This window comes from Ostrinia furnacalis, unplaced genomic scaffold (assembly GCF_004193835.3).
Source record: "Ostrinia furnacalis isolate ACB-3 unplaced genomic scaffold, ASM419383v2 OfSCF6976, whole genome shotgun sequence".
NCBI classification, from domain to species: domain Eukaryota; kingdom Metazoa; phylum Arthropoda; class Insecta; order Lepidoptera; family Crambidae; genus Ostrinia; species Ostrinia furnacalis.
In genome coordinates this window covers 149764-270322 of record NW_021137215.1, presented here as the reverse complement: position 1 = coordinate 270322, position 120559 = coordinate 149764, and the positions used below count along the sequence as shown (strand labels likewise).

The window sequence follows — 120559 nt, the reverse complement described above, 5'->3', positions numbered from 1 at the left end:
GAATTGTTGTAAAACCAGAAATCGTAGAAAGTTAAATTACAGATCAAAATGTAAATTTAATAACGGAATCGATTTACCCAATTAGGAAAATTTCATGTCCTGAATTGCAGTCGGGCATCGAACTCATACCAATTGAGCTCGTTAACTGTACTCGGCAGGATTTGCTGCTACTTATATGGTTCAGTAGTAAGGGAATTACACTTTCTCAACTGGGACAAAACTATTCCCGAGGGAACACAAACGGATAAAAAATCACTAAAATAGGGCTACGGTTGTTAAAACATTTCAAGCTTGTATGAACATAGTTTTCCGAACAAGAAATCATTTCGATTCCACCGCTGCAACTTCTGCGTAGCCCGAATCAGCAGCTACACATCTAATAAAAATCCAAGCAGGTTAGATAGGTCAAGTTTGTCCCAATGGAATTAAATTGACGATTTAATGCAAAGTAGATGACGGGTGACAAACGGAGATATACACAGGATTACAGGCTTTATTTAAGAGTAGCAGAGATGGGAACAAGAAGTGGGAATAGTCCCTTAGATAGTTAAGAAGACACTGGATATAATATTTTATGTAGATCGTTTCATCCACGAAGACGCGCCCCACCAATTTTTGGTCGAGGGAAACGCGGGGTGCGTGGAGTTTGATCCGAGCAATCCGAGCGTCATTATTGTAGTGTGCGTGTGCACTCATGGATGATTTAGCGTGTACCGATAACCCTCAAACATTAGCAGTAGAATGATGGGGCGCGTCTTCGGGGATGAAACGATATAATGTATACAGAATGCCTTCCACTATCTGGGGGCACGGCAGTGCCCCCACCAAGTCGAGCAAAAAAGCGGCACGGCCGTACCATCCTTTTCTCGAAGCAATTCAGGCCATTTTCGACTGCCTGTAACTTCGTTGTGGATAAAACTAGAAGGCTGAATTTTCATTAGCTATGCAGGCATTGTAAAGACACGGTATATTTAAAATTTCATTCAATTTGAACCAGTAGTTTAAGAATTATAACGGGTCAAAGTTACTTAATTTTGTCACTCACTGACTCACTGACTCACTGACTCACTGACTCACTGACTCACTGACTGACTCACCGATCATCAAAATTCTAAGGCACTTCTAGCAGACCTAGAAGCTTCAAATTTGGAATATAAGTAGTGTTTGGTGTATGAATCAAGGAAAAACTAAAATATTTGGGGGCACGGTAGTGCAACCGCCAAGTCGAGTAAAATTTTTCAATTTCGGTCCAGTTTTCTAGATACATAACTGCTGTCTACAAAATACAAAAAGAAATGAGATCCCATCAAAAACAATACTTGTCAAAAAAACCAAGTCTCGCAACTCAGTTGTTCTACGGTAAAAAGTTGTGAGATCCATGTAATACCAAGTCCAGGCCAGGAAATCTTTAACGTTTTACATAAATATATTGACTTGGCCATCGCATGAAAACACGTGTAAATTAAATTATTTAGTGCGATGGCCAAGTCAATAATTTATGTAAAACGTTAAAGATTTCCTGGCCTGGACTTGGTATTACATGGATCTCACAACTTTTTACCGTAGAACAACTGAGTTGCGAGACTTGGTTTTTTTGACAAGTATTGTTTTTGATGGGTAACTAATTTACTACTTATACCATAAATTCGTAACAACTAGACTAAACCAGTGCCATCGAAGCAAGCACCACCGAACTTATGTAACGTGGTAATGCTTGCAAATCAAACGGTTAGTATAAATAGGCAATACACAAGTTATGGCCGCGACGAGCGTGATTCAAATGCTAGCGGCGGATTTGTAATATCGAGGCAGACAAAATTCGGCTTTGGAAATATCTGTACTGATATTATAAGGCACGTTTGTTTGGAGGTTTGTTTGCATAAACTGCTAGACAGGTTTTGGTGAAGCTTCAATACGCGCCATCACTGTAGTCGTTCTTCATTGCAGAAGAACGTTTTTTGATTAATGAAAGTCCTTCGTTTTCGTTATCCGTCGTAATAGCTTTTTAGCAATTTAGTAGCAATATGTAGCCTAAATTCTTCTATATCTTAGCGGATTGGGCTTGAATAAATATGTAAGTTAAGTTCCTACTATTATAATTTATTATGGATACATGAAATAAGTAGTTGTTTTCCCAAAGACCAGCTGTTTTCCATAACACAGGAACTCTAATGGGATTAATGGTTCGGATCACCTTTGCTCATATTCTCAAAGAAAATGAAATCCTTGTCTATGGCAGAGATAAATATACAATTATCCCGACGGATTAGCAAGCTGAAGTGGCAATGGGCAAGGGACATGGACGCCGATGGGGCAGCAAGGTTCTGGAGTGGATTAATATTCTGTATTGTAAAGACTTGGCAGTATGGCGAATGCCTTTGGCTTCTGCTAAAGGAAGAATCCAACCAAAAAATAACATTTCATTATTTTTTATCTGGCTGATAAATTGTTAGCTTGTTACTCAAGAATGTAAACACATTAAGGTATACGTAACCAACTTACCTTCTAAAATCATATCAAATACAAATGAGAACTGGTTCATACACTTACATACTTGTGTTAATTAATGAGCAACTTCAAATATGGGAGTTTGGTGCAAGTTACAGGCTTTTAGTTAGCTACATAAGTAGAATTCCATTTCTGGCCACAGTACACAGGTCATTCTTATCCTTATACGACCATTGTTTTGTCACCTGTTATCCGCTTTGCAATGGAGGGAAGTCGAACCTTTAATTTCGAACTCTTCCTATGTTCTTCTGATTAATTTCGTTGCGGGTCCAATGACAGTTTATCTTTCCCACAGGACAAACTTGACCTTCACTGGTTGGGTTATTGGCGGTCAAGCTGTAGATCCTGGCTACACAGGAGTTGCAGTGGTGGGAACGAGAGGTGGGAATAGTCCCGTAGCGCTACGTTAGAATCAGTAGCCTACAATAGGTCATTTCTAGGGAACGCTATAAAGAACCTATAAGTGGTTTACTCGTTGCCTATCTTGTGTCATTATTACACACTGTAAAACCCTGGTTTTCCTAAATAAATAAATAAATAAATAAATAAATAAAAAAGAGTGACTTTGGCCGTGTGCATCCACCAGTGGTTTCCTGCAACGTTAACTAGGTATGTATCTCCTTAGTTCCTTGGGTCTTTTTCTGTAAGATTTATTTCCACCAATTGCCAATCCCTTTTACACTAAATAGAAGTCAATCCTTAGCTTTGAACTTTTCCTATTGTAATCCCATCGTCCATCCAAACAGATGCCTTCTTTGATTGGTTTTAATTGGCGGTCAAACTTAGTCTTAGCAAAAGAAAAGTTGTAACAGTGTGAGAATGAGAGGTAAGAATAGTCCCTGAGAGAGCCTTTTTATGTCACATTTTTTTCGTCCGGCGCATCGAGACAAAAATTTGGAAAGTAGCAAATGATGAGAATATAATGCCGCAACAAAATAAAATTTGTGGTAGAGAGAGGTGGTTTGTCACTTAATATCGTTGCTACCGCTTCAGTCTATGGTCGAGGCCACACTGACCACACGCGGCACATTACGATCACTTAGCATCATCGCTAAACAACGTTTTAGAGTCGATAATATACGATAACGGCATGAGCAATGTACTTGTTTGGTTTCACCATTAACTACAGCAGGATAAAGGACGCAGCACACTTATCAACCCGGAAAGCGATCGTAAAGGTTCGACCAAAACAACGCGTGCACTGTGCAGCCTGCGTGCACAATGGCAATGGCAATGGCGATTCTACTGATTTCTTTTTTGCCATCGCCATAGTGCACGCGGGTTTGGTCGAACCTTAACAATATCAACTCGAAGTGGTCAGTATTATTTGTATTAAAACTCCATACTGCAACGGACACTTATCCGCAACGTATAGATGACCCACGCTGAACTGTCCCACCAAACTCAATGACAGGGGGGCGCTACCATCGTTCAACTGTATGGTTTCCAACATGGCAAAAATCGGAACCAGCGATCCGGTATTGACGGTGGCGCCCCACTGTCAATGCCATGGATAGGACAGTTCAGTATTTTGGAACTATAACGTAAACGCCTTGCCTCGCGGTTAGGGTTGCCAGGTCCAAAATCACAAAAGCCGGACTTTGTGCTTCATTTGGCCGGACATTTTACCCTAAAAGCCGGACATGTGACAATTAGTGTCAGCTCATGAGTGAGTACTATCATCATCGGTTGCTATCCTGATGCGTGCGCTTCATATGATTCTGTGGCAACCAATTAAATAGCCTAACAAAAGCCGGACAGGCCGGACAAGGCAACATTTGGCCGGACAAGTCCCTAAAAAGCCAAACATGTCCGGCTAAAGCCGGACGCCTGGCAACCCTACTCGCGGTTGACAGCTCGCGAAAGGCGGTACGGTGTTGATCCTTTTCAGAGTTGATAAGTCTGCTATGACCTTTCGTTTACTCCGAAAAACGTTATAGGTAGTTTCGAATGCTGCTATCCCTCTCACCCAAAGCGAGATGCCAGCGTGAGGGAAGGTGACAGATAGCCGTCTACAGCACGTCAAGGTAAACACTCACTTTAGCATCTTATTCCATTGCAATAAGTGCTATATTGCAACGAAAATGCTGTCGACTGTATATTCTGGCAGAAATTTTTGGGTCTTCAATAACTTGATGTGCATTTGGTTTGTGTAGTTTTACTTCTTGTTTATTATTCTAACTTACCAAAGGCACAGAATAATAATAAGTACTACGTACAGAAGTTTTACTTCGCGAAGGTATTTAAAAAAATGTATGCTCAATGTCATTAACAATATGGTGTAATTTAGCCTGTCTCAAGAGTCAAGCACCATTTTGTTGACAAACGTCAGTGTCGGCACTGCGCCGAAGCTATAGGGCTGACTTCGGTAAAATGATGTGACGTGAGGTGCCAAACTGCGGAAAATGGCGGAGGAAATACATTATTTAGCATGAATTATATTATCATGAATAATATTAACTACTTATTTACCTCTCAGTGTCTTGAGGCAACTTAAAAAAGTACATTCTGTGTTTTTATTATTATTTAGGCAGTTAAATACTGCACAGTATTTAGTACACCATTTTCTTTATTTTCTTCCATCATACACAAGAATACGCGTGCGTGAGTCAATGTTCGCTCGTATGTGAGGCCTTGTCGAATAGTATCCTGTAGGTGGGCCATCGAGCGTGTTTTGTTTTCGATATAAACTCGCGGAGATGAACAGGCCTGCCAAAGGTAAAACCAGTTAATGCATTCTAATTTTTAAAGTTCCATACCCAAAGGATACATAATAATATGACTCATTCCCTAAGGATATGGATATACCTTCTACTTTTCCTTTTACGTGTGTATTTTTCAACGAACTATTTATTGCCCAGACCTAGACAGTGGAGTTTTTCACAGAATTATTTCTGTATAATCTACCCAACAAACTTTTGAACTAGTACTTCTTCTTTTTTTCGTGTCGACAACAAACCTACACAGTGTCAGCCCAAAACTCCGCCACAAGAGTGGCGTTGTCAGTAGCATTCATCAAATCCTCCTGGGCACGACATCAGGTGCTTCATCGACTGAGGAACAAAACTGCACCTGCACTCCATGTTTAAGCCATCCAAGAATCCCCACCTGACCAGATTATTTAATAGAAGTGTAAGTGCAAGTCCGACTCGCATCTCGCTAGCTTTTTGAACAACTTGATGCTTCATTAAGCTCCTTACTTGTGAGAAATTCAGTGATTTTAGATTTAGCATTTTTCATATTGTTAATAAATCGACGTACATAAAGCCATGACTCTAACCAATCGACTCCAAGACGAATATCTCTCAAATAATTCAAGAAAATCGTTTTTAGTCTCCTAAAAGGTAGGTAGTGCTACACTTGGCATGTCATTACAAGTGTCAACACCCACTGATTCATCCTGAGAAAACACTTGAGGTGAATGAAGCCAAGGTGAGTCACTTTGAAAAAGCCAGTTAGGTCCATTAAACCATAATTTGCAATTGGAAAGATCCTGTGGTTCCAAACCACGTGAAGCCATGTCAGCAGGGTTCTCTGAAGACTTTACATGAAACCAATTGTCTTTAGGAGACAAATTTTGTATTTGGCCAACTCTATTCGATACAAAAACATCTCGTCTAGCGGGATCACTCTGTATCCAACACAGGGTAATCATGGAGTCAGTCCAATAGAATGAGTTCTCAGAACTAATATTTCTAAACCTGTCACTCTGTCTAAGTTCTAACTTAGACAGAGTGACAGGTTTGAGAGGAGCAACTCTTGTCTTCGCACATACTAAGTGGACTGTAGTTTTTTCAGGTCAACTGCAGCGGATGTACACGACGCAGCCATACGCCTTCGTGGAGCTATCTGCGAAGCCATGAAGCTCAACCCTCTCTGCGTCAGTATTAACCATGAGACGAGGCACTGAAATGACATTCAAGCATTCAAGATTGGCACAAAAAAAATTTCCATTTAGATAAAATAGCGTCAGGCACCTCAGAATCCCAGTCAACGTTTGCCTTCCAGATATCTTGCATTATCAACTTAGCATAGACTGTAACTGGAGCAATAAAACCCAAGGGATCATAGACCTTAGCAATATCAGACAAAATATTTCTTTTGGTATGACTAGTGGAAGTATATTTAGGTACCTCGACCTGAAATTTATCTGTGTTTGGCTCCCACTTCAAACCTAGCGTTTTAATACAAGAACCTTCCTTACTGTCAAAGGAAAAATGACATTTTTCAAGTTTTTCAGGAGGAAATTGCGACATTAACATTGAGCTATTAGAGTACCATTTGTGCAATTCAAACCTTCCTTTAGCTAACAACTCTTGCAACTCATTTATGGTATTTAATGCAGAAGAAAGATCTTTCTCGCCATGCAAAATGTCATCAACGAAGGTACTTTGAAGTAATGCCTTAGAAGCAGATGGAAAATTATCACCTTCATCCTCAACCAATTTCACCAATGTCCGTGTAGCAAGGTAACTGGCTGATGCTGTTCCATATGTAACAGTATCCAGCTGAAGACACTGTATATCATGCGATGGATCATCTCTCCACAGGTTTCACTCGAATTTGCCTGTACATTTTAGTTATATCAGACACAAAAACATAAACATAGGTACGAAATCTTAGAAGTATGGTAAACATGTCAGGTTGAACAACAGGACCCACAAGAAGTACATCATTTAAGCTCAAGCCCGTAGAAGTGGATTGAGAACCATTGAATACAATCCTAAGCTTGGTAGTAGAGGAACTTTCCTTCAAGACAGCATGATGAGGCATGTAATATTCAATTTCATCACTTTTGTGTGGATTAATATGAACAAAGTGAGCATGGCCAAGTTTAAGAAATTCCTCAATAAATGCTTTATAGGCCTTAAAAAAGTCAGAATTATTTTGGAATTTTTTCTCCAATGACATAAGACAACGAAAAGCAACATTGTAAGAATTACCTAGTTTTGGTAGAAGTTCTTTGTTTATTGGCAAATCGACATGATACCTTCCTTCTTCATCCCTGGACACAGAATCAAGGTAGCTCTGTTCGCACCTTTTCTCCTGAAATGACAACATATTATCATTAGGCATTTCTTCTAATTGCCAAAATTTTTTAATGTCGTTATGTAGGACAGACAAATGACATTGGCTTTTTAAACCCGAAACATGTTGACCTACCACAGACAATTCACCACAAAATACCCAACCAAATTCAGTATTTATTAATGTGGGCATATTTGGACCTAGATCGATCTTGCCTTCTCGAAGACATTTTGCAAAACATGAAACACCAAGAATCATATCAATGTCCTTAGACACATTGAAATTAGGGTCAGCTAAATGTAAATGCATGAGAGACGGCAGTGCCTCTTTAGACACATTGACCATTGGTAAAGGGTCAGTAATAAAATCTAACACACCGAATTCTGAACAATATTTAAAATCAGAACAGTTAGAATAAACTGATAGTGCAACTTTATGCTTTATTTTACAAGTATGACCTCCCACCCCGGCCACAGTTTGACTAGCATCTTCAAAATTAACACAGTCCAATTTATTAGCAAACGCAGAACTAATATAATTCTTTTGGCTACCTATGTCCAAANAATCATATCAATGTCCTTAGACACATTGAAATTAGGGTCAGCTAAATGCAAATGCATGAGAGACGGCAGTGCCTCTTTAGACACATTGACCATTGGTAAAGGATCAGTAATAAAATCTAACACACCGAATTCTGAACAATATTTAAAATCAGAACAGTTAGAATAAACTGATAGTGCAACTTTATGCTTTATTTTACAAGTATGACCTCCCACCCCGGCCACAGTTTGACTAGCATATTCAAAATTAACACAGTCCAATTTATTAGCAAATGCAGAACTAATGTAATTCTTTTGGCTACCTATGTCCAAAAGCACAGTGCAGTCATATCGCTCACCATCACTGTCACACACATTGACTAATGCAGTGGGCAGAAGGGACACTTGACATACAGAGGTACTATTTTGTGTAACTATTGAAGATGTCATTACAACATTACTCGGGGAATCGATTTNTACAACATTACTCGGGGAATTGATGTGAGAATCATTTGAAGTAGAGCTACGGGCAGAAGTCTCATTACATGTCTGCGAATCAAGATGTAATAAGTGATGATGCTTTTGTAAACACTTTTTACAGACAATATTGGATGTGCAATTGCTAGTACAATGTTTATCTGATAAACAAACAACACACAAATTAGTTTTGTTAACAAATGTCTGTCTGTCATTGGGACTCAATTTAATGAATTTAAAACACTTGTAAGTTGAGTGATTTTTGTTGCAATACAAACAAGAAAATAACTTACCATTTGCACTTCTGCCGCTGCCAACAGTCACATGACTAGTGCTCTTTGCCGGAGGCACGACCTTTGTAGTGCTCACTGATTCATCACGGCATAGCATATCTAATGCTTGGCAGCGCTGCTGTATAAAGTTAAGAAATTGTTGCAAACTAGGGAAATCACTGGAATCTCTTTGCAATTCAAAATCACGCAAAGAACTGTAATCAATTTTTGTTGACAAAATATGTATGAGAATAATATCTTGCAAGTTTGAAATATTCAGTGATAATAGTGAGTTATAATACTGCATAAAATCATTTGTTAATTGCCTTAGTGTATAAGATTTACCATTGACTTTATGTAAAGACAAAATGTGTTGCAAATGATAATTAGCTATAAGAACCTTATTGTCATATCTTGATGTAATCGCAGACCATGCCTTCACGTAGTTTTCGTTCGTACATTCCAAAGTCGTAACCAAAGAGGCAGCTTCGCCGACCAAACACGACTTCAAGTAATAGAACTTCTGCACGGGACTTAAATCTTCATTTCCGTGTACCATAGTGACGTATAAATCCTTGAACGACAACCAGTCTCCATAACTTCCACTGAACTTGGGCAACGATATCTTGGGAAGATTCGGTTTATGCTGGTGCTCTTGCGTCGATCCGGAGTCACTCGCCGATGAGTTACAATGATGCTTCAGCGCCTCACGACGTTCACGAATGTCAGTTAGTATTCTTTGACACCTTGACTCGATTTTCGATCCCTCAGCGGTCTCTGAAGTATCCATCGATTCCAAATTGAGATTGACGTCCTCCAATCTCGTAAAAAGACTGCTAATTCGTTCGGCGGCAACATCCAACATGGCGGTGGATTTTACGGTAGAAATGTCCCCCAGCTCATTTTCCACAAGTGATATGCGGCCTTTGATGTATCTTCTCACATTTATCAATTTTTGCTTGTCTTGATGAGCAAAATCACTGCTGGTATCCTCGCCGGTTATGGGCATTTTGAAAGCACGCAATATGTGGTATGCAATGCGTTAACGTCACCCCGGGCCGGCAGCACACAACACGAAAAAAAAAAACTGCTCCAAGTACAGATTCTCAGTACAGACTCCTGCATCCAGCTCTGAAGGACCATGAACAGAGTGATGCGGCAGGTACAAAAGACACTTAACTTCAGTGATATTCTATTTATTGAGAAGATAATTTACAACCATGTGCACACACTTGAATGGTAGGAAAAAGAGGCCATAGAGAGGGGCCATAGAGCATACAACGCTTCTGGGTTGCCAGATATCGTTATTACATTTTTACCACTTTTTCTTTTCAGTTTTCTGTCAATTAAGCTACATTTTTTATATGCCCACTGTTAAATTATTTTAATGGTCACCCATCCAGAAAACGTCCAAACAACAGCGTGCTTAACTCTCCCAATTGATACTGATTCACTGTAGCCACTGGGCTAGCATCCCTGTATCTGGCCTGCCGTAATTCTCAAAGGTATAGACGCATCTGTTCGACCCTTCCGAATTTATGATAAATATTCACTAAATAATAGAGAAGGATTGTATTAAGATACAAATTTGTTTTTCCGCGGAGCAAAAGGGTGCGGGATAGGGATGGGACTAGCGCAGCGAGGGGTGTCGATGGTAGAGTTTAAGCTAGCTACGATAAAGCACCAATGTGAACATCAAGCCGTAAAACCAACTAAAGCTTTTTTTGTAAAAAAATAAAGGTGCGATTATTTTTCATCGCCCGATTAGCCCGCTTACATATTGGTCCTAATGTAATATGCAAATATTGTGCAAACAAAATCATTCCCGCAAAAAAGCTGCAATACAACAGGACTGTCGTGTGAAGACCCATTTCATGTGCGTTTTTACCCGACTGCGCCAGAAGGAGGGTTATGTATATCAGTTTTATGGGGGACACTGCAAACGAGATGTTTCTGTGAATGTTGATATTAAACACGTATACTTATAAACAGGATCCTGCAAAAACAGTTCCCGCAAAAAATAGATGTCTCCGTGGGAAAGAGCCCTAAATAGTAGTTACCAAACCCGATGCAAACAAAATTATTTCTGCAAAAAAGCTGCTAATTCATCGACATCGACAAACAAAGCCCACCACTACGCAACATTACCATGTATCTCGCATAAAATTCATGTATGTAATTATTATCACTGTATGACTCAAGTGTGTCTGTGAAATAAATGTTTTGAATTTGAAAAAGCAGCTGCTAATTCATCGCCATCGACAAACAAAGTCCACCACTACGCAACATTACCATGTATCTCGCATAAAAACAACGTTCGCGCCGCAACGCATCTGCTCAAATATTGAGTCCGCGTCACGATCGGGCCGGATTGCCTCTGTCATATTTATATACTTGGCCCGTGCCTGTTCGAAATTTGAATTTATAAAAGTTACAGCCTGAAAGTCTATGGTCGGAATATTTTGTAAGATATAGATAGGCAAAGGAATTCTGTGCTACAGCTTACTCGAGCGTTATTTTTTAGTCAAAAGGTGAATCGAATTTTAAGTTATATACAGCCGAAGTCTATGGCAACCTCTTTTAGTTTAAATTTACTCTATGATTGAAACATTTTTTAAGAGATAGACGTTTGGAATGTTCGTTTGAATTGTTTATTTAATACCTCTATTATTTTAAAAGTGACAGCCTGAAACTGTATGGTTGGATTTTTTAAAATAGACAACGGAATTACTTTTTTCACCCATTCTAGGACATCCTGCATGTAACAAACTCTACATTTTCCATTTTAAGGAGTCTGGCTGAAAAACTCGCGCATATTAAAAACCATTCCCAATCTACAGGGTGTTTCTTGTAAGGTGTAAAGCCGAAGGCAGGTGATAGGTGAGGACTAGACCTATCGATTTCACCCCCATGTATGTTCTACGATTTTTCATAGTTTAGAAGTTATCGTTAATTTTGTGACTTTTTCAAATTGTATGACCCAGTAGGCTTTAAATTTTTTAATCTTTTTTTTGGGTCGATTTTTCTCAGATTTCATTTTTTTGACAGATTCCCTATTAATTGCAGATTTTTGAAAAAAATAATCAACTTCCTATCTTTGATGCAAGATACAAAATTTTTGCTAGAAAAGTAGACCCAACTGACCCCCCGATCCCGAAACCCCCGAGGCTCTTCGATTGGCTCTGTGCGCTCCAAGTTCGATCTAAGGGACGGCTGGCATACCTCGAATGTTATGAGGCGATGGTCAGATGTGCTGGCCTCCGGGTGCACTCTCCATTTGGAGATGCGTACTCCCCTTGTGGATAAGGTGAGATCCACATTGGACTCGCCGTTGACAGTGCTGAATGTAGCTGGTTGGCCTTCAGTGTTGTGCAGTAGGAGGGAGCGGCCGAGGATGAAGTCCTCAACCGCGTCCCTGCGATGGTCCTCGACGCGGCCTCGGCCACGGCATTGCTCCTCCGTGCAGTGCCACAATACGGAGTGGGCGTTACTGTCCACGCCGACAATCACGGTCTTACCGCGTAAGGCCATAGCTGGGCATTAACTCGTTAATCCGTTAATCGTTAATTAACGAAGTTAACATTTCTATTAACGGATTAACTTTTAAGTTAACTTTAAAAAATGTTAACGGACTCGTTAACTTCCGTTAAATTATCCTAAGTCCGTTAATCGTTAATCCAGTACCTACTATTTACCAAAAAGATACAGCAGACACGCTGAAAAACGCGTTCTGACAAGTACGTTCGGGCTTCCAGAACTTCCAGAACCCAAAACAACAGTTTTTGTAACCATATTACCAACGCAACGATATAAAAAATGCATTTTTTTTATTTCATTATGGGTTTGCCTGGCCCATTCCCATTTTATTTGGTGTCGGCCCTCCGCGTCATGCGTCTCCAGGCGGCTCGGTCCTGGGCTGTCTTACTGTTAACTTGGGCTTCTTTAAGGTCGTTATTGATTACGGAAATCCATGTAATTCGGGGTCTTCCTCGTCCGCGGGGCTTAGTTTGGATGTGTAGCACTTTTCTGGTCATATGGTCGGGTGGTCGCCTCATGACGTGTCCGTACCACCGCAGACGGCTCTCCTGCAATTTAGCTGGGATAGGTCTCACTTTAAAGGGGCCTCTTATGTGTGTGTTTCTTACATGGTCCAGCCTAGTTACACCACCTGCCCATCTGAGCATCTTCATCTCAGCGCAGTGCAATTGGTTTTCGTACTGCTTTTTGAGCGGCCAGCATTCGGATCCGTATGTCATGGCTGGTCTGACGGCTGCTCTGTATACTCGTCCCTTTATGCGTACGGGCATTCGGGTATCGCATAGCACGCCGGATAGTTCTCTCCATTTCATCCACCCAGTATTTATGCGATGGGTGACATTAGTGTCTATTGACCCATCTTTACTGATGACTGACCCTAGGTATTTGAAATGGTCCACTTCTTTTAGCTGGGTGTTCTGCAGACAGATGGTGTGTTTGCTGTTGATGCCACTAAAGTTGCAGTGCATGTACTCGGTCTTCTCTCTGCTTATTCGCAGACCTGATGTTTCCAAAGCTTCCCCCCTCAACTTTTCTAAAATCTGCTGTAGGTTGTTCACATCTTCACTGATCATTACGACGTCGTCCGCATATAGGATGTCCCATGGCGGCGCTCGTTGCAGATTTGAGGTGAGATGATTCATAACAACATTAAACAGCAGAGGACTGAGTGCGGAGCCTTGGTGCACCCCAACCTTCACGCCAAATTCTTTGCTTGTTCCGGCTGGACTTCACACTTTGGTTCATACTTGGTGATATATCTTTGACAATCATTATGTAATGCTCGGGCACACTCTGAGCCCTTAGAGCGTGCCAGATTAATTCTCTCGGTACCCGGTCGAAAGCTTTCTCTAGGTCGATGAATATCATGTACAAACAAGTCTGTCTTGATGTCTCTGTACTTTTCCATCAGTATTCTGACCGAGTGTATGGCATCAGTTGTGGATCTACCGGCGACGAATCCGCATTGATTTTCAGTGACGCTAGTTATTTCAAGTAACCTTTTATTAATGACTCTTTCCCATATTTTGAAGGAATGCGAGATTAGCTTTATAGCTCTGTAGTTGCCGCAGAGTCTTATATCGCCTTTATTTTTATAGAAAGGTACGAGAAAGCTCAAATTTTAGCTAATTTTTTATTTATTTAATTATAACTGAATAAATGGCAATGCCAGATTTTGTATGGAAAGTGGCGTCTTTTTTTTTTCGCGCGGCCATCGACCAAACTTTGTTTTTTGATTACAAAATAGTGTAATAAACCAAACTTACTATGGCATGTATACCTCTAAACTCAGTCTGAACTGAGTTACGAGCATTAGAAGTTTGATGATTTTCGTACTAGATTTGCTTTTTGTGCGCAAGTTTTGTAAGAAATTACAACAAAATATTGCGCTATTTTGTTATTGCGCTGATTCTGCTCCATACCGATGTCTGGAGCCTTTAATGGATGGTATTGTTTGTTTACATATACAATCTCACTATTTTGTTGCAATTTCTTACAAAACTTTGCGCGCAAAAAGCAAATCTAGTATGAAAATCATCAAACTTCTAATGCTCGTAACTCAGTTCAGACTGAGTTTAGAGGTATACATGTCATAGTAAGTTTGGTTTATTACACTATTTTGTAATCAAAAAACAAAGTTTGGTCGATGGCCGCACGAAAAAAAAAAGACGCCAATTTCCGGCATTGTCTTTTAAGACCAGTTTTCCTCAACCGATTGAGCTGGGTATACTTATGTAAGTACGATGACAATGCAATGTTACGGTACCATTGAGCTGGTCTGATTATGGAGTCAGGAGGTGGCCATAGAAACTCCTAAATGAAACGGCGGAATCGCATCGAATTTGGGTTCGTTGGATTTGTCATTTTGAGCACTTTAGTACTAGATGATGTCCAGGGCCCTGATGATGGAATCAAGAGGTGGCCATAAGAAATTCCTAAACGAAACGGTGGAAACTTATTGAGTTTGGGTTTGTTGGATTTGTCTTTTCGAGCACTTTGGTGCTAAAATGTATTGTAATTGTACCAAGGCTCTGAGATTGAGATACAACTAAAGTGTATAATAAAATTATAATAAAAGCTTTTATTCTGAAATGAAGTTGTACTAAAACGAAAAAATAATTCTACTTATGCAAGTTTCAAATAATTTCGAAAGCTTGTAGCGCAAACATAAAAGAGGAATAAATTCCATGCGCGATACAAGCTTTAGAAATTATTTGAACTTCGCATACAATATTTTTTTGGTTTCATTATCACGTGTTAACGGATTAACGATTAACGTTAACTTGCGTTAAATCATCCGGAATGTAACGTTTTAACGTTTAACGAAGTTAAGTTTTTTAGTAACGGTTTAACGATTAACGAAGTTAACTATTTGATTAACGGTGCCCAGCTATGGGACTAACTAATGTTTGCAATTCTCTAAGTTTACGTTACGTAGAACACATTTAAAGACAATAACTGAACAGAACATTTTTTTATCCACAACGAGGAATCTCTTGCCATTCATCTTACCTGATGGAAACTGATGGATGATCAGCGAGCTTCACTCGGAATCCTAAATCACAGAGGAATTGGCTGTCCTAAATAGGTGGCCTTACCACTAGACCACAGTGGTGGTTGTTACTTTACGATTCAATTCGATATACCTACATATTAGAGTGTGAGAGAAAGGGAAAGAGTTTGTGTGTGTGTGTGNAATCGATAGATCTAGTCCTCACCTATCACCTGCCTTCGGCTTGACACCTTATAAGAAACACCCTGTATAAGGCGCAGGCTTTATAACATTTTTCTAATTACTCAAAAGCCCGAACGCCAGGCCGAAAACAAATCGTTTTAAAAAAAGAACATCCGCAAACAAAACTCGAAGGCGCCGCGTCAGCATCCCTTTCGATCCAATTTCAAATTTGAATCCGAACTGCCTTCCTTTTCCGGCTAGGGTTGTCTCTGATTGCTTTATCGATTAGGCCAGTGTTGTTAAAATGAGAGAATGCAGACTGCAGTGATGTCAATTGTCTTTTATCACTTTTTAAAAATAATAATCATTATTTAAAAAAATGCTGGTTCGGTTAAGGAATGCATACCATTTCATAACTTGTCGTTAAAAACAAGACGCACAACACAAAATTATAAGATTTAATGGTGAAAATTCAGATAGTAGTGAACAGCAGCTCAGACTAAACACTTTTTTGTTGCAAATTCGTCCCTATTACGACGAAATAAACTGCCGTTGCCACAGTGGTTACTTTGGTGTGCCTTCGCCCATACATTATTTTTAATACCTACATCTCTTGAAATAAATGAATGAGAAAGAAAATTTTGCTCGTATATTTTTATTGTTTCTATTTCTGGTACCAAATAAATATTTTTTCTTTCTTTCTTTCAAATGAGATAATATTTTCAATCGTTGGTACACCGCCCTACCGAAACTAGAAAAAAAAATCCAACCTCCTTTATCCAGCTGAACTTTTAATTTGGCCAGTCCTAATGCAAGCGAGATGTGATATTGTCTATGCCTTCGCCATGACTTCCGAACTCTTTTGTTTATTGGATTTCCAACGAATTTTCTTCGTTCGAATTTCAAAATTGGAACGTAGAGCTTGCCAAAATTGGACTAGAGTTGACAATTTAAAGTTTTCAGTAGATATTTTTTTAGGATTATGATTCTTCTAGTTATAATGCTGATGATATACTTTTGGAAAGATGAAAAAGTTTAAATAAAAAATACGGTTTTATCACTCTTGGGGCTTGTTCCCAAGGATACGTGTTTAAATATCCCGTTTTCGCATTCGGGTTATTCATTAAAGAAGTAAAAAACAGGATCCATTTTAAATTCAAGTATTGTTTAATAGAAATGTTACCAGCAGCCTCCTGCATACATTTTGCAGGTTTCCGCAAAACTGGATAACCAATTTGCCACAGGAAAGGACCCTAAAAGGACCAAAAATCTTCATACAACCTTGATGGAACGAGGGTGTTGCTGAATGAACGAAATTTTAATTTAAACCGACAAGTAATTTACGACGTCTTTTAGATATAAAATATGCTTTTTGTCGGCTTATTAAGCAACTAGCGTCGGGAGGCGGATACGCGCGCTTGGGCATAGAGAAGGGATGGCTTTGAAATCGATTGATTGAACAATTGATTAAAATCGATCAACATCGATCCCGTCATTTTAGGATTTAGTGCGATTTGATAATCAAGATTGTTGTTTAGTTTTAGAAACGGGAGACTCTACCAAGGCAAGACAAAGAGACAAGGTTACCTTGATTATCCATTTATTACAATCCAATTTAAACATCAACTATATTTCTTACTAAATAATTTAAAAAAAGTGATAAATTCTGATAAAATATTTTGGTATTGAATTCGTTTTTTTTTTTCTCGGTAACTCAAAAAGGAAATTTATCAAAAAGATCTATAATTTTTTGTGAATTAATTCGAAAATTAATACATAATTACCAGCCATAGAAGACATCAGTCGGTCCCTAGGGAACTAAAAACTATATTTTTCCGGAATAAAAGAACATCTAAGAAGTCCAGGAAGACGAGTTATTGAGCTGGAAAGTTCGCATCCTTTCATAAACAATGGTATGTCGACAGCAGAACAATATTATTTTTTTGTCTCCAAATCGCATCTTTTATCTCTAATATTATAAAAGAGGAAATTTTTTATTGTTGTCTTGCTTGTTTTGAATAAGCTCCAAAATTACTACACATAGGGGTACGAAGTTTGCCGAGGCAGCTAGTAACTAACGTAGTTTACAAAAAATCTACGTTCCACAAAAAAATGGACATTTTGATGCAGACCCTATAATATCTACAGACCCTTTTTTCACCCTTATAATTAATAGGTACATGATTAGATTTGACTTGACAGACTGGTTTTAGTACATATAAGTGAAGAAAGCAATTCGTAGGGCGAATCGAAACTTCAGTAGAATCTAAAGTCGCATTGACGGTAGGTATATACTACATCTGAAAGGGACATATTAAGTCAAGACTGTAATCTCACTTTGAAACTATGAGATTGTCCTCCCATCTGCCCTCAATTCCATTGTCCCCTAAGATTGCCCCAGAAACCTTCGTAATCCAAACTTTCCCAAACGACGTAATTTTTTTCATTACGCTTCACATGAAAACGTTCCAATATCCACATGAAATACGCGCCATAACTGGCACTTTAAAATAACTTTCAATTCTTTCAAAAAAAGAATTTAGCCACTCCTGCAGAAAACGGAACCGTCACATTCTGCACAGTTGCCCGCGAAAAAACCGCCTTGACAGCGAAAAAGGCGGGAACGGCGGCCATTATGGACAAGTGACGCCAGGCCGGCTATATAATTGGCACTCGCAAGTTATGGACAGATTTTAATAAAGCTAGTCTGGAATAATTCTGGAGCCGCTGCCAAACTATTGTATTTTTCACTGCAGCGCGAGTTTTCTCAGGTTTGTGTGAGATGAAATGGTATTTTTATATTTTTGGCGACGAATGTGGGAGATGAAAGCAAAATTGAATAAATAGGTTTCGTTGATTTATTTTCTTAGTTTATGATTTTCATCTAAGCCCTAAGTCAATATTTCTTAATGAAGTTTAGAAAACCTGATCTAAACCTGCTGGAAGTAGGATTACTAAAAAGCACGTTCGTTCGTTTCAGCCAAATGACGTCCACTGCTGGACAAAAATTATTTCCACAACAACCGGTCCTGTGACCTCCCGCTTATTCCATACAGCCTCTGCCAGCTATATTCTTGAAGTCGTCTATCCATCGGATCCTCCATAGTGTAGGACACACACTGAAAACGATTGGGAAGCCTCCCCAACCCGTTTGGCCAGCATGGGGTGCGTAGGCCAAATGAAGAATGTTCACTAATTTGTTTTTTAGCTTTCTGTATTCTCTGTTAAAAATAAAAAATACACGTGAAAGAATTATTTCGATACGTCAATTAGTTTCCAAGATATTGAATTTTAAAAGTGCGGGCGGCGGCCGGCCCGCCATTTTATGCGCGTGACGTCATATTACAACGAATGGCTCATATTTGTATGGGTGGAATCTTGCAAACTGAATTAAGACCCACTTCCAGGCAACCGATTAAGCTGAAATTTCGCAAACACATGTGATTTGGATGACCATGCAATATTATGATGACATGGAGCTGATCTGATGATGGAGCTGGAAGGTGGCCATAGGAACTCTATAATAAAACGACTTAAATGCATCGAGTTTGGGCTCGTTCGTTTTGTATTGATGAGTATTTTAATTCTATATAGTAATCGGGGTCTAATGATGGAGCTGGAAGGTAATTCGCAATAAAACGACACAATCGCATCAAGTTTGGGTTTGGTTCAATTTTAATTTCTGTGATGCGTCTGGGTGTTAATATGTATAATAAGTTTGTATTTACAAAAAAAAATATTTAAGTATGTATAGATCCGTTTTCTAGTGAGCGGACGCTGTGAATGTACGTCACACGGGGTCACGTGACCGTCGGCGGGACTCAATATTTATGCGAACTTTGAATGCCTATAAAATCATAACTACTGGGTATTTTTGAATGAAATAAAAACTAATGTATTTGTAAATGTAAAAGCTTAACTGTAACATAGGTTTCAAGTGATTTTTCATACCTAGTAACATTCTCAATTATCCACTAGTCACAGAGGGGCGTGCTCCTGCAGTGGAAACTGATTTTTTTATACTTAACAAGGCAAGTATTTGACCGCAATCGCACCTGGTATTAAGTGAGATGCAGTTAGGATGGTACATAATAATGTACAGTCACGGAATGAAAAGGTTCGTCAGTTTTCAAATTGATTCCTTCAACGAATCGCGAGCACATATTACCTTTTGAAACTATGTTACAGAATAATCTGGAGTTAGAGAAAATAATCTTTAAGTGTTGCTTAGTAAAGTTCAAAATTATTTAGATCGAAGTTGTTTGATGATTTATCTTGTCAAGAAGATTATTATGATTGATAAACTAAAACCTTCTTGTTGGTTCAACCTGCCATTATTAGGTATTTCTATTAAAAAAAACTACATTTTGTAACATTGCACTGATGGGATAGAAAAATAAACAAGCAAAACCTTATTCGTTAGCAAACGTCATATTTATTTTTAAATGTTAGCAGCACTGTTTCTTGCACTGTAATGTTGGCAGGTTTGACTCTTACAGTACCTACTTATTGCAAGCGAAAACCGACACTAAGGTGACGAACCTTTTCATTCCGCGACTGTACATACCAATCTGCCCTGTAAGTGCCTATTCAATCTCGCCTTGAAACGGCCCGGATTATGTGTGATTGACCTGCTGATGATGATAGGTGGGAGACATATTTTTTGTTTGTTGCAAAACCATTTGGCCATTATAAGATTATAAGAACTTTCGCGTTCCATTTCAACTAAAATAGTAAGACACGGGTCTTAACGCGACGTTTATTAATGAGTTACATTCAACGTCAAACCATGAGTACTTAATGTAACTCATTAATAAACGTCGCGTTAAGATCAGTGCCTTACTACATATTTCATTTGGCCATTCTTCATTGAAAAACTAAAGGGATCGAAGGTCTCCTTTCTGTTGAAAAACCTCTCTTTTCGTCCGATTTTTATTATCCGCTTTGTACTGCTGCTGAAGGGAATTTAGGGATACTACTTTGAAACCCAGGGCCGGATCTACCAAATGGCTTTTAGGCTTCAGCCCAGGGTCCCGTGGATGCAAGGGGCCCCAGCTTAGTCAAGTCAAAGTCAAAAAGTCCCTAAGTGTTAGTAACCCAGGGTTCACTAAACTCACGGTCCGGCCCTGTTGAAACTTGAAACCCATTTTAATCTTGTGTATTTCGTTTCAGGTCCAATGACAATTGAATATTATCCACGCAAGTTATTAATCTTCGCAGTGCGAGTTTTATAATCGGTCAAGCCCGTGTCTTGGCCTGTAGGCCTAGGATGCGCTTTGCGATAAGCTTTTATCGCGCCATGTTATAGACTTAACACGATAAGCCCATACGTTTGTCGTCTAAAACACCGATAAGATTTTGTCACGGCGCGAATCCTAGCCCAGTTGGTCAAGGATCCTGCATGGCTACTCCGAAACGCTGCTGACGTAGTTTCGGGTTCTATCTGTCACGGTCGCACATGCTGGCGTCTCGCTTTGCGTGAGAGGGATGACAACATTCGAAACTTCAGATAACTTCTTCTTCTTCTTTGGTTTATGGCGATGAACTTGCGTTTTTTCGCCAATGAGGGCACACTATTCCGCCAATATCAAATGTGCCAAATTTTTTAACTCTTTCAAACTCAGATAACGTTTTTCTTTTAACTCTGTCCTCGTAAGAGTTGCAGTAAACTAGGAACGGATGTGAGAATTGTCGTAATACAAGAGCTTACGTCGTGATGTCGTGCTCTGCGTACAAAAAACTGCACGCAGGAAGATTTAATGAAGGCTACTGACAACTAGAGATGGGTTTCCACCCGGGTAAAAACCCACATGAGGGTAAAAACCCAATAAAAACCCGTTTCATTCCACCCATGGGTGTTTACACCGGGTGAAAACAAATAACTTTATAATTATTTCAATTGGTATCTTTTATTTTTATTGAATTTTTCTCATTTAAGTTTATTGATTAATAAGTTATAAGTCAAATTTAACACTAATATGCATTTATATCGTGGCCAAATCGTAAAATTGATCACGTTATGATGATGTGACCAATTATTTTATAAAATGGTGTTATTTCAAGAATCGTTGAACCGATTTAGAAGAAATTTAGTAGGAACACAATAATTTGTGATCATGGCAAGGACATGGAGGGGGGGGGAGGGGGGGATTGCCAAAGATGCCAAACTCTCTCTTTGATGACATTACGGTATAAAGTTACAAATAACAACACCAACTACAAAGTACTTCTGCTTAAACATTTGAAATCGAACCGCCCTTCCGCCACTGTAACGCATTGTAACGTTTTTCAAGATCTCCTCTCCCCCCAGATTGCATTACGTAACACTAGAACACCCCCTTAGCAACAAATACCACTTCTCACTTTAAAAAAAACGCTATTTTTGTTTTCACCCACCAGAATGGGTGATAATGGGTAAAAACCGGGTTTTAACCCAATCGGGTGAAATGGGTTTTTACCCACTACCCATCTCTACTGACAACGCCACTCTTGTAGCGGAGTTTTGGGCTGACACTGTGTAGGTTTGTTGGCGACACGACAAGAAGAAGAGCGTACTTAATTAAAGCGGGAGATTGTGGTGTCCCTTGGAGGAGGCTTACGTTCAGCAGAAGTCTTCCAGGGGTTGAAAACACGATGATGACATAATGGCGGTAAATAGGTAGACACTTTTTAGGGTCCCGTAGCCAAATGGCAAAAAAACGGAACCCTTATAGATTCGTCATGTCTGTCTGTCCGTCCGTATGTCACAGCCATTTTTTTCCGAAACTATAAGAGCTATTCTGTTAAAACTGGGTAAGTAAGATGTATTTTGTGAAGCGCATTAATTTTCAAACAAAAATAATAAAAAAAAAACAATACATTTTGTGGGTAACAGTAACAATACATTACTGAAACTCAAAAACTGTTTTTTCATCAAACTCAGACGTGTGGGATAGCCCATAATGAGGTTTCTAATATCATTTTTTTCTAAACTAAATAGTTTGCGTGAGAGACACTTCCAAAGTGATAAAAAGTGATAATTTTAAAATTATCATTACACCCATGACTGTCCGTAAAGCAAAAAATTAGATCTCTTAATGTTACCACGTACTGTGCACACTCTGAGCCCCGATCGTCGATCAATTGAATCAATCTCTAACTCATTGGTTCCCAAACTTATTTGAGACGCGCCCCCTTTCGACCAATGTACAAAAAATTTCGCGCCCTCCTCCAGTCAATATTATTTATTGGTCGTATCGAGCAGTATGGAATAGATCCAGGTTTATTAAACTTGAGTATACAAATGGCCCGCGCCCTCCTTTAAAGGTCTTTGCGCCCCCCTCCGGAATCAATGCTCTAACTAAAGGACGTTCACAAATAGGACTTATCAGAGTAATTAAATAATCATTGCAATCGTTGATAAAGATAATAACGATGTTTATTTATCGACCCCGCTCGTTGAATTCTTGTGATTGTTTTATCGGTAGATAAAAGATATTAAGCAATCTTTACCTAATATTAATCATATACCTATCTTAATATCTATTAGGTACAGAGAGAATCTCGATTTTACCTTCAAATTTGAATAAATCAATGGACATTGATACGAGGGCGGCACTGAAAATTTCGGGAATCAAGGAAGTGAAACAACATTACTATTTAAAAATGTATTTATTGCTTTTTAAAGTATTCTCCGCGAAATTTGACACATTTTTCCATACACGAAACCAATCATTGAAGCAACCATTGCATTCGGAAGTTTGGGTCTCCAAAATGGTCGTTTTGTAGGCTTCCACAGCTTCTTCAGGTGATGAAAATCTCAGACCACGCAATTTATTCTTTAATTTAGGGAAAGTATAGAAATCATTAGGGCTTAGGTCGGGGCTGTACGGCGGATGGACTAATAATTCTATGTTTTCTTGCTCTAAAAACTCTTTTGTTCAGTGCGCGGTGTGAGAACTCGCATTGTCGTGATGGAGGATGATGCGGCGGTTGCAGTTCTCTTTACGGAGTTCAGAAACGACCTGTGGCAAACAAATGCTAGCATACTAATCTGCATTAACCGTTCTTTGTCCCCCAAGAGGAATAGTCGCAACATGGCCGGTTTTGGAGACAAACGTGGCCACCATTTTTTTTGCAACACTCCGTGAACGAACAATTTTTGTTGGCTTTAATTCATTTTCGAACACCCAAACTCGTGACTGGTTTTTTGTTTCGGGTTCGTACGCGTATATCCATGATTCGTCACCTGATACGATGTTGTATACAGCATTTGAGGATCCTGCATGTAATCTCCCGAGAGTTCTGACGCACCAAGTAACGCGAGCCGCTTTTTGCTCTTCACAGAGCGAATGCGGTATCCATCGGGAAAACAACTTTTTTACACCTAATTGTTCATGCAAGATTATTTGTATTTGACTCATGCCAATGTCTAAAGTTGCCTGAATTTCGCGGTATATCACATGTCGATCTTCTTCAATCAGCTTACGCACAGCATCAACGTTTTCTTAGGTGACTGCAGTTTTTGGACGACCTTGACGGGGATCATCACTGAGCTTGACACGTCCACGTTGAAATTCAGGAAACCAGCGATAAATTGTGGTTTTGGATGGGGTTTCATTACCAAATGCAGAAATCATCCGGTCAACACACTGTTTTTGTGTTAAACCACTTCAAAAGTCATAATAAATCATCGCTCTTGAATTTTCTCGAGTCAATTCCATTTTCTCAACGACTAAACAAGTTTGACAAGACCTTGTGATACGACCGAGAATCTTTTTTTAAATAAATAAATGGTATACGATTTTTAAAAACCTGGAGTTTGCAATTAAAAAGATTTTAATATGACTGGAACAGTGGAAATATTCCATTCCCGATACTTTTAGTGCAGCCCTCGTACTAAATCAGTTTTTATTAATGTTAGTAAAGTTGTTAGTGCCCGTTTTCACCATCAATCCCCAATTCTGAAGTGACCCCTATGATAACACAACAGGAATATTATTTTCATAGGGGTCACTTAAAAATTAGGGATTGATGGTGAAAACAGGCAAATAAAACTTATTAAACTTGTACAGTCGACTTCACATCAACACTGGCCTCATAAATACTACTAGTAGAACATAGGTGGTATGAATAATGTAGGATTCTAATGGTGAAATCTGGCTAGCTACCACCATCTTACCTAAGTCGGTCGTCCGGCAGTTAGAGGTAAGATAGCCAGTTCCTCCGTGGTTGAAAATCTCCGTGGAGCGAAATCAAACTAAGCTCAAGACCCAACACAATGGAGGACTGTTGTGGATGCCGTCTGCCCTATCTAGGGGACATAGGACCTTAAGTCAAGTCAGTCTAAGGGTGAAATAATTTTTCAAATCAGTCCAGTAGTTTTGGAGCCTATACAATACAAACAATCAAATCTTTCCTCTTTATAATAATAGTGTAGAAGCAATAGAGAAATAAACAACACAAAAACTGGCTAATTATTAATAATTTTCCAGGGAACCTGTGTATCAGAAAGATGTGTTAATCGAAAGAATTGAATACTACTAGGTGCCTAGCAGTACTGGAACCAAACTGAATGAATAATGCAAAATAATGAATTGACTGTTTTTCCATGGTTCACACAGAAATCATGGTTCTCAATACCAAGTCGTTGCCAAAATAAAAAAAGAAAAAGAAGGTAATAATAGTTAAGTTATTAATAATTACATCTGAGAACAAAGGCACACCATGCACTGTTTACTTTTACAATAATCTATAAAAGAATTTTCTAAAAATTGCGAAGTAAAATTGTGCTAGTTAAGCCTTTAAAAAGGTTTTAAATAAACATGAACATAATTTTTATGCATTTTCTCGTCTGCCACAAGCCTAGTAAATACTACTTAATTTTTATAAATTGAAGAAAAATACCTTGACGATATTTTTTGTTTAATTTGCTATGTTCATTTGTAATTAGAGACGTTTTTAAAATCACGAGCGAACGAGTGAAGTGAAGTGCTTTAATTTTAATAATAACTATTATTTATTTGCTATTTCTTAAATATATTTCACTCACCTGATAGCTAAATATCTCGAAATAGTTTAACACTGGCTAGGCAATTACACAATCAGATTTTAATTAATTTTAATGTAATCAAAACAAACGATCAATTAATTAGGAATACAATTTTGTTTTTTTTGACATGTCAATCAAATTGACAATTTATTTACGATGACAAACAGTTGTGCCAATGTAAGCAAAAAAAAATCGATACCCAAAATCATAATCGATTCAGGGGTGCGACCTCTAAAACGGGCAAAGGAAAAGAAAGCAGAAAGCGCAATGACTTAAAACCACGTGGAGCGGCAAGGTCGAATTTATGTTTTCAACTTGTCAAGCTCGGCGTGATAAATTAATTCTACGGGCCGTTATCGCAGAACTGACACCTTGAAACTCAACTCTATTCCTTCAAGTTAAGGTAACTTTTCCGCTGCGCCCCCATCCCACGCATAGTCGCCAACCCAGGCAATATATCTTAGGCCGTATACTGCCCGTGACAGTTCGTAAACAAACTGGTACTACCGCAACAAAGGCCGACTGTCATTTTGTAGAGCAAAACCACTCCATATTCAAATATAAACTTGAGCCTGACCATTTTCAAATCCACAAATACACATATTACGAATACCGCATCAAATATCAATAGTATCATTCACAAAATACACTATTTTAGACTCAAATAGAACAACTCACCAGAATTTAAGAGCGAGGATCAGAATGTTAACGCAGAGTCATCTGTAATACATCTTGCACATATCGATCACGTCTTGCAGTCTCTCAAAAACACTAATAAAAAAAAGGAAGAGGTTAGCACCAAAATACTAGAGATTTTACACTTGTTCGACACACTTCACTGGGCTAAGTTTAGTGAATACAGTGTAGAGTACGCGGACGTTTCCAACCAGTGATGTATGGATGATAAATGATTCACAATCAAAATAAAAATAGTCTGCCAGACGCACTGTCGACCGCCGCGCCACTGTCTGTCTGCCCTGCTGTCAATATTCGTCAAAATGAAAATGGCGACAAGCACGACAGAATACGATCAGCGGCGGCCTGGCTGGTAAAGCTGTCCCTTTCAGCTTCACACAACAGAGAGGGACAGCGCAACAGCGTGTTGTCTTCAGTCTGACCGGACTGATTTGTGATGTCACACCCAGCGGCGTAACGTTTTGCGTAATTACACCTCCAAGATAGCTTGTAAACTTGTTTTAATAACGTTAATTTACGATCGTTTCGTCCACTAGGTCGTAATACGAAAGTGTCGGTCATGGCATAGGTTAATTATAGTGGTATGCCACATTAAATCTGTGTAATAGTCTCTGCGCATGCTAGGCCCGTCCCACCACTCAATATCCGTCGTGCGAGCGCCTCCTACTTCTTTTTATTTTATTCAGTGCTTTTCAGATGTACGTCTTGACTGCATTAATACTACAGTCGCATTGCAGTTTGTTTAATATTGTAGGTCCTACCTTTTTAGATAGCTTTTTTGCAGCTATTGCATTTGTTTGATTTATTAATTACCGTGTTAGTGAAGCACATAAATTGTTTGTGCTAGACAGTTTGTAATAGTATCCCAATCTTATCTTGAGAAATAAGAAATATTGGCAAGGCACTACATTCTATCGTTTTATTGACTGTTTCTATTGGGAGTCTACACAAATTTACGACAGTGTACAGCAAACATGGGTCACAGGACAGGAGTAGGCAGGACATAACTTAATTGATCCTCAGTTGATTGAAATAAACTTTTTCTCAATTTATAAGGAGTGATTGTATGTCTTAACGGTCCCCTCTCGTACTAACAAAACATCTGTTTTTAAAAGTTAAATCAGTCCAAAATAAACGAAGGGAATAAATTGACCCCTCAAAATAGATTGACCCAAAGAGATATTGAACCCAGAACATTTTTTGGTAGAAGATAAACGTTTGGGACAATGGATCGGAAAAAAGATCTTTCCACAAACGTAAAATCTTATCCGCAATCATTATTTTATCATCATAGGACATTTTTATCTCAAGATTTAGTAAACTGATAGGTCTGAACCTAAGTAAGCATTCTTCCAGCAATATTATCAAGAGCAGACAAAGTTGTAAAACCTTCTAATACAATCTTGACTATTTGTATGATTAACACCTAAGCAGCGAGCACGAATAAACATAGAAAATTATCAGAATCCAAACCCTAGACAAGATACTTGAAAAGCAAGTGAACCAAGATGGGTAATGGTTATATACTTATACCTTACCTACCTACCTAACTGCTAGTTTCAATCTTAGCATGAAAGTGCTTTCTTCAAATGAGATATTCCAAAATCAGTACCTACTCCTCCTACAGATACAGAATAGGATCTGTGTCTATCATTCACTAAGTAGTTCGAACAGCACAATAATTTTAGTCCTAAAAAATGACTACTTTTAAACGAGCCAATTCTCATTAATTCGAAATCCGAATTTAGTATCCGAAATATTGCTAGGCAGGCACATTATTAGTTTCTGCTAGGCACAAAAAATTACTCAATCAAAAATTTCCCACGCATGTCAACATTGTCGTGTTTTTAATAACTTGCATTGAGTCATGGGGTTATTAACTTGCATCGGTACAAAATTAATGTAAAAATAAATGATGTCAGCATCGTTTCAGCCCACATCTACTACCCACAATTGAGTTGTTATTGTTTGTTGTTGTTGTTGTTGTTGTTGTTGTTGTTGTTGAGACTTTTCTTGCTGCGCGTTTTGAGTTTAGAAAACAGCAGATAAACTATAGAAAATGATACTGTATTTTTCTACATAAAAAAATGGATAATCGGCAAGTTTACACCATTTCAGAAATAATAGTACCTATTGATTTTCAGACGGTCGAATTAATATTGTTAACTTATAATAATGAAATCAAATAAAAAAATATAAGTAATAATCAAACTGTGAAGTTTAGTGCGAGGTTGAAAGCCCTAAAAAATCGATACAAACATTATTAGATAATCGCCTTAAAATTATGAATTTATTGGTAATCGATTAAAAACAAACATTGCCAACTGTCTAAAAATAATGTTTTACCGCCTCAAAATAATGTAACCGGATGTCGCAATAAACGACTTTAACTTTGCATTTGGGACCCATTTCCAGGCTATAATCAGTTCATTTGTAATTTACAAAAACTTTAGTCAGAATAATTTAAAAATAACGTTCTAAATACCGATATTCGATATTTGGCTCAATAATGCACGGACAGAGCCAGGATTTAAAAACAATAAGCCACTGTGACAGTGACAGCTTGCGTCATGTAGCGTGATTTGTCAAATTTCACTAATTTCAGTGCATCTTTTGTTTTGCGGTGAGCAGTTTTTGAGACCTAAATTAATTTTAAACGTTGAATTAATCTCGAAATGGCTGATAAACAGAAAGTAGATCTTGGACTGCTCGAGGAGGATGATGAATTCGAAGAATTTCCCGCAGAAAGTAAGCAAATTTGCACATTTCATCAATGTCTGGGACACATCTCAATTTTGTACTAATAATTTCCTTTTTCTCAACAGACTGGGGCACAGAAGACGCTGATGACGAAGATGTCTCAGTTTGGGAAGATAATTGGGAGGACGATATCGTCCAAGACGATTTTAACCAACAGTTGAGGTTAGTTTCAGTGAGCAAGATCATACCTAAAAACCCCATTTATCCCCAATCTCATAGGTCTGAGATTATCTCTCTTGACATTGTCTAGTATTGTCCGTAATCTAAATATAAATAACTCAAAAGTGACTGACTGACTGACATAGTGATCTATCAACGGACAGCCCAAACCACTGGACAGATCGGGCTGAAATTTGGCATGCAGGTAGATGTTATGATGTAGGCATCCGCTAAGAAAGGATTTTAAACCACCCCTAAGGATCCACGCGTACGATTTCGCAGGCAGCCGCTAGTAACATATAAATTGTTAATATTATACTTATTTTCATTTCAGGCAGCAACTGGAGAAGCTGAAGGACCAAACTAAGGCTTAAAATTTAGATTAGCATACAAAACTCCTTTAGAAATAAGTTTTTTTTAATAAATTCTGGTAAAACACATTTCTATTTGCAATTGATTTGATCCCATCATTAGTATTAATTGATATTACATTCACAATATTACCGGAGCTACTTGAAATTCAATAAAACATAGAAAAAAGTGTTGTATTTTGTATTGCTTTTTGTATATGCTAGATTTATTTTCAGAAATTATCTAAAATTTAGATTACGATTCTAAATAATCTATTCTGCATTCAGATTTAAATTGATACTACCAATTTCAATATTGTATAGAATTTTGAAAGTTCAACAGTTACAGAAAAAACTATTAATTTTCGGACACTTCAATTTAAATAAATAAAACATAAAATAAGTGAAAATCTTTAATTGATATAAAAATAAAACTTACATACTAACATTATCACATATCAGTCTGTTATTTTGTGTTTTTGTACCTCAATAAAACAGCTTTTTACAAAATAATAAGCAAGAAATATTTCATCTGTTTTAACCTGAGTTTTTAAATTAAAATACTTGGAATGTTTTTAGATAAGTTTTAGCTGTAGGTTAAGTTACAATACATTGACAGTTCTTGCAAAATATGGCAAAATTACAAAGATACTTCACCCTGAATGTTAACTGAAGATTATATCTATGAAGGCACTTATGAAAACATTATACTAAACCTAAGTATTACTTATTAGATCATATTAATAATCAGAAGAATAAAGCCAAGAAAATTCAGTATTTTGGAACCAATTTGAACACTATACTATACATAGTTGAACTTCGTAATATTGTATGTACAGTCAAATGAATCAACAAAATGATGAGTAGTTAACCCAATTGATTTTGATCTACAAATCTATAATACAGGGTTAAAATTGTTATTTTGGTGCAAGTCATCTGTACTGTACCGCAAAATAGATATAGATCGTTTCATCCACGAACACGCGCCCCACCATTCTTCCGCTAATGTTTGAGTGTTATCGGTACACGCCAAATCATCCATGAGTGCACACGCACACTACAATAATGCCGCTCGGATTGCTCGGATCAAACTCCCCGCACCCCGCGCGACCGAGACCAAATATTGGTGGGGCGCGTCTTCATGGATGAAACGATCTATTATACTGTACTACAATAGCATTATGTATTATACTGTATTGGACTAATTATTTATTTTAGAAGTTAAAATTAGGGTTAGGCTCGTTGGTCCCGAACTGATACTCGTCCGCCGTCTTGGCAGGTTGGGCAGAGACATCCTCTTGCTCTGCGAAGTATGTGTCTAGAATGTGCACCACCTTTTTGTAGACCTGTGAAGACAAACAATGTTTAAGTCATCCAATGGTGGAGCGTGCCTAACGCCCGTATTCAGAAACGATGCTTGCTTAAGTGAAGCAGCAAATCGTTGAATAGAGCTTTGTGATTGGTTCGTGTCACCCTGTGCGTCCACGCGCACTGTGAGACCTCAAAGTAATGTTTGTGAATACGGGCGTAAGATGAGCCCTGTATAACCCTTTAAACTAACCAAAGCGTCACTGAGGATCAAGGGACCTTTTTCATCTAAAAAAATATTTTTATTAGCTGCTCCATCGGCCGTCAGTTTTGCGTGCTATGTTTTTTTTTTTATGTGATAGGAGGCAAACGAGCAAACGGATCACCTGATGGTAAGTGATTACCGTCGCCCATAGACACCCGCAGACCCAGGGGCGTTACAGGTGCGTTGCCGGCCTTTAAGGTAAAGATACGCTCTCCTCTTGAAAGCTTGCAGGTCGTATCCGTCCGGAAACACCGCAGACGACAGTCCATTCCACAGTTTGGTTGTACGGGGCAGGAAGTTTCTAGAGAAACGTACTGTTGTGGACTGCCAACCATCTAAGTGATGGGGGTGGAAGTGCTGTCGGGTAGATCGGTGGCGAAAAGTGGCGGCAGGAATAAGTCCGGATAATTCTTCGGAGCACTCCCCGTGATACATGCGATAGAATATGCACAGTGAGGATACATCTCTACGCAGCGCCAAGGGGTCAAGCCGATCCGAAATGTCCTGGCAGTCAACGATTCGAGCTGCTCTCCGTTCAATGCGGTCCAGAGGGAGAAGCTGGTACTGGGGCGCACCTGCCCAAAGATGAGAACAGTATTCCATATGAGGCCGAACCTGCGCCTTGTAAAGTTGCAGACGATGGGCTGGAGTGAAATACCGTCTCGATCTATTGAGCACACCAAGCTTCTTCGAGGCTAATTTAGCCTTACCCTCTAAATGACCACGGAACTGGACTTCGCTCGATATGTCGACACCAAGGATTCCGATATTGGCTGAGGCAGTTAGGGGAGTGCTCTCGAAACAGCGGGATACGACAAACGGCAACTTTTTGGCGGTGAACGCGCAAACTTGTGTCTTTGTAGGGTTAAATTGGACCAAATTGCGTCGACCCCAGTCTGAGACCTCCTTCAAGGAGGTTTCAATGTCGGACACAAGTTTGTTACGGCTCTCAATGACGTTCTCCCGAGAGATATTTGCGCGGCCGGTATAAGTGGCATCAACCGTGCTGTCGTCCGCATAGCAATGAATGCCGCTAATTTGCAGCATATCATTGATATGCAGAAGGAAGAGCGTAGGCGATAGCACACAGCCTTGGGGGACACCAGCTCCGGTACCCTCACTCACTCGGCGAAACACAACACAAGTGCTGCTTCACGCCGGTTTTCTGTGAGGCCGTGGTATCACTCCGGTCGAGCCGGCCCATTCGTGCCGAAGCATGGCTCTCCCACGAAAAACGAAAAATGAAAAACATGTGCCCTGCCCATTGCCATTTCAGCTTGCTAATCCGTCGGACTATGTCAGCGACTTTTATTTTATGGAACCTACTCTGCAGTAGGCCGAAAGGGCAGCAAGGTTCTGGAGTGGAAGCCACGTACCGGAAAGCGCAGTGTAGGACGTCCACCCACAAGGTGGACGGACGACCTCATAAAGGTAGCAGGAAGGCGCTGGATGCAGGCCGCTACCAACTGGTCAATATGGAAATCATTGGGGGAGGCCTATGTTCAGCAGTGGACATCCTGTGATTTTTTTTTATCTCACCTGATGGTACGTGACGATCAGGCCGAAGGTGGAAGCGAGCTTCACCCAGAATCCTCAACCACGGAGGAACTGGCTATCTTACCTCTAACTGCCGGAACACAACAATGCTGTTAACATTGTTGTTATGGCGACAGACTTAGGTAAGATGGTGTTAGCTAGCCAGGCGGACTTAGAACAAGCCCTACCACCAACCAAACCGAACAGAAAAATCTGCCCCCACTGGGAATCGAACCCGGGACTTCTGTATCTGAAGCAGGTGGTCTTACCACTAGACCACAGAGGCGGTTAAATGATGATAATGAAGAGTGATTCCAACTAACCTGTTCATTTTCATGTTGCTGCAAGGTCTCAATCTGGTCAAGAGCACCGATCTCCTCCAGTTTCAAACACAGAGGCTCAACTTGACCGTACTTTACTGCCGCCTGTAACAAAGAAATTATTTATTGTCTGGTCTGCGAGCACGTAGAATTTTGTCCAATGACCCCAAGCTACCCATCCTTATCGCTCGCGCGTAATTATGTTGCTGTCGCGCTCGCACACTCACTGCGGGCGCCCGTCGCACAGTCGCGACAGCAATATAATTACGCGCGAGCGATAAGGATGGGTAGCTTGGGGTCATTGGACAAAATTCTACGTGCTCACAGACCGGGCTTTAGTAATCATCATCATTATCCTACTAATATTATAAAGACGAAAGTTTGGATGTCTGGATGTTTGTTACTCTTTCACGCAAAAACTACTGAATGGATTTTGTTGAAACTTTACAGTATTATTGTTTATAACCCAGAATAACATTTATAGGCTATAATTTATGACGATCTGTGACAAACTAAATTTCGCGCGGGTGAAGCCGCGGGCAAAAGCTAGTCATGTCATAATATAGTCTCCAATGTAGTCCAGGAAAATGCGGATTTGGTGTACACAGTTTATTGTCGAGCCTTTCAGGCACCACAACCCTACCTGTTAATCAATAAGAGCCTGTTAGGCACATTTTATTGTAGGTGGAAGCCTCTCAGGCACCACAAGCCTACCTGCAGCAGGTTCGTCAGTCCATCGAGCACAACCGTCACCGCGCGGTGGTCGGGCGACGCCAAAAGCGCGCAGTAGGGCTCCAGAACACCGGCCGATAGTAACGCGTCCAGTTGCCCTGCACTGCCGCCAAGGCAGAGGTTGGTTATGGCCCATGCTGCCTCTTTCTGGCATCTAGAATTAGAAAAGGATAACTGTATTAAAAAGGAATGGAAAAGGCTATGCTATACGGTGTTTCTTTAAACTTTCAGTGATCGAAACAGAAATGAGGAGATCCGTAAACGAACTAAAGTCGTTGACATAGCACGACGGATTAGCAAGCTGAAGTGGCAGGTCATATAGTACGCAGAACTTGGCCGATAAGGTTCTGGAGTGTAGCAAGAAGGCGCTGGATGCAGGCCGCTACCAACTGGCCGATGTGGAAATCATTGGGGAAGGCCTATGTTCAGCAGTGGACGTCCTGTGGCTAAATCTACATTCGATATAATTCATTCAAATGATAGTGGTACCAAGCTTAGATATTTTATATGATAATCTTACTTGATATCTTCAGAAGCTAACACATGTAGAAGTCTCGGTATAATTCCTTTATCGATCGCTCGCTGTATCTGCTCACTTGTGCCTGAAATTAAGTTTGATATTATAACTACAGATTTTTAGGACTTAAAGGGAACAAAACCCTCTTTTCAACCGACTTCAAAAAAAAGGAGGAGGTTCTCAATTCGACCCGTATGTTTTTTTTCTATGTTTGTTACGCGATAACTCCGCCAATTATGAACCGATTTGAACAAATCTTTTTTCGGCGTATAGGTAATACCTCAAGGGTGGTCCCATTTAAATTTAATAATAGAAAAAACAACCCCCAAGGGTGGAAAATTGGGGATGAACTTTTTTATACGCAATATCTCCGCCGATTATAAATCAATTTGAACGATTATTTTTTTGTTGAATAGGTATTATCAAAAGGGTGGTTTCATGCGAATTTGAAGAAAATATTTCACCCCCAAGGGTGGAAAATTGGGGATGAACTTTTTTATACGCAATATTTTTAATTTTTAGTTTTTTTTTGTGTTCACGCATTTGAAGTCGGTTTTATTTTTTTTTAAAGTTAATTATTTAATTACCATGTTCGTACTTGTTCGGAGAGACCCGGGCCCAATCAAGTACGAACTTTTCATATTAAATTCATACTTGTGTAGAAAAGAGTTCGAGGCTCAAGCTAAATATTCAGAAACATGGCCAAAACTCAACATTATGGAAAACTGGTTCAAAATTAAATTTGGCCTAAACAATCAACAAAATTAAAGTGTGTAAAATTTTGTTATGCCACGAACTGCTTGTAACGCAAGTTAAGTAAAAACTTATTATAGGTCACTCAACGAAAGTTGAGTCGCAGTGATGTTATATTTGAATACAAAATACAAAACACATTCAAGTTCAAATATCGACTACACTATCCTTACACAAAGCTAAGAATGCACTTGTCAGTTTGATTACGCAAAACGTCAGCGCAGACAATGTGTACAGATACAAATCTTTCTTTGTATTGATGGCCTCAACTCTCGTTGAGCGACCTATAAAATCTACTATATAAAAATAAGTCGGATTTTCCTCCCTGACGCTATAACTCCAGAACGCACGAACCCATTTCCACGGTTTTGCATTAGTTGGAAAGGTCTCGGGCTCCGTGAGGTTTATAGCAAAGAAAATTCGGGAAAAGGGGGTAAAACAGGACCCACGCGTACGAAGTCGCGGGCGGCCGCTAGTGTTTTATAGATCGTTTCATCCACGAAGATGCGCCCCACCATTCATCCAATGTTTGAATGTTATCGGTACACGCTAAATGATCCATGAGTGCACACGCACACTACAATAATGCCGCTCGGATTGCTCGGATCAAAATCCCCGCACCCCGCGCGACCGAGACCAAAAAGTGGTGGGGCGCGTCTACAGGATGACACGACATGTAATATATCAGTGTATCTCACCAGCCAGGATGTTGGAAGCGGCCCAGGCTGCCTCCTTCATGAGCGAGGGTTTCCCGCAGCGGAGTAGAGTCAGGATGTGGTCCAAACAGCCCGCGTCTAGGCAGCGGTCCGTCTGGTGGAATAGACAAAGTTTGGTTCAGTTAGGACTGATTTTTCAATCGCTAGCGAGCAGTCATTCGCCCCGCTAGTGATATCAGTGATTCACCCCACTAGTGACCCCAGTGACTCGGCCCGCTTATGACCGCAGTGATTCGCCCCGCCAGTGACCTCAGTGACTCGCCCCGCCACCTAGTGATTTGACTCGCCCCGCTTGGTGACTCGCCGCCTAGTGACTTGACTCGCCCCGTTAGTGACTCGCCTCGTCTCCTAGTGACTTGACTTGCTTCGCCTCCCTCCTTCCTCCTCCTCCCTTCTTGATTCTTTCAAATTTCAATTAAAAAAGTGGTTGATCGAGCAGGCGTTCTATAAAATTGACGAACTGTTTGGAATTTAATTATTATTGACACTGTTACCCACTATTTTTTATTTTGACATTTAATTGACATTAATTCTATTTGTATTATTAATTTATTTGGACATGATGTGTATTTCTTTCTTATTAATACTGCAATTGTTTATTATTAATCCCAACTTCCCAACTAATATTATAAATGCGAAAGTAACTCTGTCTGTCTGTCTGTCTGTTACGCTTTCCCACTTAAACCTCGCAACCGATTTTGATGAAATTTGGCATAGAGATAGTTTGAGTCCCGGGAAAGAACATAGGATAGTTTTTATCCCGGTTTTTGAAACAGGGACGCGCGCGATAAAGTTTTTCTGTGACAGACAAAATTCGACGCGGGCGAAGCCGCGGGCGGAAAGCTAGTAAGAAAATATATTGAAAATTTGACATGTAATGAACATTATGAATAAATTTCTTATTCTTATTCTTATTCCCAGTGACTTGACTCGCCCCGATAGTGACTCGCCTCGCCTCCCAGTGACTTGACTCACCCCGTTAGTGACTCGCCTCCCAGTGACTTGACTCGCCCCGCCTCCTAGTAGTCTTAGTGACTCTACTAGCTAGGACTATAATACTGTTACATTCAAACGTTGTTTGCGATGTGATAATTTGGGAAACGATTTTTGGCCAAACATTAGTAATCCTTATAATACTGTTCCATTCACCTGTCGGTCGGAGCCAGTGAGCATGTTCCCCGCGGCTCTGAGGGCCGGTGTCCTGACGGCCGCTCTGCTAGTGACTCCCCTATAGTGTCTCGCCTGTAGTGTCTCCCCTATAGTGACTCCCCTATAGTGTCTCGCCTGTAGTGACTCCCATATAGTGTCTCGCCTGTAGTGACTCCCCTATAGTGTCTCGCCTGTAGTGTCTCCCCTATAGTGTCTCGCCTGTAGTGACTCCCCTATAGTGTCTCGCCTGTAGTGACTCCCCTATAGTGTCTCTAAATAAATAAATAAAATAAATTCACCTGTCGGTCGGAGCCAGTGAGCATGTTCCCCGCGGCTCTGAGGGCCGGTGTCCTGACGGCCGCTCCGCTAGTGACTCCCCTATAGTGTCTTGCCTCTAGTGTCTCGCCTATAGTGACTCCCCTATAGTGTCTCTAAATCGGACAAAGGCCTCCTCCAAGGTTTTCCACAATGCACGGTCCTGCGCTGCAAAGGAGCGGGCCATGCTCGGAGTTTCCCTGCGTGATCGAATCAGTCTCTAAATAAATAAATAAAATAAAAAATATATTCACCTGTCGGTCGGAGCCTGTGAGCATGTTCCCCGCGGCTCTAAGGGCCGGCGTCCGGACGGCCGGGCTGGCGTGCTGTAGAAGCGAAGGTGTGGCTTGCACTGCTCAATGACTTGACTCGCCACGGCGCCCAGTGACTTAGACTCGCCCGGCTGGTGACTCGCCTCCTAGTGACTTGACTCGCCCCGTTAGTGACTCGCCTCGCCCCGTTAGTGACTCGCCCCAGTGACTCGTCTCGCTAGTGCCTCGCTCCGTTAGCGCCTCGCTCCGCTAGCGACTTCCCCCAGAGACTACTTGACATTGTACACTCGCCCCGCAAGGACTATGATACTGTTACATTCACCTGTCGGTCGGAGCCAGTGAGCATATTCCCCGCGGCTCTGAGGGCCGGTGTCCTGACGGCCGGACTCGCGTGTTGTAGCAATGAGATCAGGCGGTGTAGAAGCGAAGGTGTGGCTTGCACTGCTTCTATGCGCTCGTTGGGACCGTCGGTTAGGTAGGAGAGCGCCCAGCAAGCGTCCGCTGTGACGAAACATGATTGGTTGATTACAAAAATACTTTACAGTTCTCGTTGTAGACAATCAATATCAAAAATTACAAAATAAATGGCCTAATTCACGTATTTTGACAGTCAAGATCGATGACGTTCAGAATTCGTCCTATTGAAAAACAGTTGAAATCCGTTTTCATAAGGGTCATTTTCAATAGAACGATTACTCGATAGGATCGCAACTCAGTGTTTTGTTGTCGTTGAAGTTTTGTTACGGACAGGAAAGAGTCGGGACCCAAAGACCTCGGGAGGACACCGTCAGGTTTTAGTGAGTAGGCCCTGCCTATCTGGCAGGGAGAGCCTTACATAGCCCACTGGTTCCCCCGGGCCAGTGGGTATGCAATTTCATGCATTTCCTGACGAAAAAAAAAAAAGAAAAAAAAAGTATGAACGTCAAGTCGTTCAAGTATAGACTTTCATATTAAACTAGCTTTCCGCCCGCGGCATCGCCGGCGTGGAATTTCGTTTTTTAAATTTTCCTGAATTTTCTTTGCTATAAACCTCACGGAGTCTCGGCCTTTCCAACGAATGCAAAACCGTGGAAATCGGTTCGTGCGTTCTGGAGTTATAGCGTCAGGAAGGAAAACCCGACTTATTTTCAACCGACTTCAAAAAAAGGAGGAGGTTCTCAATTCGACCCGTATGTTTTTTTTTTCTATGTTTGTTACGCGATAACTCCGCCAATTATGAACCGATTTGAACAAATCTTTTTTCGGCGTATAGGTAATACCTCAAGGGTGGTCCCATTTAAATTTAATAATAAAAAAAAACAACCCCCAAGGGTGGAAAATTGGGGATGAACTTTTTTATACGCAATATCTCCGCCGATTATAAACCGATTTGAACGATTATTTTTTTGTTGAATAGGTATTATCAAAAGGGTGGTTTCATGCGAATTTGAAGAAAATATTTCACCCCCAAGGGTGGAAAATTGGGGATGAACTTTTTTATACGCAATATCTCCGCCGATTATAAACCAATTTGAACGATTATTTTTTTGTTGAATAGGTTATTATTTGTGTTCACGCATTTGAAGTCGGTTTTTTTTTTTAAGTTATAATTCTATAGTAGATTACTACTGAAATAGAAAATGAGCACGGCCGGCAGAACAGGGCCTGTGTGTTACATAAATTTTGCTTGAGTGACAATGCGTGCATTGTTCACACAGTGGAAATCAAATGACGTCCACTGCTAAACAAAGGCCTCCCCCAAAGTATTTCCACAACGACCGATCGTGCGCTACCCGCATCCAGGTACCTACTTCCCGCGACGTTCACCAGTCGTCAGTCCACCTAGTAGGAGGCCTGCCCACACTACGTCTTCCAGCCCATTCAAGTACTTTTCTCCCTTTTCTTATACACAATGGAATCAATAGAAATAAAGAAAATTATCTCACCCAACACGTCCTGATCGGAAATCTCCAATAACTCAGAAATATACGGCAGTGCCGGCGCCACCAAATCGAACTTCACCATTGGGTTTTTGTTTCTGCAACAAAATGTTTACTTTTGAATCAGTTCATGAAAGTTATCTCTCAAACTCAAACTATAAAGGCCAATAAAACTTAAAAACCTTAAACTTAAAACAGCATAGTGTGATTTCTTTACGAGAGTCTTTTGTTTATCTAAAATAATAAGTATTGTTCCCTACTTTTATTTCTGTGAATATGGCAAGGATGCAAAGTAACACCCTGTATAATTTAATTTTAAGCTAATTGACTACTAAAACTTGACTCGCCAGGGTACGTAGTGACTTGACTAGCCATGGTACGTAGTGACTTGACTCGCTACGTAGCCCAATGACTTGACTCGCCACGGGCCCAGTGACTTAACTTGCCACGGGCCCAGTGACTTGACTCGCCACGGGCCCAGTGACTTGACTCGCCACGGGTCCAGTGACTGGACTCGCCACGGGCCCAGTGACTTGACTCGCCACGGGCCCAGTGACTTCACTCGCCACGGCGCCCAGCGACTTCGACTGGCCTCGATTGTGACTCACTTCGCCTCCCAGTGACATGACTCACCCCTTTAGTGACTCGCCTCGCCTCCTAGTGACTTGCCTCACCCCCTAGTGACTTGATTAGCCCCGCTAGTGACTCACTTCGCCTCCCAGTGACTTGACTCGCCCCGCTAGTGACTCACTTCGCCTCCTAGTGACTAGCCTCACCCCCTAGTGACTTGATTAGCCCCGCTAGTGACTTGCCTCGAACCCCAGTGACATGACTCACCCCGTTAGTGACTCGCCTCGCCTCCTAGCGACCCGCCTCACCTCCTAGAGACCTCTCTCACCTGCAGAGGTTGCTAAAGGTCCACACAGCGGTCCGAATCTGGGCGAATACGCTGCTGGTGACGCCACGAGCTAGTGACGAGCTTGCAGTGACTCCCCTATAGTGTCTCGCCTGTAGTGACTCCCCTATAGTGCCTCGCCTGTAGTGACTCCCCTATAGTGCCTTGCCTCTTAGTGACCCCGTCTCGCCTCGTAGTGGCCCGCCTCGCCTCCTAGTGACCCGTCTCTCACCTGCAGAGGTTGCTTGCTAAATAGTAGGGAATTTAGTGCAAGAACCCCTCCACTTTGGTATAGAAGGCTCATTTTTGCAACAGCGGTTTTTTGGGTGCTCCTGAGTGGATTTCCGTCCGTAGACATCGGGAGCCCCCCCTGTGGTAGCAGGGGGAGGGGGGGCAAGTTTCCTTCCGCCGCGCTTCACTTTAAGGCCCATATCTTCAAAACTATGGGTATTAGGGCAAGTGTGGTATCATTTTCGGATAATTAAAGGATGGCGAATTCATTTATAGAACAAACTTTTTGTCTTTTCATACAAAAAAATAGAAATATTGAGTAAAATTCACAAAAACCAAAATGTATTTTTTTAAATAAACGTCGTTTACTTTTAAACCACTGGAGATAATCTAATAAAAAAAATATGACCTGAAAGCTACATTTATCAGGATTATAAAAATGGTCATATTTTTTTTATTAGATTATCTCCAGTGGTTTAAAAGTAAACGACGTTTATTTAAAAAAATACCTTTTGGTTTTTGTGAATTTTACTCAACATTTCAATTTTTTTGTATGAAAAGGCAAAAAGTTTGTTCTAGAAATGAATTCGCCATCCTTTAATTATCCGAAAATGATACCACACTTGCCCTAATACCCATAGTTTTGAAGATATGGGCCTTAAAGTGAAGCGCGGCGGAAGGAAACTTGCCCCCCCTCCCCCTGCTACCACAGGGGGAGCTCCCGATGTCTACCGACGGAAATCCACTGAGGAGCACCCAAAGAACCACTGTTGCAAAAATGAGCCTTCTATACCAAAGTGGAGGGGTCTCCATACAAATCATTGCACTAAATTCCCTACTAAAAGGTCCACACAGCGGTCCGTATCTGGGCAGGCGCGGCGCAGCAGGCTCGCCTGTAGTGACTCCCCTATAATGTCTCGCCTATAGTGACTCCCCTATAATGCCTCGCCTCGTAGTGACTCTCCTCACCCCGTTAGTGACTCTCCTCGCCTCCTAGTGACCCGTCTCTCACCTGCAGAGGTTGCTAAAGGTCCACACAGCGGTCCGTATCTGTGATGTTGCCGAGCGCATACGTTGCTGGTGACGCCACAAGCTAGTGTCTTGCCTGTAGTGACTCCCCTATAGTGCCTCGCCTATAGTGTCTCTTGTCTCACCTGCAGAGGTTGCTAAAGGTCCACACGGCGGTCCGTATCTGGGCGGGCGCGGCACTCGGCGAGAGCAGCGGCAGCAGGCTCGCTAGGGCTCCGCATTCGAGCACGCGATCGCGCGGCCCGGCGCCGTCGCCTGCGATTAGAGTTTTTATTATAAAGTATATTTTGTATTATTATTATAAAGAGCTGTGGTTTTCTGAATAAAGAAAAATAAAAATAAATAAATAAAATAGAGATTTATTTATTTATTTAAGGACAACCAACAAAACATACACCATACATTCACAGTATCCTTATAAATAAATTAAGCTAAGGTGTTGCCTTAATTAAAGGTTGCCACGACATGCACAGAATGTTGGATAACAATAACGTTGCCAAAGTGACAGAATGCAAAACAATAAATTATTAACTAACCGTCGGAGTATACAATTCTGACCAGAGGTGGAATGGACAACACGCATAAGNAGAACGAATTCGAGATAATTGCAACTCTCGAACAATATTAGAGTATAGGAAATATTGCGTGGGGCTAAGTGCAGCGTGCAATGCCAAGCTCCATTCCAAATTTTTGAATATTCAAAGATAAAAATGAATATTCCTTACCCAATATACAGTTTTTCACATTTAATATCACTTCTGTTATTTGCTTGTATATTAATACATATAATAATAATAATAAAATATATAATTTACCCCATTTTTATAAAGTCCATGATAAAGTTATGTTTTAACCTACTGACACGGTAAGAGGCTAGCGGTACCATATGGTACCAGCATTTTTTTTCTAGATTACAGGTCGGATCATTTTTTTAATGCTTGTATAGCATTATGTAGACCATAATTATGAATACATTTCAAAAAAACAAAAATCTGACACTTTAAGAAAACTCAGTCTATAATGGGTTAATTTACTTTCATGCTGATAGCAGTCAAATTAACATTTTCCTATAGTGGTTTTCCTGTAACATAATATTAAATTATGTAACAAAATAATGACAACATGATATTCTCAAAACATCCTCTTTGTCCTCCAGATTCATGAATTTACCTGAAATTTTTTTAAAGAGTAACCTGTGAATAGGATAGGTACTAAATTGTCCATAAAAGTTCTATGATTTTTGGGAAAAAGGGCCCCAGTAATCCTAGTTAAAGTCAAGGGCCCCAGTAAGTGTCAGGCCCTGCATGTTACTAGCTTTATTAACAACACAACTCCTTCCTCAATAGGTGATGAAGATGACCCAGACCTCCTCAGTGAACTTAAAGAACTGGCCATAGACGACGACGAGGCGCCCCCGCCCCCCCCGCGGGCGGCGCGCCCCGCCCCCCCTCCGCCCGGGGCCCCTACAAGTGGACAGAGTAGCACCATAAGCCTGCTGCAAGACAGGATCTCAAACTATGCTATGGCTGAGAAAGCTGCTAAGGAGTGCGGAGAGAGCAGTAAGGCTAGGAGGTTTGTTTTAGGAGACAATGTTGTCCTTTATTGTGATATTTACCTGCCTCCTTCCGCCTGGGGCCCCAAGTGGACAGAGCAGGACCATAAGCCTGCTACAAGACAGGATCTCAAACTATGCTATGGCTGAAAAAGCTGCTAAGGAGTGCGGAGAGAGCAGTAAGGCTAGGAGGTTTGTTTTAGGAAATAATGTTGTCTTTTCTTTTACTATTCACTTGTCCCACTCCGCCCAGGGCCCCAATTGGACAGAGCATCAGTATAAGCCTGCTGCAAGACAGGATCTCAAACTATGCTATGGCTGAGAAAGCTGCTAAAGAGAGTTGAGAGAGCAGTAAGGCTAGGAGGTTTGTTTTGGGAGATAATTTTGTATTTTAATAGTCATCTGTTTCCCTTCACCTGGGGCCTCTAGCCAGTGGACAGAGCAGTACCATAAGCCTGCTGCAAGACAGGATCTCAAACTATGCTATGGCTGAGAAAGCTGCTAAAGAGAGTTGAGAGAGCAGTAAGGCTAGGAGGTTTGTTTTGGGAGATAATTTTGTATTTTAATAGTCATCTGTTTCCCTTCACCTGGGGCCCCAGCTAGTGGACAGATCAGCACCATAAGCCTGCTGCAAGACAGGATCTCAAACTATGCTATGGCTGAGAAAGCTGCTAAGGAGAGTGGAGAGAGCAGTAAGGCTAGGAGGTTTGTTTTAAGAGATAATGTTGTCTTTCTTTTGATGTTGGTTGGCTTCAAGCTACTGATATGTTAGGTTGCCTGTTAAAGATCACCCTATTCTTAGAATAAATATTTTTGTATTCAACTAAGTTTCGCCAAATGGAAAATTGGCCCCCTAGTAATTCCCAAATATTTTCACCAATGATATTTTCATATTTCAAGGCGAGAGTGAATAGGCACTTACAGGGTAGATATGTACCATCCTAGACTGCATCTTACTTAACACCAGGTACGATTGCGGTCAAATACCTGCCTTGTCCTGCATAAAAAAATACAATATATTTTTATTTATTTCCAGATTCGGCCGTGGTCTAAAAACGCTGAACGACTTACTAAAACAAGCCAAAGCTGGTCGCCCTGTAAAGGATGAGGATATTCCCCCGCCAGCCAGTATCGGAAAACCGGCCCCTCCACCAGAAGCCCCTATAGACCCGGAACCAGTGGCTATGGAACCGGAGCCGGTGTCTATGGACCCGGAGCCGTCTGCGCCGGAGCCCGAGGAACCCCTAAGTTTGCCGGAGCCGTCTCATCCGCCGCCGCCGCCGCCAAATGTTGAGGAGGTGGACCCTGAGAAGCAGGAAGGATTGAATGTTATTTTGAGTAAGTGGTTTATGAGCTTTTAAAGAACTTGAGAAGTTGAGATAGCTGTTAAAATTATGAATCTTATCCCAAGATAAGACTTAAACAATCCCATCATAAAAATGTACATCTCTGAGTTGTTTGACTTGTCTACGCTGATATCGTTAGCGAAAGGACGTAATTATTTTACTATATTCCGCATTGTTGTATAAACATTACAGCAAAACAATTTGTCGCTCTTTGATTGACATCTTATGAATAAGCTGTCATGTTTGTAGTTGTTGTCATATTATTGGAAAAAGAAAAGTGTTTTCTGCAATACGATTAGGCAATATTATTGCCATAACATTTTCGCATAAACTTTGCTTACGTTGACGTTATTCGTTCCTAGAGGTCTTTTACAAAAGCCTCCTATTTTGATGCAACTAAACTGCCGTAAAAATTGCTAGATTCTAATATAATTTCGTTACTTCCAGAACGCAAAGAAGAGTTCAAACTCGCAGCGCTCTCCGCCAAGCGAGCTGGTGACAAGACCCTCGCGTTGGAATTCCTCAAAGTGGTCAAACAGTTTGACCTCGTAGTGGACGCGTACAAAGCAGGCCAAGAGATGGACCTCAACGAACTGCCTACGCCGCAAATGATAGAGGCAGCTGTCAAGGGCCAGAAGGAGGAAAGCCAGGTCCAGACTTCTGAAGGTAAGAGTTCCTGAGGGTAGTCAAGCAGTTATGACGTCATAGTGGACGCGTTTGGGTTGCGATTGTCTTTCAATCTTCGAATCCGTAGGTAACACCAAAATCCTGGGGGGTACCAGGGGGTGCCTTAGGACTTATGACGGGGGGGAGGGGGGTGATCGCCCCGGGTGCCAACCCATGCTACGCCGCCACTGCTATCAACTGGACAATATGAAAATGATTTGGGGAGGCCTATGTTCAGGTATCAATGTTATTGCAGTTTGGTTCACTGGAATTTTGTCACCCTGATTGACTGACAATCTACTAATCACGTTTCTGACCTTAGATGACCATATAAAGTTTGACTCGAAAGTTAAATCAAACAGCCAACAAGAACAATAATATAATAATTAAATAATTTCCAGAACCAGCGCCCGCGCCGCCAACCACCGATAGCGAGGGTCTCATTACTGCGTCCACAGTCGATGAAGCGTTGAGGCAGAGATTGGCTGCTTTCCAGGTAAACAACAAGATTGTTTTAAGCTATTTAATTTCTTCTTTAGTGTTAACGACGCTATATTGACCTCGACCAAAACATCCCGTGGGATATAAGATTTGAAACTTTCACGTGCCATTACATTTAAAACTGAGGATAACCGGTCTCAAATGCGAAATTTACCTTTTAGTTCATGAGTACTTACAGTTTGACGTTAACCCCAGATTTTATACCTGATAACTTGAATATTTAAAAAAAATATCAATCCAATTTGACATAGCCACGATAGCCGATCGGTGAATGGGTTGGACTGGCCGACTCGGATCCGAGGAACGCGGGTTCGAATCCCACCGCCGCTCGACTATTGTGGTGAGCCCACTCGTAACACAAGCTTATTTAGCTTATCACTAGGGACTAACAGGACTATTAGTAATTTGTGCAATAGGCACAAATTGCTAATAATAAAAAAAAAATGCAGTCTACTGCTAGACGTGAGCCTCTCTAAGGCCCAGTTTTTTGATTCATAGTTAAAATAACAAATTGTTAAATTTTGCTACTAATGGTTAAATATTAACAAAATGTTAACTAATAGTTAAAAAATGTACTAAAAGTCAAGCTAACCATTGTTCGAAAAACATTTTTTTCTGATATTTAACCACTTGTCATTTGACATCTGTCAAATTTGACCATTGGTTATTTTAACTACGAATCAAAAAACCGGGCCTAAGATTGCCGAAGAGCGTTATTGTTTCACCATGCTGACACCGTATTCATTACGTTGACAAAGATCGAACGCTATCTACAAATAAAATCCAATCAAGTTTAAAAGCTTAATTATTATTGGTTATTTGTTGCAGCAACAAGAAGCAAAAGCGAAAGAAGACGGCAACTCATCCAAGGCTCGCCGCCTGGGCCGCGTGATCAAGCAGTACCAAGACGCGATCCGCCTCAACGCCGCCGGGAAGCCCATCGCTGGGGACGAGCTGCCCACGCCGGCTGGATACGCGCCTTTGCCCACTGGTGGTGTGAGTATGATTCTACAACCAACAATCAATCATGGGTCACTCTATAAAACAGTCTGTATACTGTCAGATATGGGAATTTTTTTTCTTTATTTCTGTAAGTAGGCTTTAAAAAAGCACTTTTACATGTCCCAGTATTAACCCTACCACTGCTTCAGGACAATAAAAGGGGCAGTGCTGAGAAGTAGCAGCGCAAGAAACTCAGACACTATTGTCAGCCTCTTTTTCAAAGGTTTTCTCTTTTTCAATTCATGGGCCCAAATCACTGACGTCTGGACTGGCTTCTGTCATAATATTTTTGTGCCCATTATTTGAGTTTCGTCATTTGTGCGCTGCAGGCAGATACGATTGTCCATGGAACTAAAATTAGTGATTTTCTTTCCCGCTTACTCCTATGGTTACTCCATACAATGTACGTCGAAATTAGTACTCGGGACAATTGTAGTGGCGCTTCAAATTGGTACACAAGCTGTTATTTGTATAAGACAGTCCAGTGTGTGAAGAGGTTAGTGGCCTAAATGTAGTGACTTAAGTTATACAACGCGGCCCAAAATTCGACGATAAGCTGGATCCGTAGGGTGGACATGTTATGACTACTTACGGTACGCGTACGGGTGACTTTATGTTAACGTGACAGTATGTTTTTATCTTCTATACTTACAAAGAAAAAAAAAGAGACAACAGAGTACTTATTCTTGTCTATGGAGAGACACACTGTCACGGTGACAAGACACACAAGACACCCCTATGCGCGTCAAACAAGAAGCAAAAGCGAAAGAAGACGGCAACTCATCCAAGGCTCGCCGCCTGGGCCGCGTGATCAAGCAGTACCAAGACGCGATCCGCCTCAACGCCGCCGGGAAGCCCATCGCTGGGGACGAGCTGCCCACGCCGGCTGGGTACGCGCCTTTGCCCACTGGCGGCGTGAGTATGATTCTATAACCAACAATCACCCACGAATAGAATAGAATAGAATAAATTTATTTCCAGAAAAATGCACTTTAGTTACATAAGTTTACAAAGTAGTAATACAGATAGAATGGGTCACTCTATCTATAACTGTCTGTATACTGTCAAATATGGGCATTCATGGGCCCAAATCACTGACCTGTCTGGACTGGCTGCTGTCATAATATTTTTGTGCCTATTATTTGAGTTTCGCCATTTTGGCGCTGCAGGCAGATACGATTGCCCATGGAACTAAAATCAGTGATTTTCTTTCTCGCTTACTCCTATGGTTACTCCATACAATGTACGTCGAAATTAGTCGTTCAAATCCCAACTAATATTATAAATGCGAAAGTAACTCTGTCTGTCTGTCTGTCTGTTACGCTTTCCCGCTTAAACCTCGCAACCGATTTTGATGAAATTTGGCATAGAGATAGTTTGAGTCCCGGGAAAGAACATAGGATAGTTTTTATCCCGGTTTTTGAAACAGGGACGCGCGCGATAAAGTTTTTCTGTGACAGACAAAATTCCACGCGGGCGAAGCCGCGGGCGGAAAGCTAGTTGGCATATAAAATTTGCTGTCATTTTTATGAGACAGCCTGTCCAGTGTATAGAGGTCAGTGGCCTAAATGTAGTGAGTTCAGTTATACAACGTGGCCCAAAATTCGACGATAAGCCGGCGCCGTATGGTGGATAGTCATGACTACCTACAGTACGCGTACGGGTGACTTTGTTAACGTGACAGTATATCTTTTAATTCTACACTTTTATAAAATATCGATAGCCGAACGGTGAAGGGGTCGGACTGGCCGACTCATGATCCGGGGACCGCGAGTTCGGTCCCGCCGCCGCTCGACTATTGTGGTGAGCTCACTCGTGATACAAGCATATTTAGCTTAGTACAAGGAGCTAACGGGACTATTTAGTAATTTGTGTAATAACAAAATACTAATAATCTTTTAAAAACTGAGAAAACGGAGTACTTATTCTTGTCTATGGAGAGACTAAGGCCACAGAATAATAATAAGTATAGCCTGACCAGGAACATAAAAACCCTGGCATAGAGGCGCGTCAATTGCATTTGATAGTGCAACACTGGGTACAGTCGTACCTGTATTAAATTAATAGGCTAACTTTATGTATCAGGATTCAGGATTATAGGCTAATTTAATATTTTCATAAATTAACAAAAAAATATTATATTATAGGTAAAATGGTTTAAATAAATTAAATGAAACCATCAATCGAGCAAGTAGGATTTTATTATTATTCATCAATAATCAAATTCTGAACTTGAATATTCAACTACAATGTCTGCTCATGAACGCTTCAAACTCGGTACTTCTTTCCCAATTCCATAAAATTCAATACTTACAAAGTAATATGGTGTAATTTAGCCTGTCTCAAGAGTCAAGCACCATTTTGTTGACAAACGTCAGTGATCGGCACTGCGCCGAAGCTATAGGGCTGACTTCGGTAAAATGATGTGACGTGAGGTGCCAAACTGCGGAAAATGGCGGAGGAAATACATGATTTAGCATGAATTATCATGAATAATATTAACTACTTATTTACCTCTCAGTGTCTTGAGGCAACTTAAAAAAGTACATTCTGTGTTTTTATTATTATTTAGGCAGTTAAATACTGCACAGTATTTAGTACACCATTTTCTTTATTTTCTTCCATCATACACAAGAATACGCGTGCGTGAGTCAATGTTCGCTCGTATGTGAGGCCTTGTCGAATAGTATCCTGTAGGTGGGCCATCGTGCGTGTTTTGTTTTCGATGTAAACTCGCGGAGATGAACAGGCCTGCTAAGGCTAAGAACTAATGGCGCGATTTTCACCCGCGCCCGTGGCGGTTGCGGGCCCGCAGCTTCTGTAGAATGCAGATACTAGAACTAATGCACAACTTACGACGCTGTTTTCGCCCGCAGCGGGCGCGGTTGTAATCGGGTCCCGATTGGGCGACCATTATGTACCAGTGACTTGTGAGTTCTTAGCCACACAGTCACGGTGACAAAAGGCGCCCGTGCGCGCGCGCCTTTAGGCCGCTTGTAAACATCCGTTTTTTTGACCGGACAACGGCCCGATTTTTTCACCGGATTTAGCAGTGGCGTATGATTTATAATGAACATGTGCACATGCATCGGACATGGGTCCGGCGAAAAAATTGACAGCAAACAAAGGATATCCGTTTTTTGACGGTCCGTCGTCCGGTGAAAAAACGGATGTCTACAAACGGCCTTAGTTGTCCACCACAATATTAACTTATTCCAGAGTCCCGCGGCCGCTCCCGCTCCCGCGCCGCGCGCCCCCGCCCCTACCCCGCCGTCGCCCGCGCCGTCACGTGGTTCCCAGGCCACGCCCCCTTCGCGCCACGACAAGCAACTAGCGCTCTTATTGCACAGGCAGAAGCAGTTCAGGGAAGCCGCTATCAAGGCGAAGAAGGCTGGTGAGTCATGAGGCTTCATGTTTAGGGACAATAAGGCTCGCAGGCCACGCCCCCTTCGCGCCACGACAAGCAACTAGCGCTCTTAATGCACAGGCAGAAGCAGTTCAGGGAAGCTGCTATCAAGGCGAAGAAGGCTGGTGAGTTGTGCGGACTACCATATTTGCGTCTTGCGTCTTATTTTAGTCCTCCTAAAAGACATTTTGCCTTTATTGTGGTGAAGAAGGCTTGGGTTGTTTATGCCCGTTTTCACCATCAATCCCTAATTTTGAAGTGACCCCTATGAAAACAAAATTCCTGTTATGCATGGACCTATAAAAAAAGGCGGACGGAACTCGCGCTGCAACAAAACTGTGACGCAAAATTTTGGCGTTTGTCTATTGTGTGAGTGAATTTAGGGATGCCANACAATGGGGATGTTGCCTGGGTCAAAAAGCAAGAGTTTTAATTAGTCCGTCAGTTAACTTATCAAAAAATACTCTACACGTATTTTTCACTTTTTCAAACTAATAAAAATTTAAAGAGATAAAGCGCCCCAAAGTTCATAAGAAGAGGCCCGTGACGTCAACGCTTGCTTAAAAATGCCGCACGTTGTGACGTCGTGCGCAACTTCAACGCACCATAACTATGTAATTATTTGTTAGATTGACAAATAAAAATGTATGTGTCCAATATTTTTTGATATTAAACATTACGGACTAAAAAAATTTTTTTAGGCAACTAGCCTATTCCACCTCAAGAGGGCCTAGTGTGAGTTTGCATCAAACGCGCTCATTAGTGAACGCGCCAAAAAAAGCGTAAACGTTTAAGAATAAAAAAATTCATATATTTTTTAAACGCGCTCCGTAGTGAGCAGCAAATCGATCGCACAGCGTTGAATAGAGCTCTGTGATTGGTTCGTGTGTCATTCTTGCGTCCACGCTCACTGTGAGACTTCACAGTAATGTTTGTGAGTACTGGCGTTAAAATTGAATGATGAAGGAATGTTTTATTTAGTATTTTTCAACACCACCTACCTGCAATGTTGCCGAGCGCCCACGCGCTTTGTTCGCCGACGACGCCGCCGAGGGATAGTAAGTTTACCAGTTTGGGGATCGCGCCGGCCTGTGTACAATTATTTTAAAACAATAAACATAAGAGCACATTTTCGTTGGAAAATACCACCTATTAACAACTAAAGTACGGCCAACGAGAAGCGATACCAAATGTAAACAAACCCAATGTCATGGTCATTTGGAACAGCATGGGTTTGACTTTGACATATTTTGGCGGGAGAACGAGACATTACGACAAATACACAAGATGGGAAGAGACAGAATAGATTGTCAGTTCGACAGTCGAATCGACCTTTTGTATCGCTGCAAGTTGGCCGTACTTTAAATAAAATGTCGCAGTGAATAACTTGACATGCTGTCGCCTGTACAATAGTCCCGTTAACCTCTCTTGTAAGCTAAATGCTTGTGTTGCGAGTGAGTTAACCACAATAGTCCAGCAGAGCAGGCTTCGAACCCGGGTTCCGAGAATCTTGGACACCTTCCCCGTAGGATTATTGTCGCCTACATTTGCATTTATTAAAGGCATGAACTGTGAAACGCACTAAGATAAAATATCTAGTCGTAAAGTTTATGGAGACTATCATCTGCACTACTTTCCGTAAGATCCTTTACAAAATATTAAAACAAAAAAAATATGATAAAATCGTTCGTGTCAGCCAAATGACGTCCACTGCTGGACAAAGGCCACCTCCAAGATCTCCTAATGATAAAATAAATGTAAGTAATAGAGAATTTAAGCTATACCAAAGTGTACTCACATCTATAACAGCTAATGTGTGTTCGTGCGTCCCAGACGCAATATTGGTGATGGCCCAAGCTGCTTCAAACTGGAGGTCCGCACTGGAACAATATAATACTTCTTGATACATCGGAGATATTAAAAGACTAATGCCTGTTTTCACCATCGATGACCCCTATGGTAACACTTAAAAATTAGGGATTGATGGTGAAAACGGGCATAAGACTAGGCGCAGACCACCGATTTTTAGTTGGCCGATAGTTGGATCCGATTTTAATTTGTATAAAGAATCGGCCAAATCAAATCGGTGTAATGCGCACTTCTATACATGCCCATACTGATCAACTGCCCGACTAAACTATCGGCCGACGAAAAATAGATAGTCTGCGCCTAGGCTAAACATGGTGTGTTTGTGGCATGCATGTGTGTCATAGGTCAAATGTTAAATCATATCATGTATCGTGTCAAATCAAGTCGAGGCAGTCAGTATTCTTTGTATGAAACTCTGGCCTTGTCCAGGAGGGCGAATTCGCCGCGAATGTCTTCGCGCGAACACGAGCATAATAATATGTATGACGCGATTTACGCGCGAATTTACAACTCGCGCGTGTCTTGTGGTCGTAATGTATTGGCTGTTAGTATCTCGCGATATGATTCTTCGCGCGTTCGCGAATTCTCCCATCTGGACAATATCTAACATAATAAACGCCTCGGCTCGCCTCGCAGCAAAAGGCGATACGGCGTTGATCCGTCTCCGAGTTGATAAGTGTGCTATGACCTTATGAGAAAATTATTATGTCAATTTAATCAACCTATCTCAAAAACTATAAGAGATACTTTGATCAAACCAAAAATCGTTGAAAGAGTTAATTAGCATGCATCACCTCTATTTTTTTTAGAATTTTATACCCCGTAGTTATAATTATCCTGCTTTCGCCTCCGAGATTTATTTTACCGTGTAGTACCCCTGTACGACAACCCAATCCGCACACAATATTCAGCGTAGTAGTAGTAAAAAACAAAAGAGCGGGCAACCCCACCCCTACCACGCTGTGGGCTCGGTGTCCGAGCGGTCTCATTCCTTTGTGCGCACGCGCAACGACCGCACGCAGTATAAGAAAAATGCTTAAGTGACGTCACCAGGACGTTTTTACCGACAAAAAACGTAATTATTTTAAGTTGTGCAGTGTAGTGACGAGAATTAGACCCAACAAGGCGCGAAATTTTCAATGTTCAAATTTTCTTACATTGTTTGCAAGTCAGTGTGTCAGGGTATGTACATAATCTTGATCAAAAATGATTCACGCAGTTACAAATTACGAATCTTGTGTACATTATAATCATAAGCTTATGCATCATCAATATATTATTATTATCTCTGATAGATTTTAACATACAACCTGACACTGACTTGCAATCAATGTAAGAAAATTGGAATTTCGCAGTTCCACATTTTTGGGAAGGATCAAATTTGCCTATGAAAATATATCCCATTAAAACACAATTATTATGATAAATTATTTTATTTCCATAGTATGCGTAATAAATAACTAAAAAGTCCTAAAATTATTATTAATTTCCCATATTTCGGGTAATTTTCCCACGTAAATAACTGAGAACACTAGTCTTTGACGTATTATTTTTTCGAGTGAATGACGTTTGATTTCAATTAATTTCAATATTTTAATGTCGGGAAATAAGTGATTGGATTATTATTTTGCCTGTGAAATGTGATTCCTTAATTTTTGTTTGTTCGAACAGAACGGTTTTTACACAATTTCGTCACACAAGACATGTCGTATTCGTGTTGTTTTTTCGCTGCTTAAATGAGTTAACTGTGTGAAGTTTGCATTCGAAGTGGTGTATCAGGGTGTGAATGTGTGCGTGCCGGCCTGTACGTACAGGCAAGCTGGTGTATCCTAATGTCACAGTATTTTGTTGATGAGAATCCGTCCGACTTTTTTTATAGGTCCATGCTGTTATGTATTACCATAGGGCAACTTAAAAAATAGGGATTGATGGTGAAAATTAGCATAAGGCTACCGTATTTGTGCCTACAGCCTTAGGAGGAATGTCGCATTTGCACTCACTAGTTGGCGTTACAGGCGAGTGGTGTGGTTGGCGAAGGTGATTTATAAACCAATGGGTTTGGTAACGAATGGCATTCGCAAAAACGCTAGTTCCATGCCCGTCGACTGCTGGATTATTGTGGGAGACCTAAGGTCCAAACACAATTAAGCGTGTTAGCTTAATTTGAAGTTAAAGGGAGTTAATTTATCCATCACTAATAACCACCGCTTTATTTTGTCTTGTATTCTTCAGCACCATGTTTAATAACAAATATTAAATACATTTTTGTATATTACAGGCGACATAGAGCAAGCTAAAGAGTACCTGCGTGCCGCCAAGGGCTTCGACTCGGTAATAGAAGCAGCCAAGGGAGGTTTAGTGGTCGACCTGAAGAGTCTTCCTTTACCACCACGCGCTCACAAGCAACTGGAAAACACGTGAGTAATGAAAACTGGAATATTTATAAGCAACAGTTGCTCTGTTGAAGTCGTTCTTATTACATGAGAAATAAGTAGAATGTAAGCTTATTACAGATCTGGCTAATTTATTGTGAGAACCTGAGAAATAGGATCTAGTCAAATGACATACTTTTTACGAACTGTTGGAATACATACGGCTTACTCATAGATTTTGTACGGCAATGGGGACTATAACGTCATTTTATGGTTGCGTATTCACTTGATGAAAGTTAGTGCCCGAGGTATGGGAGCGGCATGGGATGGGTAACATTGACATAATATACTCAACATCAAATAAACCGCACCTTCCGCGACGCGAACTTTAACGATTTCTTTCTGACACAATCATGGTGCCCCAACAATATTGATGTTATTTAAAAGCCCAATAAATATCCTTAAAGAAAAACACATTTAATTTCTTAATAAATGATTAACATATACCATAAATGTGACTTAAAAAAATACCTCACTTTGGGCCCATCTATGGGATCAATTAGACCAATTTTTATGGTTATAAAACCAAATAATGATCTCACGTGTCCTCTTTAACAGATGGATAGTGATTAATCCCAACTTAACAGTTTTATAGCCATAAAAGTTGGCTCTAGCGTAACTACCTATTTTTTGAAGAAGTGACTCTGGATCCTTCTAAAGACACAGGTTTGGGGTAAAAACCTTTCCTTTAATGAAATGAAGGTTAGAACTAGGCTTTTAAATGGTGCCAATATTGGTGGGAAATGGAGATGCATACGTTTGAAAATGCTTGTCGCGGGAGGTGCGATTTATTTGATGTCGAGTGTATTATGATGTGACAAAAAATACAAATTTGATGGAGATGTAAAGTCTCGCTGACGTTTGGCCGTCACAAAAACACCCTGTGCCGCTCCCATACCTCAGGCACTTACCCCTGTTTTCAGGGCTAGAATGAAGTGTATTTTTTAGAATTTGTGCTAATTTACAATTGGTTTAAACCCCCAATTCAATCTGTAATGTTGTTGTTACAGCTTCGACATAGTATCGGCTGAAGACTGCGGTCCCTCTGACGAGGGTCCATCCACCATAACCATGGACGACGAAGATGTTCTCTCCAGGCTGCACAACCAGCTCACGGCGCAACTCAAGCTGTGCCTGTCCAATAGGGACCATAACAAGGCCATGGGACACATAGCGGAGGCGAATAGGTTCGAGCATATCGCTGTTAGTGTGAAGCAGGATTTGGATGTGGTGGCTGTTGCTAAGAGGTGAGTTGAACTCCATGCTTCATTATCATCAGCATTTCAGCCATAGGACGTCCACAGCTAAACATAGGCCTCCCCCAATGCTTTCCATGTTGCCTGGTTAGTAGCGGCCTGCGTCCAGCGCCTTCCTGCTACCTTTATGATATCGTCGGTCTACCTTGTGGGTGGACGTCTCACGCTGCGTTTTCCGGTACGCGGCCTCCACTCTATGCTTATTAGATTAGAATTTAATTTGCGTTGTATGGTGAGAAACTCAAAGTTAGCTCGCATAAGACATGCCAATAGATAAGAAAATTATTCGCCATTGCGAAGCATGACTTTGAAAGAAAGAAACATTTATTACGATGAACATCACTTAGTTAAGGACATAGAACGTATACAGAAAAAAACTTTGGTATAGTTGTTGCAATTCACGAAGGCGAGTGAGCTTTACATGTATGGTGGCTCACTACTGTTTGTTTTTCAAAAGTTTTGATACACATTACACTATCGTTATATGCATGTACACGTACACACAAGTAAAGCTCACTCGCCTTCGTGACTATACGTTAAATAACTCAATGGGTGCTAGAGTCTACTTAACCTAGTTTGTGGAATTTCGTCACAGCCAAAGCTGTGTGTATTAGGAATAGAGTACAATTTTACTTGCACAAAGTACGGATAACCACGGAGAAACTTGATTTGTTTTTTCTATAATTTTCAGTCTAGGCCAAAACCCGCCAAAATTCCACTACGAGTCGCGGCAGTTTTCGATCGTGCAATGCAACACAGACATTAACGAGAACGAGTTAGAGTTGACAATAGTCCGCGGCATCGCCTACAACGTGCCCAACCCGAAAGAAATTGACACGTACGTCAAGTTTGAGTTCCCGTTTCCTCAGGTATGTAAAAAAATCTAAATTTATTAAAAAATAGTTTAATTAAAGGATTGCCTCATATTTTTCACCGTCAGAATCGTTTCATCTGTCAACTGAAAGGTCGTTCAAGACCCATATCAAAAAATTTCAAATCATGTTTTGTTCAGCATCAGTAATGTAAAAATAAGTTTTAATGCTTTTTGGCAAACTTTTATGTAATGATGCTGTATAAATATAAATACATTATATTTTATTCAAACCGCGAACAGAATATCTGGCTATAGTCGCGAGAAGTACCTGAATGCGGGCAACGCAGGAAGTCTTGGTAAAAATCCTTAGCGGATGCTTTTATCCTTAGGTTGAAACGATTCTGCTCTATTTAAAAAATACAATAACTACAGCTTATTTAGTAAAAGCCTTAGAGCAGTGGTTCTTAACCTTTAAGTCACGAGGGACCATTTTACCAAATTTCTATCTTGTCAGGGACCACTTTTTTTTTAAAATCCTATGAAAGGGGAGGTATATTTCTCGCCCATGACTGACTCATCACGTCACGGCACTTGTTTATTACGATGTCTTCGTGGACCACTTGGAATGCCTCCAGGGACCACCAGTGGTCCGCGGACCACCGGTTAAGAACTGCCTTAGAGCATCATATTTACCGCCTTCCCCTTCATACATATTTTATACAACTGTTCTCTCCATAGGTTGTCTGGAAGAGATCGCTTTATAGCGATAAGAATGCCTAAATTGTACTGTCCCTGTGTATTTCTTTTTTGTTCTTGTTACTGTAGTCTGGTCTGCGAGCACGTAGAACAGACATGTTGACACCACAGTCAAGTGACGTACTTTTTAAAACTGTCAAAACGAAACTCTCCCATAGATTATGTATGGCACTACAAGCAAGTGACGTCACTATTTTGTCAACCCAATTAAACTACTTTTTTCAATTACAATTCGAACAAAAATCGAAATTTACAGGTAATTTAAAATAAATAAGGTTTTTAAGTCCAGAATGAAGAGTATTTTTAAAACAGTTGTGGTTTCGAATTATTGGGGTATGGTGTCAAACTGTCTATTATGTGCGACGGGGGCGCCCGCAGCGAGTGTGCGAGCGCGACAGCAACATAAGTACGCGCGAGCGATAAGGATGGGTAGCTTGGGGTCGTTGGACAAAATTCTACGTGCTCACAGACCGGGCTTTATGTATGGTGTACAATAAAGTGTATAGCCTGACCAGGAACATAAAAACCCTGGCATAGAGGCGCGTCAATTGCATTTGATAGTGCAACACTGAGTACAGTCGTACCTGTGTTAAATTAATAGGCTAACTTTATGTATCAGAATTCAGGATTACGGGCTAAATTTGATATTTTGATAAATTAACGAAAAAATATTATTATAGGTAACCTGGTTTAAATAAATTAAATGAAACCATCAATCGAGCTAGTAGGATTTATTTTATTATTCATCAATAATCAAATTCAGAACTTGAATATTCAACTGCAATGTTTGCTTATGAACGCTTCAAACTCGGTACTTCTTTCCCAATTCCATAAAATTCAACACTTAGAAATTGAAAAAAAATATTAAAATAGTTAGTTGAAACAAACCACAGCTAATTTTCATAGTGGACTGTACTATGCGATAAACATGTCAGTCAATTTGACAACCTTTGTCGGAAACATTATTCAATGAAAATATTGTCCGAACCCTTAGTATTTCTCTTCGACAAATACTTTAACACATTGTGAACCACTTTTCTTTCACGACTATAAAAAGATTTTAGCATTTTAATTCACAAAATCAATTGCGCACATTTAAAATAAAGTTTGTTTACACTTTGACAGCAATAGACTGACATGCAAGGTGACATGTCAATGAAGTTTTCAGTTACTGTTGCCATTAAAAGAAATTAGTACCATTAGTTTTCCGCAACATGGCGAGGGTTTTTATGTTCCTGGTCAGGCTATATTATTATTATTTTTATTTATTTTTCAGGACGCGCCCGTATCAGACCGCACAGCGCTAGTCAAAGACACCAACAGTCCGGAATACAACGCGCGCTTCTCGCTAGCGATCCAACGCGGCGCGCGCCCTTGCTTGCGAGTGTTCAAGCGACACGCCATCAAGCTTGAAGTCTACTCGAGAGGGTAAGTTGCGCTAAAAATCGTTGGTAAAGCAAAAAATCATTTAAGAAGATCCTTACGAGCAAAAACCTCACTTTATAGCGCTTTTAGGCAACTTATGCCCGTTTTCACCATCAATCCCTAATTTTTAAATGACTCGTATGAATACAATCTTCGCCTAATGTTAATATTTTTGGCATTGAAGTATAAATAAATAAATAAATACAAAATGCCTGTATTGTGTCACCATAGGGGTCACTTAAAATTAGGAATTGATGGTGAAAACATGCATCAATGTAACAGCGGATTATAAGAGCGCTTTCACATATAAGCGATTTAGCTGCGCGACAAACGCGCGACAGTCGCGCTGCCGATAATTTCATACTATGTGACAGCGGATGAATGCCTTTACATTATAAGAGCGCTTTCACATATGTATAAGCGATTTAGCAGCGCGACAAACGCGTTGCCGATAATTTAATACTAAGTGTGTTTAAGATAAGTAATACTAATTAATATAAATAAATAAATTGACAGCGGATGAATGCCTTTACATTATAAAAACGCCGCTGCCGCGCTGCGCTCTAAAGCTAAGCGTCCACTTGTCGGTATCGTACGCAACGGACGCATCGTGCTAAACACATCGTATCGGATGTGCGATGCGTAAGATGCGGACAGGTGGACGCACTTATATGAGTTTCTATACAGGGTGTTTGGTAAATGGGTATATGAGCCGACACTAGCCCATGTTAACATGGGCATATAAATGGTATGGTGAAGTCAGAAATTTGATATCATCATTTTAATTTTTTTAATTTGTATACATAATAAATTTTATAAAATCCGATTTATATGAACCACCAGTGTAGGCCGCCACATTCTCATATTGGTAATAGTCCCGTTGTTCCTCGTACTAAGCTAAATATACTTGTGTGACGAGTAAGCTCACCACAATAGTCGAGCGGCGGTGGGGATCGGACCCGTTCCCCGGATCACGAGTTACCCAGTCCGACCCCTTCACCGTTCGGCTATCGTGGCTTCTTGCTGTACATTGCTTGCATGTCCATCCTATGTCCATGTGTGGTGTAGTGTGGTAGCCTAGTAGCTAGTCCCTGCGCACGTTAGCTCCGGGCTGGCGTGCGCTGACGAGCTGTGGTGTTGCAGCGGTAGCGCTTCCATTACCTTCATAAACCCTGCTTACGTTTCCAATCTCTACCCTTAATGCTTGCATCTTCAACCTCTATCATATGTCCATGTGTGGTATGTGATGTGGTGTAGCGTGGTAGCCTATAGTCTGGTCTGTGAGCACGTAGAATTTTGTCCAATGACCCGAAGCTACCCATCCTTATCGCTCGCGCGTAATTATATTGCTGTCGCGACTGTGCGACGGGCGCTTGCAGTGAGTGTGCGAGCGCGACAGCAACATTACGCGCGAGCGATAAGGATGGGTGGCTAGGGGTCATTGGACAAAATTCTACGTGCTCACGGACCAGGCTTTAGTGTGGAAGTTAAGTCCCCGTCAGCCTTATATTGCTTGCTTGTTCATCCTACGTCCATGTGTGGTATGTGGTGTAGCGTGGTAGCCTAGTAGTAAGTCCCGGCGCACGTTAGCTGCGCGCTGGCGTGCGCTGACGCGCTGTGGTGTTGCAGCAGTAAACGCTTACATTACCAGCATAGATCTATATTCCTTGCATCTCCATTCTTTTTTTTTCGGGAGCATTCCCACTGCCCGATGAGGACGGCCAATGGGCTATGACTCTCCCCGCCAGAAGGCGAGGCTTACCTACTAAAACCTGACTGTGTCCTCCGGGGCCAATGAAAAATGTGTCATTGTCCTAAAATTGGCGTACGCTAACGCCATGTCTTTATCAGTATATTAATGGGTAGCCACCACAGATCACAGAAACTAAAGGGAGATGTGGTAGCCACAGTCCCATATTGCTTGCTTCCTATGTCCCTGTGTGGTATGTGGTGTGGTGTAGCGTGGTAGCCTAGTAGTAAGTCCCGGCGCACGTTAGCTGCGCGCTGGCGTGCGCTGACGCGCTGTGGTGTTGCAGCGGCTGGTTCCGGAGCGACGCGCTGCTGGGCTCGGCTGCCGTGAAGCTGGCACCGCTGGAGACTCAGGTCACGCTGCACGAGGCTTTCCCGGTGAGTTGGAGTTAAATTGATTATGTGTGTAGGCTCTTTTAGGGCATTTAGCTTCTTGCCCTAACACCACTTTGTGACAACATATCGGTTGGTAGTGAGAAGTGGTAGAAGAAACTCAGTCTAAAGTCTTCATCATACCTTATCCTTGATCCATTGACTTTGAAAATAGATAGGAAACAAAGGTTAACCTTTAACTACCACACTTGAGTTGAGTTGTGCTACACGTCAAAATATTCGTAACTTCTGACTTCCTTGACTGGGAAGCTTCTTATTCTTTCCCGATTAATTTCGTTGCAAGTCCAATTTTATTACAGTTTTTATCTTTTCAGATACTAAACTTTTTCTGTTCCACTCTTGGTACTTATCTAGTAGTTGGTACTTACGCAGTACAAAAACGTCAAATTCTAATTGTTTATTGCATGCCACATTACAAATAGTGGTGTTATAATAAAGATACAGGTATACCTGTGATGTTCAACGATGTTTATTTATATTTTTATTATATTCCCAGCTGATGGACGGACGGCGGCCGGCCGGCGGCTCCATAGAAGTCAAGCTGCGTGTGCGCACACCGTTACTACAACAGCAAGTCGAGCAGAGCACGCACCGCTGGCTCGTCATAGACAACTAGGCAGGTACACCTGCACTTGATAGCGATTGACTACGTTCGATGACGTCACACAGAGCCCAATGAATGGAGCAATTTGGCAATACACTGTCACTCTTGAGTAGTTGATCCCAGTACTTTTAAAGACACATTCTCTGTAAAAACTTTCCATCCTAGTCCTCATTTTGATGATGTCACACTTAAGCACAGAACCGCGATTGGGTAGTTGGCACAAATACTTCCAAGATACTACTTGAAAAAACACTCCATTCTAGCCTTTGACTACGTTTGATGACGTCACACTTAGCGCAGAACCCACTGAATGGAGCTATTGGGATGTTGATACCAATAATCCAAGATGCGACTGCATAAACACACACTCCATTCTAGCCTTTTGACTCCATAGAAGTCAAGCTGCGTGTGCGCACACCGTTACTACAACAGCAAGTCGAGCAGAGCACGCACCGCTGGCTCGTCATAGACAACTAGGCAGGTACACCTGCACTTGATAGCGATTGACTACGTTCGATGACGTCACACAGAGCCCAATGAATGGAGCAATTTGGCAATACACTGTCACTCTTGAGTAGTTGATCCCAGTACTTTTAAAGACACATTCTCTGTAAAAACTTTCCATCCTAGTCCTCATTTTGATGATGTCACACTTAAGCACAGAACCGCGATTGGGTAGTTGGCACAAATACTTCCAAGATACTACTTGAAAAACACTCCATTCTAGCCTTTGACTACGTTTGATGACGTCACACTTAGTGCAGAACCCACTGAATGAAGCTATTGGGATGTTGATACCAATAATACCAAGATGCAGCTTCTTAAAAATACACTCCATTGTAGTCTTTTGACTAGAATTAATATATATAGGAGAAGTCAAGCTCATACATAGGTTAGGTTAGGCTCATAGAAGTCAAGCTGCGTGTGCGCACTCCGTTACTACAACAGCAAGTCGAGCAGAGCACGCACCGCTGGCTCGTCATAGACAACTAGGAGGTACACCTGCACTTGATAGCGATTGACTACGTTTGATGACGTCACACAGAGCCCAATGAATGGAGCAATTTGGCAATACACTGTCACTCTTGATTAGTTGAGTACTTTCAAAGACACAACCTCTGTAAAAACTTTCCATCCTAGTCCTTGAATACATTTGATGATGTCACACTTAAGCATAGAACCGCGATTGGGTAGTTGACACAAATACTTGATTAATAATATTATAAAAACACTCCATTCTAGCCTTTGACTAAGTTTAATGACGCCACACTTAGCGCAGAACCCATTAAATGCAGCTATTGGGTAGTTGATACCAATAATACCAACTTTAAAAACACAGTCCATTTTAGCCTTTTGGCTCAATAGAGATTAAACTGCGCGTGCGCACTCCTCGTCATAGACACCTAAGCCGCCTCATCGCAGGTACCTGCACCTAATAGCCTTTGACTTAAATGACGTCACACTTATAACTAGTTTTTTTGTCACCTGTCATCCGCTTTGCAATGGAGGGGAGTCGAACCTTAATTTCGAACTCCTCCTATGTTCTTCTGATTAATTTCGATGCGGGTCCAATGACAGTTTAAATTTCCCTCGGGACAAACTTGACTTTCATTGGTTGGGTTTTTGTGGCGGTCAAGCTCCTGGCTCCATAGGAGTTGCAGCGGTGGGAACGAGAGGTGGGAATAGTCCCGTTATTACCAGTATGTTTGATGACGTCTCACTTGAGAAACCGCGATTGGGTAGTTGACACCAATATTTTCAAAACACAACTTCTGTAAAACAATCCGTTATAGTATCGTCTCGTTTCAGCCAAATGACGTCCGACGGAATTTCAATTAAAATTACATTTTTAGATTAGAAGCTTTGAAATCAACTAATTGTCATTCAAAAATATTGAATATGCGTCTCATAACATACTTTGTAAATTATAATTAAGCTTAAGCATGATATTTTATGATATTGTCATTTGTCAAACTTTGATTTGTAATTTTAGTCTCAGTAGTAAGTTAAAAGGAGGCGCAAAATGGATAACACCAGTGTTGTGAAAAAAAAAAACAATAATTTAGTTGTAATCAGTTTACAGTCTCTGAGATTGGTAGTTGTAACATTTTCATTCATTTTGGAGAAGCCTAGCTGGTTGCAAGATTGAGAAAAGGGAATCATCATTTTCATTCGATTTTAAGACACATTAAATAATATTCGAAACAATTATGTAATCATCATTTTAAGCATATTATTTGAGTATGTATGTGTATTATATGTAAAGAAATCTCATTTTTTACAATAATATTATTGTATTGTCCATAAAATTACATCTATCTTTCTAACTAATAATGCGATAAATGTTTTAAATTGCTTGCATTTAGTTAGATTAAGGCATAGCCTATCTTATAAAAAAACTAATTATCGACATTCATTTATAAATAATATTCTTTTGTACATTGATAAACGAAACGGCTCAAAAAATACAAAATTACTTCACGTAAAACTATGTATTAATTTATTATGAACTTTATGTACAGTCAGCGTCAAATAGTTCGTGACACCCAAAGAAGCCAGAGTTCGCAACACGTCTTTGTTATAATTAGAATAAGGTTGTGTCATCAACTTTTTGGCCACTTTTGGTGTCACGAAGTATTTGACGCTGACCGTACAGTCAGAGTAAATAGAAATGAGTAGGTCATCCTTATAGAAACGCCCGAGCGCGGTTTGTATGTGAGCGCGCGCCAATACGTATGTGGCGCGCACGCACACACTGACAAAATTCGGGGCAACTCACCGCTAATCCACGCTAAATGACTTCACGTAAAACTATGTATTAATTTATTATGAACTTTATGTACAGTCAGCGTCAAATACTTCGTGACACCAAAAGTGACCTACTCATTTGTATTTACTCTGGTACAGTTGTCAGCGCATCAGACTATCCATTTTTGTTGCAAAATAGCTCTTATTCTAACGGCAATAAGATGCCATATTGCTTGATGTGCTGTTGCTGTACATTTTATCACCCAGACTATCGCTTATGAAGTGCCTATGGTAACTGTAATTATTTTTATTACTATGTAATTAGATTTGTATAATAATATAATTGTTACTATTGTATGATATTGTGAATTATTAGCGTTAATAAATGTATCATTTTAATTAATGGTTATTTTTAATTATACCTACGCATGTTTTGACCAAGTTATCTCGTAGTTTAAGAAACATTTTTGTGCTACTACAAATTACTTCCACCTTCCATAGGTATCATAAACTTTTTCTATGACAAACAAGTAACGTGCCGAAAATTAACATTGTTATATTTATTTTACACAATACCTGTGGTGGCAGCACGGTCGAAGTTACATTGATTAAATCACCCGGTATTTAATAAAGTTAAATGCGCACATCGCTGAATGCGACTCTCTCTTGCACATCTTCCCGCGTTCGCCCCGTACGTACCAAAGCGTCGATGTGACGTAATAGCTGCTAGGTGCGCAGTTAACTTCAACTTGACCGGGTTGTAGTTGTCTAACACTAAAAATCAAAATCAAAATTTTCTTTATTTGTTTAGACTAATTAAATTAGTTCTTGCAAATCGTCAAATGCTCTTAAGGAGCCTATACATGTCTCATTCTTTTTTTGCCCTACCAGCGCTTCGAGACAAACATTTGGCAAGTGCTGAGAAGAAGCGCCGCAACAAACTCAGTCACCACTGTCTGCCGGTTTAAAAATATAAAAAAGTAGGAAGTTACAATACATTCAGAAGCAAGTTACTTACCACGCGCTCCCGTTGATAGAAGGTGGCCTTTAAGACGCCCATCTAGCACGAGACCGCGTGGCAGTTTTGAATATATTTCTTTAGTGCCGTGCTAATTTCTAGGTCACCGTCCCAGATCCCAGTTATGACATTGACAGGAGGGCGCTACTATCAATATGTTACAGAATCGTTCAACTATACCTGAACCACTCTGTATTTTATGTTTCATAGGTACTGAAATTATTTTGAAAAAAATTTGCAACCATAAAATAGTGTTACAACTCATATTTTAAATAAATAACGCGTAATTTAGCATTCGGGACTCGTGTACCAACTCTATTTTAAAGGAAAACGTCTTTAGTATGCATAATTAATAAGTCCGTTGTTTGTTTTAAAAAGCACTTCCACATTAAAAATAGTTACAAAGTCAAGGCGACTGTTTTGACTTTTAAATAATCTAAAATCCAGATTACACTGGTTAAAACATAATGATTAGCACACTATTTGCAAATGAGGAACCAAATTCTGAAAACCAGTTTGTTTGGAACTATTATTATAGCTTTGAAGGTCTTTTTCGGAGTTCCTGTGAAACTGGACGCAAATAGTAACGTGCTTGTTCACACCTTTATTCTCTATTAGTCAATTTTACACCTAAATTCGTAGTGTTAAGGTGGAGTTCATAATGTATGATTGAAGTTGGACTTTGCACGTTAAGTTTCAAAGGAAATTGAATTTAAAAACTGAGACGTTTGAGTATTTTTTTAAGTGGCAGGTGCTAGCAAGGATAGTCACGCCGGTCTAGCGTGCACTGTCGTAATTCATCCGTAAGGTCGACTCGTAACCGGTAATTACCGGTTTTGGATCATGAACTCGTAAGCAAATGGTTAGGAAAGGCAGTTGCTAAGTACCACTAATGGAAAATCTTAGTACTTTTTTGTTGATTCACTCGAATGTTGATTTAGATTATTTTGGCTTGATAGATAAGTTTTACGGCCGTGTTTTTGTAAAGTCTGATACCTATTATATCTATCATCTCAGGATGTTTTATTATCATCATTTTAACATAATATTTTAATAACTTGTGTTGCGCCTTAACAAGAATTTTATTGTCTGTTTTGTTTACAAAAAAAAAACATTCTATAATATGTTTCTTTCTTTAATAAATTATGTAATTTTGTCGTGGCGATTGTATCTGTTTTTATTATAACAAAAAATATTGACAAAATAAAAAAGTTTGTGGCCCATGAGGGGATCGAACCCGCGACCTTCGCGTTATTAGCACGACGCTCTAACCAACTGAGCTAATGGGCCGATATTTTGGGCGGTGAAAATAAGAAACGCGCGCGTTCGTTGTTGACGTAACTCGCGGGGTGGGCGTGTCTTGAACGACATTCAACTGTTTGAAGAGTATTCAACTTTCGTTTACGTTTTGTAGAAAGTTGAATAGATGGCGTTACTGTGGTATTTGTGGGATACTGGGGGCACAGGTGATTTTGTATGGAAGCTTTTTTCGTTAGGGCAAAGAACCTTTGATAAAAACGTACCTTTTGTTCATTATTAGTTAAAATTATTTACCAGGCGAAATTTTGTTTCAAGGATCCCTGAAGCGATTTTGATATTTATTATTTTGTCGGTGTACAGTTCCGAAATGTTATGATAGTTAATTATGTTTGTTTATGCGTAAAGATGTTTGTTTACATGTTCGGCTAGTAAATAAGTATTATTATCTTGGTTTTACTAGTAAACAACAGTTCTACTCATATTTTGTGTCAACATTAACTTATTTCGGCCAGAGTTCAGTCATTAAAAGATGCAACAGTTAAACGATCACGTAGAAATAGATTTTTGCGAATTTGGACCTTAATTTTATTCCAATAAAAGCTTTTAATCTTTCTCCGAGCTCACTAATCGTCCGTGTTTGCTAATTTGTGTCTTATTTTTATTAGTTTAAGCTTTGAATCGCTTTTCGACCTTACCGAGGGGAATTTAAATGCCCTCGTGTAATAGTATAGGCGTTGCGTCCGCATCGACGTCACCGAAACAAATGAAACGCGGTCTCCCGACAGATGGCGTTGTACGCTTAAACTGTGACGTTTGAAAATTGTGGAATTTATTATTTAAACGCGATTCAATTGTTTTGTGATATGAATCGCTTTTCAGTTATTTTTTATTCAGGATTACTTTGAAGAATTGGCTGATTTATAATGACTTGATTGAATGCGCGAGTAACGTTACACAATATGTACTTAATTGATTTTCTGTTGTCATTGAGGCAATGTTGAGAAAGGGCAGGGATGTTGATATGTTGATGTTCTTCATCAGTCATGCCTTATAATACTCATCATTTGAAATGTGGGCGCTGTTTTGTGTTTTTGTAAATGTCATAAATAGAGTAAGATTGAACTACTTTTGTGTGTGTGGGCAGGTTCCACTAGGTGGACTGACTATCTAGTGAAGGTCACGGGAAGTACCTAGATCATGGATGCGGGGAGCGCAGGACCTTTCGTTATGGAAATCCTTGTGGGAGACCTTTGTCCAGCACTGGACGTCATTTGGCTGAAACGATTTTTACTTGCTGCAGTATTATAAAGACATATCGACGGATGATGATGAGAAGAAATGGAAATAAAAACAACACATTTATTTGTCAAAAAAGGAATTACTGCAAGTGCTAGCCATTATAACGCGCACTCGTCTCTCCATAGCGCACGAAAGTTTTATTGCCCCCATCGGTAGCGAGTCTTTGACTTTACTATAGTAATACCAGCGTTAAATAATCTTGAAGACTTTAGGGCCATTGTGGCCCTAAAGTCTAAACGTCTGAAATTCAAAGAATCCTATTATTACATTGACATTTTCATTATCAGTTCTTTGATTCCGTCAGGTCTTTATTCATTCACTTACAAAAACTGACTCCTATTTATTTATAGACAGCTAACAAGACATACACAATTAACTGGAAAAAAACATTGAAAACAATACGTGTTTATAGTGTTCTTCTTAGCCTTAATTAAAAGCTGCCACGACATGTGCATAGATTGCGTAAAAGCGTAGCATCGAGTAGTCTAAAAAGAATTTAAAATTTAAGAATTTAATTCAAGCCAGGAATCCAACATATCAACTGCATGTCTTAGATAATAGTGACTGAAGGTAGAATATAATATTTAAATGCAGTTTGATATCAGACCGCTGACTGAAATCTAAAAACCAGAAAACCCAGAAAAGAAAGCATAAACACCAGCAAAGATGACAAAGTAATAGCTGAAATCTATTTTTAGCTGTAATTCAAAACCCTAATATTAGGTTTACACGAGTCAGCTGTCAGTACCTGTCCCTAACAGTTTACAACCACGCAGAAGTTAATACCATTAATACTTTGATTATTGGAATTTAAACCTTGTTTCATTGGAATAGATGCTGTACTTTTTGTACTGTACACCCCCTTGTAATGGGTCACGTGCGTCGCGACACCTGTCGTGGGAGTTAGTCAATGACGTCACGCGGACTAAGAAACTAGATTTGTATTTCTATTGTTACGTGAAAAAATAAAGAAAAAACGTTATAACTTTTTTAATGCTTTATCATCATCATTTCAGCCATAGGACGCGGACATCCACTCCCAATATTCACAAATTAGATAATAAGTTTTAGAATACTTTTTTTAAATTATTTTTAGTGACGTTAACAATTTTAGTGACTATATTTTACACGTCCCTGTATAATTTTTACCCTACTGCTGTTTGAAAAGAAAATCACTGCCTAGACCAGTCAGGTCTAAGTGTACCTACTTACCTGTTTTTTTTTCTTCGTTTGTTGGTGGTGTGTTGCCATTTGTCGAGTAAAAACGGTTAAGGAAAGAAAAATTACGGAACGGAAGGATCGGACAGAGAGAAGAAAGTGATCAGGAGAGTGGATTGTGGTAGGATACAATTTGATATACAATTATTTACAATACATTAAACACATATTCCAAGTGTACCTGTTCCCAAAGGTATTAAATATTATGTAATACTGTCCCCTGCAGTGTTCCCTTGTTTCTGGCACAACGGGTCACGTGCACGACATCTGTCGGCTGATCGGGAAACAATGACGTCACACAACACGGAAAAATACCCGTGGATTTTGGAAGGTAAGGGGAAAGGTTACTTTTGTAGGTAGGTAATTAATTTACGAGTATCTAATGATGTAACAGCTCTAGTGTCAATGGAAAACCGCCATAGTTTTCTGACAAAGCTCTTGTGTTTTTTCCTATGTAATGATGTGGTAGTGCCGAAGTGCTAGATACGCCTTCGAAAATCCGGAAGACGGAACCGGGCGACGCGAAATTATTGGGGGAGGCCTATATTCAGCAGTGGACGTCCTGGATGGATGATGAATCATAAATATTTTCTATTCTGCGTTTATTTAGAACCTAAACTGGTAGATGATGAGCAAATTACTTGTTTTCTAGAACAATTTCCGACCCACGTCTTCCGGCTTTATAGTATCCATCTTTCTACGAATTCGTTAGTGATAAAACTCAGCATTTGGCGCCAAGTATTATTTCCCCATTGTTGGCACTTCTTGTGCATATCATTATCCCCTTTCGACTGTATGCGAAAATCCGGTTTATACCAGTTTTTTGGCAGCCAGCCATACACGCGAACACATGCGAAGCTGACATTCTGATCGTTTGGTCATTAATGATTATTTCAGGTGCTGATAGTTGGACTTCGGAATCAAGGGTCATCTTTAACATTGTGCTAGAGAGAGAGGACATAACTTTGTTCTCTCTCAATTGGTTAAAAATGTAAGTCTGTAGCAAATGGCATTTTGGCTTGTCCTTTTTCCTGTGAAGCAGATTGTGAAACAGGCAAGCGTGCGGATTTAATTCATATGCGGGCTGCCCGCATTACATTATTCATATTTTTTCTACTATGCAACCCGCACGCGGAACACAATACGAAATCTTTGCTCTGTGTGCAACCAGCAGCGTGATTTTACACGCACGCAGACCAGATACGCATCACGAAGCTAAAGAGAACATGTACTTAAATGGCAAAAATTCTAAGCATTATAAGGGCAGATAGAGTGACTTCTTTCTGATCTTATTATGTAATCCAGGCGTGGGTTCAAATTGTTCAGAACCCTCTAAGTTAAAATAGAGAGTGGGAGGGACACGTGAGCAGACTGCATTCACAGTATGTAAACCTTCACGGTATAAACGCTCAGATAGCTTTCGCCCACGCTGTTCAGATATTAGGGGGGTATAGGGAGGTTTTGCATGAAGCAAAAGCATTGGGACGCTAAACTTACGTATTATAGTTTGTATAGAAACGTAAACCTTTACGAGAATTTGAATTAAGCTCAGCGAGTAGCAGTAGTACCCTATTGAAAGAAAAAGTAAGAAAGAAAAAGAATTTATTTGGTTCAAACACAGTTTGACACAATATCAGATATTTGACGGAATAAAATTTATTGAATCAAAATGGCACCTATATACTCGTACCTATGCTCTATAGAATATAACGCTGGTATTCTGTAGGTTACTAAGTACATATAAAAAAATACCCTAAACATAACACTACGATACGGCTCTAATACAGTAAGTAGGACGAGCTTAAAAGTTTCATTAAATGAGTTACATAAAAACAAAAAACCCTTCGTCAGGCGTAATCGGGTAATTGCCAAGCGCCAAAACAAATGTGAGCGAATCTTTCACTCGCTAATTAACGCCATGGGACATGCGCTCGAGTGTTAGGTCTAAGGTCGGCTATGACGTCACAGGCGTGACCCTGGCCCTAAGAAGGGTATGAGAGAGGGCGCTCCCACAAATCACGCTAATGGTGGTTGAATTATGCATTTTTTCTCTTAAGACTCCAAACATTGCTTGGCTGTGACAACTACCTACTAAATATTTATAGTTAGTTCAAAAACCTACAAAATTACATAAATTAGCTAAATGCAAATGAAAAATGTATATTTTTCGCGCGTATTATAAATAATGGACTTTTGAAATTATTTGTAAGCATAGACCAACTCAATCGTAGTCTTAACAACTTAAACATACCTACCTACTCGTAGTCTTACCAATTCAGACGTAGACTCTGTGATTTACCACAATACGCTCTGACTTGGATGTTGTTTCGGGACTAAAAACTGGAAAATTCTCTTTGTAAGTAGGCACTTTTTTGTCTAAAATACCTTTGAGACATCGGTCTTGCAAAATGTGTCTTTGACAAGATCGGCTGCTTTTATTTTCAATAACTTCTTACAATGATATCAAAATGGAAACGTTCGAGAAAAAGAGGTACAGTTAACAACACGTCTGACTCTACATTTTAGTTTCAAAATAGCGCTTATTCCTTTTAAATAAGATACCACAATGTTCAGTTTGTCCGTCGTGCTTGCGACATCGCGCACCATTCATGGAGGCGTGAAAGAGAGCGACGATCGTCCTTCTGCGCGGGCGTGAGGTCACGTTCGTGACGTCATTGGGTCGGGAGTCGGGACTCGCACGGGCGAGGCCGGTGGAAGGTCGCGGTCGCGGGCACTCGGGATTACTTGGGAAGCGGGGATACTACGCAGTTCGATTGACGAATGGTATTATGTAGTAGGTTTTTAGTAAAGATTTCATTTAACGCTGCCTTAATATAAATAGGGCGGGGCACATAGCTCGTAGAGACGATGGTCGTTGGGGCAAGAATGTTCTCGAGTGGCCAAAACGGGCTGGAAGATGTAGCGTGGAAAGGCCTCCTACTAGGTGGACCGAAAATCTGCTAAAGGTCGCGGGAACAGCCTGGATGCGGGCAGCGCAGGACCGTTCATTGTGGAAAACCTTGGGAGAGGCCTTTGTCCAGCAGTGGACGTCATTTGGCTGAAACGAACGAACGAAGTATAAATACTCATTTGTAGGTACAGGACTTACAGGAGGCTCCTTTGGTTACATTGTCACCTTGACGGTGAAAATATTGTTTATGATGAAGCAAGCAACAGTGGGTCTAGACAAAGTGCAAATTATAATCGCAAACCAGTCGAAAAGTGGTCGAAAAGCCCCTTTTTTGTATGGAGTTTTGACGGATTCGATTTTCGATTCGATCAAAAGTGCGTTTTGTCTAGGGGGGCAGAAAAAGCTTATGTTATTCGTATACGGTCGGGGAATTCCGTGTCGGTAATCTCATCGCTGCACTGATGGATGATAATATCTGCGGGACTTCCCCGTCCCTAGTCAGCCAGGATCTCTTAACCGCTAATAAAACCCAAACAATGAAGGGCAAAGTCTAAAGTCCGCGTCACAGAACGAAGTTCAAAGCTCGATAGAACTCAAACCTCGAACTTTAGGCTTTTGATTGATTAAATTTTAACGTATAGTTTCGGGGGAAGGTACTTCACCTAGTGGCTAGTCAAGAAATATTGATGCCTAACGTTCATCGCCATGTGGGAAACTCGACGATTTAAAATCTTAAGAATATTTTAATTTTAAGCTAGAATATTTTAGCGCCTGAACGAATATTCACCTTGAGCTTCCCGCCGGGAAGCCTCCGCTAGAAAGGGATGGAGCGCCGTGTTTGTGCGCGGGCGTAAGGTCACGGCTATGACGTCACGGGCGGGACCCTCGGGAAGGTTGCGGTCGGGGGCGTTCACAGCGGGATCGGCAAATTCTCGAAGGTTGAAAGAATACAGTTTTTTGTTATAATATGAATGAAAGTTTAAGCCTAGGCGCAAACCACCGATTTTTAGTTGGCGGATAGTTGGGCCTGATTCTAATTTGTATGAAGAATCGGCCGATACCAAATCGGTGTAATGTGCGCACTTTCATACATCTCCATACTGATTAAGAGCCCGACCCAACTATTGGCCAACAAAAAATCGGTGGTCTGCGCCTAGGTTAACTGAAGATGATTGAGAAGTGTATTAAAATGCTAGACAGCTCGATGGACCGAGGATAACAACTTGAAGCTCTTTGGCGCTGCAGAGGGGAGATTGACAATGAGAAAATAGCCTGAAATGATGGCGACTAATCCTAGATCGAGCAACGAATTGGGACCTACATTCATTAATATTCAAGATTATGCCTGTTTTCACCATCCGTCCCTAATTGTTAAGCGACCTCTATCGTAACACATATCTGGAATTTTGTTTTCATAGGGGTCACTTAAAAATTAGGGTGAAAACGGACATTAGAGTAATAATAAAATTATGTTTGCCTTTTTCTCTACAAATGCGTCTCTGAGTTAATGCTAGTCCTGCTGTTAAAATAAAAAATTAAATAAGGTGGCACTTTTGGTCCTGATTTTTTATCAGGGTGTGGTCTCCACTCAAGAACCTGTATGTTCTCAAATCAATTGGTCTGCTTTGCATTTTATGTTCCTTGCAATTTTCATTTTAAGAAACTGGAACCAAACTACAGTAAACCTAACATCAAGTTTTTGCCAGGTGACTATTACAAAGTGACGAATTTCTTTCATGAATCTTGATCTTTAATATCCTCAGAATAAGGCCAATCAAATAAGCGTTTTCATGGCTCTAAGGAACCCTAAGAGCAAGTTAATGACATTCGGCGCCGCAGTAGTGGGTGATGCTCCCCCCTACCTTCAATAAGTCCCGTCTCCCTTCGATCCTGACTCCCACGCTTGCTGCAAGACAAAAGGCACACAAGCCCACCTGATGCTGGTCTTGCTAAACTAAAAATGTATAAAATGAGGGTAGATCACATTTTTGTAAGTTTTATAAGGTTTAACTTCAGCTGCAGATAACTAGGTAGGTACTAGGTAAATCACTTAACACCAGGTGCGATTGCGGTCAAACACCTGCCTTGTCTTGCATAAAAAAATATTAAATAACTAAAAATCTAAGGATACAAAGGTGAAATTTATTGTAGAACAGTTTCTTGCAAACCTCTGTGTAGCTATAAGCAGAGAACACTTACAGAAATGACTTATGTAAAATGTAGGTCCTTTCTAAAATCTCACGATTCAAGCAGAAATCGTTAGGTCCGTACTGTCTAACACTTGAAGGGCAACTAGGTACCTACGAGTATTTTTACTTAATTTACGTCTTTCCACTTTACTTAGTTACAGGTAGGTAATGTGCATAGTTCGTATGCAATTTATTGTTTTGTTTCTGTTGCCAGATTTCGATAGATCCTGAAGCCAGCCATTTATGTTATCAATTTATACGTTCCTGACCTAATCGTCCTCTATTTGTTTCCGATGCCTGTTCGTGAATCCCATATCTCACTTAATAATAATGGAAAAGAAAAATAAGTACGTAATTGAAAGACCCGCCCTAGTAATGGAATTTTCTTGAATAACTTCGGGAAAGTAAGCGCCAACAAGTAGGTTGGTCCATTTAAAAATCTCATCCGACCGGCCAGCAGTGCTCTGTTTCTGTCTTCTCCATTCCTAGGTAAAGATGCGGTCTTTTTTCGAGCGAGTACCTACCTAGAGCATAGATTGAAACAGATTCATGTTGCTAATTTCATCGTCATCATCATTTCAGCCATAGGACGTCCACTGCTGAACATAGGCCTCCCCCAATGCTTTCCACGGTGATCGATTGGTAGCGGCCTGCGTCCAGCGCTTCCCTGCTACCTTTACGGTGTCGGTGGTTGCCAATTTGTTTGTGTAAAATTGTCTGTATTGGCCAAATCTCTTGAATTCATCTTTCTTGTTCTTAAAGAAGAAAAAAAAAGTGTAACCCACAAAAAAAATCATCCAGTATCGTATCCAGGTTAGGAGATCGGTACTAAAATAATACTATGGACATTTTTAGAACAGAACAGAACCCTATTAGTCAAATTCATTTTTAGAGAGATAACTGAAATGGACTTTCTAGCAAAAATGTTTCGACTAAACTCTGCAAAGTCTAGCATATTCTTTCAGCACCCTCACCGCTCTACGTCAGTCCACACCCTGCAATATCGGAGCAGGGGGTACGCGTGGGCGGCTGACGTCAGCACGCCCCCACCCCCCTTAACTTGACATTCGCGAGGCTGTATCGATCCGCCGCAATGCCGAGGCCGCCGGTGTTTACATCCACTCGTGAATGGAATGGCTATTCGTAGGCTAAATATAATTGTAGGTGTTCAACTTTGCATTGAGATGATCGTCTGTATGGTGATTATTCTTTGGTAGCTGTACAGATTAATTAATTCATAATTAGGTAATAAAGGTTTTCTCACCTTTCAGCTGACAGTGTTAATACCCTAAAATCTTCATGTAGCTTTAGGATTGTATTCCATATCGATTCTAATTAACATTGATTGATACCTTCTGAAAATCCGCTATTACGAAAAAAGGAAACAAGCGTCCACTTGCCTTGCCGTGCCTTGTACAACGTGCGTCATTCAGGCGTGGTCTGTGGCAATTATAAATGGTAGGCACAGCCTATGCATGCGAATATGACGTCAAACGACCGACCCTCCTGCAAACAAGGGGTTGTGTTCATACTTCATCGAAAATAAAAATGCAGATGTCCGTGAATTTCGATTGAGTGGGCAGAAAATCAAATATGAAGCAGTTAGTTAACTATATCTTCAGAAAGTAATAGTACTTCTAAAACCTAAATAAAATAAATTTTCTTCACCTGTATCCTCCGTTACGTAAAACTAAGTTGCCTGGTTGTGAAAATGTGTGCTCAATTCCGCATGCGCGAAGTGTGCGATCAAGTTCTGCTGAAAATCTTTTAGACGGTCTGTATTTGCACGAAGTCTGGCCTTTATTCTAAAAGCTGTTCGATTATGAATGTTCTTACCCTTTAAAATGATTCAATCACGTGACTAACATCATGATTTTGAAATTCAGGCGTTATTTCAGTACATTTTTTACCGTTTTCAGCGAATAGTTTCGTGAAAACCTACGCTCAAAATATAGCCATTTGCGTCATTTCACGCCCATGCTAACAGCACCAGGTCATCTAAGTGAGTACTTTGCCATTAACGTCATTGCAACTTGCAAGACATTTGTCTACCATTCCTATGAGTTAGGTATGTCTATCTACGAAGACTATTAGCACTTTCCTGCAATATGCGCCATCGATGCGTATTTAGTATTTCCTACAAAGTGTTATAAAAATAAAAGGAATTGAGCAGCTTCAGTAGTGCAAAAACTCGTATGAGCTGGAAATTAGAGTGTAGATTCTATTAGCATTATTATAAGGAACTAAGAATGGTCAAAGGAAAAATATTCATAAGTAGGTACCTACGCGATGTTTTAAATTGTTGCAAGTGTTATATAACTTTTAACTGTCAATCAGTTATTGTATTTATTTATTAGGTACACCAAAAAAGTCACATTTGTAACTAAATCTCACAACTAACGAACTTATGTTCTATCATCATCTCATCACGTAATCCAATAAGTATGAGACAATTTTTAGAGAGCTTTTATAGAGCTTCTACGACAGAACGGCGAGCGCAGAAAGCTCGCAAAAACGGTAGTGTGAAATCCAACCTTTCAGGGAGATATTCGTAACGAAAAATACTTTTTCAATGATTATAAGAATGATTTTAAGTATACAGGGGTGATTTTGTAATCAGTATCCAGATAGGAGCGACTCAGAGTCAGTAACTTCATCGATTTACGTAAAGAAAACAACCTTTTTTTCACATTTAATTATAAAAATAATCCTTTGAAACTTAAGATATGGGCAGCCACGAATTAAATTTTCAATATATTTTTTTGCTAAAACTACCACAATTAAAAATAATTTGGATAAAGTTTACAAAGTCACTCTGTATGTACATATAATCTTTATCTCTTTCATCTATATGTTACGGTTAATGTGATAAATTGAAAATTATGAATAATAACCGGTTATTATGAATAATTACCGACAGTCGCGGTAAAAGTGATAAATTAATAACATTTATCAGTGATTATTTAATAATTCAACCTTAGTACTAACAAATATCATAAAAGAGAACAACATCTTGTGTACGTGCTCTTGTACAGCCAAAATTTTTGAACGTTTTGATATCATATAATTTGGCAAAATGAGTTTGGAATGTTTCTTGCATAATATTACTTTTCCATGATGCCCATAACATAATGTTTTGATTTAAAGTGAAAAATAGGTTAAGGTGCGGCGGGGGTGGCCCTTGGGCCACCCCTAAGCCGCCTATTTAGTTTTATACACACATAAATGACCTCATATTAATCACATTTACCACATCATGAGGTAATTATTCATAATAACCGGCGATTATTCATAATTTTCACATTTATCACATTGACCGTAACATATACACCCTTCTATTTTAAGATCAACAGGTTTACCTATGTTCACCATGACGTAGATACGTGAGTTCTCGATAATTTGTAAATCGTAGGCGAGTTACAGAATTCTTTGAATTTGGTGTATTCAAAATGAATTATTTCTAAAAGTAAACTGCCCCAGGTTAATTTTCCGCGGTACAAATATACTGTTTTATCCTAATAATACAGCCTCCTACGTATAACAAGAGTCTTATAAATAACTAAGCCTCAAGGCCCAGCATCGTTCTGGGTCACAGTTACTTCAGGTCGAAATACAAAGGTCAAACGTTGTATTGTTCTTTGATCAAAAAATTTGAAATTCAAATGAAAAGGCATTCAAGTTCAGGCACCTAGGCCCTACCTACTACATACATACACCTAAATATTATAGACTACTACCATAGAAAAGTAATGAATAAATTTTTAGCCTTACGCCCTGCGAACCGGCCAAGCAACATATTTTGACTTAGTAGAGTTTAACGGGACTATTCCCACCTCTCGTTCCTAGTGTAGCCAGGATCTACAACTTGACCGTCATAAAAAACCCAACCAATGAAGTTAATGAATGTTAGTTGTAGTAGAGTTTGTGAAGTTAGGGCGTGTAGAGTTACAAGCTTGGCTCTACGTGAGATATTAGACAACTTTTTTACAGTGCGAGCTTTGTTACATTTTACGTAAAATCAGATTAGTATTAGCTCCGGGATCCCGGGAGATCCCGGGGATTAATATTAGCAATAAGTCCAAACATTTTGGTGTAGTATAATCGACGCTATCGCCATAAAAATTGCGATTTTAGTGACTTCTGCCTTAATAAGTACTAAGTAAGTCTTTGATTTAATGATACGACAACCAAAATGACCAAACACAAAATAAGTGGGTAGCTATTTCTCCACGAAAACTCTTACAAAAATAGACATAACAACAGACTTCCTGTTACTAAAGATAAGTAGAAAAGACTTGATTACTCTTTTATATCAGCCATGTTCCCGTTAACAGAATGGTATTTATTATGATCGCCGGGATCGGTTTCATTCTGGAAGCTGCGGCGCAATTTCCCAGTTAGGGGGATGGTCCAAGTCAAAGTTAAGGGATGTTTTAGATATTAAGTCAAATTCCATCAAAGATGGAGTGAAGATACATGCAAGGATGGTAAAAGATTTGGAGCTGTGGTATGCATTGATGGAAGTAGGTATATGAGATGGATAGAGCTCACAATATCGACTGAAAAGTCCGTTTACTTATATGGCAATAGCGTATTTGACGTAAGTATTTTAACGGTTCATCGCCTATTGTTTAGTGTAATTACTGTGTGATGTATGTAAGTTTGGATTGACGTTAATGTAGGTAAAATGTTCCCTGAATGGAAATTAGGTTTCCATTTTTCGCCTGTTTTTCTACAGCGTGGCCCATTAAGAATGATTCATTATAGAAACTGTATTTTTCTACATTTCATGTAGCTCTTTATCACCCATCAGCTCACAGCTCACCCTACGCAGCCATCTAAAAGCGGAAAGCAATTGTTTTAACGCAATGCTCCTACGTTGGACCACACCTCGCCCACCCCAGTTATCGACGCGGGCATGAATGGCGCTGACGTCACGGCGTACCCCGCCCTTGAACTAGCATCGATCTGTGCACTTGAACTGCAGCGTGGGAACCAGCAGTCAGGGTTGGGGACGCTTGTGGATCGAGCTTTCTAGACTGTTAGAGATGATTGGCACAGATGGTTATAGATTTGTATGGGACTCGATGATGATATAATTAAATACGATACTTAATTAATTGTTAAGTAATTATTTTACATTTTCGAAAAAAAAACGTAACAACAATATTAAATCAGTCACTGAAGGAGATGATTATACATAATATTCGAAACCAAATGAAAATGTAGGTCTAGGTAGACATCATGGCTATCTTTTTTTTACGTAATGTTTCGTGTACCGCACGTATGATTTTACTTTTGTTGGCTTTTATTTTAAAGTTCATTTCTTTACCAAAGCACAACCCGGGCAACCTCATCTTAGGCTGAGTTGCACCACCTAATTTTGACCGTAACTATAACGATAACCGATGTTTTTTGTATGGAGTTTGACAGATTTTTGACGTTTGTCAGAGTTAAAGTAAGATGGTGCAACCCAGCCTTAGTTTTTGGGTATAGGTTTGGTAACACAGTTGTTTTTTTTAATATACTTACTTATACATAAAGCTTTATTCAAATTCAAGATTAAATAGAGAATATTCATACTTGCATCGACTCATATTACGGTAATCTATTCTTGTACCGAGGTTTGGGCGTCGATTCAGAATAGCTGCGACTGTGTCTCGTCTCGTAGTATGAAACGAAGCTCACACAACTCGGTACAAAGTCAAGCATGGAAAGTATTTGAAGTACCAATCACAAACCTCAAACTATTCTTCAGTGAATTTTGAAATAACAACCTGTGTGTTATTTCGTAATCAGCCTTAATTAAGTACAAAATGATAATGAAGACCTGATTATGAAAAATGACCATCTTCGTACCGCTCATTTTTTATTTATTTTCCTCGCAAGCATTTGTGTAAATGCAGCCTAGTTTACAAATTCCTTCGTAATGGCGACGTACTAATTTTTCCTCTACGACACTGTCCGAGCTCGAAACTCAGCTCACTCTGTTTCGACTGCTCGAATCGATAAACGTAGATTGTAAAAACAACTGCAGTTTATTTCTACGTAGATCTACAATGTGATGGTAACCTCCGATAATTTCATGAATTTGGACAAAAATAGCTATGCCATAATTATTGTCATAAATGTAAAGTTTGTTTATTCCACAAAAAACACAAATGACTCATAATTTTTTGTAACCAATGTAAACACAAACATTCGCTGCCCTCGTGAACACCGTCATTTTAGCGGTTTTTACGCGTCTCGCGTCACCGCGAAAAGCGTCTCGTTGCGTCATTCGCGTCACTCGCGTCGTCCGTCGTCATTGAGCTACGTCATCGGTGGTGATAGATAAGTAGCCGAATCCGGTTGCTTTGGTGCGGTACGGTTTCATCATGTTGCCTTTTAAGTATTGATTCATTTGGTTTGAGGGTTAAATGATGTAATGTACAGAGATTTTGATACAGAAATGAGTAGAATGATTTTAGGATCTTTTATTACTGATTTTTTATAAAGTATGTATTACGAGTGGGCTTATAACAATAGTGCAGCGGCGGTGGAGTTTGAACCAACGTTTTTCGGATCTTGGGTCGCGGTCGGTCAGTCCGAAACTTTCACCGTTAGGCTATTTATTTATTGTTACTTGACTTGAGTTTGAGTGACTTTCAAGGTAATGAGTTATAATCATTTTTATTAGGTATTATAATACTTTCTTTTTCAGTTTGTTTTGTTTGAAGACAATTTTGTAGTCATAATCTTTATGATTTAACGCACTATCTAATCAAAGCGTTTTTTGCGTTACTTTAATGTTTTGATAACATTAAAAAGGTGACATTGAAATTTAGCTAAATGATATCAGCCTGACTCACGAGTACCTACACATTGTTAATTTATTTATAATGAGAATCCGGTAATTAATTAATCGTATTATGTTATAAACGTTAAAAAAAAACACGCAGAAATAGAAATACGAGTAGGACAAACCCAAGAACGCTTTTTTATGCCCTAATGAAAGAATAAACAAGCATCATCATAGAGTGATGTCCATATCACTGACGGCTAGTTTTGTTTGCCGATATGATGAGTATTGTAGGTACTGATTTTGGGAAATCCAACAAAACCGCAATCGGTCGTGAGCGAACCGGTTTGTAGATTTATCTTTCCACGCCAATGCTGGATGTTAACTTAACTAGCGACTGATTTTCAATGTTTTTCGATAATATCGAATGCCTAAACTTTGTATTGTGACGGGATTATGAAAAATGATAGGTATAGTAACGTTAGAATTTTGTTAAATGTTAGTATGATTACTTTATCTGTCAGCTATCTTATTGAGTCTTGTTTTTTCGATAGAGTTCAACAAGTAGTAAGTTTAGAATCTAGAGTTTTTGTCGATAAAATAAAAAAATAATAATATTAGTGTGCTCATAATTACGTGATTTCTCGAGATGACTTATTATTCCGATTTTGTACACCTACCAATTATACTCCTACTAGGTACATAATCCTATGTATCATTAACAAAATGAAACAACAGCAAAAGCTTAAAAAATAATTTAATTTCGTCAAAACTAGATTTTGCTCTGTTATTAGTTCCTCATGAAATACAAATGTTTACTGTATATTTGCTTACATCTAACACATCGTAAACAAGGGCCTTATAGTTGCCAAGGGCTGCGCCCGCGCATAAAGAGGCGCGCGACCGCTGTCACGTAGACATGTGCGCAGATACACCGCCATGATAATTACAATGCCATATTAAAACCTACTTTTATTAAGTCGACAGCGTATTTAGAGTTATATTTTGGCTGCAAATCGCGCCTATAACAACTAGGGGTCCGTACATGGATATTGAAAGAGTCAGAATTAGACAATAATCTATGTCTTCAGGGGTTCGCGCCCCCCTGGTGAGGTGCGGATTTTCGTTTTTCAGGTTACAGTAAAGACTGGCCACTATAAATAAGGATCTTATAAATAAAAAAATAAAACTAAGAAAATGTCGAAAAACAATTGAACATTGCTTTAACGTGAGAACATCGTGAAAACAATTGAGCACCGGAAAATCACGACATTAGGAAATTAATTAGACACAACTAAAAAAATATCAGTCTTTGTAACACCTCACTTTTTTGTTGAAAAAAAAAAAAGTAAATAAAATGCCAGTGTTTAGCTTGGTGTGTTGTCATTTGTTGTAGAGTCAGCGTCAAATAGTAAAGAATACCAAAAGTAGCCAAAAAGTTCGTAACACGTCTTTGTTACAATTGGAAAAAGGTTTTGTCAACTTTTTGGCAACTTTGGGCGTCAGGAACTATTTGACGCTGACTGTACTATAACCAAAACGGGCTTGAAGTGCAAAAGGTTGAGTACCTCTGGCCTGAAGCCACCTCACGGGGTCTTCAAGGTAATATTTAGCAATCGATACACGTGTTTTGCTCGTCAAAACACAGACACAATTACCATTGAAAGTTATTATCTGCTTATAATTTTGCGAAGCCTTTGATAAGTATTTCCGATAATATTAAGTCTGAATATTTGGGCTAATTAGGTATTACTTTGAAGTCAATGTGGAATATTGAAATATAGGTGAAGCGATTAATTTATGTAGGTAACATAAGTAAACGTTTGGTTAAGACATTGCTGAATCAATGTTGATTAGGTTTTTGACATTGAGGGCTATCGTTTTAGCGCTCACCAGTTAGCGCCACTGTCACTTGCTAGTAGCGAAGACAGTGGCACCAACTGGTGAGCGCTAAAGTGGTAGGAGGACTATCGCATTTGCACTCATCAAGATGGCGCCACTGTAGAGTAAGGTCCTGTCAATCGCCAGGGGTGCCAACTGTTAAGTATAAAAACGATAGCCCTCATTAGGTAATTGTCAAAAGAAATTAGATTCCGTGCTTCGAAGTGTTACATTAGACCATTGTTCCGATTGAGTCCTGTCACCTTAGCTGGCCCAACTCACACGATATAGGTAAGTTCGTTCGTTCGTTTCAGCCAAATGACGTCATGGATTTCCATAACAACCGCTCCTGCGCAGTCTGCAACCAGGTTCTTCCAGCGATCTTCACCAGATCGTCGGTCCACGGTATTAATTGTATTTAATTTAAATGTACCTACGATCAAATACGAGATACAAATCAACCAAGGATTGCCATCCCTGGTTTAAGCGTTGTTCAATAGTATTATCACAGATATAAGATAGTGGCGCTCCCACGGTGAATGTTGACGTGTGAGTTGTTTTACATAATACATAATGTTACATGAATTGTTTGTTTATTCCGTTAACTGTGCATGACGATTATGTAAAACGATTTGTTTTTATAGCATTCTAGTAGAAGCCTAGTTGGAAATTTCCTTTCGATTTGAAGCTTTCAAGTAAATAAGGATAGAGATATAATAAGCTTTTCAAGTATTTTGTTATTGAGTTTACGAGAGCTTTACAAATAAGATGATGTCTGTGTAGGTTGTTACAGACTTTTAGTACCGGTTAAAAATTATGGTTAACAAAAAACCTGTATGTACTTCTTTATTTCTGCCACCTTGAAGAAAGCGAAAAATGTTCGATTCTCTTTCCCGGGGACTCTTTTGGCTAGTGACAAGAAAAGAAAAAGAAGAAATATCAACATTTTATTTTTGTTGAGTGTTTAATAATGTACCTTCAATATTTTGAAGAATTGTCTTGTTGTGAACCCGTTAGGAAAATATTATTACGAGGTCACCTTTATGTTACCGGGAACTATAATACAAAGTGATATCTCCACCACTCTGTATATCCTATGGTAAAATCCAGGACCCCTGGATCGAGTCAAGAGTTTAACCATGAAACGATAAGAGACGTCAAGCGATGTCCTACTGTGGTTATGATTTATTGTAGTAAACTGAGATTTGTTAACTATACTTGTTTTTAACTTAATTTATTTATGAAGAGGTAAAGTTTGGTAGAACGCGCTAATAATCTTAGAAACTACTGGTCTGATTTAAAAAAATGTTTTTGTGTTGGATAGCCTATATCGAGGAAGGCATTAGGAGAAAATGGGAAAAATATTCAAACGATTTTCATGCGTACGAAGTCGCGCGCATAAAACTACTTAGTAGTAGGTAGTTAGTAACATTATTGTTTGCCGCCTACAGATGGGTTGTACTACCAGTCAGCCATTTTCTTTAGTTATTTTTAATGACCTTTAGCTCCTCGTCACACCATGATACTGTGACGCTGCGCGCACGCATCGAAACTTTCCGTCACGCGCAGGCATCGTGGCCGCGCGCCGCTTTTCGTAAGTGATCTCCACGTGATCGTGATTAGATAGGGAAATGCAGACCCGGACTTAGAGAATGGCTTGGAATTATGAATATTTCGGAATAATTGCTGTGGTGTTTATACGCTGAAACAAGCAATGTTATATCTGAATTACAGGAAATGCGAAAGTTTTTTGATATTGGTCTAGTAAGATTTTCCACTCTGAAAGAATAAATGTCTGTTATGTTTGTTATGTAAATTTTGGAGATATGCGGTTCCTGAAGATAAATGTGTTTATGAAACACATTTAGTACCTACTGTTTTTTATATGCAAGTTCTCACACAAACATTTAACGTTTTTGTATGCTTAAAAGCCTATTACGAGTACTTAAATATTAGATACAATGCCACCACCACACAAATGCTACCAATCATTTAATGCAAAAGTTAGAACGGTAAAATGTATCCTGTCATTTTTAGGAAGCGATCTTTTCCAGACATCTTCAAGTCGAATAGAAATCGATGCTATGTTGTCTACATACACTATAGTCCAATCCTGTTCTGGCATACATAGTAGGCGATTTATTTCGACTTATAACTATCTCGCGTTGAATATGAGCCACTCCACCAGATAAGAGCGTTATCACGCGCGTGCATTAACGACTAGATTCTTCCATATTTGGAGGTGAAAACAAGATAATCTTTATTGTCTGCTTCAAATATCGCAACTTTATTGATTCTATATAATGACCTCATGTTGCAGTAAAAACATGCCTGAAAACAGGTGTTGAGTTTTATGTGGAAAATATTTGCAATGATGAATCTCATTGAAAACAATAAACTGAAAAATGAATGATTCTAGGCTGCTGCTTGATGATGAAAAGTAACGTAAATGCGCCTATTACCGCCAGTTTAAGCTCACTTCGGATAAACGTTAGAAAATTAGATATAAGACGTGGGGATAGAAAAGAAACTTTAATTTATTTATAACAATGATGAAGTGATCTTTGAATTCAAGTAGTAACAATGAGTATTTAATCACGTAATAATTAATAAATAGCAATTTAATCTGAAAAAGCAGTTGTTTCTATTACCGACCTATAGACGAGGTGTGTTTCTATTAAGGCGATTAGTGTCCTCAATCCGCGTAAAATGGTCATTTTGTAAAGCCTACTCCTCTTTTACTGCTGGACAGAAATAGTTGAAAAAAATATATGTTATACAACAGTTCAAGGACTACATTTGACACGTTTGAATTTTTCCTACGTCTCTTTGTTGTGGATTAAAAAAATAAATACGGGACATCGATTTTTTACTTCAATTCCCTACTCCTCCCAAACGGCTATGTTAATTTTAAAGATTTTTGCACGAATAGATTAAGAATTCTTTAATCTTTAAATGACACGTTGCGTTTTTCAATCGAACATTACTTTCATTCATAAATTTTACTTTTGATAAATTCCGAACGTTTTGCTGTTGAGGGGGCCTTCGCGGGGTGCGGGCGGCAGTCGGCCGCTGGCCTTCAGACGGGGAGGTTGTGTTACTCGCTGCAAACTGACATTAGCGATCAAAATGAATTTTTTCTTTGGCTGAGTTGCACCACCTGACGTGACCTAACTTTGACCGTAGCTTTGGCGATAACCGGTGTTTTTTTGTATGGAGTTTGACAGATATTTGACTTTTGTCAAATTTAAAATAAGATGGTGCAACCCAGCAGCAGGCCTGGCTCACTCCGCGCGGTACATCCGATAATTACCTACAGCGAAGCGCCCCGCCGGCGGGTATTATATCAGTCGAGTGTCACGCGCGCGCTCGTCAGGACGCTGGCGTGCGTTGTAGTATGATTATAATTCTATGATCGAAGTATTATTTAAAAATGGACATAAAGAGAAAGAAATATTGTGCGGCGTTCGGGTGTTAAAATTCGAAAAGAAATCTACCGGATTTATCTTTTTTTTTCGCTTCCCAAAGATGCTGAAAGGTATGTTGGCCATGTAGGTAATCAATAATTCTTAGGATAGTATAGGAACCTAACCTACCATGACTACTGCTCAGAATTCGTTCGTTCGTTTCAGCCAAATGACGTCCACTGCTGGACAAAGGCCTCTCCCAAGGTTTTCCATAATGAATGCATAGGTACTTACCTACATACGTACAGTGGCGGATTAAGAGTATCCGAGGCCTTAAGCACAGAGCCTGTGTAGGCCCTCTATTGCTTAAATGGAAATGGAAGGAATGGAATGGAAGGTATAAAGTATAAAATGAAAGTTCATCAAAATAGAAAGTGTAGTAGGTAAAATGTAAAACTTAAAACATTATTTTCCTTGCCTTAATCAGAGCAAACTCCGAGATTACATCGTCGAAATTTATCCGACGAAGTATGTCTGCCTCAATACACATTATTGCTAAATAATTAAGCTTGTCTAGACGGATTTTTGTTCTTTGCGGGTTTTTTCACCTTTTTAGTTGTGAGAAGGATCGTTCAGCAAAGCAGTTACCTAGTAATCATTAAGCTGTGAAAGATTCTAAACGCAACCACAATGATATTAATCTTACACTAGCACACTTCTTTTGTTTCTCTTCTTTTTTCACATCGCATGTTTATTTTTATAAATATATACACATACAGGGTGTCCCGTAATGCAACGTCAAGCCGGAACTGGGTGTTGAGGCAAGTTATGCTGGTTATCAAAAAAATATAAAAAAAAATCTATGTGTCATTTTGACAAAATAATAGGCATTAAAAAAAGCCAAAAATATCTTCTCCCGGTGACGGTCTTTTTACTCGTGTTGCCACAAATCTTCACTTTTTCTAAATTTATTTTTGTTATGTAACCCTGAATAATGCTTCTGTTTGGAATTTATTGTACCCTTAAGACTCCACCTTTATCCGAAACTATCCGTAACTTTTGAATCAGTTTCGGTTACGGTTATGGATATTTTTTTTATTTCGAATATCCGATAGTATCGGTTACGGTTACGGATATCCATAACATCCCTGCTTGGTAAGATGGCCCTCTCCGTTCCGCTCATACCTTTTAAAATGGCTTCTCCACCTCACTTAAGCCAGAAACTTGAATTTTGTGCACATTAGAATAATATTTTTTAACCAAGGTAGATAAAGTTAAAAACGGGATTATTTCCAAAAAAAACAAAAATTGTCGACAATTACAGCAAGAATTTACTAAGTGTTATACCATTTTGGAATCCTTACTAAATGCGCCAAATTATGATTTCACTTGCCATACTCGCGTAGTACAATTTTTTTTCAGTACAGTCAGTTTAAACTAGGCAAAATTTTTATTTTGAATTTTTTGGGAATAATGAATTTTTTTCATCCAAGCTGGAGCAGCTGGTTTCGTAATTTTGATAACAATTTAGAGAAGCATTATTCAGGGTTACTTAACAAAAAAAAATTTTGGAAAAAGTGAAGATTTGTGGCAACACGAGTAAAAAGACCGTCACCGGGAGTAAATTTTCTTGTTTTTTTTTTAAATGCCTATTATTTTGACAAAATGCCACATAGATTGTTTTTTATATTTTTCTGATAAAAAGCATAACTTGCCTCAACACCCAGTTCCGGCTTGACGTTGCATTACGGGACATCCTGTATACACAATTATTATTATTTTAATACGGGTATTATTTTATTTCGCAAATAAAATAAATATATTTGCCCACGGGCTGGAAGACGTAGCGTGGGCAGGCCTCCTACTAGGTGGACCGACGATCTGGTAAAACTGCGGGAAGAGCCTGAAGATCCAGACATCCAAACATCCAGACATCATAACATCCAAACTTTCGCATTTATAATATTAGTAGGATTAGTAGGATTTAAACGGCCTTGTTGATATGCAGTTTAAGTTAGTGTCCGTGACTTCCACTCGGCATGGGGCCCACTGAAAACCAGCGTCGTGGCCTTCCCCACCATGGGCCACGGCATATGCTGAGTGGAATCCCATTGCGATGGGCATCGCTGTTGCGACAGGATAGCACTGCTCACTGCTCAGTTCACTTTTTATTTCCTTGTAATATTTATGTGCCATTTCTGTCTTTTTCTCTGTCATGTATAAGTGATGTTCATCGTAATAAATTTTTCTTTCTTTCTTTCTTTAAACGCCACTTGTATATTTGGGAAAACGCACTTTACTTTATCTACACTATATAATATTATAAAGAGGAAAACTTTGTTTGTTTGGTTGTAATGAATAGGCTCAAAAACTACTGGACCGTTTTTAAAAATTCTTTCACTATTTGAAAGCTACATTACTTACAAGTAACATAGGCTAAATCTCGATAAAATGTAGGTATGAAATGAAAACGCCTTCATCCTCTACTGGCGCGCCAGCAGAGGATGGAGGCCCCTGGAGAACAGGGGCCCCAAGCACGTGCTTGTAGTGCTTATACGTTAATCCGCCACTGCATACGTACCTCATTACAAATAAGTAGATTAATTATTTTTTCACTAGACAGCAACCCTAACAGTGTAAGAAGAGTTCAGAGGCACGCGATAGAAAGAGACAAAACTTGTAGGTGAATAAAATTATAGGTACGTAGTGCTGTGCGAGCTGAATTCCACTGTATCGCGTCGTAGCAAGACTCGCATTTATTTAAATCGTCTTGCGGAGTAATCCTTCTGTACCTGTACTATTACTTATTCTGTGCCCTTAGTAATGGTATATGATTGTAAAAGTTGGTACCTCTATAATTTTTATCATAACTTTCATCCAGTAAGAATGTTAGCCATATTTACAAACCAGTCCATTCTTCCAGATGTGTCAAAGCCTCTTCGACGGCGAGACGACGTACAACCTGACGGACGTCAACGCGATGCGCGGGCGCATCGGCAAGCTGGCCGAGGGCATTGACCTGCTGAGCAAGCAGATCGCCGCCCACCCCGCCGCCCCCGCCACCCGCCAGGCGCGGTTGCAAAACTCTATTAGGCAGGCGGCAGCTCACTATATTAAGGTATGTACTTTGTATGACTCTCCAGTCTCAACAGTACGTTTCTCTAGAAACTTCCTGCCCCATACAACCAAACTGTGGAATGGACTGTCGTCTGCGGTGTTTCCGGATGGATACGATCTGCAAGCTTTCAAAATATAATAAATAAATAAATAAATATCCTTGGACATTTTACACTACGCTTCTAGTCCCAAACTAAGCAAAGCTTGTACTATGGGTACTAGGCAACGGATATAAACATACTTAAATACTTTTTTTTTGTAAATACATACATATTATACATAGTAACACCCAGACCCGTCGCAGAAATTAAAATTCATAATTTCAATTTCTGCCCGGCCGGGAATCGAACCCGGGACCTCTCGGCATAGTAGTCCGTTTCCAAACCACTACAAAAAGAGAGTGTATCTTCACCTTAAAGGCCGGCAACGCACCTGTAACGCCCCTGAGACTGCCGGTGTCTATGGGCGACGGTAATCACTTACCATCAGGTGATCCGTCTGCTCGTTTGCCTCATATCACAATAAAAAACAAACTGCAAATAATACGCCGGAATAAATACGCCAATCATTCGTTCTGAAGGTTCTTCTTATCCCCGGGGCCACGTACCGCAATAGCCCGATGATTCGCTCTATCGCAATGTGTGTAGCCGAGTATTCGCGTATACTTCGGTGCTTTTTTGGATAGTCACAAGGACAGCCAATAATAGTCATCTTTCCCTGTCGCAAGATGGAAAATGATGGAGGAGGCTTTTTCAAGTGGGGCCACAATCAAGGGAAATACTTACGCATTAATTAAATAAAACTGTTTAAATGTGGATAAGTAGTCCACTGCTACAAATGTGCTTCCCGCAAAACGTGGCATAAAGATTCTCCCGCAATTGACATCTAGCTACTGCTAACAATTTTCTTGAAATCATCTTTCTATCGAGCAGGATGTGTGCCTACTATACCTTGCTCTTAATCATCGATATGATTTAGATTCTAATCTAATATCCTATTTTTAGGAGGAGCTCCTTTCCCTCCGCAAGCTTCCAACCGAAGCCCAAGTGGAGCAAGTCCGCCGTCAGCGCTACGAGAGAGCCGAGCGGCAGATACAAATGGAGCGCGAGCGAATGGCGCGTGAACCAGTTTTGGAGGCGGGACCTAGCTCGGGGGCGGATAACAACCAACACGACGACGATGATCCCTTGTTGGAGCAGATGAATATTATCAGAGGATACATCAAGGAAGCCAGGAAGGAGCTTAGGTTTGAAGAGGTTGGTATTCACTCTTGAGTAAGTTAGTACCAGATACAGGTGGAGCGTGAGCGAATGACGCGTGAACCAGTTTTGGAGGCGGGGCCTAGCTCGGGCGCTGATAACAACCAACACGATGATGACGACCCCTTGTTGGAGCAGATGAATATCATCAGAGGATATATTAAAGAAGCCAGGAAGGAGCTTAGGTTTGAAGAGGTTGGTATTAAATTACTGATAGATACAAATGGAGCGTGAACCAGTTTTGGAGGCGGGGCCTAGCTCAGGCGCAGACAACAACCAACACGACCCCTTGTTGGAGCAGATGAATATTATAAGGGGATACATCAAGGAAGCCAGGAAGGAGCTTAGGTTTGAAGAGGTTGGTATTCATACTATTATTAGAGCCAGATACAAATGGAGCGCGAGCGAATGGCGCGTGAACCAGTTTTGGAGGCGGGGNGTCGTTAATAGGCGCACTTACGTTAATAACCACGACGAAAGAAGCGAGCTTCACTCGAAATCTCGACCACAGAGATCTCCCCAGATCCTGGTAGTTCCATTCTCTAGTTCCTTAAGGCATTGGTTCCTAAAGTGGGGGGGCGCGCCCCCCAGGGCAGGCGCAAAGACCTTAAAGGGGGCGCGGGCCAGATGGCCCGCACAGATGTGTGTGTACTCACTTAAGTACCTATAAAAACCTGCGACCGCTGAGAGAATGCATTCTAGACTGCTCGATACGACCAATAAATAATCTTGACTGGAGGAGGAGGGCGCGGAATTTTTTGTGTGGTCGAAAGGGGGCGCGTCTCAAATAAGTTTGGGAACCCTTGCATTAAGGGACTACTAGATTTGTTTTTAGTTTAGTTTTAGTTCCATGGAAGTAAAATACTTGTTTGTTACCTAAAACAGCCAAAACGTACAATATTCCTGTTAATAACTATTATAAAATATGCGTTGAATATAGCCTAGAAGAATTCTAGATAAACTTAGAAAGATACAAAGTGATTTGTAAAATGTGCCATATTAGGTACCTCGATCGAGAGAGATCCGGTTTTGTCATGTTTTCGCAAAAAAGACAATGATATGCAAACGATAACTAATCTTATCCAGTGGATTGGACGTTGAATATAATTTGAATGATAATCTGCATACATACCGTGTTTATGATAGACGGTGATGGACATCAGTCATCATGATACCGGCTAGGATTAACCGGACAAATGAATTGGTTATTGGGGCAAAGAGTTTGGGGCTGCGCAAGCGTAGACTCTTTGTTACCGACAAGGATGGTGTCAATTATAAGTTGTTAATAGTCCCATCGTCGTTCCAGCCAAATGACATTAACTGCTGGACAAAGACCTCCCCAAGGATTTCCACAAGGACCGGGCCTGCGCCGCCCGCATCCAGGCACCTCCTGCGACCTTCACCAGATCGTCGGTCCACCTACCACGGGACAGAAGACGTAGTGTGGGCAGGCTCCCCACCAAAACCCCCAGAGTTCTCTTATACCGCATATACATCGCGTGTGAATCCATCCCTTCTTCAATAGATGGCATCTGAAAACATTTATTGTTACCAGATTTTTCTCTGAATACAGCCGCATGTTTGAGACTCATCTGAGGGTTTTAGTTAAAGCACTGTTCATCCGTACTACACCCAACCACAACTGCATTAATAAGGTATGCAGTTTATTTCACTGCAACGACCTTCTATAAAGCAAGCGGTTTATTGGACGCCATTGTGGTGGTTGTTAGTACTCTAGAGTTTATGGTTAATATAATATATTATGTTTACTATTTTATATCTATACATGTATTGAAACTCTAGTCTTAATAACTTCTGTTGCACATTTGCAAACCACACAAAATGTGACAGATATAAATAAAAAGCAATATTATTCTGAACATCATAATTTACGCTGTCGTTAGGATATCTATTGCCTCATATATTAACATAGCCTTAGATCTTTGAAGATTCTTGATCTGATTAAAATTAGGTTGTGTTAGATTAAGTTATTGCCTATTGAGTGGATACCAAAACTTAAGCGATTTTGTCATTATTTTTCCCACTTTACCAAGCACTTCACTTTCGATTAGTTTCAAAACTAATCTAGCAGTTTCGCTATTGCGCACTACAATATTTAGTTCACACAACATTATCATATGTTTATGCTATCATTTACTGCTGGCGGTAACATGAGTGCCTATGCACTGAAACAATGACTCAGAATAACAATTAAAAATGACCACTAAGTGACATTATGTAGTGAGTACCTATCGGTCTCATAAAACGTGCTGAAAGACATAAAAACATGTGGTTTCAGTTATTGAAACTATTAGAATATTATTTTCGTTCGTTTTAGCCAAATACCAGGCTCAAATACACAGGTTTCCGCCAAAGATTTCCAGAAAAACCAAAGACCGGTTCTGCGCTGTCCGCATCCAGGTGTTTCCCGCGACTTTCACTAATCGCCTGCTCACACTACGCTTTCAGGTCCTCGAGAACTTTTCTGCCCAACGGCCCAGACTATGTGCCCCGCCCACTGCCAGTTACGTTTGGCAATTCTGTGATTAGAATATGAAATATTGCTTTGGGATACACTTTTGTTGTTTTTTAAATATTATTAATAATTTGTATTGCACAAATTACTAATAGTCCCGTTAGCCCCTCGTGGTAAGCTAAATACGCTTGTGTTACGAGTGGACTCCCCGCAATAGCGTTCCTCGGATCTCGAGTCGGCCAGTCCGACCGCTTCACCGTTCGGCTATCGTGGCTTTCAAATTGTTAAAGGTAGGTAGGTAGGTAGGTACTTTTACCCTAGATCCGTGTTTACAAGATCGGTCCCCGAAGCCAAACTTTGATAAGGGAAGATCATTGTTTTACTTAAGTGGCACGTGATGGCAGCGTTTAAGAAGCATGCAAGCGATTCACAGTATTCACAGTATCTCACTATAAATAATGCGAGAGTTCATGCTGCGATATCGCTGTATCGACACCCCCAGGACATAGTTACGTATGTTGGAATGGCTGAATAAACGCGTTAGCGATTTTAAAACTTATAGCGAGCAAATAATGACACTAAAAATAAATAAAACTAAATGGAACGGGGGTTTGATGGACTGATCTAAAGATAGCTACAGTAGCAAGATTGAAAGACTGTGAGGTCGTTGGGTGAAAAGAGCCGTATCGTGGTCATTGGCATTCTGTGGAGCCTTAATTACGTCTTAGTGGAAAGGATGAGACTAAGATTTACTTAAACTGAGAGAAAAAACCCTTTTTTACCTACTTGTTAGATAGGATAATTTATTTATTTGATCACCAACAAGGTTACATTGTAGCGTTCACAAGAATAACTTACAAAAGTTTAGTTTGGTTATATCGGATTATGATTTTTTCAGGTAACTACCTAGGTGCATGGGATAGTGGCAACGCTAATTCATAAATTCTGCAATATAAATTCCGATCTAATTAATGAGGACATCAGCACCAATAGGGTAATTCCAGGATACATGCCCCAGTGGGATAGGTGCCGCGATTTTAAGTACACTATGTTACAAGCAACTTAGCATAAAATTATAGTATGTATAATAGAAAGGGACCTCCCCGTACCACTTTTCGCCTCGCAAACCATCAAAGAGTGCGTTCGTTTAGCCAGTGAGAGCAAAAATCTTCCGCGGCCAAACCTTAGCGAGCGTCGAAATAAAATTGGTAAGTATCTTTTAATGGATAATTTTTTTGTCAGCTGTAAAATGAAGCAGATTTTTATATAATTTGATAGACTATCTTATAAATTAGACGGGATAGCTATGTTTAATTCGATTTTTAGTGTTATTATATTTTTTATTAAAAAAGGCACCTATCCTATGCTAAAAGGATAGTTGCCTAATTTTTTTTGGGTATAGATGCCCTTAGGGCCATGTCCCATGCTCTTAGGGGCATCTATCCTAACCTGCTCTTTTTGTCACAAGTAGCAAGTGAGAAGAAAAAAAGAATGTAGTACGGCTAACCTTAGGAAAGTAATAAATAGGGTGCCCTTCTGATCGAATTACCTCTTTTCCCGACTTCGGGTGGATGTACTATGTACTATTTTTAATAAAAAATATTAAATTTCATATTTAATTCATTTAATAACAAACAATCTTAAATAATAGTACTTGGCTTGTTTGATTTCAAAAAGCATTTGATCCTTAGAATTCAAAAACTGTATTAACGAGTCATCTATCCCTGCATCAGGCATCTATCCTTTGAAGCAATCATACAGTGAGTCTTCTATCCCCCACATTAGGCGTCTATCCCACTTTTTAGAGGTCAATTAAAATGCTATTTACTCAGAATCGGTATAACTTAAACTAAAATAATTATAGTAATATCATAGACGAAAGACCAAAGTTTACAGATACTAAGATCAAATTGTTGATAAAAACTTACTGACTGAGTTACAGAGCTGTTTCAAAAAGTGGGGCATCTATCCTGGACTTACCCTAAGTTAAATCAATTACTTAATATGTGCATAAAAATGCACATGCACAATGATTGCGTGGCGGAACATTGATTATAAATTACCCATTGACATGCATTAGCACATTACGATACCAATTTTACCAGCTTTTAAGTAGAAGCAATGCATAACCGTAATACTTACTCGTATTATAGCTACTAAGTATCATAGGTATTTTATTTGTAAGATTTTCCGCACAGGATATTCAGGACGGAAGCATTGACCACTGGGTAACTTATGCCCGTTTTCACCATTAATCCCTAATTTTTAAGTGACCCCTATAGTCAAAGTCAAAGTCAAAATTTCTTTATTTGTATAGACTATTAAATAGTTCTTACAAATCGTCAAATATTTTGCTCTTAAGGAGCCTCTACATGTCTCATAATCTTTTTACCCTACCAGCGCTTCGAGACCAACATTTGGCAAGTGCTGAGAAGAAGCGCCGCAACAAACAAACTATGGTAACACATAACAGGAATTTTGTTTTCAAAGGGGTCATTTATAAAATTAGAGATTGATGGTATTGTATTACTCTGTGATGTTACAGCCTATGTGAATTTCATAATATTGAAATTATATTATTTAAAAAAAATACTAAGTAAAATCCGCTACATCTCATGTGAGGTCTCCGCAAGAATATCGTAGTGTAGTGGGAGGCGCGTGGGCAAGCCGGGGTGTGACCCGCGATACCGAACCAGTTCGCGCCGGTTCGCTCCACGCCACTGCTGCGCCTGCGCATGCCAACTTTAAATCCTATCCAGAAGGAATAGAATCCAAAATCGATCACTTTGTACTTTGTTTTTAACACCGCTTTATTAATAGACTCGCCTTGACTACTTGTTTGGGATAAAGATTATCATAGTTTGGGAATGTTATGATTAAGTAAACGCACACCACCGACTTTTAGTTGGCCGATAGTTGAGCCCGATTCTAATTTTGAATGAAGAATCAATCGGTGTAATGTGCGCACTTCCATACATGTCCATACTTGAACTGCTCGACTAAAGAATCGACGGACAAAAAATCGGTGGTTTGCGCCTAGGCTAAGTTGAGATAGGATATAGGATACTCAGTTTTATCACGAAAGGATTAAGTCATAAAATTGAACATCATTAAAAACTGTAATGGATTAGCAACACAAAATATAACAGAAGACAAACTCCATACTAAACGCGCTCGAGCCACGCACACATAGACACCGCTCTAGCAAGACTGTCTTGGACGAATGCGAGCGCGACGTGGCGCGACAGACGTTCGCCACACGTTCGCNTTTATTCAAAAGTGACGTCACGCGACATTTCAACTCAATATAACACTGTAATTATTCGATTATGGAAAAAAATATGAGTCTAATATTTTCTAATTATCTGTCTGACGGACTAAATAGAATTTCGATTTTATTACCTAGTCATCATCCCTAATAGTACTTGTAAAGTAGTAAATAGCCTTCATGAGCACACTATGGCTTGTTTTCTTTGTTTAAAAGTCTTGAATTCATCACATTTAGTCGAGATCAATTCACGAATGTACTGGACCTGGAAAGCAACCTTATATACCTACCTATCTAGTTATTATCTTTAAAAGTAGAAACAATCAACTTTCTTTAACTTTATAATTAAGAAAAACTTACTTACTGTCCATACATACATATGTGATGCAATAAATAAATGAATATGAATATGAAACAGATAATTACCATATTGAATACGTGGACTTACGACGTTGGATCCAAATATCTGGCCATATGTCTTTGGGCGTAAAAACCATTTTCAATAACGAGAGAGTTTTACATCCTGGCTTAAAAAAATGTATGGTTGATACATCTTAGCAAAAATACCAAAAACAAGCGTTCGGTTTTTACATCGTTTATTTATTTATCTTTTAGGCTATAGTTTTTTGGGGCGTATAAACATTTTTTTAGCGAATTTCAATATATCGAATATACAGCTCGATAGAGAAAAAATTCTGATTAAAATGGTATATATAACTCAATTTGGCCAAAATGGTTTATACCTACGACAATTGAACCTGAAGGTGTCGTTATGATTGTGATAGGAGTGGGTTCTTCACAACCGTTAAATGGATGATGGGGTTCGAAGATCCTCGAATCGGCAGTCAGTCAAGTCAATCGACAACCATTGGGCTATTATCACCTGTTACGAATTGAGTTATGTATTTATTGATAGTCGTTGTATAATTGATTATTACGAGTACTTAAGCTATGTTTTGTAAATATTATGATACTCAACGTCAGGTGCAAAGGTAATGTTTTGAACGTGCAGTCGTGTCTGTGTGACATGTGGCCGGGTCAATCTTGAAATTGGGCGTATTCGGTTGATTCCCCTGGCACTTTTTAAAACTTAAGAGTTTAAACTTTTACTAACAAAAGGCTAAATATTACACCATTGTAAACATATTTCACAAATAGGCATCACTGTCACATGTTTAGATAAAAAGATATATGACTTTAAAATTTTGGTGCCAGGGGAATCAATATAAGATGCCAGGGGAATCAAAATAAAACATTTTGTATAGAATAATCGTTAATTTTAATTAAACTTATCAGACTTTTGGTTTCATTTTATATGATCATTAATCTTATAAGTAATAAAAAAAAAACAANAACTAAATACTACTTCCTTCTCGTGTATTTGTTAGCAAACTATTACTATAATAACGTACTAAATATAAATAAGTATACGTGGATATTTGTTATTGTCTTTCTTGCATAGTATTAAGAGTAACATTTTTCTATCTTATCGAAATAAACGCAACACATGACAAGACAACCCTAGCGCGACGGCCGAGCGTGCGAGCGAGAGAGGTATGCAAAGCGAGGTACATACATGAGTTTACCTTCTGTTATATTTTGTGTTAGCAAGCTGAAGTGGCAATGGGCAGGGCACATAGTACGCAGAACTGACGGCCGATGGGGCAGAAAGGTTCTGGAATGGAGGCTGCGTACCGGAAAACGCAGCGTGGGACGTCCACCTACAAGGTGGACCGACGACATCGTAAAGGTAGCAGGGAAGCGCTGGACGCAGGCCGCTACCAATCGATCAACATGGAAAGCATTGGGGGAGGCCTATGTTCAGCAGTGGACGTCCTATGGCTGAAATGATGATGATGATGAAAAACTGTAATAACATGCGCAAGCGCTCCTTTAATATAAATGATCACTATTGTTGTTTAGCGATCATCAACCTAATGGCATAGTTACCGTAACGTCTACGATTTTTGTAGTCTGTAACGCTAATCTACGACATCTACGCGGTCACTTGCTACGAATGCTACGGAATTCTGTAGCCGGTGTCTCGCTACGAAAATAGTTTTTTGTTTGGGTCATAGAAAAATCTTTTATAATTTTTTGTTTGTGTTTTCTAAATTTAAAATTGGGTTAAACACGAAGAATTGAACAATGACATTGTATAATTATGATTTTAATGAGTGTGTATGCCATGGCCTATTGAAATAAAAATGTTATATCAATGATTTTCCTACTAATAAAAAGATAAAAATATAGCAATATTCATATTTATTTATATTTTTACGCATTTAAAAAATAATAATTGCCAAAAAGACATTAGTGGCCCATGAGGGGATCGAACCCGCGACCTTCGCGTTATTAGCACGACGCTCTAACCAACTGAGCTAATGGGCCGTTGGTGCCGAGGGGCGAAATATTTATACGGGGTGTAGAAATAAAGATTGTGTTGTAATCCTAGGAAGTTCCAAGTCGACAATATTTTTTGTTTGTTTTTTTTTCATTCAGGCAGGACTTCATGATCTTTCTCTCTTTAAAGTGCAAGAGTGCATAGAAGTGCAGCATATCATAGTAAACCGACAATTACAAGTTGCACTAGCTCTGTCCGCATTTGGCTCATTTTCGCACTTTATGCATTCAAAATAATTCTAAAACAAATTTTAGAATTCTTCCTTGCGTTGAAAAATGATAGGATTTTAATGTAAACTATTATATTATATCTTTAATATTTATGGTAAAATCCCAAACAAACTTTATTTGAACTTGACCCATCAAGTCAATGGAAAAGTACCAAAAGTTGACCCAAACTGGATGAGTTTGAGTAAGATCTTAGAATTTTCAGTAAGACTGAACTGTTTTTGAAATATGGCTTCTTAATTACACATCATCATACGAAATCTTGTCTCTTAATTGAGAAATAATGATTATAAAGAACAGTGAATTAAACTATCTTATGTAATTGTATTTTTACTCACGTATGACGAGTGTGCCACGGCTTGACCAGGGTTATCGAAGTTATCGCAAATGGCAACATTGTTTACTTATTTTTCAGCTTTGTTTACTTATTTTTGGAGATTGTTTACTGATTAAAGCAGATTGTTTACTTATTTTTGGCATTGTTTTATTTTATTAATTGCTAATGGGGTCAGGTTCCTGTTGTTATTGTATCTGGTTGCTTTATAGTAAATATATCGTTTTGTTTGTCCGTCAGTCTTGAATTTAATATTTTGTTTGTAGTGTATTACTAATTATTGCTCACATTGTTCATTATGCTATTTTTATTTAATTTTACTCATATATTGACGTAAGGATTTTTTAAATTAATTCAATACTTAGAATTCTAAAGGGGAATAAAATAAAAGAACACTGCATGCTCTATTAACTCAATATTTTAGCGGTTGACTTTGCCTACTATACCAATTATAAACAATAATGTCTAATATCACTATCTTTTCCGAGAGATGTTTGATAACTATTTTTAAATTTTCCAGAACTTGCAAAATAAGCATGACGACTTTTAGTTTAAAATTTCATTCAACACTTATTTACATGCACAGTAGACTCGTTTCTTCGGATTTTCTTTTATCTAAGTATCTCAATGATAAATATTGTAAGTGCTGATATAAAACATAATACCGCCTCGATGACGTCAGTATGACGAGTATGGAGGCTATGGAGCATGTGTCTCCCGCGTGTTCGAATTATATGATTGTTTTGATAATATATGTATGAAAAAAACACTTTGATATACAGATTATTCACATAATTATCTTGTGAAAACATGGGTCCCAATGGAAACTTACAGATCCATAAAAAAAACAAAGAAATGACCTACTGCTTAAAAAAATTGTTAATTGTTGTTTCGTAGGTGACGAAGGCTATTGAATTCTCAACATATAGAAAATTGTTTTTATGGATGGTATGGTAGGTACAACGTTTAATTACTAGTTATGTAAAAGAATTGAGAATCTCCTCCTTTTTTACGTCGGTTTTAATACAATTTAATAAAATTATGCAATTAAATTGCATTTGACTTTTCTGATAATTTGTTTGACTCTGTTACCAAACAATTTTTAATGCGCAATTGAAAAATTCATAATATTACGCTGTCACAACAATTAGGTAGTACAGTCCCTACTTATAAAACGAATACAAATAGTGCCGTGACCCCGCTCCGGCGCAGACGGCTTATCGTTGTTGACACTTGCCAATCTCATAGCAGGAGGCATTTGCGTAAGCGCATAGCGGTAATCAACAACCAACTTAACTAGACCCCTACGACTGCTCACGTTTGCTCTTGAGTCTACTTCTTATTAAGTCTCAGGAGGGGGGCGGGAGACCAGCGGTGACTGGACGCGGTTATCAGAAGAGTAGTTGACGTGGGGGCTTATTAGCAGACTGTGTGTCAGTCGGTGGCGGATCGTCGCCGACAGCGGACCTCTTGCAAGGGTTTATTCATTTCTCATCAAAATTATTGATGTTGAAATTTTGTAGGAATGCCCGATTTTGAACGAATGTTTTTATTCTTTAAAATAGGTAATTGTCTGTCTGTCAATACTCTACACATGTCTATACAGCTGTAAAGCGTATCAGTAAACATATTTCCAATGTTTTGTCGCTGACATCGTGACTCACGACCACGGTTTCGGTGTGTGAAAAGTGATAGCATAGTTTATTTTTATTTATCGTTCTAATTAGTGTATCAGGTTATATCCAATTAAAGTACGCGATAATTGGAAACTGTTCACAACAATACGCTTGGTTACAGCGTCTGATAACGGGGAAACAATAAAATGCGCACGACGTAAATATGTGACACGCCGAGTCGACATGCTGGTCTGAGCAAAACAAAGCCACGCGGTGGGCGCGTGGTCGACGCGCGCCTACGTTATAAATATAGAACGCATCGCGCTAAACAAGAGCAAAACTAACGTGACCTCCATACCCCCTTAATTCGTTTACTCTTAAGACGATAGAAGGGAGAGTGCTAAGATTATCACGGGTCAAGTTAAAGTGGACAAGTTGAAGCGCTTGCCTTCGTTGAACCACACCCTGTTGATCTGACTACGCGTTCCAAATTTGAAATTGTTGGCAGAGCCGCCATTGGACTTTGATTGGTATTTTAGCGCAACGATTTTGTAATAAAATTAATTAATTTTATTTTTACTTTTTTTAAGAAAGTGCAATAGTCTTCGACGATTTTCAGGACAAATTGTTCGCAGTAGTTTTATTATTGTAGCGTGATAAAGTTAGGTATGTGAATGTTTAAAAAGTGTTTCCGATTAGAAATAGTATGATACAAGATTTATTCCGATAAACTTATGGACTCCAGTGTAAGGTTATCTTCTTCCAACTTCCTAAAGAAAATAAACTAATAATAACTGGTATTAGTTTCCAGTTTAAAATCGTCATAATATTCCTTAAGTTCTATACCTAACTTAATTTATTAGTTTTTATTCGAAATTACGAACTATTATTTTATTCTTCCAAGGAATTTTATCGTACAACACGATTTCTTAACGCAACGATGATATCTTTTTTACGCAAAGTAAAGAAACATGGCGATATGTTTTGCATCATTCGAACATCATATTGTAACATTACAGAGAATTAGTAGGAATTTATGGATGTATTGCGTATAATCCGAACATTGTGGCGCAGTCCGATACGATATCTGACATGCGTATACGCAGTAGATGCATAGGTCTTTTTTAATTGCTTGGAAACTTGATAATGATTGGATTTTTTTGTCTTTTACGTTCGTTCGTTTCAGCCAAATGACGTCCACTGGTGGTCAAAGGCTTCCCCCAAGGATTTCCACGAAGACGTAGCGTGGGCAGGCCTCCCACTAGGTGGACCGACGATCTGGTGAAGGTCGCGGGAGGTGCCTGGATGCGAGCGGCGCAGGATTTTACGTTACTATAACGCCATGTGTATTTAGATATTTTAACATGTAACAAAAATTCATCATCGTCATTTCAGCCGATGACGGCCTCAAGTCACCATATCCCACTTTTCATAGAGCCGCTGCTGGAAGAGAAAAACATTATCACTAACTACATACATATTATTATAAAACAAAGTCGCTTCGCTGCCTGTCTGTCCCTATGTATGTTTATATCTTTAAAACTACGCAACGGATATTGATGGTTTTTTAATAGACAAAGTGGTCCAAGAGGAGGTTTTTAAGTATTGTACCTGTGCGAAGCAGGGGCGGGTCGCTAGTATTGTTAGAAAGTTTACTGCAGGAGCACGAAGAAGCCAACACTCCTCACGCTGACCAGGCGGGTTTGGACTCCAAACCACACTCCAAACTTTGGAGTGTAAGCCATGATGATTATAAATGTAAACAACTGAACGATTTCATATATAGTTCCAAAATACTGGACTGTCCTGTCGATGACATTGACAGTGGGGTGCCACCGTCAATACCGGATCGCTGGTTCAGATTTTTGCCATGTTGGAAACCATATAGTTGAACGATGGTAGCGCCCCCCTGTCATTGAGTTTGGCGGGACAGTTCAGCGTGGGTCATCTATAACAAAAACGGAGAGAAAGTCACGCGTAGGTATAGTGTCATAAATTGACATTGGGTTGATGAACTTCAAAGATATATTATCTGTATCGACATAGCAATAGCGCAGCAATTAGTGGCAGGTCCACACGGATACGAATAACTTGTTATCGAAGTAATTTAACCTATTTTTTCTATCGTTTGAGTTATTACACCCTTAGGCTGGGTTGCACTATCTTATACCTTTGACAAACGTCAAAAATCTGTCAAACTCCATAAAAAAAACACCGGTTCGTTATCCGGCTAAAACGGCCTAACTATGACGTTTCATAGTTAGGACTAATAGGCCACCACCTATCACAAAAGTTTAAGATCCATGCTTTGTTGTAATCGGGTAGTTTTTACGTAAAGGTTTCGGAATAATTTTGTTATAAAAATGTTTTATTGATATTTAAATAATTCATAGATTGAGATTTACTTCGTCTCAAAGCTCGGGTAAATATGTCAGCTAGATTTGGGCACACCGACCTTAATGTAACAGTAGAGCGTGAACATATTTTTTGGCGATCTCTGCCGGTATGAAATCCAAATAATCTAAAAGTATTTAGCAGTACTTTCCCCAGAAAGATCTGAAAAATTATTCTAGTAACTAAACATTACAATTTTACAAATACGCAAATTGATCCGCGTTACACAACATTGTAGTCACTGAACAAAGAATCGGCTGTCGGGTGATTCACGTGCTTGCATCAGTCAACCTTTGTTTGTTTGATGCGCTATGATTAACCTGTAATGCAAAATAATATTAAACGACTAGGCCCAGTTTTTTGATCCGTAGTTAAAATTACGAATTTTCAAATGTTACCAATGGTTAAATATTACCAAAAGGTAAAGTAATACTTAAAATTTGTGCTAAAAGTTAAGCTAACCATCGTTCAAAAACATTTAACTACGGATCCAAAAAACAGGCCCTTAGTGTAAACTGTAGAGACAAAGGTCAATTTAATACGCCGACAATGTTTTTAAGTAGGTAACATACGAGGTATATGACACAAGCTGAAAAATTACGTGGCATTTGGCTGAAACTTTCGTCTAGAAAAATCATGACTAGGTTTTTCCCGATTGGATTGTCAAAAACTCTTTATTTACGTAATATATGTCACTCAGGAATCGTAGCCTTTTACTGGTGAAAGAAATTTCTAATCGGTTCAGTAATTCCAAAGATTACTTCTACAAAGAAACTCTACTTATTTATAATATTAAAGTAGACGCCTACAATCTGTACCTACTAGATTCCTAAATGTAGGAATAGTGCTGTTATATTTCAGTATATCTTTACTTTTTAGAGATAACATTAACCTAAATTTTTGGGAAACAGAACTGCTTGTTATTATAAGCTTTTTATTTGTTATACACTTACAAAACAAACAATATTTTTACCTGTTTATAATATTGGTAAGAGTTTTATTTTCCGCCAAATCTGAATTCTTAGTATCCTGCTGAGATTGTGTATTATCATAAGCAGCTTTTGCGATGATGATTTTCCTCTAAAGCAAATAACTCGATTATTTCTCAGAAAGGTATTTTAAACGTAGTTAATTGGAAGAATGATTATCGGATGGTACTTAAGATGAAACATCCTGAACACTATAATCCGGGCGTTTTCAAGGCGAGAGTGAATAGGCACTTACAGGGCAGATATGTACCATCCTAGACTGCATCTCACTTAACACCAGGTGCGATTGCGGTCAAATACCTGCCTTGGCTAGCATAAAAAAAAAAAACACATAAATATTTGTTTATGATTTTGTTTTCTATAAACATCGCATTAAAAAAACAAAAGCTTTACTTATCTATTTTTAAAAGAGTAATATTAAGCTCTTCTTAGGATATAAAATGAAAAAGGTTGGGTTACGAAATACCATCCATTTACCATAAAACTTTTAACTTGATTCAGAATAGGTATTTAAATCGTATTAATGAAGTAATTAAGTAAGTAAAAACACGCATGTAAAAAGATGTGAAAAATGTAGAGATTGTACTATCTGAAAGTTTGTTTTTTGTTCAGTAATATTTTGATTACTCTCGTTGAACTCTTTTAATTAGTATTTTTATGGCTAAGTAACATACAGCTTAATAAATCGTTTGGGTGGTCGGTGGTACTTATACTTCAGGTATTTTGCCAGGGTACTGTAACATACGTAAATAGATTTTTTCAGTTACATGACGAAATTTAAATACATATCTATTTTTCAACTTTGTTAGAATTTACGCAAATCCATTCTAATTGTACTTAACGGTCAAATAAGATAAGTAGCATTTACTTACTATTACTAACTTAACAAGAAAAATTAAAGCACTGAGTCAGCATTGACTTCAAGTAGTATCCAACTGCATGAAAAAGTACGTACAATTTCGTAACCTTGCATCATAGCCCTTCAATGACACAACACGCTTGCTGCGTTAACTACAAACATCTGGGAGGGCGCCACCTCCAACCGAATACGCCAAAAATATCAGTTTCCCTTGGTTACAATATTAGTTCCATTTTTCGCCGCGCCAATGCGGTCAGTGCGGCCACACATCAGTGGGCGCGCCCGCGTGCACGCGTCGGCTGCGTGATTCTGACGTCAGCGCGCGTCACTATGCGTCAAAACAACGCGGAAAGCACACAACCTTCGACCTTATTACGAACCAATAAGGACATCCGATAGGCGCATTGTGCAATCCCCTCCGTAGTTTTCCGTTCACTATGATGCGCGGCCGCTGGTCGAGATTCAAGTTGCTTACACGTCATTTTACGATAGAGGTTTGGCAAATACTTGCAGTTTTGCATTCCACGAGTATATTTAGCAAAAGAGGTAGCAGCTAGTCTCTTCATTGATATTGCAAGCAGGGCCGTGAGTGCCAAGCACCGCTCACGACCTTCGGCGTTGGGTAACATAAAAGAAGAAAAGAACTCGAATAGTTTTGGCCGATGACTGCGATTCGATTGCTTAACTGTCGGATAGCAAAATTCCGAGGCAAATTAAACCATAGATTAAACTATCAAAGAGATTTAGGTAAAAGATATTTCGACAGTTTCCAATATGAATTCCAGACAAACAGAAACTTATTTATTAACTTCTAAATTATGTTTTTCTTTCGCGCCGAAATAAATCGGGGCGTGGCAATAACGTCATCGAGACAAAAAATGATTACTTTATTTCAAAATCTCCTTCGTAAAAATGCTATGTATTAAATGAGCAGTTCAAAAACCACGCAGCTAAGGAATACTTAGATAAATATGTACAACAGCGAACATAACGTTATCAGCACGAGCGAGCCAATATAAGGCGACCGCGCACTGGATCCACGCCCAGTGCGGATTGCACGGGCAGACTATCAACAACAAAAAAAAAACTTAAAATAATAATAGTAAAGTAACATATTATATGTTTACTACAATGTATTAAAGTACTTGTAGTATACGAAATAACTGAGTATCTTTCAATGACGAAACCTTATCCAATTCATTGATCGATATTTTTAATACTAAATACATGCCAATGATCTGATTCTGATTAATTATAGCATATTACTGATAACAATGTAAATAAACTAATTAAATAACATTTGTCAAGAATGCAATTAAGAAATTACAAATTGAAAATGTATCTAGAAGTCGTGAACTTCCGACTGTATTAATTGTTTATTTATTTACTTTAATAGTAAATAAGATGTGTTAATGAAATTATCTAATTAGGAAAAGCAATTAATGAGAGGACCATTCAAACAGTTGTAAAGCTTATTTACTACTACATAAGCAGGAAATAAATAAATTAATATTACCTTTGATAAAAGCAATTCGTGATAACAAATAATATTATTGTTTAAATGTAGGTCATGATTTACAATGGTAATCGTTTATCTGAATACAAGCATTTCCTTCGGCTTCACCCACGTGGAGTATCATAATAAATAACATTGTGTCCATCTGAATAAAGTCTTTCAAACGGTGAAAGAATTATTCAAATGCCTATCTCCAGTAGTCAAATGTCAGAGCCTTATACAAGAAAAAAAAACTTAATGAATGATCATCAGGTAAAGTTTTTCAAATATTTTTATTCCATGTCGTGTCCATTTTTGATAGGTACACCATGACATATGAGAAAAAGCTCTAAAAAGCTTTGAAATCCACTCTTATTACATAGTGGGAGGCATTGATAATCATGTATCATCATGTAATGTATCATGGTAGGCTTTAAGTATTGCCAAGTAGGTAATTTAGCTGTACTAATTAAGCTAAAATAAATAATTTTTGGTTGCAGTTCAGCTTTAGCATAAATCTAAACATGATGTGAACACTTGCCTTGATTCGTATCGTTAAAGAATTTTCTAATCCATAATTTAACATCAAAATAACTGTTTTGTAGCATTCCAAACACATTTATTTATAGACATCTTTATAGACTATCATTCATTATTTAACTGGAACCTTGTACATTAAAACTGTTTACAGTACAAGCCCAGTGCTAAACTAAGAATATCGCGTCTTGCGTAAGATCCCTGGAAAAATAAAGTAAACAAGGCTTGTTATACATGTGTGTAATATACATTATACATGTGTCAGTTGTTCCACGCAACGATTAAATGGCTAAGGACACGTTTACTGATTATGATAAGTATAAAAATAAAAATATGTCGGCCGAGTAAATGTAGAGCATGCAATGAATCGCAATCTAGTTTGTCTGTGATTACCTCTTATTTTGTGTGGCTGTATCCCACTTTTGATTGAAATTAAGTCTGTAATGAATGAGTAAATAAATATTTTTGTTTATTTTTCTTCACAAAAATTTAATTATGTACTAACTGAAAAAATGTTCAGACAAGTCAATAACTGTGTCTTCAAATGCAGTTAAGTTGGTTACAAGAGTATTCGCAATAGAGTGTGCTCATCTCGCATTGATTCTTCTTTTTATTTATTTTTTTTTTTATCCACAATGAGGAAGCTCTTGGCCTGTATCTTGTCATGTCATCTTTAATATCATGTCAGTTATAACGTTTGTCAGAAGAAGCCTAGTGGGAGCCGTTAAGGACTATCTGGCATGGGTCAATCAAATTAATGATTTAGCGGAGGCGCAGACAGTTTAGTTGGACAGTTAATCAGTATGGGTATGTATGAAAGTGCGCACATTACACCGTTTTCGATTTCATACAAATTAGAATCGGGCCCAACTTCGGCTGACAAAAAGTCGGTGGTCTGCGTCTAGGTTTAACGTGGACTATGGGCCTTACTAGTTTGCATTCTGCTTTAAATGTTACACTTGATGACAGAAAATTGGTTTTAATTTCTGTAGATCCGGTTTATATTATCATTACCCTCCTTTTCTCCGTCTGTCTGTATACACCTTCCGCAAAAGGATGTGTGCCAGCGTTACCAGCCGGTTTTTAAAACCGACTATACCAGACCACTGTGTTTTAATGTAGACATAATTGTTGTATTTAAAGCTTGTATTTCCATATAGGCAAATTTATTTTAAAAGGTATATAAATATTAGTCTAAGGCTGAGTTGCACCACCTAACTTTGACCGTAACTATAACGATAACCGGTGTTTTTGTATGGAGTTTGACAGATTTTTGACGTTTGACAAAGTTAAAGTAAGATGGTGCAACCCAGCCTAAATGATTTCCTTTTAACGGATATTGTAAACATTTCCGTTATGTACCTCCACAGTACAAGATATACCTAGCATGCTTAGTTTGGGGCTAGATGACTGGGCTAAAGTCCAAGGAAACTTTGTTATTTATTTATTTATAAATATATCAGACAGACACACACCTGCATGGTCACGCCTTTTGTCGCCGGGCTCGCCTTACTTTCGCAAACAAAGCTCGCGCTTGACTTCCGCTGATGGCGGGGAATTTTGCCTAATTTGTATATTGCAGTTCATGGTTATTCTTTTTGTATTGTAACTTAATTTAAACCATAATTCTGTTAATTCGACTGTTTTTGTCATCATCATTTCAGTCATAGAACGTCCACTGCTGAACATAGTCCTCCAATGATTTCCGCAATGGCCGGTTGGTGGCGGCCTGATTGATCATCTTACTTTCTTATCATTTTTAAATAATTAGCACCCACTAAGATCTTAATAATCCAATTAAAGTTACTTGCGAACCCCGGCCTTATTAACATTTATAAACTTATCAACATTTTTCTCATTTAATTAGTTGAAAAAGTTTAACCAGATCGTTTTATTTGGTTTCTCGCTAACCTCCATTGGTTATCGGAACGGTACCCGCAAATAACTGTCGCCAAGGCTCACACCCACGTGCTGACTGGCCAAAGTCCACTTAGGTAGGTACGTGCACTTGCTATATTTTAATTACAGGGGTTATCGTTCGTCACAGAGTTGACTCAGGAAAAGTATGTGCAATTCGTCACACAGTTACGTTATACACGTCTCATGATTTGATGCGTATTATATTTTAATTTACTTTCAATTAAATGTGCTAGCAGTCAAATATTTTTAGTAGGTATTAGGGAGAATTCGGGGTGACTTTGCAACTTGTTTAAAGAATGTATTACTTTTTCAGTTAAATAATTCAAGAAATAAAAATCAAATACAATAATATTTTATTCAATTTAGGCCACTAGTGGCACTTATGAACGTCAAAATACAGTAAAAAAGGTAGCCCTTAAGGGGCACTTTACATGTCTCCTTATTAAATCTTTTGGGCCCTACCAGCGCTTCGAGACATAGAGAGCTTAGATCAATGAACGGTCTCGTATAGTTTCGTTATTACTTCCGATTTAATATTATTCTATTTTCTATTGTTTTTGGACCCTGGACTTAGCTGTTTTAAAAATAATATCAAAACAAGAAAGCGAATTAATTACTACGCAGCAATCAGTTTATAAGCGTATCACCAACCGGTGGGCACACCTACCTACTGATCGAGCGAAGTCCACGCTATTTTGGTCGAGGGGAAATTTTCCTATATTTGCGTCGCTATGCGCCTCGCACTGCGCAAGAGCAGTTTTTGGGTTCATATCTGGATTTCTATCTCACTATATTCAAATCAAATCAAATCATTCAGTACTTAGGCCCTTTCCAGGCCACTTGTATACGTCCCAAATATGGCTTGCCCTTCCACAGCTTCGGCCGTTTGGTGTAGTGGTTCGAAACGGACTACTATTCCGGAGGTAGCGGGTTCGATTCCCGCACAGTACAAACATTTGTGTGCATGAACATATTTGTTTGTATTGGACTGGGTGTTTTCTATGTATAATAAGTATGTATTTACAAAAAAAAAGTATTTAAGTATGTTTATATCTGTTGTCTAGTACCCATAGTACAAGCTTTGCTTAGTTTGGGACTAGAAGCGCAGTGTAAAATGTCTAAGGATATTTATATATTATTTATTTACTTCGGGACAACATATGGGCTGGTGCTGAGAAGAAGTATTGGAAGAAACTCGACCCTTTTCATTAAGTCTGAGGTACATAATATTTATGACCTTATGTGATGATTTCAAATAACCTGCTTGCATTTCAATGAGAAAACAGTCTATTGCTGTCGTAGCGTTAAGTTTCCGAACTTGACAAAAGTAGCAAGAATGCAATACAATAACAATTAAACTTATAGAAAAGGAGACAAATAGTAATTTATTATGCTCAAAACTCAGCATCTCCTACTAGGTGTGGTGACGTTGATTAAGGCGTAAACATGTTCAGTAGAATACCTAATATTAATTCACATGCTAAACTACTACTTAACTACTACTATTGTCATTTTTTTAAACTTTCAATAGACGGCCTTCTGTCTGTCTAGCAAAAAATTGGTGGACCATGAAATCATACATTTTATCCATTTAAAAATTCAAATCAGTACAAAGTACCACAGAATTTCTTGTTTTTCTGCATGATCATGATGAGACATGATCATGGTGTTTTTACATGAAGTTTGTATGACTTTTGACGTTTGGTATGATTAAACGAAGGTGGTTAGCCGCTTTAGATCCGATGACGTCTTGCAACCTGCTTACAGGTATACTCAACTCCACGGAATCCTCGAAAAGCAATAGAACTAAAGCACCCATGTTGCTGCAAGCTGCCAATGTCGAGTGGTTTCTTGAAATAATACTCCCAAAGAGGTTTGGTTGCCATTAAAAAAATGGTAATGGTAAGGCCCAGAACAGACGGTGAAACGCAACTGCAACGAAACTGCAACTTTCTGATGATTCTGATGAATGAAACTGAAACTGAAAGTTTCAAACTGGTCGCGTCATGTGTGGTCTCTCAACGAACGCTATGGCAGAAACTAACTAGCAGTAGAAGTAGAAGTAACTGGCAGTTGCAGTGTCGTTGCAGTTGCGTTTTACCGTCTGTTCTGGGCCTAAGACTTCAAAGTTCATAATGATAACTCTACGACGTAGAAAGTTACGTTACTCTATCACTTGCGAGTTGTACAAAACAAAACAGAGTGTAGAATGTCTGTTTGTAATACCTGTTGCGGCGATGCGCCGGCGCAGTGACGTCACGCGCACGCCTCGGCCGCGTGGCGCGCACGCCCACCGCACGCACTTGACGGGCTCAGTGCAGCTAGGGTCGCCAGCTGTTGGTTTTGGTTAGGATTATAAAATATCTTTAAGTAGCACATATTTATAGTAGTAGTTACACATAGTATGAAGTTGGGACTTACGATTATTTCTGATAGAGTTCCGGTCCGGATCCCATTAGCCATCATTTAAATATTTTCAGAAACATAAGTGATATTACCAGAATCTGTGTTTAGAACTCCTTTAGTTCTATGAGATAAATGCTTCTTCTGTTCAAGTTTTGCACAGATCGTGAGGAAAAGTCGATTCTAACAATGTTAACAATTGTTTATTAGACTTTGTTTCATACAGTGCATTATCAAAACTGATATTTCACCTGTGTATAATATCGGTTGTGAAATGTCACGGAAAGTCAGTGATATCTATGAGATCAACATCAATATTTTTTTAATCAAAACCGCCTTAAGGAATTTCTCCTATTTCACCCTTTTAACGATTTATTTTTGCATCAAAAGAAAAATTACGTCGTCTTCTTGAGTCACATCTCGATAATAAAATCATTAAATTGAAATCGGTTCAGTTATTTAGGCGAACAAACAAAGAGTGACTTTCGCATTCATAATAACAAAACATTCCCAAGCAACGACGAAGGCTTGGCCACTGAGGGCATAGCTGCCCGCGTCTCTCCGTTAAGGAATCCACGTGCGCGTGCGCTTCGTTCGGATTCTAGAACGACCCACTTGGGTGGCGACGAAATAAAAGGGAAATTAGCAGTTGAATGTTTATCTACTCTAATAATACAAAGATGAAAGATTTGTTTGTATTGAGTAGGCTGCAAAACTACTCGATCGATTTGGAAAATTCTTTCACCATTAGAATCCTAAAATATTTCTAATGAACATAGGTGGTACGAAGGACGCCGGGTCAGCTAGTATTTTAAGATAAGATAGAGTGTGCAAGTATTTAGGTCTAAGGGTTTGACCTTTACAATTTTAGCGCGGCGAGCTGTCTTGGTAGAGTCGCAACCTTGACAGCACTACGCCTTTTCATTGCCTTCAAAAGGTATAAGTTAACAGAAGCCAGAATTTTGTGTTTTTAACGTTGTATTTGATAGGAAACGATGGTGATGGGATAAGATTTATTCTCGAATCTCCTTTAAATCGTACTCAAACTTGCGGTTAAAGAATACAGGACTTGGGTGTTAACTCACTTACCACAAACTACGAAATCACTATTATAACTTGACGATTTTTCTTCAAGTAGGCAAGTACCTACGGGTGTTTTTTGGCAGTCGCAAACTTCGTCGTAAAGAGGTGGACTGGTTTGTCGGGTTTTCGGCATTCACTGCGCACGTAAGTCTGGGACCTGAATACCTGATGAAATCCTGTTCGTTATGCTACTGAGACTTGGTATACCATCCAGTAGATTAAGTGAGCCTCTCAAAGGCTACTCCAATATGACTCAATATAATTATGGTCCAACCTACCACGTTATCGTGGCAGTAGGGACAAAATTGTTAACCATCTATGTTACTCTACCGACCATGTTACCTAATAGAATATACAGGGTGGAAACGATAAGTTATCTTATTCGATTATTTCTAAACTATACAAGATATCGAAAAACTTGTTACTGATCCTGAAAGTGCTTCTCTATTAGTAGCAGTAACCAGTTTTTGGATATCTTGTATAGTTTAGAAATAATCGAGTGAGATCACTTATTGTTTCCACCTTGTACGCTCGTGTTGGGGGTGGACTCACGACAATAACCCAAAGTTCGAAGAGGATCGAAGTAGCGATTCTCAAATCTCGAATTGGTGTCCGAAGTCGATGATCTTGTGATCAAAGATGCAGAAAGAGATAGAGGGAGTGATGTCCTTGGGGGAGGACGTCCAGCAGTAGATTGCTGTATTCTAAAACGACAGTGATGAGCTACTCTAAAATTCCTTTTCCGTATCATATGTAGCACATTTTTCACACATCGTTTAGTATTAGATTTACCATGTCAATTAGTTTTATTTTTATTCTAGAACCACAATTAGTTACTCGTACTAGTTACTAAATGAATCATTTCCAGAGAGTGATTTATCATTACCACTACAGTATTGTTTTATGTGTGTGTCACTGTGTGGGCAGTATGATGCCGGTCTGGCAGCAGTGGCGTCGTAGGAGGCTGGTGATTTGATTCGTAAAAGGTTGCCATTTGCAATTTGTATGATGTTTATACTACTCGTATAATCGCGGGTGTCAATTTCAGAACTCGTCTAAATTGGGTAGTTTTTATTTAAAGTTATGGTAATCAATATACTATAGTAGCTTTTAAAATGAGTCCATGAAAAGTTCAAGTTCTCGAAGTTTCCTACCGATCTTATTACGATCAAGATCTCTTTTTAGCGATAAAATCTTTCACTCTCGCCTTGAAAAGGCCCGGATTATAGTTTTCAGGAAAGACAACAGCAGGCAGCGAATTCCAGTCCCTAGCTGTTCGTTTATAAAAGAGTTATCGAAACTTATTCAGTATTTAGTTGTCAGATACATCTGCATTTTATATAATCCATTTATGTTTACAATGAAACCTAGGTATTTACTTGATGTAATGATCCGATGTTCTTTCTAGATTCCAGCCTGTCTTGCCTGCATCAATACTTAATTGACGTTGGTTGAAATGCAAAACAATTGCGAATAAACCTTGATGTAAAGCAGCCGATAATTTTATCGCTTCCTCGCGTGGTTTGTGTTTAAACCTACTAACATACGAACAAATGGCCGATGACTAATTTTTTATGTCATTGGATTACAAAGGATTGTATGTTCCATTTTGTAAAGTAAAAGTAGGTAAATATGGGCGGTGTGATAGATAGAGAAGCTTCTTTTTCTGATTGTTTACTTCGTTTGTAAAATACAGTCTCTCAATAATGAGGCCCACTGCTGGACCTCCCCCCCAAGGATATCCATAACGACCGGTCGTGCGCTGCCTGCATCTAGATACTTTTCGTCTATACCGACTACGTATTTTACATCGTTTATCTGTTACCAACAGAACCAATACATCTAAAATCGTAGCTTTCTGATAAATAATACTGTAGCTGTCAGCTGTATTTAACTCTTTGACCGACTGCACGTCAAAGTAGACACTGGAATATTACTACATAGTTTTAATAGATGATTTTTTGCAACAAGCAAATCATTCGCAAGATTACGTGCAAAGCGTGGACATTTTTTCGTCTACTGACGTCGATGGAAAAGATGCTGTTGGTTCCAAAAAATTGTGCTGGCGTAAATTGGATCACGGCGACGCTGCGTGCGTGTGCGCAGTGTCAATGGCAGACGTAAATCGCGGAAGTTTCAGGTGCATTTGAGTGAAGATTCTAGGTATGACGTAGGTTTATGGTAATTATAACTCTGAATACAGTTACGTGGAAATCTTGAATTTTCCGTACAGTCATGAGTCTATGCATTTTTCTTGCAAAATGGTTACTTTTGCTCGTACAACGATACTAGATGCTGCTAACAGAATTTGTCTTAAATAATCTTACTATTTGCATCTTCATCAAAGAACTGTATGAAACACTGATACTGTAGTTTTACGATTAGATTATGTATTACGTACGTTTTCATTGTTTTACGGTATTTTCACCACCTGTTTTCGAACAGTTTGGGAATCCCCGAGTAAAAACGCGGGATTACCTGCAAAGTACAAGAAAATGAATTACAGAATCAGTTTTTTACATTTGGCTTTTGAATTAACCATAGTAAATAAGTATTTTTTGTATATTGAGTTTTTTGTTGTGGTTCACCTCGAAATAGACCTTTGTTCAATCCACTCCTTTACCTTGTGTGCCTTTCGGTTTTGCTCGCGACATGTAAGTTTATTTGTTGATTTTTTGTATACAAGGTAAATCTGAGCAGGTCGATACACAGATAATGGTACTGTATACAAATTCCCGGGAATAGAAATGTAGGATCGTAAGTGACATCACTTGAGGACTTAAAGCACATAGAGATTTTTTTTAGTTGACAAGGAATCGAAGCGATTCACGTCTCACACACTCGGAAATTAGACGGCACAAATACTTTAAGATTACATTGATTTAATTTACATTTCATTATCTTTTTTCAAATGGATTCAAACACGTATCGTAGGGCCTGTATTGCCCTTGAAGTACCTACAATCAATGAATAATAATCACGGATGTGTCGATCGACAAAAATATCGGAATCCTTGACTGCAAGCAGCATGTATACAGGGTGACTTTGCAACCAGTATTTATATTTTTAGGAGCGACTCAGAATCACTTAATCGATTTACGTAAAGAAAACATATTATTTTCATATTTAAATGTTTTTATACAAAATTGGCACACGTGGATAATTTCCTTCGTTCATAGAAAAATACGTACACACAGTTAACTGCAAAGTCGTTAAAAATTAAGATATGGGCACCGGCGAAGATAGAGTAACCGGCGAATTAGATTTTCAATACTTTTTTCCGCGAAATATATCACGGTAAAGTTGTGTTGTTAAGTGGTTCTATAGAGCTTATTAAAAAAATTTGGATACTGATTACAAAATCAGCCTGTATGTAAAATGTGTATTTATTTACGAAGCCCTTTCCTGTACTTCGAGAGAATTCTTGTTCGAACACGGTTAGGACCTGATCTGCTAAGGTTGACTAGTTATTTATAATTATAATACATTATCTATTGTTGACTAGCATTCTGATGCAGGTTAAGTACTCGTAGCTAATATTTCAAGAATTCCAAGCTTAGATGAGGGTATATAGCCGTCTATAATTGACAAGAACATTAAAATTGTACGTAATTAAGAGTAAGTACCTTACTACTTGATGTGATGTAAGAAAATGATATAGAAGAAATATTTTTCAAACTTGCTAAAACGGACCCACTGTGCTCTCTTTTGATGTTTCAAGTCTTTGTTTCATTCAATAAGTGAATTTTTATTTTTTAATATTACATATTCAATGCACATGCAATTTTGCAGTAATTGTGTAGAACGTGGTGTGTGTACTCGTACTTTAGCGTGTCTTTGAATTGGAATTGGAATTTTATTTTTGTTTTTATTTTTCTTTTATAAGGAAACAAACAAAATAATTGATACATGAAGTTTCTAATATTCCTGATATAAGATTTTAAACTTTCGCGTTCCATTTCAACTAAAATAGTAAGAAACGCCGCGCTAAGACCCGTGTCTTACTTATAATTCCTGATATTATTTCAAAGTAGTTCACTGTAGTATGTAGAGTCCGACATACGAGTAATCTACCGTTCATAATACGTTACCAAAACAACCCAACCATGCATTGCACAAACCACTACCTTAACACACGTGTGCTTTATATTCGTCAAAGGTCGCAGTCCGCAACATGCGGCGCACGCGCAGACCGCGTGAATGGGTGACGCAAGCCGCGTTATTTCGACGCGCAGCTATAGGTGTGTCCCTTGGTAGGAGGTATGTTTATGTTGGTCGTAATCGTGAATCTTTGGCGTTTTGTCTAAGTTTTGTCAGTTAGGTAAAGCGTAACAGCCTTTGTTATGGGTTTTTAGACTTGAAACTTAGCCTCCGTTTTAGCCAATCTTCGGTTAGTAAGCAATGATAAGGTATACATACCAACTAACAGTACAAGCTTATAAAGCTGGCTAAATGTATGATAAATGTATGCCTGCTCACCTAAAAGTACGAGCTTTCCTGAGTTTAGTTACGTAGGATTATGCTATGTGTAAAATATCCAAAGTTTTATAATTACTTATGTTAATGCTGTGTGTGTCACTGTGGTGTCGTGAAGATACCTACTCACTATACTCAGGTTATAGGAATGCGTTGCAGAAACATGTGTGATAAGTGCAAGCCACAGCCATAGACAATGTATCATGTTCTTCTGTATGCCATAGCATTGCAGTGCTTAGTTTGTTTTTCTTCGATGAAAAGTATTCTGAAAATTTCGTCACCTTATCATACTTCATCTAAAACAACTGTTCTGAGACTCGGCATGACTATCCGCAATCTGTCAGATATTCCTTTTGATTCATCCCGCATGCGTGTACGCATCCACCATCCAGCCACGCGCCTACATCGTGAATGGGTGACGTCACGCGCCTAGAATACTCGCACTGACGCGCCCGCCTAGGCGTGGTGTGGGCGTGGATTTAGACTGCAAAAGGCACGGAATCAATTAAAATGGCCCATAGCAACAGCTTTTTATGAAAGAGTTACGTTAGAATCGCATATCTTAGGCCCAGAACAGACGGTGAAACGCAACTGCAACGAAACTGCAACTGCTAGTTACTTTTGAGTTGCATCTAAGTGTCTGCCATAGCGTCCGTTGAGAGACCACACATGACGCGACCAGTTTGAAACTTTCAGTTTCAGTTTCATTCATCAGAATCATCAGAAAGTTGCAGTTTCGTTGCAGTTGCGTTTCACCGTCTGTTCTGGGCCTTACTCATATTTTTCCAAGTAAAATTATCAGGAGAGGGTTACAATCTAGTATCTTTAATACTCTGGTAGTTATTGCTACAATATTAGAACCATACTGGATTGGCAGGATTTGCAGGAAAAATCAGTAAAGTTACTAAGGCTCAGTTGCACCATCTTACTTTGAATTTGAGAAACGTTAAAACTCTGTGAAACTCCATACAAAAAGCACCGGTTATCGACATAGTTACCTAAAGTTACATGGTGCAACTCAGCCCAAGACTCTTCGAGTAGTACTTAAAGTACAAATGGCAAAGGTAACTTTATAGGGCTTATTTTTTGGTTTACTTAGCATCATTAGGTGCAAGTATGTACAACAAGAAATAAATATTGCAAATTGCACTTGTTCAATGACGCGTATATGATTCCTTATGGAAATTACTAATCTTTACTAGTTGTAACTAAGTAGCAAATCATAAGAATGTAGAGTCTTAATAAGCTACCTAGATAAAATCTTGTTCATCTAAGTTGTCTGCCATGTACCATATTGGTGCGGGTAGAATTACCATACAAATTAAATGCTTGATTAAGTCAGCCACCTGCACACTATGCAAAGCCTTCTAAGTTACATTTTAACTGGGTGCAGATGTTACGTTACTTAGGTAGGTACTTACAAACATTACTATGAACTCTCACAGTGCGCGTGGACGCACAGGGTGACACAGAAACCAATCACAGAGATTCAACGTCTTGCGTTCGATTGGCTGCTTCACTTAAGCAAGTATCGTTTGTGAATACGGGTGTTAGACGCGTGTCTTCGCTTTTATTTAAGTATTTAATTTAATAAACTATTTGTGGGAGAGTCAGCGTCAAGTACTCATTTAAGTATTCATTAATAAATAATCTCATCTTGTGGTAGAGTCAGCGTCAAATAGTTCGTGATACAGAAAGTGGCCAAAAAGTTGACAACACAACTTTATTCTAATGCAACAAAGATGTGTTGCGATCTTTTTTGCTACTTTGGGCAGTCTTGGTAGTTTGGGTATCAGGCATGAACTATTGGACGTTGACTGTATTTTTTGCATTTAATAGCAATTGGCGATCGCCGTACTAATTCGGTATTCGAGACGTAGATTAGACACCGATTTTGGTTGATACTGATGACCACCGCGCCTCCGTCTCTGCGACAACACAAAAGGCATTGTATAACACTTAGTCCATTCCAATAAAAATGCCATTTTGTTAACAAATTAGATATTAAAGATTCATATTGTTTACCAATGTTTCCACCCTCTGCCACATCACTTTTGTTGCAAAATCGCAAAATCTATTACAAAGGCATTAAATGTCACAGTGTTTAGTTGACGTATCTGTACCTCATAAATAAATAACCTTCCTTCTGGCGCAGTCGGGTAATAGGTACCTATTTATTTAGGTGATACTGTGGACAAACATGTTTGTGTGGCACAGAGACAGTTCAAACTCTGTTTGAGTAGATATTTATATCTTTCGAAGTTGATGTAGTCAGTCTAAAATAGTTGGCGGAAATAGGTTTCCTATGCCCGTTTTCACCAACAATACCTAATTTTTAAGTGACCCCTTTGAAAATAAAATTCCTGTTATGTGTTACTCTAGGGGTCACTTAGAAATTAAGGATTGATGGTGAAAACGGACATAAATGCCCCAAACCCTTCCCTATTGAGAGTCATGTTTTGCATTGAAGACTAAAATGACCTCATAAGGATGATGTTGACAGGCTTGGTGTGGTGTTTTACATAAATTCATAACATTGACAGCTGATGTTTTCAGTTTATTGTATTTGTAAGGTCGTAGACATAAAATGTCAATATAAACCTATTGTTGGTAATGACACAAACAGCTAGTCTAGGGTTCTAGGTAAAACTATGAAATGGTTGACGTGATCTAATCACACAATGTTGGGTTATTAGTTCGTACCTAATTGCCTTCATTAACTAATGACTATTGATCGTCAAAGCTGTGAATTTTCCTTCAATTAAGTAATCGATTCAAGTTTTACACCTCTAGTTGTAAAATAAAATAAGTTCTTTACAAACGTAACGTGTATCTAACATTATTTTTTATTTTACAACCTATAAAACAAACATGCATAGGTACAAGAAATAAATTATTCCTATATAACTAAAATGTTTAAGAATTTAGTGTCTGCCATTGCATTTACTGAAGTATAGATTTACACCTTTACATTCATACATTCTAAATATGACTGTGTTCACTATAAGTCATGAATTAACCATGAAAAATGGCGATTGACATGGAAAATGGCGCGAAAGTCGACTGAGGCCCGACCGATTGGGTCGCGGTGCACTGAAACCGCGGTTGTGAGGCCTGCTCGCCGCGTCGCGACGCCATGTTTTTCCTGGTTTTTGACAGGATTACATAGACTTTATTAGTAGGTCACTAAAAGTATAATAAGTACATACTCCTGACAAAATACTTGCTAAAATTCAGGACAGGTTATATTAAAAATGCAGGTATTGCAGAATATGAATATTAGTCATTAAGTCCAAGCCAAAAAGATGTGCAATTTTATCATTCTTGCTTGCGTCCATTTGGCTCCAAAATTAGGATTTACCTCCTTTGAGATATGAGAAGATTAATAAGCTGAAATATGTGACACAGATTTCGGTTATTTTATTTGATGTTTCAATTTAGTTAATTTAATGGCATGTACAAGTTAAATATTACCTACAGTTTACGAGTGAGTTGGTTACCTGGAACCAGTTTAAATGCCAGAATAACATCAGTCTCATTACGGTGTTTGTTATTAATTATAATCTTACCTACTTAATTACACGGGTTACACGTGCGTTGAACACTTGTTTACAGCAGTGCCGTTTAGTGGAAATGATAGAAACTGACAGTTATCGAACTACTGTTCAACTCGTGTGTAACTTTTTATTAGTTAGGGGGTTAAACTCAATCTTACGTTCATAAAATTAGAG

General features: G+C 39.2%; 5 protein-coding genes and 2 non-coding genes across 7 annotated transcripts; 3 read left to right on the top strand and 4 right to left on the bottom strand.

The window, feature by feature from the left end:
• Positions 1–7162: 7162 nt before the first annotated feature.
• On the bottom strand, positions 7163–9820 carry LOC114363068 (uncharacterized). Its single transcript, XM_028318674.1, has 3 exons — positions 9225–9820; positions 8846–8963; positions 7163–7554 (listed from the first exon to the last, which is right to left on the bottom strand). Exons 1-3 carry the CDS (start codon positions 9687–9689, stop codon positions 7526–7528), a joined length of 612 nt encoding a protein of 203 aa, XP_028174475.1. The 5' UTR covers positions 9690–9820; the 3' UTR covers positions 7163–7525.
• A 19020-nt stretch (positions 9821–28840) lies between these two features.
• Positions 28841–29621, top strand: Sem1 (Suppressor of exocyst mutations 1). The gene is made up of 3 exons (XM_028318673.1): positions 28841–29010; positions 29088–29184; positions 29516–29621. The coding sequence occupies exons 1-3, from the start codon at positions 28938–28940 to the stop codon at positions 29553–29555; spliced, it is 210 nt and encodes a 69-aa protein (XP_028174474.1). The 5' UTR covers positions 28841–28937; the 3' UTR covers positions 29556–29621.
• A 1098-nt stretch (positions 29622–30719) lies between these two features.
• LOC114363066 (importin subunit alpha-1-like) lies at positions 30720–40271 on the bottom strand. The gene is made up of 8 exons (XM_028318672.1): positions 40232–40271; positions 39340–39431; positions 37737–37915; positions 35661–35772; positions 34213–34294; positions 33675–33846; positions 32964–33065; positions 30720–30877 (listed from the first exon to the last, which is right to left on the bottom strand). Exons 2-8 carry the CDS (start codon positions 39416–39418, stop codon positions 30746–30748), a joined length of 858 nt encoding a protein of 285 aa, XP_028174473.1. The 5' UTR covers positions 39419–39431; positions 40232–40271; the 3' UTR covers positions 30720–30745.
• Positions 40272–42508: 2237 nt separating this feature from the next.
• On the top strand, positions 42509–61319 carry l(2)gd1 (lethal (2) giant discs 1). The gene is made up of 13 exons (XM_028318669.1): positions 42509–42512; positions 42835–43060; positions 44077–44378; positions 44834–45052; positions 45454–45548; positions 46382–46549; positions 49775–49949; positions 54109–54247; positions 55273–55509; positions 56210–56387; positions 58365–58516; positions 60511–60640; positions 61152–61319. Exons 1-13 carry the CDS (start codon positions 42509–42511, stop codon positions 61269–61271), a joined length of 2145 nt encoding a protein of 714 aa, XP_028174470.1. The 3' UTR covers positions 61272–61319.
• A 4922-nt stretch (positions 61320–66241) lies between these two features.
• Positions 66242–66315, bottom strand: TRNAI-AAU (transfer RNA isoleucine (anticodon AAU)). Its single transcript has one exon. It is a non-coding gene; the product is annotated as a tRNA-Ile (tRNA).
• A 12071-nt stretch (positions 66316–78386) lies between these two features.
• On the top strand, positions 78387–90518 carry LOC114363063 (rabenosyn-5-like). The gene is made up of 3 exons (XM_028318668.1): positions 78387–78425; positions 88895–89089; positions 90093–90518. Exons 1-3 carry the CDS (start codon positions 78387–78389, stop codon positions 90360–90362), a joined length of 504 nt encoding a protein of 167 aa, XP_028174469.1. The 3' UTR covers positions 90363–90518.
• A 7890-nt stretch (positions 90519–98408) lies between these two features.
• Positions 98409–98482, bottom strand: TRNAI-AAU (transfer RNA isoleucine (anticodon AAU)). The gene has a single exon. It is a non-coding gene; the product is annotated as a tRNA-Ile (tRNA).
• Between the last annotated feature and the right edge of the window lie 22077 nt (positions 98483–120559).

Excerpts from the sequence above, each read along its gene's own strand:
- LOC114363068 (XM_028318674.1), bottom strand. The coding sequence starts at position 9,689 with ATGTTGGATGTTGCCGCCGAACGAATTAGCAGTCTTTTTACGAGATTG. Across the intron at positions 8,964-9,224 it reads CATCAAGATATGACAATAAG|CAGCGCTGCCAAGCATTAGA; the intron begins GTTCTTATAGCT and ends AACTTTATACAG. Across the intron at positions 7,555-8,845 it reads CAGCGGCAGAAGTGCAAATG|GAGAAAAGGTGCGAACAGAG; the intron begins GTAAGTTATTTT and ends TTGTCATTTCAG.
- Sem1 (XM_028318673.1), top strand. The coding sequence starts at position 28,938 with ATGGCTGATAAACAGAAAGTAGATCTTGGACTGCTCGAGGAGGATGAT. Across the intron at positions 29,011-29,087 it reads CGAAGAATTTCCCGCAGAAA|ACTGGGGCACAGAAGACGCT; the intron begins GTAAGCAAATTT and ends TTTTCTCAACAG. Across the intron at positions 29,185-29,515 it reads GATTTTAACCAACAGTTGAG|GCAGCAACTGGAGAAGCTGA; the intron begins GTTAGTTTCAGT and ends TTTTCATTTCAG.
- LOC114363066 (XM_028318672.1), bottom strand. The coding sequence starts at position 39,418 with ATGGTGAAGTTCGATTTGGTGGCGCCGGCACTGCCGTATATTTCTGAG. Across the intron at positions 34,295-35,660 it reads CGCTTCCAACATCCTGGCTG|GCACAAGTGAGCAGATACAG; the intron begins GTGAGATACACT and ends ACTTAATTTCAG. Across the intron at positions 33,066-33,674 it reads GACTGACGAACCTGCTGCAG|GCGGCAGTAAAGTACGGTCA; the intron begins GTAGGCTTGTGG and ends TCTTTGTTACAG.
- LOC114363063 (XM_028318668.1), top strand. The coding sequence starts at position 78,387 with ATGGTAAAAGATTTGGAGCTGTGGTATGCATTGATGGAA. Across the intron at positions 78,426-88,894 it reads TGTGGTATGCATTGATGGAA|ATGTGTCAAAGCCTCTTCGA; the intron begins GTAGGTATATGA and ends CCATTCTTCCAG. Across the intron at positions 89,090-90,092 it reads CGGCAGCTCACTATATTAAG|GAGGAGCTCCTTTCCCTCCG; the intron begins GTATGTACTTTG and ends TCCTATTTTTAG.